Here is a 144,179-nt window from a genome sequence, read left to right as displayed (position 1 = left end):
GTTGGCTGAACACTGATGTTTCCTTACTATTATTTCCCTATCTGAGCTTCTCTAAGAGCAAATGCCTTTGGACATCAGATAATCAGATAATCTGAGCTGCTATTCCTATTACAGTTTGAGGGCCAGTCATAATTATTTGAATACCATGATTTGCCATTCCACTGACTGTTTTTTCTTTAAAGAACCGTTACACTTCTATTTGAGCTGGAATGGGTACAGGGTAAACATCCACTGGCCTTTATTGACCATTGTCTTCCATACCTTGGGAGGAAACATTAATTTGATAACACAACTGTAGAATGGTTTGAGTTGGAAAGGACCTTCAAGAGCATCTAGTTCAAACCTCCCCCTGCTGTGGACACAGACACCTTCCCCTAGACTAGGTTGCTTGAAGTTTTGTTCAGCCTTGGCTTAAACATTTAAAGGTTTGGGAAATCTACAACTTCTCTGGGAAACCTGTTCCAGTGCCTCACTACTCTGGCAGTAAAAAAAAACCAACTCAAAACCAACAAAAACTAGACAAAAAACCCCCACCAAGAAAGTTTATTTAGTTTTCCTTTGATTCATCTCTTTTAGGACCAAATGATGTCTCTACCTTCTTATTTTTCCCTGGTGTTCAAAACAGTTGCTCTGGCTGGACTTCCACAAAGGATGCCAGTCCCTGTGCTTCTTTTAAGGTAGTAGCACATGTACTCTTCACTTACATTTAATATATTTAATTTCCCATCCTGCAGTCTACTAAGCAGTTCCCATCAGATTGATTGCACATCTTCACCATACCAACTGCTCTGGATTTTTGTACTTTTAACAAATGGAGACATATTTCAGATCCTCAGGCCAGGGCCTTGGTTAGAGGCCCAGCCTCTTCACTCTGTTGGGTTTGTAGGAAAACTCAGATGATTTTATATAAAAATATTTTAAAGAAAATGCCAAAGACTGTTTTCAATTTTGATAAATTTTTTGTCTTTCAGCTGGAAATGGAAGATATTTCAGTGACATTACATAGAAATGCAATGAAAATATGTTTTGTGCTTTTTGCTTCTTTTCTTTCTCAGAGGTCAGAGGAAAATATTTTTGTTATATTTTGAAAATGAAAACTTTTGACTCTTTTAAATAATATAAACATTTTTCTTATTAAATACTGAGCAGTTTCAAACTTATTTTGCTGGAATACTGTGATTTGTAAAGTGCAAAGAAGCAGTGGGAGCTCTTATGCCTTCAATGTGGAAGACAAAGGGTTTTTGAGGCCCAAGAGGAATTAATTGGTGCCTAACTATGGGCTAGGGACTGTTTTGTAATTAGGCTTTCTACTGCCATGAAAGAAGCAGTTTCTCCAATTTAGACACCTGAATACTTTTTGTACCACTTATGAACACTGTCCACAGGATCAGCTGCAGCCTGGAGGGAAATGGAAGGTGAAGTGTGAGGAGCAGGAGACTGCTGGGTGGGAGGCTGTGGTGATGGGTTTGTTGAAGACAGATTGGTGGCTCAGAAAAGCACTCTAAGTAATTTTAGCAGACTGTACTCAGTGATGGAGGTGTGAAGCAAGTTAAGAAAAGTGAAGGTTGAGAAACGGATACTCTGTGATGCAAATGTGTTTTCATGATCTCTACAGTTGTGAAACACAGAGATCCTTGGGGAGGTCACAGTAAGTGTGAAAGAGATGTAGAACATAAAAGCTTTCCGGGGCTGCAGCAAGAGGTAAGTAGTTTATTTCTCTCCTTTCTTCTGTTCTACTTTCCCTGCTTTTCTTCTCTTCCTAATTTAGTTACTATTTTCCTCTTTGCTGTCGATCTCCGTCATTTGTCACCTGGCCTCCTTTGAATGCCCCAGTTGAAATCTAACTACACTTTTGGATTGAAAAAAAAATTTCCTACTATATTTTCCTTAGACAGTGTAATTTGGCTTAAAGTGGTTTTGGTGTAGTGTTTTGGTGAATTGAAATGTTGACCCTATGTATTAATATCTCACCGACTTCTGAGTATATACATCATAGACGTCTTTTATTTTCTCATCTTTTTCCTTCAAAATTTACTAACATTTAAATCAAAGCAATCATTTCTGTGCCTTCATCTTTGATCAGCTCTTTTCTGCATGTTTTTTAGTTCCATTTTCTTCCATTTTCCAACTGGCACTTCTCATGACAGGGCTGTTTTTGATTTCTAGTTGCAATTCTCAGTTCCCATGAGACATTTTTATTCTAATATGGAGTCATTTTTGTGAAAGGAGCATCATTTAAATCTTCTTTAAGCTCTTGCAACTACAACAGGGAGGAAAGTAATATTTTGAGTATATTCCAGTATTCAGCACATACATAGCTTTGGGCTTCCATCAAATTGGTGTAGCGGGGATACTCTGAAATATAGTGTAATACATCTCTTAAATCACTTCTTTCTTCTTTCTAACTTTTGGTTGGTTTGGTTGGTTTGTTTGTTTGCTTTTAAAGGAAATCAAGAAAATTCTGCAATTCATTTGTGGTATATATGTGGTATAGCTTCTTTTCCAGTATAGTAATTTCAGTCAGTAACAGCTTCTGCTGTTCTCATTAACACTGTCAGGATGGCATTTGGTTTGCTTTGTAGTAGGAAAGGTGAGGGAGGAGCAGCCAAGACTAAAACGTCATGCTGGAGGTAGTACTTTGGCTACTACAGAAGAAAACAAGATCTGTTTAAATCAAAACTGAATTACAACCTAGTTTTTATTCAATGGTTTTGTATATACATAAAGTACAGACATAATATTGTGTAACTTACATAAATCAAGTGATTGAAAGCATTCCTTCTTTCAATTTCAAAAACATACACCCAAACCCTAGAAATTATACTAGTTTCAGATATACTCCAGATAATCTTCTGATTTTAGTTCCACTTCCTGTTCAGCTTCTCAAATTTTCTGGCGAAATATTGTTTCACCATTTTGGCATGAATATGTCATCAGTTTGGAAAGTATTTCTGAGTATTTCCACTAAAAGAATAAAATTAAGATGCAGCAAGGTATTTTATGATGCAGTTCAGGAATTTTAGAGAGGTTGAATGTATTTCTCTGTTTGAACTCAAGTAACAAAAGCAAGTTTCTCTTTTCTCCGTTCCAAGCCTTTTTCAGCAAAGACAGCCCAGAAGCTGCTTTGATTTTGTTCGTGGTCCTATTCCTGCCACTCTTTTACAGGCTGTATCTTGCTTTTTTTGCTGACTTGTTTGTCTGCATCTGCAGAGATTCCCTTCACTGCTACTTTTGTTAAAAACACATGTTCCCTTGTGTGTGAATGCCTTCACACACTCATATACATTGTTCTGCATTCAAATCAATCCCATACATCTGAGTCATTTCCCACACTTGGGAGATCTCATGGGACCCTACAGTTCAGCAGTTGCCCCACCCTCAGTGGCTTAGTCCTTGTGTGACAGATTTGCTGCTATTTTAGCCATTGCTGAATAACAGGGTCTCTCCAAATTGTTTCCTGAAATAGGCTGGGTGGAAGATAATTGTTCTTCCAGCAACTTCATCAAAGCAATTGCCCACAGATCAAATCCTGATTCACCGGGAACTTAGCTGATGGAGAACTACGGAATAATCTTTATGGCAGAATACAGAATATTTCCTATGGTATGCAATCAACTAAAACATGGCTTTAGTTCTACTACTAAGTTTGCTCTTCAGTGAGCACTGGATTGTCTAAGTAAATGCCACATATTTGAATGACATCTTACAGTAAAAATTTCAAGTCAGCTTTTCTAATTTTTTCATTAGGGGTCTAGTGCATTTGATAATTGTTTTCACTATTTAATTCTGAAGTTTTACTGAACTACAGGCAGATAATGCTTAAGGATAGACTTTGGACCCGGGCTGCTGGTGTGCTGCCAGTTTGCAGAGTTATATAGATGGTCACAGTGTGTTGAGACAAAGTGCAGCATTACCTTAAAGTTTGCTGCAGGTAGTTCTGCTTTGGTAGACTCTCCCCATGGTTTAAGGTTTCGAGAGTCAAAAGCTACTCTACTAGTTTTTCAATTTTGTTTTCTGCTGGAACTTTGAAAAGAATGTTTTGTAGGCTCTTCTCTTTTGGAATGATACTTTTCTGCCAGCCTTTACTTATGACATACATTTGAGTTGTGTATAGGGAAGTTTCCTTCCCTAGAACAGAACACTCCTTATGGCTGGATTTTTGTTTTCCTCTGGCTCTCATATGAAGAAGTATTTTTGTCACTGTATGTTATAGGATAGCTTGAAACTGCTTAGACAAGCAGTTTTTAAACTATGCTATTTCCAGAGATTTAGCAGTAAATATAAAATGCATACTAATCATTGGAACTCGTCTTCTTTTTGATCATGACCTCTATTTAAGTCATACCAGTAAAATAATCTGTTCTCTTTTATGTTACTTGCCATGGAAAAGGCAAAGTTATATTTTCCATGTAATGATATTATCTATCGTGTCTGTATTTTATGTATTTATTCACTTTTTTTTAGAATTTACATTTTAGCTTTCTGCAAGGTAATGAGTAGGCAGTTTTTAAACTTTAGGTCAGATATGCCTAGATAATATGTATTATTTTATCTTGTTTCTTTCCAAGTTCTGTCTTTGAGTGACACTAAAAATGCATTTTAGAACTTTGCTTACTTTTATCAAAGCCAGAAACCTCTGAGGCAATGAAGGATTTATTTTATGCCCTCTGTCACAATGTTGTGTTGTCACTGTTGATATGACAACATGATGATATGAAGCTGAGATGGATATTGAGAAGAAGTTTCTTCATTGACAGGCTGTCAAGCGTTGGAACTGCCCAGGCTGCCCAGGGAGGAGGCTGAGTCACCATCCCTCAAGGTCTTTGAAAGATGTGTAGATGTTATACTTAGGGACAAGGTTTAATGGCAGGCTTGGCAGTGCTAGGTTAACAGCTGGACTCAATGATCTTAAGGGTCTTTTCCAGCCTAAATGATTCCATTATCTCCAGGCTGTGCTTATGTGGATTGTTATTTAGGACAAGACTAGTCTGACCTATTTGTGCGTGCAGGAAGTAGGAAAGAGTTTTGGATTGCCTTTGTTGCCCCCACTTGTTACTACCAGTAGAGTGAGTAGAGTATGAAGTGTGAGCAAATGAAAGTTAAGCAGTGGAGGGGGCAAAGCTACTAGTATAATGTACTGCAGACCTCCTGTGGAATCACTGCTTTCTATTGCAACCTGCTGCTCTGACAGAGGTGGTGCTCAAGCATTCGCTCCACCCTGGTGAGGTGCCAGGTTATGTCACAGTAAAATAGCATACTTGTAAGAATACTTTTCTTTCCCAGAGTACAGCAAGAAAGTGGAAGAGAAAAATCAGAGTACTATTGCTCTCTGATGTGGTTCTTTTGGTGGAAATATTAGCTACATACAGCTCCTAATGTGTAATTGTGTCAGGATCAAAAGTGTCCTTTGCCTGTTGGGAAAGAACTCCTCAGAAACTGCGATGGAAAGAGATTTTTCTTCTAACAGTAAGAGAAATTTTCCAATAGTGGCATCTGATTCATGCTTTCCTAGCAAAGTAAAATGTGCTATGCACAAATCTTGGTTATGTTGATCTAAGGCCTCCAGGGTTTTGACCTGTCCCCAGCAGAGAAGAGTGGCATTTATATGAAGCATTCCAGCTACCTCTGTCCTTTGGTCTGTTCCACTTCTCACTATGGCATAGCCATCACGTCTCTGCTGTCCTTTCAGTAGGAATAATGATGATGATGGGATGAGTGGACGGGTCACTACAGGAGCCCTTTACTGACTACAAATTTCTATACAGGGGCAATTTTTCTGTAAAAATTATTCTTCCTAAAACCATACAAACTCAGATGTTGCAATGGCAGAGAAACATATGCTAGTGAGGAATGAGACAACACTGTGGATTATCATAATTTGTTTTTCACTAATGCTCTCAAAAAGGAAGATTAAATGCTGATATACATGAGTCAAATCAATGGAGAATTAGGATATTGTTGGCATTGGCTCTGTAGTCATTATACTGTGGAACAGAAAGGTACAGAGACGAGAGGACAAATGACTAAGGAACAAAATTTCCTAGCTGAATTATAGTACTTCCTTGTAGGGAGCATTGTCTGGTTCTCCCACCAAACTTGGGGGATCCAAAATTGTTTCCATCATGCCAACCAGAATGATTATTTTATTGTGGAAGAGTCTTAAAATGGACCATCCTGACAGGATGGTTCAACTGACAAAGGTGGCTTAGAACATACTCAGTTTACTAAAGTAAAATCTGAACCATCTCACTTTGATTGGAAAGTCTGAATACATCTTAAGACATACAATATGAAAAAGGATACCCAAGGTACTTACTTTCAACTTTTTTTGCACTTGTTTTAAAATATATTTGCTACTTTTCTGTAGATTTTTAAGTCTTCAGTCAAGATCAGCAACAGACACTGCTGCAAAAGAGAGCAAAACAGCCCTGCATTCACTTACTGAACTCCCAGTGCTTCAAGGCTGTTTGTACAGGCAGATATTTGTGCCAGCAGCAAGATTCTTGCAGGATTGTGTCCTCAGACAAGAAGTAATATACCAAACAGAATAAAAAGAACCTGTGAAACATAAATGATTTTGCCATACATTTGTTTCTATTGTTAATATAGATGAGGATGTTCATAGCATCTAAAAGACTACATTTTTGGCTTCAGCACAGCAAGCTGTTTTATGTATGAGCTGTATGTAATTATATTGAAAACAAACTTTGCTTCAAGAACATTTTTGGCTCCACTGTGCAATAACACAAAGGGCCTTTGTTATGCTCTCATCAGTGTTATTTATGGATTGCAAAGGACTTATTAAAGGACAGTTTCATCTGATGGTATTCATCCACTGACCCAAATTTAAATGTAGTGACTTATATTCATATTAATCATCATTACTAATATGATCAACCAGACAAAGATTTCTGAAACTAGAAAGGGGGTTGCTCTATATATTGAGACCTGGAACAGACATACGGAGTGGTGTTTCAGATCCAAGGCTTTGAATGTGCCAGAATGGAAAATGTAACGAATGGCTTTGCATAATTCACATCAATTATAATCATCTTCACTTGAATTGAAAACGAAGCTCTTGGTGTCTCAAATAGGGAAAAGGAAAAAAAAAAAAGAGGAAAAAAATAAAGTCACAGAGAGGGAGCTAAGTGGATCTTGAGAAAAAGGAATCCCAGAGGAAAGTGGATATGTGAATATCTGCCAGAAGCTCCTTTAGAACATTATGAAGCTAGGTAAGGGCACTGTGCTTTCCTCTGACTTGCTTAAAGAGCCTTTATATTAAAGGATTACTTTCAGAAATCCTACTTTGCCCAGACTTTTCCTGCCTGACCTGCAGGTCTTGGGAAGCATCCAATGACAACTTTCTGTTCTGCTTCAAACTCAGCATGACGATGGACAAACCCTTTAGGGCCCTAGTCAGACCTCTTGCTGTCAGTACAAACCTTTGGTTTTACAACTGCCATGGCATCTACCTATGAGAGTGTACCACTCAGCAATTCAGAGCACTATTTATACGAGACTGTAAGATCCAGCTTCCAGAGGCACTAGTGGACAAAGTATTTATGATAGTGAAGTAAACTGAATGCTGCCCCTGCTCGTTCCTTTGCTTTGGTCTCCCAGATGTAAAATAGATGGTCAGTATTTTTTTACCTCACTGGTTCCTGTGAAATTAAAGACTTTAAAAGAGTATTAATCATTGAGATACTGCAATAAGGGAGGTTATATAAATGTAATCTAATTATATAAGCTTCTTCAGATGAATTACACTTTCATTACCACAGCCTTCTGCTATGTCCTTGTTGTTTATTCATACTATTAGTGGTTGTAGAGACTAGATGTTACTTCAGATGATGAATCCCAGTCTTATTTTCTTTGCTTAATGAACAATTTTTTTGAGTCATGCAAACTGCTTGGTCACATTGATTCAATCCATAGTTGCAAACACTAGTGCTTCTAAATTTCAGGCCTGGTTCTCTGAAATGCAAAATTTCTCTGTTATAGCATCTTTCCTCTTGAAGTTTCCGAGACTTACTGTGACCTTTAGCTTACATTTAATTCAAAGTTTGTTGTCACTCTGCAGGAATTACAACAGACATTGTTTGGATGGAGGGAGGTACTTGTAAGCTCAGGAAATAAGTAGAACAAATTGGCATTATCATCAAGACACTGTTTACAAACTATTCATTGGCATCAGACTGTTCTTTAGGATTGATAAATCGTAAGCTGTAATAATTAAATGTTAATTTATTCTTAACCAACAGGAGCAGATTCTAAGCAGGTTCTCCTTGTTCTGCCTGGTCAGTGATGTTGTTCTGTTGTTTCCTTTAGAAACCGCTGAGGGGCAGCAGGATTTCACATGGAAATGAGCTTTCATGTGTAAGGAAATGTGGAACTGTGAGTATTATACATTTGATTATTTTAATGAATTCCATGCATCAGATCAATGAAGGTTATAACAAAAGTTTAACTGTTTGCTCCTGTAAATGAATATGATTTTTTTCTTGTTTATGGAATCTTGATGTATTTTTCCTCCATGAGTAGAAAAAGCCTGAAGAATGTCCTATAAATGTCTGCAAAGCCCCATTTATGGTGGTAGGGTGCCTGTAAAATTGAATTAATGGGTAAGTCTGTCACATGCATAGCACATATTTTGGCACTACTTTTAGAAAGGAGGCCAGGATATTAGGACAAAAGAATGAGAAGAGCTCTGATTCATTAGTTAGATTTATTACAAATAACAAGCTGACTAACGGAATAGGCTATATCACTCAAAAATCTCTGTATGGTTCAGATACATAAACAACCAGACATCTTAATAAAACAGATCCTATTCTACTCAGACTATTAAGCTTGTGCCATGAACAGTAAAGACATACTCAGTAGTGAATGCAGTGCATTCTTGTATTACCTCTGCTTTAGTTAGCTACCTTATGTGGTTGTCTGTTGACTTTGATGCTGGCTACCCAGATGTGTGACAGGGACTCACACCAGCCCACAGGGCTGGAGTGAAGCACTTTGGTCTGTCAGCATTGGATGCTCACCTGATCTGCCCAATTGTAAATAACCCTAGGGAATAGTGATTTAGACCCATTATTTTTTCCACATAAAATAGTGAGAACTGAATAGCTAATCAGGTTTGAAGAGGACTTCTGCATAGATTATATATGAAAATTTGAACCAAGGGCCAAATCTTTTTCCAGCCGAATAATTTCCTGCATGCCCTTTGAAAAATGCTAGCAATTACTGTTTGGATATACTCCTATGTCCTTTTGGTCCTTAGCTGAGGACAACTTTCAGACACAACTTTTCTGTAATACCTCAGGGCACTCTGAGCTAAATATTCTGGTAAAAATTGCAAGTAAAAATCAAAAGTCTGATTTGCTGCACTGTTACACTTTTGGCAGTTGTAACAATTCTGTCAAGCATTAAAGTAAAGCATGAATAGATTCTTTAATTTAATTCTTTACTTTCATACTCCTATGCAGCTGTTCTTCTCCGAGCTAACATGACAAAACTGATAAGCCATTTTATTTTTCTAGCCAAAGATAACTGGAGTATGAGCTGTCCTGGCCACATTCTCACACCTTTGCAATGTTTTATATTCCCACATATGGGAAGAAGATGATGGGTAAGGGTCAGGTGTATTATTAAGCTACACAAGGATTGCTTTATTTCTAGGCTAAACAGTCACCCTGTTTGTGCACCTTTGTACTCAGTATCACTGTGAACTGAATGGAGAATGTACAGCTTCAGGTCTGAAAAAAACCACCCCCAGCAAATTGTCATTGAGGTCAATGGTGCAAATACTAATTATCTTTAAGAGTCCTGTCTGCCTAGAAGAACCAGCAGAGCCAGTCACATTAAACATAGGTATAGCAGTATCCAAGTAGAGCGGAGTAACAATGATTCGTCTGAGACAAGAATTCGCATATGAATCGAAGCATTAGGAAAAGCAGTAGAAGATTTAAAGAATGTAACGTCAATTTGCTGTTCAGTTATGGGGCAGTCTTGCCAACAAAACAGAGAGAAACCTTTCAAGGTCTACCCCTGCAGAAAGCAGCAGCTGTAGAGGACATGGCTCTTCATGCCTATCACATCTAAATTCTGCCTGGTTGTGTGGTAGATGCAGTGCTGTAAATAATTTAATATTCACAGAGTGCCTCTTTGCCTCTGTCTTGTCCCTGTTCCAACCTTTCTGTCCTTTGTCCCATTCTCTATAATTTAAAATGCTTGTCTGCACTGTATGCCATTTGATTTTTTTTAAAGATGAGAGCAGACCTGGCCATTTTCAAGGAAAAACTTTAGTCCAGCCAGTCCTTTTATTGAGGAAGTAAAATAAGACTAAAATGTTGCACAATTGGAAACTTAATTAGCTTTTACAGTTCTCATAAAGAAGACACTTCCTTGCTAAGTAGCAAATGCAGGTGGTGGTTAAGCCTGTTCTGAAGTTATATGGGAATTAACAGCTCCTCTGTTTCCTGTGCAGCTCGAGAAGCCAATAGAGGGCCGCCCTTGCCGAGCGCTGCAGCCGTGCACAGGAGACACCTGGAGGCACTGCTCGCACAGGTTGCTTCAGGCCTGTGCTTGTAAAGCACAATTTCCTGAGATTTCATCATACAGAAAAAATCTGAGAAAAAAATTATGTACTGGGAAGCATGATTTTTTTTAAAAGCATTTGCCTTCAGAGGATACACCTTTGATTTTTCCATGGATCTGTAACACTGTGATACTTCTGTGAAGTGCTTTTTTACAAAAACCTTTGTAGGAAGAGCCAGCAGGATATTCCAGCATACCAGCTGACATAATTGAAAAGAACATGCAAAACTTCCCGCATGGGGCAGAAAAACACTGGCGTTTGTCCTCAAGTATGGTGGAGTCTTTATTCTTGCTTTTTCCCTTGGGTAGAACTGACCTATTTTTTATTTGATTGATTGATTGATTGATTGTAAATAAAAATGGATCATGGAACTTCCTTCCTGTGTTACAGGTGCCACTTGATCTCTTTCTTCAATTGCACAGAAACAACAAGGTGCAAATGTTTGCACATGACTGCTACAAAACACTCTTGAACCACCCAGCTACAACTGGTAAAGCTTAATTTGACTGACGCATGTTTGCTGTTGCTTTGTTAATTGCGAGATAAGTCATACTTCTCCCCCTTCCAAACATGCATTTCTCAATCTGCTTTGAAATTCATACTCTCCACTCTGACTGCATCAAATCCTATTATCCAAATTTGTTTTTCTTTCAGATACACAACTTTATTAGACACAGAAGCTCTGAGGTGTAGCTGACCAAAGTACATGGAAAGTCCATCTTCAAATTCCTAATGTTGGGATGTAATTGATCGCTGTCTGTCTCAGGAGCTGTACACGAAGAAGTACACACAACTGACAAAATTCAGTATCATGATTTCATAAAATTTATGTCAAATACCATCTATCTGAATAAAGTGGAACATAAGAAAAAAATAATAAAGAACTTTGTAAGAATAAAGCAAGATGTTGAAATAATGTATTTTACCATAATGTTCTGAATGTCCTATTTCACTGGTGTCTATACTTAATTAAATATAGCATTAAAGTAGATTAGTTTATGTTCAATATTTTATTATGTTAATGGAGCAAAACAAGACAGATGCAAGAATCCATTTCTTTCCACGTTTAGATTTAAAAAATGTCACGGAACCTGCCATTGCATTTTTGAATATAGTTGATAACACGGAGCCATAAACTGCTTTAGGAAGCAAGTTGTTGTACCTGAAGATATCAGATTTAGTAGGATCCTTAGAAAACTTTCTCCAAAGAACAAGGGGAAAAAAAGCTGTGTCTTCAGCAAAAAACGGTGAGTTTTACTACTAATTCCCAATTTTCCTTCTTTATAACACCCTCCTTGCATTTCTGTGGTTTACAGATAAATCAGACCAACACCTGACCATTAAGAAAACCAGCAGGTTTTTAGGCCTTTTTTTGCATTAAATTCTTGGAAACTTCGGAGCTGACTAAATATGTAGCCATTTCCTCCTGTGGAGTGCATCTGCTAGTACTTTCTGAAGTTTATGGTTTGTTCAGGTGCCTCTTGTTCTGACATTCAGTGTCATGAGTAAGATGTATTCTTTATATTTTAGGAAAGTAAAATACTCTATATTTTCACTTCTGGATCTGAACTTCTGAGGTTCAGATCACTTCATTTCTGCTCACAGGGAAAAACACATAAGAGATAGGAAACTCTGGATAGAGATCTAATGGAAGTGATTTCTGGGTATATGATGAATCAGACTCAGAGGGAAGAATGAATGAACGGGGTGTGTTTGATTGAGAGAGAAACAAGGAATGTATGTAAATCTTCAAGTGTATAAGTAACTTTAGCAAATGAAGAAATTTTTCATGTCTTCATGTCTCTAATGAGCTGTAAAGAAATAATGGAGAAAACCAATGAAAAATTATAAAGAAAGAATAAATTCCATCAAGGAATATTCAAACTAGGAAAATTTTAAGAGTGAAGTAACCAGGCATGATCCTTGCAGATCCCTTCCAAATATTTTGTGTTTCTGTAATTGTAGACCTTGAACTAACCTGGCATTGTCATGGAAGCTATGTCATTAGATTTATTTCCAAACAGGTTAAGCAAGCACCTTGTCCTACAAATAAATGGTCCTTAAGGTGCCAAATACAGGAGCTAGCCTTATAAAGAACCTTTCAATTCCCATTTAAGTTTTCAGACAGGCTTTCCAGGGAAACAAATTTCCTAGTACTGTGCCGTAGGTGTGTCTTATTTCCTTAACAAGCCATGTAATTAACCATTAGAAACATACGGAAATCTAACAAGTTTCCTTCTGCCTAAGATGTTACAGAGAAAGAGATAGGAAAGAAAGCTTTGTAGCTTGGTTGACTTTGCGGGTTGGTGTTTTTGGTTGGTTTGGGGGTTTTTTTGAGGCAGGGGCTGCTGGATATTTTTTGGTGGAGGTTGGGTTTTTTTGATAGGTTGAAGGTTTTTAGTGATCAATAAAGCACCCTGAAGTTGTTTCCATTCCACTGCAAATTCCTTTATAAGCCCAGTCTGTGATATGAATAAAACAGGGAATGTTTGTTTCACCCCACTCTTGGGCCAGCTCTCATTTTCCATGTCTTCAAATGGCCATTAAGTATTTCTCATCATAATGTGTTAAAATTCATCCTTTTCAAACTGGGTATCAAAAATTCAAAATCACATCTTCATAAATACCAGGTCCTTTAGGATTCTGTGTTGTGAAGTCATTCATTTCAATACAAATTTTTGCACGCAATAACAGTTTCCAAAAAATCGGCCCAGCTACATATATAGTTAGTGTATGCTGATCAAGCAGCATTCTATGCCACAAGAAGTCCCTAAAGAGGTAATGATTGTTCAGAACACTTCTGTACTGGTTGTAACCTTTGTTTTAAGCCACCTAATCATGCATATGTCTTTAACGCTACATGCATTTTGGTGATGATTGAACATGTGGCATTCCTGTTTTACAGATTTTGCAATATTCCACTCTCTGCAGAGGTAACGTTGAGAAGCATTTAGGAAGGAAAGGAGTTTATAAAGTGTATGAAGTATATACACTTGCATGGACACTTTGAAAATAATCTGCATTTGAAAATACCTAATTTTAAAATATCTAGTATTTCTTGATTTGTCTGCTTTTGGCTTTTAGGCAAAATTTCTATCTAGTAAGTGTTTTGATATGTTTTAAGCCTGGGGAAGGGAGGCTTAAATCTGTCTGCCAATAACAGCCTCAAAAGGATACCTGAAGTTTCTCATTGAAGTGTTTCATATGTATTTCCTGAATTGTAGAATACCAGCATGGATAGAAATAAGAAAATAAGTGTATACATAAAAAGTAGTCTAACTAAATTTTTCAACACTAACTGTGAGAATGAGATTTTCATGAAGGTAGTGCCTCAATGTAGGACAGGTGGAAATTAATTCTAGACAGAAATTGAAGTTGTATGGTACTTCACAAAAATAAATGATGGAAATGTGTCCTCTACAAGATCCAAATATAGTGGTACCCTTCCTATGAAAACCTCAACATATCAGTGAATCAGTGTACAAATTCCATGGGTTTTCTTAACTTAAATGGATTGATCTGTTTTTTAACAAGAGTTTTTCCATGGGTTTTCTTAACTTAAATGGATTGATCTGTTTTTTAACAAGAGTTTTTCATTTGTTAAAATTAAGACGGTAGAATGAATCAATCAGCCAAAAAAAAAAAAAAAAAGCATGTTGTACTACTCTTTTAAAGGAGCTGTATCTTAGAAACCTGTAGGGATTTTACTGTTTTAAGATAACCAAGTAATTAAAGTGAGATTTCCAGAAACCAGCTGCATCATTTAAAAATTAGTTTTTTACTGGAGATATAATATTCTTGTTGAGGTCCAACAATTTAAAGTGTGAAGATAACACAATATTATTTCATTATATTATGTTTAATTTATTTGACCTTTATAAGATTGCAGAGTAATTTCTTAAGCCTTTTAATCCCCAGAAGACTAAATCTTATGTACATGGTAATTTAAGACACAAACTGAGTTACCTACTTGCCCTTTTCCTCTTCTAAAAGCTCTCTGCATATAAGAACTTCCAGCAAGATCTTGTTTTCCTTAGGTTTTGATTACAATTATAAGATATAGTTTTCAGTTTACTTTTATTCTCTTGACCAGGAAAGTGACCACAGATAATTGGCAGTTTGTGTGTTCCTGCACTCGTTCTCAATAAATCTCAAGATCTGAGGAAAGTCCTGTGATACCAAAATGAAAAGAGACTTGAGAGTTGAAGTCCATTGCCACTGTATTTATAGTTGTTTTTTTTCTTTTTTCACAGGTGAGTGGAGCCAATTATAATTTTCCAGGTATTTCTGTGTCTACCCAATTAATGGCACCCAGCTAACAGAAGCTCAGTTATTATGAGAATCCAAAATTAATTTTGACTATGTATTCTCTAAACTATTCGTCCAGAGAAAGATTTTATTATCAAAGTTAGACATATTTACTATGTAATCACATTCTTTCTGCATTTTGTCTCTTTCATTACATTTTTACTGATAAATCAACACAGTACTCATCTTCAGAGATTTTCTTCTGAAGCATGAGATGGTCTGTAGATAAATCATTTTAGGATTTACAGAACTGCAGTGGATTAGAACTTCTTTTTCCGGAAGAGCTCCTTCAGCTGTTCTTCAGTTGTTGCTTCTTTCTGTTGCATCAGCTCCTTGGCACCTTTGGTCACTCCCCAGCCATCTGGCTTTGACATGCAAGGACAATATGGCCTGCCTGAAGCAGGCTTCAGATTCTCCCAGTATTCTTTTCTTGCCCTAAATTAAGAAAAAGAAATTCAGGGTTTTTTTCCAGCATCTCATGATATCGAAGGAAATGTGGCCAAAATGACAATTGCAAAGGGTCATCTAACTTGTAAAGATTGACATTATATTTAGATATAGAAGTATGAATGAAAATAGCCAATTAAATGCTATATGCTTTAAAAGTATATTTCCATCTTTGAAAAGAATACTGTAAGCAAGCCACCATTAGGAGCCGATTTGCAATACTCTGTCAATTTTTCCTTTTCATTGTCATGAATTGTATTCACAGGAGCTCCTCTACTTCTCCTTCACCCCTGTCCCTGCTCCTAGCTCAGCTTTAATTCTTTGAAATTATCAGATATAAAATATATAATTTTAAACATAGAATGTTTACAGTAATATTTAGATGCTCATATCATCTAAGTCTGCATGCTCTGTGGAGCAATGTAAGCCTTTGCAGAAGGTGTGATGGTTTCCAGGTCAGTTATACATACCTTGCTCTGACCCAGGGTTTGGTATGCATGCTCAGGTTATCACCCCAGCTACCATGTTTCTCAGAAGCTTCTGGCAAAAATCCTCTTTCAGGAGCCAACTCCTCAGCTATTGCTCGGATATGATAGGGCTCAAATCCACAGCAGCCTCCAATGAAACGAATTCCTAAGTCATAGGCTTTTCTTGCATATTTTTGAATGTCCCATCTGGTGGCAATTCTTGGCTCCAGACCTGTGAAGACATTCGAATCTTAAGTTGCCACCATTCAATTTTTATCCTTTTTTTAATGAGAAACTATGCTATTGAAACACTAGCATGCTGTTTGCAAGAGTGGCTATACATGTACGTGTTTGAACTGTCTGACTAGAATCACTGATCAAAACTTTCAGAAGGCTAGATTTCAGACTCTGCAGTGCTCTGCTGACCTGTGCTTGTAACATTTTTGGCATTGCAAAACGGAACCCAGTACCTTCTGAGGCTGATCGTGTTTTCCCATTCTGCAGAGATCTTAGCGGAAGAATTAGAATACTTTCAATGTTATGGCTATATTTCCTAATAAGCAATCAATACCTGGGAAAAATGATTACTACACACTAACCTGTGAAAGGAACAGGTATCAGCCTACTGGCATAGGAATAATCCTACTCATTGTTCCTCAGAAATGCTTATTATACTTTTTTCAGATACTGGCAGCCAGTTGTTTCAGCTGGGATCTGTAGCTATTTCTTAGCCCACCCCTTAGTTATAATCCCAGTCATGACCAGCTTGCTGCCTCATTCCTTGTGGGAGGTTCTGTACGTTAGAATGCCGTCTTTATTTTGAACCCTTCATTCTGTCACAAGTTGTGTTGAGCATTGTGATGGAATAACAAGAGCCAGGAGAGTAGACTTGTGAAAGCAAAGGAGTAAAAAGTGAAAAGAGCAAGGAAAAGCACGCCTCAAGGAGCTACAGGCAGAAGAGCGGCATAATTGTAAAGAAAAGAATGGGGACTGAAGAAGAAATTCTTAAGAAATACAGAAATAAAAGAATAAAAATTCTCCCATTTCTTAATGCACATGCACATCTGCAGGACATGAACCATCATGTTTATCAGGCAAGTGCAGCATCATGTCTGTGCACTGAACAGTGCTGGGCAAAGAAGCTGTGGTTGAGGTAATGAGGCTCCAGCAACACAAAAGAGAGGTAGGACTGAAGAACGTCCCTACTCCCTGTCCCTAAAAAGGTTAACGTGCCAGAAGCTGATACAAAGCAGATACACTCTAAGTCCATTGTGTAGTTAAGAATCAGGTTCACAAATTGAAAAGCAGAAGGAAGACAATTAAATATTTTTATACAAAAAATTATTGGTCTCAGAAGGAAAGACGAGATAAAGGAAAAGTAGGTGGACTAATATTGCATGGAAAGCTTAGATTAAGCATTTTAGAAAGCTGTTCAAATAAAAACAAGTTTTTTACAGTGCTGCAGATATGACAGAAAGTATCAGAAGCACCAATGCATTATTTCCTTTTCTTTCACATATCATTTAAAAGCTAATGCAAAATTTATACAAATGATCAACGGTAAGAATGCATCATTGTGCACTCAACTTACACCTGTATAAGCAACTAAACTTCAGGGGAATAGTATAGATTGTTTCCCTGTCTTCTTCATCACCCTGTCACAATCCATGTGACCTGATGAGATGAATTCATCTGATTGCAGCTGAAGTGGCTAAGCCACTGTCCATCATATTTGAAAACTTGTGACAGTCCAGTGAAGTTTATAGTGACTGGAGAAGGGGAAACATAACCCACACTTTTAAAAAGGCAAAAAAGGAAAAGCCAGAGAAATACAGACCAATCAGTCTTACAATGCCCAGAAAAATCTTGGCTCAAATCCCCTGGAAGCTGTATTAAGGCACATGGAAAATAAGGACGTGATTAGTGGCAGCCAACATGGCTTTACTGAGGGCAAATCGTACCTACAAATTTGGTGGCCTCCTATGATGGGGTTAGGGCACTGGTGGAGAAGGGAAAAGTGACGAATGTCAACTTCCAGGACATCCACAAAGCATTTGATAATGTCCCACACAGCATCCCTGTCTCTAAAGTGGAGAGACTCCTTCCCAAAATCGACTAACATTTTATTTTTCCATGTCTGCCAATGCAATACTTCTCTTGGCTTTATTCAGAATTAAATATCTCTAACTTAACAGTTTCTGAGTAAAACTGTAACGTGCTCCTAGATCTGTCCCCTCGATGTATCTACCCTTGAGATAATTGGGTATGCTTTCAATGAGAAGGTCATTTCTTTCTAAAACATTATCTTTATTTAACTGGTGACATCTCAGAGAAATTGCAGTAACACAGTAAGAGAAAACATTAAAAAATAGAGTAAGTCCTACAGAAAAATAAATACTTCTGGCATCTAATTGCTGGAGTTTGTCATATAACATACCTAATGCTTTTCTAGAAACTTGGATCTTGTTGCACTGTACAGAGTTTAGGTACTCTTCAGATATAGAAATATCTCTCTGTTATTGTCTTCATGAATACCAGGTAATTTGGTCAGTTTAACTGTGATTTACCAAACAGATTATCTGCTGTCAAGCAATCAATTGCTACTTCTGGGTTTTGAAAACATTCACAGAGCCAGTCTTCACCAATTAATTATTCATGGAAATTCTAAATGCTGAGATGTCATACAGACTGCTTATAGCACACAAGCCAAGAACGATAACAAACCAGAGTGAATCCTTCCATTCACTTGATTGCTTACTGCATCTGTTTGATTTTTTTTTCTGCTTGCAATCAGAGGAACTATATGAAGGAAAGAATAGGATAAATGAGTTCCTAACACTTTCAAATATCTTAGATATTTTCAGGATTCAGACGTGTTATTACCATTTAATGAATGCCTCAGGCTTATGCTTTATTCTCTTTCCTTCATTTATGTAAAGAGAGGAATTTAAAGGAAAACAATTAGCTTCCTGAAAATCACATCTACTTCTCTTTTTTTTTGCTGCAAATTCAAATCGTGAATGTTTTAATATCATTTATTCTGATCTTGAAAAGACGGGTGTATGGTATCCGAAAATGAAAGAATTTTCTAATCAGCCTTTAAGTGTTTGAGCTGATTTTGCCCTTATGTTAAAGGGCTCCTTTACTCACATGAAAATAAGCCCTAAATACACAAGCCTTATATAAATATTAAATGGCTGAATCTTCCAGTTTTCGTAGAGTGTCTCCTGAGCATACATGTTATAGACTTCTCCAAACTGCTAATTTGTTAGCAATAATAAAGTCCCCTTTCTGGTGTCTCTCTAATGTTACACTTATTATGAGTTCAGTAATAATGCTCCTATATCTGTTGTACTGCATTTTACATTAAATCCTTATGCAGGTCAACATAGCCCTTGTGGGACAGATGTCACAACCGAGAAAAATTGGGTTTTTTTAGTACATTTGCTACTGCTCTTTGGTCTGTTTACAACTGTCCTGAACAGGATTCTATAGCATGAGGAAGAATATTTCTAAAATTAATTTAGGTTGTGGCATTTTAGCTGTTTTCATCATAATTACACACTGAGCCACATGCTGTGACACCACTGAAGTATTCTCACTATGTGGATGATCTTTACTCCAATATTACATTTTGACCTGTCTGGAAAATGCCAGACAGGATAATTAGGACTCATTGTATTGAATAAAAGGACACCTTGCAGCTTCAGCTGTACTAAAAGCTGGGAGGAAAAAAAAGGCCAGGAAGAACCCATTAAGCAAAACCAACCAAATACCACCAACAAAAGACACCCTTATCTTACCAAAGGGAAATTCTGGAAGATCAATAAACCCCTGCTTTCCACAATCAGGTGTATGGAAAGCAAGTGGCTGGCACATCAGGTGGGCTTTAAGCTTAGCAGCCGCCAAGCCCTCTTTCATCAGCCTCACAGTTTCGATGGAAGTTTCTGGATCAAAATGGCAGTTGACTCCAACTATAGAAGCACCTAGGAGGAAGAAAATAACTTCAAGTCACACCTCTGCAGGAAGTGGGAGATGAAAGTTCCACAGCATTCCAGAAGCAGTGCTGTTCATCTTTACATCAGTGTTATGAAAACAAGTCAGCTGTGCAAGAGCCAGCCACAACTCTCGTGAGCTTGATCATGCCTTTTACATCTCAGCTGCTCTCCTCTTCACCTTTCTAATGATGAATCACATCTTCTGTCCTCCTATAGATGTTTGTTCTTACAGAGCTTAATCGGTGAAGTCTGTTTACATAAAGTCACACATGCAAACAGGGAGCAGGCTCCTAACACAAGTTCTACCTTTGGATTTCAGCTGTAACTTGAAATGAAAAGAGCAGTTCGGAATAGATACATAAACCTGTGTATCTTCACTCTGATACACTCTAATTCCCCTGTTTAATTTCTTCTCCCGTTCCCTTTGTCCTGCAGAAAATAGCTTTTGATAGCCAAAATTACTACTTTTTTCATCCTCTTAATTCTCTCATCTTGAGCTTGAACTGTGTGCAAAAACAAGAACAGAGAATCAAAGGTGGCTTTATGCTTGTGATTCTAGAATTTGGGATGGGTCTGCAATAAAATTTGGATAGGTTTAGGATTTTGCTGTATTCAGTATCAGTTATCTATGGCTATTGTTCTCACCCATTTCATACTTATTATCAAGAATTTCATAACTGTATTTCCACATGTCTTTACAAGATTGTTTTAGTCAAGTACATATAAAAACTTTTCTACAGAGTCAAAACTCTTATCAGATATGACTGGGAAGCTACCTACTTGAGATACACATCTGTTTATTTCAATAATTAGGGACTTTACTTTGTTCCATACTTTTAAAGAGTGCATTAAAACAGATTCTTACCAGCCTTTACTAGCTGGACAGCACATTGTCCAGGGGGCACTCCATGCATGTCTCCTTCTGGACCAATGCACATTGTAGCTGCAACTGGCTTTCCAGATTCTTTTAGAACTTCAACTGCCCAGACAGCCTCTTCAACATGTTCAAAATACTGAAAGAAATTAAAACTAAGCTGTTTTGTTTCTCAGCAGTGAAATATAAAAATATTAATCCAGACCCCAAATTCACCATCAATACAATGATTTGATTTATAATAACATAATTCAATTGAGTGTACTGGCCATGCAGTAAAAAAAGGATTTTTAAAAGTGAGTAAAAATAAATTGAAAATAATGCTTTTGTTTCAGAATAAGAATGCCCATATGGGAGGTTAATCAAGGATTAACCCAAGAACTATTGTCACCTAGAAAAGTCATCTTAAGTTGCTTTCCATGTACTGGAAGATAGAGGGATTAGTCAAGATCCCATCAACATTTTCTCTTTGTACCAGTACAGAATTTTACTTGACTGAGGTAGAAATTGAGGTTTCAAGGTCCTATTCTAGAACACTTGCAAATGCTGGTGAGCATTTAGAAAAATATCTTATACTACTGGGATAAAAGCACAGCAGAAAATTTTGAAGGAGGTAGCAACACGTAGTGACAGTCCCTAAAGTAGACTAGACATCTTAGAAGTTAACTCTGTGCTAGTTGAAGGCATGTACATTTTTTATAGATTTACCTCTGCAATTAGGAAGTCCACATTCTTCTTCATAAAGACTTCCAGTTGCTTTTGAAAGGCTGCTTTAACCTCTGTTTTATCCTTGCAGCTTAAGTAAGATGGCGTTTGACTGACTCCTCCAGCCACTAAAGCATCACCTTCATTGGCCACTTCTCTTGCAATGTCACAAGCAGCTTCATTTACTTTGTGGCACTGTGTGAACATAGATTATGTTAGCTTTATCTTATTAGAGGTATGCATGTAATTTCAGAACCCTAGAAGGACAAAAATAGTCAAGAGTCATAATGGCCTTTTCATATATTTTAAAAATTTAAACTAAATGTAATTAAAATCAAATGGATTTTTAAGTAATATTGAATAGGAAGATAAGATTCAAACAGTAACAAACATTAGGAAACTAATTTCTTGTGTCCTCTAAGTTCTCATATTATCAAATACTACAAAATAAATTTCACTTAATAGATCTTTCACAAATAGCCTATAAAAAGCAAGTATTTGGCATGAAGTGGAATTTTCTTTGCATCTTAGAAAATGAGTTAGTTACATCTAAGTAAATGCATTCATTCTGAAATTTGTGGATGGAAAACAAAATATATAGGAATTTCAACTTATTTTTTTTTAAATGTAGTTTAGTGTTCTTATAATTAACACTCCCCCCTGCCCCCAGTATAATATTCATATATTCAAGATATTTACAAAAACATATAATTAATTCTGTGATGGTAAAGTTGCCAACTTAAATAAAGGGGAAAATACTGTTAATTAGTCACCTAGACTGAAAGTCATATTCCTTCTATATCTAAATTAGGATGACTAGAACAGCTTTTCAAAAGACATTAAACTGAGAAAAAAATATCTGGGAAAAAGAATCATTAGTTGTGGTACTTAACAAGTACTGATTATAGCAGGTTTCTCTGCAGTCGTAGACTGTTTAGAATCTCCACAGTCTTCTCTCAGCTGAAGTTTTACATACCTGCCTCAAAAAACCCAGCTGATTTTTAAGGCTGTTGCTGACAGATTGTCTTCCATTTGCATTTGTGCATGGGTACATGTTTGGGGACTCTCAGAAGTGGAACCATAAATTAGTTAAATCCTGGAGGAACCTGATTCTAGAACTGGCAGGAAATAAATTTTGAGAGGTTTGATGTAATCAATCCCAATACCAGGTGCTCTCCAGGCTTTATAATTTTGCATGTCAGCAAGAATTGAAGCATGGCTTGCTCCAAAGGTACTCTGTTTCTGGGACTACTTCAGACATTTCAGTGTTGCATCTATTGATGTAAAAGGTACAGCATTTCAGATAAATTTGGTCATATGACATTTTGGTATGACCTCAATTGAGCCTCAAGTATTTCCCTAGTGTCCAGATTATTCTAATTTCTGACTGCGGGTACCTTCACAGACACAGATATTCCTTCCTCCCTGAGCTCTGGAGAATTTTCTCTAATTTTCAGAAGATAAAATGTACAGTAGGACCAAAGGAACAGGATCAGAGAAACCACTCAATGCCAAACTCTCTAGTCTTACAGGAACTATATAGAAATGTTTGGCCAGGAATTCCACTGGACCTTGTGCCTATGTCTAGTAAACACACCCAGCACTCTACAGCTCCTCTGTGGAGGGGCTAAGAAAACACCGACAAGGTATTCTGCTGATGTAACAAATTACCTTCACACAACAGAAGGGGAATATTGACTACAGTGTATAGCTTGGATTATTTCAGTTGCTACTTAATGAAGATGTGGTTCTAAAAACATTTTGTTCTCATTAGGTACTCACTATTCCTTAGGATTCTTCACCATTTTTACAGTTCAGTCATTTATCTGGATGTTAAAACAGTTCTGTTTTTTCACTAGTTTTGCTCTCTCTGCATTTAGTACTCCCTATAATCTTTGTATCAAAACTCCAGTAAACCCATCTCCTCAGATAAAAATACAGAAAAAATACAATGTGGGCATTTTCTTTCCTCTCTTCACCCTTACCCCATTTTGCGTTTGATTTTGGATTTGGTTTAGGGTTTTTTGTCAATTCAACTTGCCTTTTTTGCTTTTTCAAACTCTGAAATTCCATCAGCTCATTCTCTGGTCCTCAAATATAGCCAAAACAGTTATGACAAACTTAATAATCTCTCTGCTAAACCTTTTGAAATTGATTGACTTATTTCCTATCTCCAACAGAACTCTTTTACTCACACTTATTTTCTCAGCTACATAATTGCCCCTGTTCTCTAGTTTGTCCTCACTGGCATAAAAGGTGAAGGTCTGCAGAACATTGGATCCAGCTCTGAGGAATTCTCGGTGAAGCTGACGAACTGCAAATTAAGAGACAAAGTTATTACCATGTTATCCCCAAATCTAGTGTTTATTGATGTAATGTTACTGTAAAATAAGTGACATTGTGTTTACTAGAAGACCCATTATGAGAAATTAGAAGCAGTGCCCAAATCTGCATAGAATTTCTTCCCAGCATCAAAACATTAGGTAGAAAATTTTCTTCTTAGTTTTTCTCTGCTAAGAATGATTGAAGATTTCTATATAATTTAGCTGCAGATTCAGTTTTGCCTGTTACCTTGCTTAACCTCTATTTTCTGCAGTCCCTCACATCTCCCAGATATAGAGCTTTTTTATAGTGATTTAGGAAGGGATAACAGATACCTGACAAAAGAACATGAAAGCATAACAAGGAAAACCAGACAAAAGGTTCTTCAATGAATAAGCTGTCTTCTCTTAGCTTCTATACCAAGAAGAAGAAAACAGAAGAAAGTATCATAGCAACATATTAAGGGACAAGATGATAATTATAGGGAAGAATACAGTGTTTCATTGCCTCCTCTATTTTGCATTTTTTACTTTTCTCCCCCAAAAAAGCTTTAAAAGAGCCTAGTTAGCCAAAACCAAAGCTCTATTTTGCTAAATACATCCTTACTTGAAAGAAGTTTAGTTGCTCCATAAAAGTGACTCACAGAAGAGAGTCTTCCCATATGTCTCCACAAGATGATTTTACTAGATAGACAACACTCATTTTGAATGACAGGTTACCATTACTTATAATAGACAAATTTCCTACATTAGGACTTTGGGAAAAGACTGTAATAGTAATTGTACCTTTCTGGCTGTAAGCAGTACACTGCAATGGCCACAGTGGGAACAGTACAGGAACTCTCAATTGATTTTATATATCTATCCAGAGAATAATAATTATAATAATTACTAGAATGCTACCGATCATGTAAAACAGCATTAAATGCTCGAGAGCTTATAGCAAATACAGGAACGCCCTGTACACAAGATATTACCTACACACACAAGAACACTGCAATTTCTGTGGCAGACGTTTAAAAAGTTTTCCTGAAGTCCTAGTTTATCTCACTCAATTAATTGTCTACTAACACAGTTTGTGTCACTAAGAAAATATGCAATTTTGTCATGAGAATAAAATTACTCCCGTACGCTGCAACAAACACAGCTTTCTACACCAGAGAAGCTCAAACAGCATTTTGTGTTGCTAGAATCAACCTGCAAGCATGTCTTCTTTCAGTGAAGGACTGGTGTAGTGTCCTTTTCTCTGTTAACTACGATATTTTATTACCCACCTTGAGTAACTACAAAGTGCTTCTTTTCCTACTATATAGGCGATTTAACACAGTGCTTCTTTGCCCAACAGTCATAAAAATCTTTCCAGGAACATAGGTTATAGCAGAGCTACTGTTCAAAAAGTTCTAGGAATCTGACTGAATGCCTGGGATCAAATTTCATTTTTACATCTTTATGAAAAGACGAAAATTTGTGGTGCTGGGAGTATTCTTTTTCCTACATCATAACAATAGCCCACTGATCCCAAATAAAAGGGCTGTCTCTGTATGTTTCTATTGAGGTTTTTTTTTATGCTGTTGAATTAGGAAGCATTGATGAAAACTGGTCAGGAAATAAGAAAAGGAAGAAAAACCGTACAAACAAATGATTTATGACATTTTGATAGCAGACCATTCCTAGAAGAATGCCTGGGATTTGTGTGAATATGGATAGTGACATAAGTAGGAAAATGAAATAATATCTATCACATATGATTAAGGTAAACTTCATACCCCAAAATACCAGGTATGTGAATAGAAGACATGGGATACACTTTGAATGGAACAGTAGTGCTATAAGCATCAGCCCGAATCTTATTCAACCTCAGGCAAATAGGCTTTACCAGTAGAATACACTGTTGTTTTTTTCAAACCCACAGCACTATGCAATATCAAAAACCCAAACCACTCTGTAGTTTACTTGTATGACTTCCAGCATGCTTCCTCCAGCATTTGAGAAATGGGAATAGCAGTCGCATATGAGGCTAAACCATTATTAATAATTTGATGCATTTTAGATGTAAGATATGTAACACCAATTTTTCATTTTAATCCCTCCTGAGTTGGACATTTCATAAAAGACACAGACATAAGCTGTGAGGAGGTAGGGGTAATAAGCACCCCTGCATACTGCTCACTACAGAGAAATACCTGATCTGTCTCAGAAAAGAAATCTAGATCTCCTAATTTCTACAGTTATCAGTCTGGTAGATCTCCTCTCTTGTAATACAGTTAATGGCCTTGAACTCTTTTTTTTTTTCCTTATTTCTTGCCACCTTCTCAGAACTTCCTTCCTTTTCCTTTCCTTATAAAGACAAGAAGCTCTGGTAGCTGTATGGGTTTGACACCCACTGGCTCTGCCAATTGCTCCTTGTGTTGTATTATATCTGCTTTCAAGGTAACATGATCCTTGAGTGAGCAGGAGCAAAAAGCAGTAATGGAGGGAAAGCAGCCCCACTGCACAAAAAGACATGAATGCATTTGCCCTGAAGGGTGGATTTATAAATACCCTGTAAGACACATGTGCAAAGCAGCGAGGGCTTTTGAGGTGCAAAAATAACAAGCAAAGGGGAAATAAAAAACATGGGACAAGTGCTATGAGTTGTAATATGGAACATGCAGGGGCAGATAGATGTAGACGTGGAGAGAAATAGAGAGATGATGGAATGTCTCTTTGGGAGATGAGTCTGCAAGTTAGGTCATCAATCCTTAAACTTTTCCTAGAGCTCTGCATTATCTAAAGCTGCCCTAAATTAGGGATGCTAAATGACACATAAGCGACATTTGAAGGCTGAGAAGGATTAGGCTGAATAAATAGGTGAAATGTACAAAGTGATGTAAAAGAGAGAATTAAGATATTTCTCCTTCTACTCCTCTTCCTTCTTCTCTTGTATAACAGAAAAAGACTAATTCAGAATGGAAAACACTTAGAACAAAGAAATTTTTTTCCCTGGGATATTCTGAATTGACTTGTGGGATTAATTGCACATCATACTACTAGGGCAAATGCTTTCTTGTAATGAAGCATGCATAAATAGATAATACCATCTGCTTTCACACTATTTATGCTAACACTACATTCTTTTAACTGGAAGGCATAGAATTGTTGGTCATTTTTTCTCTGTCCACTTTAAGAAAGTTATGCCGTTAAATGTTTATTGCAATTCTTAGGTTACTATTGGGTTTATCATTTGCCATTTTACAGTAGAGCCAGAAACATTAAATACTCCCATCATGATGTTCATTTAAAACTGCTTTTCCTGAAAGAATTAATAAAAAAACTATTTTAGTTTATAAATATAAATTAATGACTAGAACAAAACAAAACAGATAGTTAATTCCTTTCCATGAGATATTTTAAATTACAAGCTTTAAATGATCAGCACAAGGACAGACTGGACAAATCCCTGAGAGAGAAACCACTGAATGTTATTAAACACAAATATAACCACATCTGTATCAAAAGGTCTCTGGGATGCAAGTTACTGAAAACTGGGAAAGCATTCTGAAGAGGTATCAGTAGATGTTTGCACTACTCATATTCTTACCCAGCCAACTTCTTTTGGCCAGTGTTGGAGCAAGAAAAACAGGTCAGGTGAGCAGTTTTTAGGGTGTTCATAATGTAATTTTACAGTTGTCAAGGGACACTTGTATTTAGAAACCTACTATGAGCTCCTATATATGTATTATTTAGCCAATCATTACATTGTTTGCATTCACTATAGGAATATAATTTCTTAGTAAAACTGACCAGCTTCTGGGTGTTCTACAGTTGCTTCAGGAGTCCAAGGCCCAGCTTTTACGTATCCTCTCTTTTCAAGAGCAAAGACAAATCCTCCATCTCCGATCACAATTTCTCCAGCATCCAAGCGCTCTAGAATACCCTGGAGAAAGCACGAGGGCAGGTTAACAATTACAGCTCTTCAATTTGGTGGCTATTTTCTGTATTTGCAATGCAGACATAAATATCTGTGAGCTAGCAGAAATATTTTTTACACAATTAGAAAAAGTAATAAATTTCCTTCCTGAAATTCTAATTAAAGAATGGTAGATGTGCTCTTTCGCAGCATAAGGCTTAATAAGCACACATATATTATGCGTAAGACTTCTCATTAGTCAGTTATGTTGTATTCCAGAGATATTGCTCCCAGGGCTGTAAGTCAGTGGTCCAATTCTGTTCCTATGAAAGTAATATGCCATCTCAAGTTCTCCTGTAAAATACATGGGAAACTTCTGAAAATAAAACACTAGTACCACTGGTATCTTTATTAGGTCATCTGCTCTCTAGCTTCCAATGCCACCTTGACAGAGTCTTACCACAAGCAGCTTGTGACACTAGATGGCACAACAGGCATCACAGAAAAATAATCATGCAACAGTTTCCTACCAAACAAGATGCATCTCAGAAAGCTGATTTGCAGCTTCTGACAGTCTTTTCACAGAACTGGGTTTGCTTAAGCAGATTTACAAAATGGAAGAAAATCCTGTTTGTTTTACACAGCCATGAAATGTTTTAGAGTGCCAAATTAGAAACCTTACAGACCCCTATCGAAGATTAACCTTGCTTCTCCGTTGAACTCCACGCTAATGCAAGGAAAGCGGCAATTATATTTTTTGCAAAACTGAAAAACATGAGAACAAATATTGGTTTCTCCTAAAATACACTACATTTTTATTCCTTTCATTACTTCATTGACTTGTTCAAAATTTCTAAAAAGTAGAATTAGAGTGCTATTAGAGTAGGATTGATTTCTACTACTGGATGGCAACTGTAATTCTATGTATATTAAAAAATAGCTGAATGAAGACTACCTGTATGAAGGTGGTGGGTACAGGATAACAATCAATCAAAGGTAAGACTGAAATTTCCATCCATGATTTTCTTGATGGCACTGGCATTTCAACAGAAGATGTTTAAGGGAGTAGGAAAAAGAAAAGCCTTATGGACATAGAACTGAGTGTGATTTTCATGCTGAGTGGATAGCTTTTTTACCAATTATCTTTCAAACTTCAGCAATCATCTTTCTTGATAATTTCCTTTTCATTAATGCAATTATCTCACCATATAGCCAGCAAAGACAAACACTTAGGACGTCTCAGCACTGCCATTTTGGCAGAACAAGAGTATGCCTTTCCAACAGTAAGGAGCACTGTGCCAGCTTCAGCACCAAGCACAGCAGTGTAAAGCTCTTTAGAGGCTAAGAAGCCTGGCTGAGAGCGTCACCTACTTTGGCTGAGGCACTGGCATTGCAGCAAAATGGCAGGACTGGTCTGCACAATGCTGCTGTGCAAAGCTTTGCCAAGTGTTGGCCTGCAAATCTCCAAATCTGCAAATCGGGTCCCATTGCATATTATGGACTTGCCAAAGTATTGACCCGATTAACTTTAAAAAAGTGTCCAATTTTTTAAATCTTTGTTTCCAGAGAACCAGGGAGACACAATCTTAGTGTAAATGCCAGGAGGTTTTGTAAAGATTATGCCTGCAGTAAACTAACTTTCATTTGTAATAGAATGCCTCAAATGGAGCCAGCAAAAGCTCACTGCTTGAGTCTGTGCTTCCTCTGTCTGCCAAAGAATCTTTTGTACATGAAGCCTGCTTCAGAAATTTAATATGCAGACAGCAGGCGTGCAGAGGAAAAAGGAATCTTTAACATGAAGGCAGCCTCAGCTGTTGCTTCTTAACTGAATATTAAGTAATAGACACGAAATTGTATCATATATACGTATTATATTTATTATTATATATGTATTTAAATGTACTATAGCAGAACTTTATTTTAGCAAGTCACTTCCAGTACTTAATAGCAGTTTTTCTTCATAGTTCTGTTTCCTTTTGAAGTGTAAATCTTCACTTTTGTCACACAGAAGCAACATAAGCCATGTTTGAACAGACCATGGCACCTTAACTTACTGTGACATATTAAGTCTATCACCAGGGTGTCTAATGGCAGGAGAGATAAATACAAAGCATAAAATACTTAATAAAAATTTAATTTGTCAGTTCATGCTGGATTCAAATGGAAATAGCCTTTTTGCAAACTTTATTATAGGGCTAATATCTTCTATTCACATCATATTTATTTTATACGCTGTACAAAATATCACCTATTTAATCACCATATAGCTAACCAAAGTTCAGCATCAATCTTGTTTTGTTCAGAGACCTACAGCTGTGCACTCATGTCTAATCCTGATCAAAATTGTATTGCCAGGTGATCTGGTAGAAGACAATCTTGTTAAATTACAAAAAACAGTATGTATAAAAAGCTATCCAAGGTTTTTTTGAGCCATGTTTTGCTGCTTTACTTTCGCTACTATGAATGGAGTTGCACCTCATGGTCCACACGTACATGGAAAGTATGAGTGCAAACGCCTCTATGAAGATATTCTTACTACTATCTTTAGGCGTGTAATTGTACTAAGTGAAAACCTGCTTGGTCAACCTATAAACCACCTTTTCAGCAGTTGAGAGAAAATAAATCTTGAAACAACTATTCACATCTTGAGCCCTAAAGAGAACTCCACTGCTTGTAGGGGGAATTTAGGACAGCTTTCTTCCGCTAGGTGTTGAAATTAGGCGGTATAGGCCAAAATATAAAAAGCAGAACAAATAGCCTTGTTTTATCACCAATCTACCTGTAGGACCTAGAGCTCACAGACTTCTTCCCGTATCTTTCTGCTCTTTTGCTCTACTCATAAAAACGATTAAAACCCATCCTGAGAAAGATGTGCCCTATTAATGGCAATAGAGTCCTTTAAACAAAGGACAGAATGCATGATTCTGCTGACCTTCTCAAGCAGCAGTGCAACATTCTAGTTCTGATGTATGTCAGAGAGTTTGACTTAGATACTACTCATAGCTTTGCCTTAATGGCTTTGCCTGGATAACTTTTTATACTGGCTTATTTCTTTAGCTAAATAGGGGAGCAGTGGGCATGCATATATAGGAATCAGGGTTGATATTATAAACACTAGTCATACCCAGTCATATTAATCAAGGGGTGAGCAGTCTGGACCTTCTGAATAGAGCAGTCAGGATGCTGGAGACAGAAATCTCATCCAATGACAGTTTATTCTTAAAATATTCGCTATTTTAATTTGCGGCGTGCTGCAAGTCCTGCTTAATTTGCGCATCAAATAATATTACGCTAAATGGTTTTGTACTCTGGTGGCTCCACTCTATATGTTCAGATAAACGAAGATTATGTGGGCTGTGACTGCACTAAGATCAATCTAATTTATCTATCTCATAACGGTGTCCAAGTATCTTTAATGTTTCCATGCTGAATAGGTACAATTACTATGGCTTTATTTTAGGTTTTCACAAGATCGCCTTACCTGCAGAGATACCGAGTACCTTAGTGGGAGGCTAAAGGGCGCGGGTCGCGGGTCGTGCCAGCCAAGAAGCAGCTCCGCTGGCGAGCCCGCGGACCCGGCCCCGCGGAGGCGGCAGGGGCGGCCGGCAGTTCTGCCCCGTGCCCGGTCCCCGCCGCGGGGCCGCACCCCGCACCGCCCTGTCCCGCCGAGGGCACCGCGCCGGGGGCACGGCCCCCGGGCCCCGCGGGGAGCACCGGCCGGGTCTGCGCCAGGGAGGGAGACGAGAGATTTACCCTTTTCCCCTGCTTCGCGGTCTTCCTGATCGGCAGCATCTTCCTCGCCCAGGGACGCTGGCTATGCGGATATGCCCCGACGGCTCGGCACGAACCACAGCTCAGCGGGCTCTCCGGCCGCGCGTTTATAGCCCGAGGAGGAGGCGGGACTCTGTGGGCAGCACCGCGGGCGGTACCCCCGCCCGGCCCGGCCCCTGACCCCGCGGGGCGCCCTGGTTCGGCCGGGGCTGCCCCGCCGCCTGCCCCGCCCGGCCCGAGGTCACGGCTGCCTCCCCGGCTGCCCCCTGTGCCAAGGGGCGGTCCGGCGCCCTCCTTCGGGAGGGCCGGGCTCGGCGGGGCAGGGACGGGACGGGACGGGACGCGGCGGAGAGCGGTGCGGAGCCAGCGCTCTCCATCCCTCTCCATCCCTGCTGCGTGTGCGGGATGAGCGCGGTGCTGCGGGGAGCCCTGCGGCGGCTGCGGCCCCCGCGCCGGCCCGGGCCCCTCGGCGCCCAGGGGCGGTGAGTGCGGGCCGGGCCGGGCCGGGCCGGGCCGGGCGGGGCGGGGGACGCGGGCAGAGGGGCAGTCGCGGCCGTGGCCGTCGAAGGCGCGGCCCCCCTGCTGCTGCTGTGGGGATGCGCAGAGAAGGCGCTGGTGGCGGGAGGCAGCTCCGGCTGCCGGGCTGCCGCGCTCCGTGGCCAGCCGGGGCACCTGTGGCCAGGAGGTGCCTCTGCGCCTCGCTTTGCTGCGCCAAAGCCGAGACCAGCCCGGGGTGCGGTGCTGACCTGGTTGTCTTCTGGGCCATACCGATAAGCAAATAATGGCCGGTTTTAACTGGCACGATCAAACATCTGGGTGAACTGTGTAGTTCTCTGGGAAGGTGAACCACGAATTCTTGCCAGGCTCCTGGGCAAAGGTTTGAAAAAAGCTGAAAGGCACTTGAGGAGATCTCAAATCTACAGCATAAAAGAACAATGAGAAAAGTCTTTATGCTTGACCTCGATTACCACCTGGCTCAAAATTCAGTAGTGGAGCTGGTGTAAGTGTCGCACATCTGGCTGTTAAACAGCTTACTGTTAACTTGCAAAAATTAATGTGTAATCAGAAAAAAGAACCCGTGCATGTGTGTGGTGCGCCGAATACAGAGCACCTGTGGTGCCCTGTGCTCCCACTTATTTTACTTTTCATTTGCCACCATCTTTTGTATAAGCAGGGTGCATATTCCTCCTACATTTTCATTTAAAATGTTACAAGATTGCCATTCATAAGACACAAAGCTAGTAGCCTTTATTTCTGAGTGGAAGTCATAGAAGACTAGTTATACATTAGAAAGTCTGTTCCCAGGGAAGTTGAAAGTGTACGAGGAGAGGAGAGATAAAACTGAGTATAGATTAACTGTCCTGAAGAGAAGGATGCTGTGGTTTCATGGTAGTCTGTACTGCTACTGTCATTATATGTCCTACCTTGTGTCACATCCAAAAACATTACTTCTTAAAAATTTGTGATAAATTTCCACATGTAGCTTGCTGCTGGGCTGCCTGTGGATGAGATAGTAGAGAGGAGGAACAGTTGACTTGCAGAATAGGGCTGCCTACAGCAACAGTTCTGGTTTATGCTGGACTCGGTTGTGAAAGTACAGTGTGGAGTAGCAGGTGTGGGCCATTGACAAAAACCTGTTTCTATAATGTTTTGTCTTAAGCAAAATAGGACATGCCAACCCTAGGAATGGCTCAGTTATTTAGAGCATGGTGCAAATAACATTAGGGCTGTGAATTCAATCTCTACATGGGCCATTCACTTAGAAATTGGATTTGATCATTGTGGTACCTTCCAGCTCAGAATATTCTGATAATCTGTGAACACCTCAAAATAGACAGAACATGAAAGTAAATACAAAGCTTTATTCTTCATGAACATGTACACTGATGTAGCCTACTGAAACTGGTTTTAGAAATTTATTAAGGGGCCTTACTGAGTAAATATTTTTAAAGCATTTTTGTTGCACGTACTACAGCACTTTGGAAGAGTCAGGTTTTGACGTTGTCGTGTTAGACATCATCTTGTTTTTGAGAAATAGGATCTACATATAAGGGTACGTTGGATAAATAATGTTTAAAGCTGCAAGTGGAAGCAAACTTGTTTTGTTGTTTTTATTTTCTTTTCTTTTTATTGTTACTGTTTTCCTATATGACCCTCAAAGAGCATTTACTTTGAAAGTGGATATGAGTAAAGAAGGTTAGGTTTTAAGCACTCCCAAGCAGAAACCCACGTGTATTATGGTTGAAGCCATAAACAAAAGAGATGGGGAAAAGTGCTATTGCCTTTTTCTAACTGTCTGTAAATTTATTTTTTTATTTATTTTTTTTTTTTTAGTAAAGAAGCCTCGTCTTCTTCCTTAGGGAAAGACAGAGCAGACACAGTGATCATAGGTGGTGGTTGTGTTGGTGTGAGTCTAGCCTATCACTTGGCTAAAGCTGGCTTGAAGGATGTTGTTCTGCTTGAAAAATCTGAGCTCACTGCGGGATCTACCTGGCATGCAGTAAGAAATGTTTTGTTCATCTCTCAAATTAACAGTAGTTTGTGTATATAATGGTGGTGGAAGTTTCATTACCTTTTTATTCCCCCACTTTCTTTCCTGCCATTGCTGACATTATGTAAAATCTTGGAGCAGCAAAGTTAACAAATGCATGCTGTGATTTTTTTAAGCCTGCATATTTGTCTGCATTCTAAAGAAAAGAGCTAAAAAGACACACATGTAATAATGTTATGGTAGAAAGATCTCCTTTAGTAATGTTAATCGCATGGTCATACTGGTTCACAATGTGCATTTATGTAATTACATATTTTCTCAATCAATATCTGCAGTAGATAATGTAACAAAATTAAATAAAGCTTGCCACAATAATATAGTAATAGATTATTTCCCAATTAATTTCCAACTATTCTTAACTGAAATTGGGAGATTGTTATCTCTGTGTGTAGCAACACAAAATAACTGAAACCCAAATGTTTTAATCTACCCTGTTAATACAATAGACCATTTATGCAATTATTTACTTTTCAGGGACAAATTAAGGAGGACAAATTAAGACTCAGATGTATTATCTTTTATTTGTGTTCTCATACTTCTCCCAGAGGAGGAAGTCTGAAGTCTGATATGCTTCATCTTCGTGCAGATGTTTTGCAGTTTTGGGGCTTTTTGAGACAACAGTAGTAAAAAATGAAATTTAAAAGAAATCATTGCATGTAGTGAATAAGTAGTATACTTAATTTTACTTGCTTTTCAATAAACAAAACACTCTGTATGTAGTAAGAAGAAACAATATTCCATAATTTTATGTCTTTGGGACAGTTATACAGCAGTTTGGCAAACATGATGTGAAGTATCAGGTATCTTGTGTATTGAATCATAACTACAAAATACACAAAGAATACTTTGTCTTAAGTACAGGAGTGAACCACAGAATGAATTCTATTTGCTCAATGCATATGCAAAACAATATGTGTGTAAAAAACAATAAAAATCCCCTAGTTCAATAAGGAATCAGAATCATGAATGGTGTTGTTACTGAATGTTTCCTTTGTTCTTGTTGTTACACTCGCTCACCCCAATTTACTGGTCATAACAGTGTTAAAGCAACCCTTCCTCCAATACTTTCCCACATTCTTAGTGAGTGCAGCATTGGAGCCCTGAGTGGGGGTCAGTTTCAAAGGTAAGGAGGGACCTGGAGCTCAGCAGAGAAAATGCCTGCACTACCACAGTTGAGAGAGCTGCCTCACGACACCTGCTAGAAGGAATTTGATGCTATTAACACAGCACGATGCCTGGTTATGGGCCATGTTAAAATGGATAACTACGTGGTATCTTTTCACTACATGGTATCTTCATTGTCTCTTTTCATTTAACTCAGTATTAGAGGACTTTGTCTGAAATGACAAAGTCGGCGGTGTCTGTTTCAGATGAGTAGAAAGATCAAAACTGTGAGTTCCTTGTTACACCAGATACTGTGTATTTATCAGTTTTCCTTACGTGATACAGTTCTGAATACAGATGACGATTACACATACTGTTAAGAGGTGAAATGGCAGGTAGCACATTAGCTGCAGCCACAAATGTTGAAAGTCTGGTTCAGATGTTGCTGCACTATATCACATTTTACCTTTTTCACCATCCAGTAAGTCCTGCCAGAGCTCAGGATCATGTTTAAGGTAGCTCATATTCCTGCCGGTGTTGCTCCCAAAACTTTCTTTCACTTCTCAGGTCTGCGATAACTTTGGCTGACTTTCATGTGTGCTGTTAAAACAGCTCAACAGATACGGATATTTTTATATTACCAAATATGAAAAAGTGTAACAGAGTGAGTTATTACATGTTATATTATACTTTTTCTTGCAGCATGCCATTGATTTTGCTGCTGACAGTGAAGCACAGCACAAGTCAAATAATAGCTTACTAGTTTGGTCACACTTGCAATAAGAGAGAATTTAGTATAAAACAGTGTTAATAACATTTTCCTCCAGAAAGCTAATTTAAAATTAGAGTAAAATCTGAAACTGGTTGAAATAGAGCAAAACTGATACTTGAACATTTCAACATTTAAAAATTTCAACTATAAAAGTGCTTTAAAATATTTGTGTCAATTCTCATAGCAAAGTGGCCATTCTTTAAATTATTTTCACATATCATGTTTATGTAAAATAACAAAATCTCTTAGAAAAATGGAGTAAAGCCTGGAGATCATCTCCTTCAACTACCAGAATGGTTCACTCTGAATTTCAGGAAAGCATGTAGACATGTTAGGAAGCCAGCTGGGCCAGAGCAAATTCACGACTGAGTTCCAGAAAAAAATGCAATATACTGGTGATAGAGCAAGAAAAAAGCTGCAAATCAGGCAATTTAGAAGAGTTACTTGGGCATGTGAAGGGGATGTTAGGAAAGCCAAACCCCAACTGTATTTAAGATTTGTAAAGAAAACAAAAGGCAGCAAGAACTGCTTCTACTGTGGCATTAATAGTAAGAGGCTGAAAAATGAAAATAGGTAACTGAGTAACTGTTGCTGAATGAAGTGAGTTATTCAGTCACAGTGTACACGAGTAAGGTCTCAGTGCCTTCTTGCCTCAGTTATCTCTGACAGGGTTTCTCAGGCCTCTGCATTAAAGGAGAAGAGTAACTACTGGCAGTGGATGAGGACCAAACCAGGGATTACTGGAGTAATCTGGCACATGCTCGTGTGTTGGAGCAGACAGGCTGCATCCAATAATGCTGCTGATTTATCACAACGCTGCACATGTATCACATTTGAAAGACTATTGAAATTGCTGGAGGTGCCAGAGATTTGGCAAAGGGCATATGTAATACTTTTTCTAAAAAGCCAAAGGGCTGAGCAGAGCAGCTAAAGGTCAGCTAGCCTTGGTTCGGTTCTTCAGAAAATCATCAAATGAGTCCCAGGTCCATAAAGGAGAAAAAAATGTGATTTGGAACAGTCAAGATAAATTTGCCAAGAATAAATCATGTCAGATCAAACCTTATTGCTGTCTATTATGAAATTATTAGACAAGGGGAAATCAGTGTAAGTCAATTGCCTAGATTTTAGCAAGACTTTAGACACTCTCCGAGCACTACCAATGCACTTAACTGAAGATGTTACAGTCTGTATGGCTGGACAACTAGAGAGTTAAAAGACTCTTTGGATGGCTTGGCTTAGAGGGTGCTGGTGAATGGGTCATACTCTACCCAAACACTGGAAATAATGGAGTGTCACAGGAATCTGTCCTGGGACCCATCCTGTTTAATATCTTTATTAGTAATTTGGAGTAGTTGATGAAGTACATGCTCATCCACTTTTGAAGTTTGTACCAAACTGGGAGAAGTAGTCTATGCAGGGCAGCCATGCTGAGGGACCTAGGCAGGCTGCAAGGATGAAAGGACAGTCTTATGGAATTTTACAAGGCAGAATGCAAAGTTCCCTATGTAGCTAGGAAAGTAGAGCAACCTCTCTGTCTTTGAAGATTTTCAAAGGCCAGGGTGAAAAAAAATCTTGAGAAATGTGGTCTGATCTTGTAGCTGACCCTGCTTTGAATATGAAATTTAAGAGAAATCTCCTGAGGACCCATTCAATCTTTTTGCTTCATTATTATTATTTTATGATTTTACTATCTTAATTTTTATATAATGAAATCAGGTTATAGTTGTTGACCAGTTGCACTCTTGAAATCAGAAATGTTTATTACCTCAACCCAAAAGGCATGAAGTGCATTTAAACTTTTCTTCACTTGAAAGTGTAAGAGATTGAAGTATTTATTTAATTCCTGCAGTTAAATGCTCTTGAATATATATGGGTTTGTAGCTAACTTGCAAATGATTTGTGACTCATTTAGTTCAAAATGACTACGCTAATTGTGACCACTAAAATGGAATTTTCTTACATCTGAAAGATGTATTACTACATTTGGAAGAATAACAGAAGGCCAGAAAGGTTTGCATAAATAAAAGAATACAGTAAAAACAAAATGAGACGACCAAGTTTGCAGGTAGAAGTAAATAAATTACTCTTAGGCATTGTACGTGGCTAAAGAAATTTAAATATTTCAATGCCTAATTTATTTCTTCATTGTGTACACACTGAAAAAAGGCCCTTAGAATATATTTCTTGAGAAACAAACAAGTTTTAGCTAAAAAGTCTACAGTGAAACAGCCCTGCAGTTTAGTCTAAGGTAATTAAAATAAATGTGTTCACAAGGTGAACGCACATGTGTCAAATGAGATAAAAATCACATTTAGTCAAATATCTAGTCTTCAGCTGTGTCCTGTGTGATGCTAATGGTTCAATATGATAATAAAAAATGAGCAAGGAATATTTTTTCCAGACTATTAATTTTGCTCAGGAACTTCCTGAAACCAATATGCCTGCTTTGTGCTTGTTGGGGCCCTAACTAGATGAAGCTCCCTCCTACAGGTCTGTGTGACAACTTCTTAAACTCAGATTGTTGAGGTAATGGACATTGCCAGACATACTTAGAGTCAAATATATGAATAGAATATAGATATAACTGAAAATATGATACTGACAAATGATTAATTTTACACTCTCTTCCGTTGGATTATCTGGGCATTTCAGTAATCTGGTGCACTATGATATTGTATATAAATTGAGATATCAGATAGGAGAGAACAACTGCAACAGTATCATGGGTTGGCAGATTAGGTGAGAAAAGACAGGTGGCAAAACACCTGTGGCAGAAAACAGAAATGGCATAAGTAGAGAAAGGACTTAATTTTTATTTTTGTAGCAATTAGCTCTATGCATGTGTTGTTTTTCTTTACAGTATCTTGGCAGTTCCTTTTTAAATGACAGTTGGAATGAAGGAAAGAACACTGCATTTCTAATCTGTGTTGTTCCTATTTCTTATTTGAGGCTGGTTTAACTACTTATTTTCATCCTGGAATAAACCTGAAGAAAATCCATGCTTACAGCATCAAACTCTATGAGAAGCTGGAAGAAGAGACTGGACAGGTAATTCCCTTGATCTTTGAAGTGTTAATTCAGAGCAATACCAATTGTAGCAATAGTCTTACAAAAAGGTGTAGTTGATAACAGTGTGAAGTAGGAGTATACACCTTTTTATTGAAATACTTTATTCTTCATGCCTAGTCGCTACATGTTGTAGGTGATTTCCCAGATCCCTCTACAGTTTAGGAAAATAGTGCTCATAAAACATCTCAAGACGCAGCAGAGAGTCTGCAGTTTTAACCTGATAAAGCTAAAATAGTATCAGGAATCTGGAATGAACAGATTGATTATGATACATTCCTGTCTTAAATATATCCACTTAAAAATTCATGTGATATGATGCTGTATATACTTGAGAAGATTGCTGTAATTCTTCCAATCCCTTTCAGAGATGTGTTTTTATTTAGGGACTTAAGGAATGGATATGTGGATAAACACAGGAGTCATCTTTTTCATTTGGCATCCCTGAGCCTTATAGATTTCATTTACTAAACTTGTGCTTGGTTTGGATGGCAGCAGAAATTGAATGAACCTCACTGTACTAGTCTACAAATTTTATGCGTTTTTTAATATTTGTCATATATATATATATGACAGATATTTTTAAATATTTGTCATAAAATGCTTTTTCCTTCTGCTACTCAACTAGATAAGTTGCCATATCAGATTATCATTGTGAGTTCCAGTAAAAGACTTATTCAGCCTTATCATTGTCCTGTGAGATAACATAGAAAAGGTGAAGAAAAGTGAGCATTCGGTGTCCAGTTCTGTAAGGATGTTTAATTTATTCAAAAGACAAAACTGGCAAGTGTTTTTTCATTGTGTTTATAAAGGTACTTAGTTAAATACATTCAGTAGGAAGTCATGCAGATGATATATTTTAAAATGCTTAATTAAATACATTCAGTAGGAAATCGTGCAGATAATAGATTTGAAAATAAAGTGTACATACTTATTTTTGAGACATATTTGATTCTATTTTTGAAAGTGTGTGAGTGCTTATATCAAATATTAATTAGCTGTTAGTAAAAATGAATGTCATGGCACTCAATGAACTCTTCTTTCAACTGTTTTGAAACTAGTATGCATTAACTTAGAAAGTTAATTTGATAACTTTTGAAAAATTATTTTCTCTAGGAGTCTATATCTAAGGCCTATTCCTTCAAAGGCCTATACCTTACTTACGTTTTTCTTAGTGATGTTAGTGGAAAAATTTCTGTATACTTCCCTTAGCACAGGAAAATACATGTATGGCAATCAGTAAAGGATCTTTCAGTAATTTGCTGTTTCTCTTTGATTTAGCCTGTGGGGTTTCATCAGCCTGGCAGTATCAGAATTGCTTCGACCCCTACTAGGGTGGATGAATTCAAATACCAGATGACTCGTGCTGGTTGGCACCCAACAGAGCAGTATTTAATTACGCCTGAGAAAGTACAAGAGCTATTTCCCTTATTGAACATGGATAAGGTAAAGAAGCCAGTTTTATGAAATACAACTTCCATTGCAATTAAATATTGGTCTATCAGAAATGTACTCGTATATACCTTGTACAAATTGTACAACAGATTCTTGTTTTTCAATGAAAAAAAGATGTATCATAGCCTAAAATCAGAATTTGTGAATTTTAGCGCATACTGTATGTTAGAGTACATACCATTAATTAGTGTGTCTATAATATTATCAAATTAAAGCATTGCAACCTTCGATTGCATGGGAGATCTGTGCAATTTTACTTTCATAGGCCATTATTAAGCTGGGTAAAGGCTGGTATTATTACATATTTTGAAAATTTGTTTTTACTTCTTAAAGTTTACTATATTCAAGAAAGAAAGTGTTGGCTTTTTTAAACTATCAATTTTGATAAATTTTATTTTCTTTCTTTTTGGGGATTTTACCTCCATTTAGGTTTTAGCTGGACTGTATAACCCTGGAGATGGTCATATTGACCCCTATTCTCTAACTATGGCCTTGGCTGCAGGAGCCAGAAAATATGGTGCTCAGTTAAATTATCCTGTGCAAGTGACTAATCTGAACTCCCGATCAGATGGGACATGGGAAGTTGAAACTCCACTTGGAATAATTCAAGCAAAGAGAATTGTGAATACAGCAGGTAGGATTTAAGATAAGCATTTGAGTGCTTTTCAGATGTGCATACTAGCTGACAAAAAGCACCAGCACTGAATTGTGTGGGTTACATGTATAAGGAATATACATGTTTTCGAACATTTACTTAGTTTGTGGTTTGCACATATTTCTTCACAGTGTGGTAAAAATTTAACTCTTATATTAATTGCTTGAGTAAGCATTAAAAATATTTAAACTGATTTGTCTCCAGCACTTAGTAATCAGGCTGCCTTGTTAGATTTTAGTGGCAAAAGAGACCTTTACTGGTCTACAATGAGTTGTGTAGGATAGAGTCCATGTCTAGAGTCACAGAATCATAGAATATCCTGAGCTGGAAAAGACCCAAAAAGATTATGGAGTCCGGCTCCTGGCCCTGCACAGCAGCATCCCTAAGAGTCACACCGTGCTCCTGAGAGCATTGTTCAAACCCCTCTTGAGCTCTGCTGGGCCCGTGCTGTGACCTGGGGAGCCTGTTCCAGTGCACAGTAGGTGAACTGTCCCTGCGGTCTTCTAAAAGCGAATGAAACATACCTAGGAAGGGAGATGGAATGTACATATAAAATAGAAGTATCTTCACTGTTTCTTAGAGAAAGAGACTGAGGATTTGACCTTTCCTATTTCACTATTATCTTTCTCTCAGGTTTAACTCAATCCACATATCTTTGAAATGGAAGATTTTTTGTTTGAGTCATATTTTAAACATGTGCTTGGCTTAACAGGGCATTTTTTGTATGTCATAAAAATTGCCTAACCCAGAGGAGCTTGTATTTACATCTGCAAATGTTATTCTTCATTGTGTTAAAGAAGCTGAACTGATGTTTCTGCTTCAAAAAACTTTGGGGCATGTGTCCTTTGGATTTGTATTTATTTTCCTGAGCAACTTAGTAAGTCTAAAAACCTGTATTCAATCTAAACTTACTCACTTATTATTATTCTGCTTTATACAAGTATAGCAAAATGTATTATTTGGTTGGCAGGTCTTATATGAAGCATACTTTCTGCTTCCTAGTAGATTTTCTGTTTTCAGTTGTTTAAAAATGTGTTGAATATTTACCGTATAGATTAAAGTTTTGCTGGCTCTGCCCCAAACTGGATCGTATCTGCATTTTTAGGGCATTAGTACTGCATACCTCCCATCACAGTGAATAATCAGGCTTCAGTCAGAGGCTGTGATATCTCAAGTTGACATTTTTACTCAGATGGGAGAAGTGAACCCAGAGCAAGAATATGTCTTTATAATGCCTTTCTGTATATTTGCAGGAGAACAGAAAAAAAAATAAAAGCACCTATTTCTAGTGTAAGGCACTAGAAAATTAAGAAGTTAAGTGAGACAGGACTCTTTGTGTTGGTGGGTAGAATACCACAGGTGACAGTTTAAATTATGAAGGAATTTGACTGGAAAGGGAATAGGTTGGGAGAGCAAAATGCCTTAAAATTGTTTAGAAGCACTGGCAACAAGTGGAAGAATTACATTATACAAGACTTGCTGAATAAGGAAGCTCAAACCAGGAGGGGATGGCAGCAGTGGGGATGACACCAGAGAGACAGTGGGAAGGTATCTGATACGTTTCATTAAGGAAGCTGAAGCTAGCTTTTCAGGCAAAATGATTAGTAAAGATACTCAAGGAATGGTTGTATGTGAAACTGAGTGGAAAACTGAGCTGTTTAAGCATGAGAGACTGGTGTAATATGTAATAGAAAGGGACGGGTAGATGGGAGTGATTTGGAAGGAAGAGAAGGCTGCTGGGACAGAACTTGATAAACAAAGGAGACTGACTAGCACATGGTGACAAAATAACTGAAGAAGGATGTAAGCTCTGGAGTAAGAGTATAGTTTGAGACAGCAGAAAAGAAAAACAAATGAGAGAAAATTAGAGAGAAAAACTTGGAGAGAGTGTGATCAAACAGCTGGACTCTCAGGGGATGTGCTTTACAGGTCTTTCTTTCAGAGTCTGGGATATAGACAGTCCTGTCTGTGTTAAATCAGACTTCAAGCTCTTAAATCCAGGCTTTTGGTCAAGACCTACTGGAAAACCCATTGAAAAGTGCACTTTCTTCTATATGCCTTTCATACCTGCTATTGCTATATGCCTTGCTGAAATAACAAGGCTCTGAGGCTCTAAGCTTGCTCATGAGTGCCACATAATGAATTTTGGTGAGAAAGAGGACTAGAGGAGTTTAGAATGCTTTTTAGAAGGCAATCGACCACACAAACAGGGAAACTAAATTTGAAGAATTTTATATAGATCACAAAGTCAAGCACTTGGAAAATGAGAGGTGTCAATATTTGATTGCCTTTGGACTGACAGTTCGTATCTTTCAGGCATGAACTATGGAACAGGTTTAGTTGCAAAATCACAAGCTCTCTTACAAATAAGATTCTTTTACCATTTGTTACAACGTGTGGATATATTGGTCTGGAAGAGATATAAGATTGTGAAAGGGAAAGGCAGCTTTCTTGGCACAAACTTCTTAGGCCGCAAACTTTTAGACATTCGTTATTCCTACCTATTAGCGCTGCATCGTATGGATGAAGTATCACAGACGTAGTAATTTTCTTGTATTTTTATAGTGTAGTTATCTTTCTTTGATTAATATATCAAGTTGATATTAGGCAGGGTTTTCTGGTAAATGTTTTTCAGAGCTTATTTGGAAATATTATAATGCACCCTTCTGAGCTTTTCATAAGTCTTTTTTTATTATTTAATAAGTTATTAAGTCAACAATATATTTACTTAATTCCTCTGTGTAGTTAACTGTTCAGCCAAAATGAATACTTCAAGCACATATTGCTTAACATTCTGGCTGATGATGTAAAATCAATACTGTATAACACATATCTCATATAAATGTTTTCTCAGAAAAAATTCATTCTTTTTCTCAGCCTTTCCTCATTCCACTGCCAATCATGACTTGCATAATTTTAGGCTCATGTGGCGGAGAAAAATACATCAGAAGTCTCTTTACATTCCTTCTTCCCCTCCCCGCCTCACCCCACAACTGACATCTGCTGTAGAACTGGAGCAAACTAGTTCCAACCAATCTTTAGCTGTTCCTTATGTGAGATTTCCATTTTAGAGGAAAGCAGATGCCTAATAAATAATCTCTGGCATGAAGTAACTATACTGAGCCTGCTGAAGTTATTTGCTGCCTGTTTATAATGGAATGTTTGATTAAAGTCTCCAAAAATAGTGAATTTTGGTTTTGTATACAGGGTGGGTGTGTGTATATAAGCATATGTTTTCAGACATGTACGTACTTATATACAACCATTTATATATAGTGGTAGATTATTGTCTTTTTCAAAACCAAGAAATAGTCAGATTACATACTTCAGCAGATATGCTAGGTAATACTACCACTAAATATTTCAGCATCAGATGTTTGCAGTGTCTACAATTTAATCTTCACAAATGTCCCAGAGATATAATGTATGCCTTCATTTATCTCTACTATGTGTGATAGGACTTGATATCCACTTCCAATTAGAATTTCGTTTTAGAGAATATATTCTTCTTTTTGCCATTTTTGTTTTTGTTCAAAAACCTTAAATAAAGAAACTAATATTTTTATTTTTCTAAATGTCACCTTTTGTTAATTTAAACGATTAAAAAAGCAGTTATCATAAGTGTGACTTTTTTTAGAAGTACAGTACTATAAATTTTATTTTAAACGGACCTAAACTATTTGTCTCTTACTTAAAAACATTTTAAAATTAGCTGTGTTTGTAATGATGTTCTGAAAATCTAATTGCTAAGAAATTTCTTCTTATTAAGAAAGAAACAAATCTGTTTCAAAGACCTAACTTTCTGCTGCTTTCACTTTTCTTGTTCACTGTAGATCATTAGCTGACCTTACCTTAAAATAGTTTTATTTGTAGGTGGCATGGAAATGCCCAAATTAAAAGAAGTTCCCTAAAGATTGTTAGCTGCCACGTAAATCCACATTTGCATGTGCCATGTCTAGTGATGGAAACCCTTGCATATGTGCTAGAAATGCAGATTCATTTGTTTTTTTAATTGTCTTCTGTACAAGAGAACATAAGTCCTGTTTCATTAGCCTTGAATGATGTTTTGGCACTCTGTATGATTATGGCATGATCATCCCTCGACCAATTTAAGAGACTTAACAAGTGTCTGGCAGGGAGCCTCCTCCAAATGGTGAGGTGCCATTTAGAAGCAAAAGCTTTACATATGTTAACTGCAACAGGTGCTGGTTTCTGGCATTGACTGGGCAGGGGCTTTCAGCTGAATAGATCTCTTGAAGATGATGATGGATTTCCTCTGCTGCTTTGCCTTAGCTGGCCATCAGTAACCATTAAGTGAATCATCACTGAAAACGTTTTCCTTGGAAACTTCACATTTTTTTAAAGCAGTGGGTGTTGGACCCTGAGGTCAGTTTGTAACATTAAATAAGAGATGAACTGCCATCCTGGCGTGGGGGAATGGCGCGAGGCCAGCACGGCCCAATTCGACTTTCCTAATTGCCCTGGCTTTAAGCCATGCCGGAGGTGAGAGGATGTATTCCCAGCTCTTGTCAGCAAGCGGCGTGAGCCGGCAGCTCCCCGCAGGACAGGGAGCCAAGCAGGGAACAATGCTGGCCGGGCCAGCAGGGCTCTGTCCGGCAGGGCGCAGGGAAGGCCCAGGACGTGCAGCTGGGGTCAGCCTGTGGCCCAGGGCTCCAGATGGACTTGCGAAGATGAGGCACAGTCAGATCCATAGTGATGAAGCCAAGCTGAGGCCCAGCCAGGAATGTGACCACAGGTCAGGAACAGGCCTGGTGACGGTAATCGAGGTCAAATGGTGCCCACTAATCAATAAGCAGGACTGTAGAGTTGAGACTGAGCTGAGGTCAAGCTGAGAAGTAGTCCACGGATCAGGGTCTGGATCAATGCGTTCCATGGCCAGGCACAGGTATGGTTGTGACAGAGCTGTAAACAGGCACAAAATCAAACCAGCTCAGACAGGTTCTAACGGACCTGAGCTGACCTGAATTGGACTCCTGTGCCATGGGTATGGATGGAAATCCCAGGTGAAGCTCATTTATGCCTTTTGGTGTCCCTGGGGCACTGAGAAATTTTGACCAGGTCTTGGAGAGTACAGAATTAAAGAGAGGGGTAGGAGAATTTGGTTAAGACAAGTTAATAGCAAAAAGAAAGAAAAGTTGCACATCGAGCTCGGCAGCATGAAGTTAGGTAGAAAGTCTTGTTGGAGATATTTTGTCTTAAGCAGTTTGGAGTCAGCTGGTTACACAGGAACCAGGCTGACTTGCCTTCTTTTAGTCAGTGCCATGTGGCACATACCTTTTATTTGGAAGGCCCTGCTACCTCTTCTTCATCTTTCATTTTGTCTTCCTCCAACCATCACTCTCAGACTCCCCTGAAACTCTTATTTCATTGGATTTTCGCCTTCCATTCCCACTCTTGAGACCTCTTCTCCTTGATATAAAATTCAGGGACTGAAGGGTATTCAAAGCACCTTAAAGCAACTGCCATTCGTGTCTGCAGTAGCACCTATCTGATTCCCAATTCTGTTATGTTCTAGCCTCACAGCAGATTTAAGCCATGATGCAGAGCCCAAACTAGTGTCTGGAAGTTAAGTGGCTTCCACTCCTTCATTCTGACACAGTGAATTCACTAAGTGAATGTGCTTTACCAACTTAACACAGGAGAATTAGGTCTTCTCTAACTTCTATCTGGCTGTATGCAGGATCTTGAGCCAACTTCAGAGGCAGGGAAATAGTTGCCTGCATTTTTTGGTCAGAGTCTGTATCAGAACTTTTAGTTTGACAGCTGTGGGAGAGTACGCTTGACTATTCACCAATACCAGCATCATTATGAATTGATTGCTTGTGTGAGAGACATAATTAATGTGAGTCACATGATGCACGTGAAAGAGGAGAGAAACTCCAATTCCTGAGGTCAGTTACCTGAAAAGTACTGCCTTAGTATGTTGGGATGTTACGACTTGACTACTGTCTTGGAAAAGCATACTAGCTCATTTACTTGATAGGAAGACGCTTGGTTGACACAATGTGAGCTAATTTATTCTGGTTTTTAAGTGTCTCTAACTTTGCTAGGAGTACATTGCAGACCTATTTTACTGAAATAAGCCATGGGGTTTCTGGAACTGGTAATTAAATTATCTTCTGAACTTTTAGAAATCTAATCTATAATTTACTAATTATATTTTTAGTATGTGCATGCTATAATAATATATAGCAGTATAATTAGGAAAAAAGGACATGGAATTATGGAGGGAAAAATATGCTAGATAATCCAAAAAATAAAGTGAAAGTTAGAAGTATAGGGAAAAAAACCTGTCACACATAAAACCACAGTGTTTACTGCAGATATTTTACTGTCGTTTTCCATTCACTGAAATTAATGCTTGAATATTTCTGTTTTGGTTCTTTTTTTTTTTCCTCTAGGCTTCTGGGCCCGTGAGGTAGGCAAGATGATTGGCCTGCAGCACCCTCTCATACCTGTTCATCATCAATATGTTGTAACATCAACTATCCCTGAAGTGAAAGCCTTAAAAACAGAATTGCCTGTGATTCGTGACTTAGAAGGATCGTATTATCTAAGGCAAGAAAGGGATGGCCTTTTATTTGGTCCATACGAAAGTGAGGAGAAAATGAAGTTGCAGGAGTCTTGGGTAACAAATGGAGTCCCACCAGGTGATTAAGAACATTAAATCTTTAAACATAATAAGCACTAGCAGACATTTTAATGTGCAGAAATCCCAGGCTGTCATGTTGCCTTATGTGATGGAAAATACAAAATATTTGCAATGCATTATTATAATGCAAAAACTCTTTTCCAAGAATAGTTCTAATTCTAAGAATAAAGGGTAACAGAAATACAAATGTAATGTAAGTAAAGCCTACTACAATGTAGAAGGCCTTCCTGAAGAGGTGCTTCACATGTTGTGATTAGAAGCAGTCACCAGATCTGCAATATGTAGCTTTTTTGCCTGAATAAAAATTTTTCAAAGTAACAGTTCTCTTCAGCGTGCTGACAGGGGCTCTGGATATTTATTGACACCCTTGAGATAATGTGATTATCAAATAGGAGCAGCAAAGGAATGTCATAGACAAAATGCTGTGCTTGGGTATAAGTGCAAGAGAGGTGTAGATATGTATAGAATACAAACACGTTCTATGTTGTACAGCTGCTTACTAAAAAACAGCTGTTGTGTTATATCTGGGCTCCAGCTTTCCATTCACTTCCAGACATAAAGTTACACGAAGTTATTATTCTTGCTGTTTTAAAAAACTCAACATTTCCTAGGGAATGGCAGTTAACATGTTTCAGTTTCGGATAACCCTGTCACGGCTTCCTGAACTTACAGTCTCCAGTAGCATCAAGTGCCTTTGTTCAGCCATGCTTAGAGTCCAGACTGAGGGGTGAAATATACCCAGAAATTCGTATGATTTCATGCAAATCATAAGCAAACACAGGAAGTATCTTATTTTTCCTCCTCAAATATTAGTGTATTGAAAAAATAAGTGGGTCTTATTAATGTAGAAGAAAGTTTCCATGTGTCTTCACTGCCTTTCTACTTCATTGTTGAATTTGCATGACCTTAGGGTTAAACAAATATGTATAAAGGATAGTATAATTGCAGTGACAAATAAAGTTGGTCCTGCAGGTAAGTAAATTTTTATGCATGCCATTTTTCCTATGTAGGATGGCAAAGGCTTGAACACATGCATTGATTATTCCCATAAAACTTTTATATGTAGATAGATAGTGTATTGATATAGATAGCTCTATTGTACAGATAGCTAGATTTATATATAGATACCATAGCTGTATTGAAAATGTGCATGTTCTCTGTGTAAATAAGTATATATAATAAGAGTCAATTATTTGTGCAGGTTTTGGAAAAGAGCTTTTTGAGTCTGATTTAGACAGAATAATGGAGCATATTGAGGCTGCCATGGAAATGGTCCCCGTTTTGAGAAAAGCAGACATCGTAAACACAATTGCAGGTCCTATCACCTATTCTCCAGACATTCTTCCTATGGTGGGACCACATCAGGGTGTCAGAAATTACTGGGTAGCTATTGGTTTTGGGTAAGTCCTCTGTGACAGTTTTTGTCTGTCATATTATTAAAATGGTAGCTAGCTCAAGCTTTGTGCATTTTTATGGGCTTGCGAGTTGTTTTGCACATTTTTGTGTTAAATGTAATTGGAAATAATCTTAATAACCACAACCTGTATAATATAAGATGATCCTTCTCTCTTATTTCATTACTCTCAGTAATTTTCTGTTTCCTCCTTTTAATATGGAGGCCAATACCTATGATACTTTATGAAGCAACAAGAAATGGTAGTACTTTGCACTGTCTGTGCAGCAGCTAGTCACAGAAGTACTAGGTTTGAAAGTATATTTTTCAGTTTATTTTATTTCTTGTTTTGAATTACACTGTATTTTACAGTCGTTTGTTGTATGTAAACTTTGTTTCACTGAAGTTGGACAAAAATCAATGTGTACTATACAGTTTTGTGTGAAGAACTGGAGCTGTTAAACAGAAGACATTCCAGTATAGCATGTGACTGACTGCTCTAAGGATACAAATCCAGCATTTCTGACTGTTGAAAGAGAAGCTGAAAAATTACACTGCTGGGTATTGAAGGAAATCAAATAAAGAGGGCAGTGCAACAATAGAAACAAGTGGTTTACTGGTGTCATTCTCCCATTTGTTATGGTGTTTTTCTTGAATGTGATTTACATCTTATTTATTATGGCTGCACTGGTGTCAGTGTTAAAACACCTACGTCTCTTTAATTGTCTTAGTTTGACCATTGATTCAAGATGGATAGAATGAACTAAATACAATTCCAAGCAGATGTTATTGAACACATTCTGTTTACATAGTTTTTCCAATTGCCTAATTTGCTGTTTAAAATCCAGCTCAGCTTTTTCCAGTTTTCTTTCATTCCAAACCAAACAAACCCGCAGATCATAAGATAAGGCAGTATCACTAACGTGCTTTCTGAGGCCCTCAAAATAAAAGAGCTTGGTAATTTTGCAATGATTCATTGTGAAAGGTATTCACCTTTGCTGCTTGGATTTTTAAAAAAATAATGTTATCTTTCAGTAACATTTGCAGAACTTATAGTTACAAAAGCAGTTTGCCTAGACCTTGTTCACCAAAAAGACTGTCTAAGTTCATTACTCTGTGGCCAGACTTTGGAGCATGTTTTTCTTTGCTGGTGTCAATGGGAGCAGAATCAAATTCCATATGTAAAAAATTGAAGACTAGTGTTACATGTGTAATTTTCTTTAAACAACTTATTTCAGGAGTTTGATTAATATCAAAATGTTTGGACACAGGTTGCAATTATGTGGCTGTCATTGGATTACATCGTCTGCTTTTTAGGGACTTTTGACTCTGTTCTATGCTTCTGAGTAACTGCAGTGTTTCTACTAGTGTTGTAATATTCTGTGTGCATTAGCAAATCCTTATCTTGCAGTCAACTAGCAGGGACATTGTGACAGAGGACTTAGTGCTTTTAGATTAGAGGATTTTTATTATCTAAAATTAGCAGCTTGCTAGGCATTTTAACATGGAAAGAAGGTAAGTATAGTTAGCAGAGCTTGTAGCACTATTTATTATTAAGGTTGCTCAATGCTTCCCGTTTTTAGTTACTTAAGGCTTTGAAAATATTAACAAGAGTAGTTCAGGATTTTATTCAGAAAGTTTAATTCAGAGCAGTGAAACCACTCCATAACCTGGGACAAAGACACTGGAAAAGGTACCACAGTGTGCAGAGACTCAGACTTCCTAGGAATAGGAATGGAATGACTTGAAAGTGGGTGAATCCCAACAACTCATAAGTAAGGCATAAGAATGTGACAGGCACAATGTGGAGTTAATCTGTCGGGGATTGGAAGGAGAGAAAAAAACCGGAAAAAGCAGTTCATTAAGGAAGTTTTGTCTACATCGTAAGAAGGCTGAGATTCCTACACTGTATCAGTCTTCATAGCTACTTGTAGCTATGAAATACATATTTCATTCTTGTGCAGCAGAATTGCAGTGGTTGAATTTACACAATCAGCTCCCTCTTTTCTGAGATAAAGAGGGATATGGACACCCTGGGTAATGTAAAATCTCTGATAATGTAGGCCCAGCTTAGAGCACCAAAATCAATGGGTTGCACAGTCACTGCAGACCTCTCAGTCCAGTTGCAGGGCTGTACCTGTAGTAGCAGGGCAGCCTCCCACTCACTGTCTTGCTCCTGGGGTTACCCTGCCATCAGCTCATCAGTCTTCAGCTGAAGCTAAAAGTCTTCATCATGTTTGGTCTGTCGCCACTCAATCTCTTTGCTGTTCTCCTTTGCTTTTGGCTGCAGTGAATGACACAGACCATTCCTAAACTGACCAAAATTTCATCAGGAGCTGCACTTGAAGGCATCATAAGCTTTCATGGTACCAAAGCTTATACCCATAAATAACTAAGACTTGATTAATTGAATTAGCACCAGCAACAGCTAACTGTAGTGGCAGTTTACAAGCACTCATCCTTCCTGCATCCACGGCAGTAATAGAAGTTTGTGCTGAGTCTGAAGATTCATGCTGAACTTCACTGTACTGACTGTAGTTGGCAGAATTATTTAATGTACTCAATTTTTTGATGTTTCTATTTTACTTAGATAAATAAGTAAATAATGGATAAGATACTATATCATTCATATCATTGCTAGTATGGATTCATTCTTCTTAAAATGATTACTTCTTTTTCTTTTCTTCGTGAGGTCCTTGCCTATTTTAACTGAAGACATAGAGTTCAGATTGCAAAGCTGATGACCAGCAACTTAAGTTGATTTTGGGTTCATTATTCTGCATGAGTGTCTATAGCTTAACTGCTGCATGTTAATCTAAACTTGATTTGGGACAGACTAACTGTTTATTCAAAGATTTTTCTGTTGTGCTCATGCGAGCATTTCACAAACAACGAAGAATTAATTTTCACATATTCTAGCTGGAAAGATTTTTTGACAATTTTTGAAGACATGATGATAGGATAGAGGTATAAAAAGTTTTAAATCATTTGGTGTTAATGATTATTTGTCATTAAAGTGCAACTGCTGTACATTACCAGTGACATTCTGCTGCTGACAGTGGAGCTGCAGAAATATCCATTAATACAGAATTTAATCTTTGAAAATAAGTCAAAACAGAACAATTTTTTTGAAAAAAAGGGAAAAATGTAAAATACCTTGAGGTTTCTTTTAGTAGTATATGTTAGGTCTGATTTTTAAAGCAAAATATAAAAGACTTGGTGCTGTATGACCTTTTCCTCTTTTTAAGTTACGGCATTATACATGCTGGTGGCATGGGAAAGTACCTCAGTGACTGGATCCTTGAGGGGGAACCTCCATTTGACCTGATAGAAGTAGATCCAAACCGCTATGGAAAGTGGACCACTACAGAATACACAGCAGCCAAAGCAAGAGAGTCTTATGGCTTTAATAACATTGGTAAGAAGATATTTTAAAAATACCTTCATGTCCTGAAGATGGATTCCAGCAAAGCCTGTATTTAGATTTCTGTGTTTATAGATATGTTTTGTATCTTGGATTATGATCTTAGCATGCCATAGCATTTGGTGATTTTTGGTTTGTTGTTTGTTTTCTTTTTTCCCCTCCCTCTAGTTGGTTACCCTAAAGAAGAAAGATTTGCTGGGAGACCAACTCAGAGAATCAGTGGGCTGTACGATTTGCTAAAGTCAAAATGTTCAATGGGATTCCATGCAGGATGGGAGCAACCCCATTGGTTCTACAAACCTGGAGATGAGACTGGATACAAGTAAATTAAATATTTATTATTTTCCTCCCCTGAAAAATTGTCATGATAGCATTTAAATTTAATGAGAAGCATGCATTTATCATTCATTTCAGCAACAGGTATCTATTAGATTGATCTTCCATTCTTGCTTTTTTCACCTTTTAGAATATATTTTATTCTGATAATGCAGACTTTTCAAAACACTCATCAAGATATCTTGTATCTGTTCTAGATTTGAGATACCAAGAAATAACCTAGCTCAAGGAAGAGCTTGGAAAACAATTTTTTCATTGTAAATATGTGTTTTCTCCATTTCTTATTATTTGATCAGCAGCACAGTATAAGGTTTTAATGAAAAATCTCATTCCTCTCTGTGTAAGTGTCTAGAGAAGAGAAGCCAAATCTTCTTTGCTTTTTTTCCCTTCTCTATTCCTGCCCACCTAGTTATCTGCCTGCATCAGGGAGTTTCCAGCAAATAAATATTTTCTGTGGGGATACTGGAGTCTAATCTAAATGAGGCTCATAAAGGAATAAAGAGACACACTTTGCTGTTCAGAAATAAATCCTTCGTCACCTTAAACTTAAATAAATGATTCATCAACAAAGTATGCTGTAAATTTACTCATGATAGACCACTACTTATTCTAACATTTGAACACAGTTTATTTTACAAAGAGGTTGATATAATATCATCCCATATCTTTCTGTGTTGTTAAAGAATTTTAATTATTAAGCTGTGTTAGACTAAGGAAAATATTGGGTAAGGTACCTACAATTAGGAAAGTCTCTTTCTTTTGGATGATTATTAAACTGAAAAAACTGAAAACTACATTTTACTGCAAAGAGCACAAAATTTCTGAATTATGTTTTATGTGTCTAAATTCTCTGTTTCAGACCCAGCTTTCGGCGCACAAATTGGTTTGACCCTGTGGGTCGTGAGTACAAGCAGGTTATGGAAAAAGTTGGTGTGATTGACCTGTCACCATTTGGCAAATTTAAAGTAAAAGGCACAGATTCTGTTAAGCTGCTTGATCATCTGTTTGCAAATGTTGTTCCAAAGGTAAATGGGACAGTGGTAACTGTTGTAATGTAGAACTTAGACAAGCTCTGTTTCAGATATGGAAAATTAACCATAATATTATTCCCATATTTCTTCAATACTAAATACACAGATCCTTTAGAGAAGTTTCTTTGTCAGATTTATTGCACTCAAAAGCACACAAGTGGAGTTTATACTAGACTAGCCCCACACAGAAATTCCTTTTGGCAGAGATCATTGAGTCAGAATGGATGGGGTTGGAAGGGACATCTGGATATCACCTTGTCCAACCTGCTGTTGGACAAGTGTCATCTGGACCTCATTGCCTAGGAATATGTTCAGATAGCTTTTGAGTTAACTGGGCAACTGTTTCCTATGCTTAGCACTTTATAGTAAAAAAATGTTTCCTTATGTTCAGACAGCCTCCTGTGTTTCAAATATTTTTCTAAAAAATGCAAGCAAATCCTAGGTAGAATTTTTTTACAGTAGAATAGCTTGGCAGCTGCATACCTAAAATTGCACTTTACAGTAGCAGCTAGAGCAGCAGAGCAGAAGAGTGGAGGGGGCTCTTGCCTGACCATAGATGAATGAATTCCCAAGGGAAGAGCTTTGGCTTTTTTTTTTCAAATGCAACCCATTGTTTTACTTTACTCATACTGACTCTGTTTCACACCTGTCTGCCTCGTGCAGGCAGGGTTGCAAATACACAGGAGATTCCACTTTCACCTCACATACATTTTTTTTTTTCAAATGTGGCGTTCATAGATCCTCAGAGTATGATCTTGTGCTAAAAAATGCCGTACTGTGACAAACTACCCCAGATTTCTTATTCTTGGTCTTCACGTTTTCGTCCCAAGTCCTTTTTATTTCCTGCTCTGTCAAACACTCTCATACAGTGTCTTTAACTTTAGAGATACACCTCCAGTAAGCATATTGTTCCTTTCTGAAGTGACTGGCAGTTGCAGAATGACTTGGGCTGGTCATTTCAGCACAGAATTTCATTAAGTATTTGCAGTAGGTAGCAGTTTTCATTGCTTCAGACACCAAAGCGAGAAAACATAGGGAAACAGCAAGTATGCTGAGACTATATTTTTGAAGGTAGACAATCTCTTCTGAAAGGTTAAAGTGAACTCATTAGGAAGGCACAAGATTGATATCGTAGGAGAAAAAAAGAACCTGAATTGCCATGTAGTCATATTTTTTCTGTATTACCTTTGTGATAGTAATTTGAATTGAAAGTTTGTCTTCAGTCTAGTTTGGGGTAGAGGCAGGGTAACTGAGTCATTACTGGGCATGGATAATACTTGCTGAATAGATTTATGTAGTACAGAGAAATCAAGATTAAACAGGAAATTATGAGAACAAGTGCTTTCTATGGAGTTTAATCAGCAACACTGAGGGAAAGTTAGGTGGCAAAGCAGAAGGTACAGTTTTAAGAGTCCACTTAAAAATACAGCATTCATAGCTGTTATTATTTAAGCTGCCTGATATTTAATACCATTCATGCTTATCTCCATCATAAAATAATCCAGTGGAGTTACCAGAGATACACTTTTATTGCAGTTGGGTTGAGAGTGACCAGCATCAGGTCCTGAAAATTCAGCTGTACGCCTGTAATATGCCAGTAACTGTGGCATAATTAATTCATGTAATAAGACCTGCCAAATAATCTTAGTATCTGAAATATTTTTCCTTTCTCAGTTCATTGTATGGAATCTGTCTGCTGGCTGGCTTATTGACAGGATTTGATGAAAGCAGAATGATTAAAGCAGAGAGATTAAATTCTGCCTCTGGAACCAGGCCAGCATAACAGCAGAACATTCATATTTCTGTTTCTATGGATGATATATGTATGAACATGTATGTGTTTTATGGTCACTGCTAAGTAACTGTTACTTGAAATTCTGTCTCTAGGGATTGAGTTTCAATACAGAATCTGATTCAAATGTGCACAGATATAGATTCATAGCTTGGCAACTACGAAAATAGAAAAGCATTCATAAATCAGGGCCACAAAAGCATAAGCCAGCTCAGTATTTCTCTCTTTATAGTAAGGGGAAAAGCATATGTTATTCTCTTGGGACCTAAAACCTTATTCACAGGATTGAAAAAGAATATTCGTGTCAATTACATGGAGAATTTTTTATTTAGATGAAAACAAATGTAGCTTAAGAATGCCTTGTGTAATGCATAATTAGGAAATATTTATAAAGGTCTTGATTTATCTTATTTTTTTTAATTTCCATTTTTTCTATAAAGGAAAAAGTGATGTTTCTACTTTGAAGTTCGAGATTGGCCAGTTGTATATCTCTCTACTACTATTATCGCATAGCAGAGCAAACATAAAAAATTGTTTTTTCAAATGAAGACAAATAGTCATATATTTAATGTTGTTTAAGAATTCAAAGGTTTTATTTTGCATTCTTAATAATCACAAATTTTACTCTGTAGGTTGGTTCCACAAATATAAGCCATATGTTAACACCAAGAGGAAAAGTTTATGCTGAGCTAACTGTCTCTCAGCTGTATCCTGGAGAATTCATGCTTGTAACTGGGTCAGGGTCAGAACTCCATGATCTGAGGTTAGTGTATTTTTTAATGCAGTAAGTACATAATGCTATATAGTCACATTAGCACAGAAACATTTTTACAAAATTCCAAATTCTCAATTATTACTCAACAATTTTTTTACAAAGTTCACGAGAATTCTACTTACTTACTGATTTTAGGTTCTTAGAAATTTGGTTGAGTTGAATTCTGAAGTATAAGCAGTTGGATATTGAATTATTGCTGATGTAAAAAGATGGAGAACTTGCTAGAAGTTATGTAATATACTTTATTGGAGGTAGTTCGTGTTTTGTTATTGGACCTGTTTGTCTTTGGCATTGCATGATGTAATACAGCATAGCCGTTCCTTTCTAGTGTGTTCTCTTACGCAAAAAAGAAAATTGGCTCTTAACAGGCATGACCCCAGAGGCACTGACCTGGCCAGACAGATAGGCAGTGCATTCTTCTTGATGCTGTTGTAATGCCTTCTGCTTTGGGATCTGAGGTCACAAAGTGAAAAGAAAAAAAGAAAGAAGGAAAGGAGGAGAGGAGAGGAGAGGAGAGGAGAGGAGAGGAGAGGAGAGGAGAGGAGAGGAGAGGAGAGGAGAGGAGAGGAGAGGAGAGGAGAGGAGAGGAGAGGAGAGGAGAAGAGGAAAGAGAAAGAAAGAAAGAAAGAAAGAAAGAAAGAAAGAAAGAAAGAAAGAAAGAAAGAAAGAAAGAAAGAAAGAAAGAAAGAAAGAAAGAAAGAAAGAAAGAAAGAAAGAAAGAAAGAAAGAAAGAAAGAAAGAAAGAAAGAAAGAAAGAAAGAAAGAAAGAAAGAAAGAAAGAAAGAAAGAAAGAAAGAAAGAAAGAAAGAAAGAAAGAAAGAAAGAAAGAAAGAAAGAAAGAAAGAAAGAAAGAAAGAAAGAAAGAAAGAAAGAAAGAAAGAAAGAAAGAAAGAAAGAAAGAAAGAAAGAAAGAAAGAAAGAAAGAAAGAAAGAAAGAAAGAAAGAAAGAAAGAAAGAAAGAAAAGGAGCAGTTTCATGATGGCTTCAATAAATTACTTCTCATAGATGATAATTGGAATTGGCATTTCTAGTGCTCTTCTTATCGGATGTTGCTGGCAAGTCAGTTAATCAAAAATGAATCAACACATTAAAGATTGAAATTCACTACTCTAACAGGCAAAGAGTAATGTAGCGTTTCATAACAGCCCCACAGGAATCTGTAGGAGCATTGGCACATTCAGAAACCAAATGGCAGAGCCAGATCTAATGTGTTTAATCCTACAGATTTTCTGCAGTCCTCTTTGGTACTTGCCTAGGCCTGAGATCTCCAATACTGCTTAACAATGTAGTATTCTATAAGATTTTTAAATATACTCTTTTTTTTTTACATTTTCTGAGCTTCCTGAAAGATAATTTGCAGTTGTTTTTGATTAAATTCTAACTGAATTTCCTGCCAATACTTTGAATGCTGTATTCAGGAAGCAACAAACCTGCTTGTACATTTCTGTTGCCACAGAAATTTATTTAGAGATTTCTTATGTTCAAAGTGTTTATTCCTTACTTTTCTTGTATGTTGACATTTTATTAACATATTCTGGATCCAAACCCAAATCTGTTGTCATTGTAGGAGATCACTTCTTTCTCTTACCTTAAAAATACTGTTCCACCCATTTAAATGCTGTTATGTCCTGGGCTGTATCTCAGATGCCTGTGTTCCTGTATCATTGTCTCACTAGAAAACTCTGTTTAACATTAACGATAAATTCGTCTATCTAATGTAGCACATGGTTTTGTTGGTTTTGAGAGTATGAGACTGGGAGCAGCTGGGGAAATGAACACTAACAAAAGAGAACTCCTAGTAAAATCTTACGAAATTCTTTCCTTTTCTTTTTCATAAGAAGTGTAACATTGGTGTTATGTTTTATGTGCAGATGGATAGAAGAGAAAATAACAAGAGGTGGATACAAAGTTGAAATAGAAAACATGACAGATGAGATGGGAGTACTTAGTGTAGCAGGTCCATATGCACGACAGGTCCTCCAGAAATTGACAAATGAAGACCTAAGTGATGCTTCATTTAAGTTTCTCCAGTGTAGACATCTGAAACTTTCCAACATTGATGTTACTGCCATTAGGATATCTTACACAGGTAAGCAGTAGAAAAAACTTAAGGAAAGAGAAAATTAATAAAATAATAAATGTCATTAAAATTATGTTGAAAACTAAGTGTCATCATGTATTCATAAGATGTATGTTTGCTACATCTTATATGTGAGTATGGAAGGCATCGTGGTACATTGATTTTCAAATGTAATATAGTCAGGGTCTGTGCTGAGTTTTTCCAAGACCTTTTTCTCTAGAAATACCCTATAGTGTAAATATTTATTTTGCAGAACCAAAGGCCAGTTCTGATAACCTCTTTGGTATTTGCTGCAAAACGAACGTCAAGAATTGTTTTTGGATTACCTTATATTAGTGTTGGTAATGTGCCTTGAAAATGTAATGCAGTAGTGCTTAGTATTTGGCTTTCCCAGTTAATTTTTATTTTTATTTCTTTTTGCATCTATTTTGAGTGTAATAGACTGAATTGAGAGCATTCTGAAGCAGCTGAAGTCCTTGCAATTCCTATTCTCTTTCTGTTGTGCTAAATATGTTAAATACACTTATTTTTATTTACTCTCAGTTACATTTGCTGATCACTTGCCAAGTCATCATCTGTTTATAATGTCCTTAATTTTTCCTTGTGACTTGGTTACATGACCTTTTCTTATCGGTTGTTTTGATGGATTTTTACCCACAGTTTTCAGTTAATGGTTTAAATTTGAATAATAGTACCACTGCTTAAGATGTAGGGCACAAATCCTCTGGTAGTTCTTGCTGGGAATTAGACTTGCTGTATGATAGAATTGACCCTAGAGTGTGAATTAACACTTACTGCATTGATCCTCACTTTTGACCAAGGACAGGAGTATATTTATTAGGATCATTTAACTGAGTTGATTAAAATACTAATCTTTTATGTGTAACAGGTGAATTGGGCTGGGAGCTCTACCATAGAAAAGAAGATTCTGTAGCTCTTTACAATGCAATCATGGAAGCTGGCCAAAAAGAGGGAATTGATGACTTTGGAACATATGCTCTAAATGCTTTGAGGCTGGAAAAGGGTTTCCGAGCCTGGGGAGCAGAGGTCAGGAAATACAACTTCTTTATTATTCTTTCTGGAGGTTTTTTTTTTTTTTTTTTTTTTTTTTTTTTTTTTTTTTTTTTTTTGTGGAGCAGGGGGTGTTTTGTTCGTGGGTTTTTTTAATTTTATTTTTTTATTTTGTTATGACTATGCAGCTTTTAGTTACAGTTAGCACAGTTGTTATTTGTACCATTTTCTGAGTTTAGCATGAAAAGAAAATTTTCCTCAAGCAGGAAAAGCTGCTATAATTCTTACCGGTGATTTTCTAAATAAAAACAACTGGTATATTACATTGCACTGCTGGCAAAGAAACACTTATTTTGATTCACAGATGGTTTTCCTCTTGCATATAACAAAATCATGAGGAGTTTGCTGAGCTCTAGTGTTTTAAAATCAAACGTTTGGCTAACAGGTTCTCAAAATGTTTTATTTCCCTAATAACTGTGTCATGAGAGGAAAATTATTTTTGCTTCATAATGTCTTTGGAACTTTTTCATTTCCCTTTACCTGGTTCCTGCAGAATTTTCTCATTCATAATAAAGAACTACTTGGAGGGCCTAGAGAATTTGGGGGAAATCAGTATAATTTCATTTTACCATAAATTTTTCCTTTGGAAATGGAAGAACTCAAGAGGTTGAAATGGTGGGAATTTAAGGGTCCTTTTGGTTTGCCCTGTTATTTTGCTAGTTATTTTCATTCTTTCTTCAAATGCTGCCTAAGAAATTATTCCCCCTACAGCTAATGGGAAGGTGATGAATGAAATTGTCTTTGTGTTTTATTTCCCTCTCCAGCTAAGCCACTCCACTGTGTTGCAAATGGTGTGCACACCTCAGTTACTCAATCTTCTGAGGCTCCATTCTGCTTTGATGAAAAATCTTATTTCTTACTGAAAAGTGTTTACTTTGCATATAGAAACTTAGGTGACTGGTTTACATATCTGTATATTACGTATCTTTCATAATAAGCATGTTACTTGATAAATTTTCCAAATCCCATGTAGGGAGCTTGCAGTGTATTCAGACAGAAGTTGTGCATGCACAGTGTGGAAGACCATGACACAGGAGTAAATAGAAGGATGTATAGAATGAATAAATAACACCCCCCCAGTCTAAAAGCTATGATGGTCCATCATGTATGGATGGTGAATTTATATCTTTTAACAGATGAACTGTGACACTAATCCCCTGGAAGCTGGACTGGAGTATTTTGTAAAGCTAAATAAGGTATGTATTACTATTTTCGAAATGTTGTATTATGTCCAAGATTATTCCTTAATTGTTTGAACATGAAAAATGCCATTAGCTAGAAAATAAAATAGGTTTAGTAAATGAAAGACACAACTATAATTATAATTATAATTATAATTATAATTATAATTATAATTATAATTATAATTACTTTACAAGTAGCAACTTGTTGGAAAAAATCTTCCCCAAGTTCCTTGCTAACAAAATTATACATTAGATCAAGAAGTTGCAAATGCTTAATGTTATCTATGTGAAAAATAACTCTTTGTGATTTATTTTCAGAGAGAAATTTCATTCATGTACTTTTGTAACCATATCGTATATATATACATTTATGTACATACATATCTATATATACACATATGCACAAGCTGAACAAACCTGTTTATACTGTGTTAGTATTCTACCTGTTCATTCTTGTTAAAGCTGATATCTCTAGAATTTTTTCCCTACCACTCTGGTACCACAATTACTGAAGTATATTTTTTAGAACTGCTAGGGACAACTTACAAAAATAAGTTAAATATAAGTCAAATTAGTGTATTGGTTAAAAGAATAATTAGTTTTTAATGGAATTTCTGAAGAGGTCCTCTGCTCATAACTTGTTTTCACCTGATTTAAAGGTTAAAGGATGGAGCTAGTTGAATTCAACTGTGCAGTAAAAAAGAAAAGATGTTGTTTGATCTCCTTTAATTAGCATTTTACATTTTCAAATTAATATTTTAGAAATTCAAATTCTGTTTTAATCTAAGAGATACAAAAAATTGCTTGTCATTCTCTTTCCTGGTCTAAATGAATCACAAACTGTATGCCTAAACTCTGTCAAATAGAGGACCTTACCATGAAATCTGGTGAAATCTGTGCAGATCTAAAGCCATCTGCAGTTTTCAGTTACTCCATCAACTCAAACAGTAGTTGCCTGCACAATGGATCTGAAATTTCTAATGTGAAAAATCTGGTCATAGAGATTGCAAGTGAGGTTCCTAGATGATGACCTATTTCTGACTTGATCTTTTGCTTCAATTATGAATTTGTAAATTAAAGTATGTAAAGGAGATGAAGAAGAAAAGTGTTTTCAAAACATTTAGTCTTGACAATGATGCAGTGTGGTATAGCAAAAAACTGGTTGTATTTATGCTCCATTTATACCTGAAATGGTAATAAATCAGGTAATAAATGGTCCTTAATATATTTGCCCTGTTACCTGGAGGCACAGTAGAACTGACCAAAAGAATCGCAAACTTTAAGTTACAGCTCTAAATAAAAACAAATCTTAAACTTTGCACAGGAAAGAATTACACAAGCATGCTAAATGTAAAAGGATGCTTTTATATTTATGGGACAATTCCACTGAACATAACAGAACAAGCTCAGGAGAGTGTTTTTCCTCTCGCTGTTGAACCTGTCTATAGAAACCTATGGAGGATTGAGGTAGGGTGTTCCAAAGATATCAATGGCAGTTTCTGCATGTAGTGGAGTTACAGGTCTCTCCATTGGGTGGTATAATTTTGTCTTAATCCATGGAAGTGACACATGCAAAGGAAATACAGAATTTTATAGATTAGAATTATATTGCATTTACAAATCAAAGCCTTTCCATCTTGAGGAGAGATAAGCAGAATTGCAGGAAAGGCAATAAAAATATTTTACTATTCCTTGTTTTTCTTTTCACTTCCTTTTGATACATGTTTGTTTTCTGGGGGTTTTTTGTTGTCTTTTTGGGTGGAATTTTTTTTTTCCCTTTTCTTTAGTATAAGTAGGAAAGCAGCCATAAGCAGGGAAAGCTGTTGCTTGCCAAGGTAGCCATGTGGATCATAGGAAGGCATTAGTGTGCAAGAAGCACTTCGTTCTTTAGTTGCTCTGCACACTCTCTGCATGATTGAAATGCAGGGTTGGAGCAGTTCTCCAGAGCAGGTACTCACATTGTAGACAAATGGGCATGAATGAATGTCCCACAGAAATGCAGTGTGTCAGCCTGAAACATTTGCCAGTTTTGCTGAACTAATGTGAAAAAGGAAATAATCAATGTTTTTTTATTGACTTAAATGAGGGCATTGTGACTGTATGTTGACACTTCAGAGGTACCTGAGCTAATTCAGCTATTGGAAGCACTCTAAACACTGTAGCATGAAATGCAATGTGAGATTATTTACTCTGATTCTTGGCAGTTTGAGTCCCATGCCTCTGGTTTTGTTGCACATTTGGCATTGCACAGACCTCACCATTTTTTACAGGTTGCCATGACTGAAGAAAAGCAGAACACTCTTTTGTTACCTGTTTCTATTGTTATGCAAACTTTCCCCTCAAAAAAGGGTAAAAGACATAAAAATTACAAGTAGCAGATATTTAAATACTTCTTTTTGACATTTTGGTCTGTTCAGCTCCCCACAAGGATTATTTCTTTAAGCATGCGCCCTCAGCTGGGGAAAGTGATGATTTCTGGGTAAATTAGAACCAAAAGGCGCTGTTCAGTTAATTACTGTAGTTCTTCTTACTGTGCAACAAGCAGCTGAAATAGCTCACAAAACAGTTGTGAAAAGACTTCAGCATAAGCGAATCTTAAATGGTATGTCATGGAAAATGAAAACAGTTTCTAAACAGATGAAAATGAATGAAGAGCCAGATGCCAGTGAAGGTAAATATGATCAAAAAGAATTTTAATTTCTACGAAAGGACATTCAAATATCTGGAGAATATATACAAAGAGATGTAAAGTCTCCATAAAGTTCTGATGGTCTCTTTGTTTAGAAAGTTTAGTGTACGTATCATCTTTATGTACAGACGGACTAGTAATTTTTTTTGTGATGAATAATACGAAAACCTCTTCAAAGCTGAAGCTTCTTTTTCCTCACAGGGTATTAAATTATATCATGGCAATAAGTAAACCCATTTCCACAGGGTTTCTGTGTCAACTTTCATTTTGTCAGTAACTCTGATGCATTGTTCTAGGTAGTTTCCTCTAGAGGCTGTTTGATAATCCCTGTTTCGCTAATGTTATAGTTGCTTCCTTGCACACATGAGCACGATGGGCTGCAATTTAACAAAAGTGGAGGGACGCTAACAGGATTAATTTATAATTTAGAGTATAAAATGCTTTCACAACTTTGCAACAAAATTCTGTCCCGTTTAGAGATTTTTTTTTTTTTTAAATACCTGCTGTCTTTCTTTTGGCTGTTCAATTACATTTAGTAAGTTAGTTAGATAGTTGTTAGATAGCCTCATCTCATTAATAAGCACTCTGCTACTAAATATTCAGTAGAGTCCTAATGTTAGTCACTGTGCCGGGAAATACACAGACCATCTTTAAGGAAGAAAATGCGCAATGCTTTTTGGTCCACATCCAAGAATACTGTTCTGTACATTTGCACTTGGTCAGGTTTTTGAGTGCTCAAAGATACAGTATATCACTTCTGGATGTTTAAAATAACCTTATTTTTCATTTGACTGTAATGGAACAGAAATCCCCATGAAACTTGATGCTAGAGTGAAAAACCTTCATACCAGCCCAAGGAAATTAATTCTTTCAGAAGGATTTTTCTGAGCTCTAAGCCCGCAGTTGGCTGTTGATGAGTTTGTGCTTGTGTTGCTGTATCCAAGACTGCCACCTCCTGGTCCCTGCAGAAACAGTGACTTGGGAACAACAACGCAGCTTGGGAAGGGAGTGCAGTAAATGAAAGAAACCCTTTGGAACTCTGTTCTAGTGTGCTCTTATAGGTCAGGATCCGAATGCTTAACTCATATTTCGTCTGTTTCCACTAGGAGAAACTGCCTGTTTTTGGACGCCGTTTCTTTGCCTTAGCCCTCTTTATTTAGTGGAGCGGATATTTTGTTCTCAATTCCAAACTTCTTTCCAGATTTTTCTACATACAGAATCTCTTATTTTTTCTTAGGTCTATTCTAGCAGGTTCCCCTCCTCCTCCCCGCCCCCCCGCTTTTTTTTTTCTATTGTCTGCTTATCACTAATTACATTTCATCTACTCCACCCCTGCTCAGTGACTGCCTGAATGTCCTTGTCAAAACACATCTCTCAGACTACAAGTGCTACCTCTTCTTCTCACTTTGATATTTGGTGGTTTTTTACTGTTACACCTTTTAGACACATGAATATTTAATTGCTTTGGTATGCATTATGAATTGAAGTCTTGTCACACCCATCAGCTTCATAATTAGGTAAGTGAATGAAAAGATCTAGTCCTTGAGTATTGACCTAACCTGCAACATAACAATAGGTAAGATGCTATCTCTCAGGAAACTAGGATGAGCAGTTCTAAGGATCTAGTAATTTGTTTCTGTCCTGGCTGCTTGCCAAAACCGTCCCTCATTTGTTTCAGTCCAGCTCATGTTCCCATGGTCTTGGTGTGGAACGGCCTGAGTTTTAAGAATTCCCGCATCTCCCCCTGGCTGCCATTGTCTGCCCTTGCTTCACTTCTCCAGCTTGCATCCCTTTTGTTCTGAGAGGAATGACTACAATAGTGGTCACTGACCCCACTCCATAACCTGGAATAAGACTGTGTTCCGTGCCAGCTTTACTCCACACAAACAAAGGGAAGAGGAGGAAGAAGCAAGAGCAGAGGCTTTACTGCCTGGGCTAAGAAGGGCTAAGGAGCCTGGGGACAGGAAAAAGGATGGAGTGATTGATAGGAAATTTGAGATGGGGCGTGGTGCTTCTTCCCCCTTCCCCCCATTCTAGTCCCCATTTCCTATGGTTATAACATACTGAGCATACTTTTCCACTTAAGTCCTGTCCCCATTCAAATTTAATGTCAAGAGTGAGTGGAACTGTATTCTATCATGACTTCATTTGGTGTCCAGAGGACTTATTAAGAAAAACAGAGGACTTAATCCATAAATCTATACAGGCTAGGAAACATACTAGAAAGGATCTGCAAAGATTTTGTTATCTGTATAAAATGTACATCTGGATGTGTGCTTGTTTGGCCATCTAAAGGAATAAGCACCCAATGAGGGATTTTGAGCCAAAATAACTCAGTAACTCATTGGTTGCATCTATCATATCAATTTCCTACAGCTGACTGCAAACAAGAAGGGCTTAGGTGGATTGAATGAAAGATGCATTGGTGCAGGTGCCATACACACAGACACCACCTCCCACCTCCCTTACAAAATTTTGTGTGGTGTAAGTTGTAGCTTTGATTTGCTACAGAAAAAGAAACTTGTCAAATATTTGCTCTCTGAGAAGAAAAATTGTCTTCATTTATCAGGCTGGTGAGGGAGATATCATTTGAAGTGTTACCCTGAGATAATGAAAGAGCATCTAGCTACAAAAAATTTCAAAATACTGTATAGAAGCTTCCTCCAGAGTGTTGTAACATTATGGTTATGGTAGATGACAGCAGCTGTTGGTGCTGCTTTACTCAGTGGGGTGACTTTGTGTTCATGAATTGGCTCTTTGCCCACAGTTCTGAATGGTATACTGAATAAACTACAGCAGTTCCTTTTTGAGAGAGTTGTATATCTTTGCTGCAAGTAACTGTTGAACAGATATAGTATATTTCTTTTTAGGCACTTTGACTTTATTCTGATAAACTGCACGGTGTGAGAAACAAAAAAAAAGTTTCTGAAAGTCTTATAGATAGTTTCTATTCCTTTGCTTCCCTTAAACTAGAAGAGGTTTTTACAAAGGATTAGAATTAGTTTGGGGTGCCATTGAAAGCCAGGTACATTTGAAACACAGTAAGTTAAACTCTTCAAGTTATCTTGCTGTGCATAAAAAAATCACATTGGTTATTGTCTCATAAACTCTTTTAAAAACTGAGTTTATCTTGTGGTATCAAACACATGGCAACTAACACAAGGTAAAAGCCTGATAAGAAGGATAAGGCCAACACATATATAGTGTATGTTAACAGATTAACTAATCAGTGGTATGCCTTTAACTATGTGCTATTTTAAAAATTTGGCTGATTTGTCTTTGTGAAATGATTTCTCATTTTAGATTTATCTAAACTTAACACACACATAAAAAGGAACAGCCCATCTTTTTATCTGGTGAACTTCAATCAAATAAAATGAAGTTAAGCAGTAGATACTGTCTTTATCTTTGTCTTTATCTAACACTTTGTCTAAGAAGTGTTTTTATTTTATGTGAAAAACATTACATCTGCCAAAGCTTAATGCTTTGGAAATTCGTGCCAAAGTAATGGAAAGTCTTCTGTATTTTAATATTAGCTTTTTAGGACTGTCTTTACTTCAACTAGTACAAACATTTTACATTGTTCCTACACATAAAGTACTTTCTTTTTTAACTCAGAGAGTGAAGAGCAGCTTTAAATTTTTATTTGTTAAAGGCTGAAATTATTTAGTGTTTTTATTTGTTTCTGTTCTTTTTCTTCTGTTGTGTTGGTTTTGGGTTTTCTTTATATTCATTATTGGATTATACTGGTTTAAATAGGATGTTTTTTGAATCATATTTTGTATGACAAGATAAAGCAAATAAAAGCAGTATGCAAATTGATTATTTTTCTCCTAGAAAGAGGAAGCATCCAAAAATAGCCAGACTGAGGTTGAATGAATCAGCTCCCAAATTCTGTTTTGACTGGAATGAACAATCAGATGGACATACTCTTAAAAAGCAAAAATGAATAATGGTGGGAATACATTTGAGTGAAATCGCCATGGGTACCCAAGAACTGTAAAAAAAGTAAACTGAATTTGTTGAATTCCTATAGTTGGAATTTAAGAAGGTGCTTTAAATATTTAAAAGTAACTATAGACTTTTGTAGTTGTGCATTAGATATATACATGTATTTTCATACATACATTTTTATTCATGTTCGTATAGTGCTCAAGTATGTACGCATCCATTTATGTATCTATACATAAATAGATACACACATTTTTGCAGTGTCTGTATATATATGAGAGGTGTGTATTTCGTAGAGTTTGAATTCTAGATTATGTCCTGGATATTTTTCCAAGCCATCATTCTAAAAAGACTGGAGTATTCTTAACCTTCAATAATCAGAAAAATGCAAAGAACAAGCGCTTTACACGAAATCTTCCATGTGCATCTTCAGTTAGCATAATAGCTATGCGGTGGTTTATTCCAGGTGGCCAAAAGCTTGGCCCAGTTAAAATTAATTGGGAAAGAATTTAATTTTGTATCTGCAAGCAACAGGCAGAAAATGATCCACACTTTAGGTAGATTCTAAAGCCTGCTAGCTGCTTGTTCTAGTGGTTCCCATACCTAGGGCATATAACATTGTATTTGAATACTTGTGTTTAGTTCCACAGTTACATTCCATGTGACTAAATACCTGATACTACATTAGCATGAATAGGAAGGAATTGATTCGGTGCTCAGTATCCCTGTAGAATGTTTACTTCTTGGTATTTCTCTTTGTTATGCAAAGCATTTTAGTCTGTGAGTCATGCTATGGTATACAGTCTTACTTGCATTTGTAGTTGTAGGTTTTTCCTACAGTTGCACGTACCATGAAGCAGAAAAGTAGCTGATTATTTTCTGCTGTGAGATCTTTGCTTTATATTTTGCAGCAGCATCTTGACATTATGTTCTAAAATGAGTCTTCACAGTCTTTTTTCTGATCTGAGCTGTACTTCATGCTTTTTTCCCCACAAAGGGTGCCAGCTCTGATCTTCATGTGCAGTATCTGCTTTATCCCCAGTTGAACCACCTTGATTTTCAGATTAACTGCTCCTTAACTGGTTCATAAGCTGTTTTTCACAAGTGATAACAGAGCCTAGCTTTTCACAGTGCAAAAACTCTTCATCACTTAAATAATTTCTTCTGAGCCTACATATGGGCTTGCGTGGACCTTAAGAAATGTAAGAACACCTGAACTAACTATATAATATCTATTCCACATATGTGTTGCTTGTAATTCTGACAGTACAATAAGTCTCTACTGAAATTAAAGAACATTACCAGAAATAGTATTTTTGAACACTTCAACAATATTTCATTTATTTTCCCTTAAGCACTCATGAAATTAACATAATTCCTGCTTCAGACCCAAGATCAACTTAAAATGACTTTCACTGCTAGTGAAGCAAAGGCTAGAAGGCTAGAGGACTTTGTAACTGCTACTATATTTCTGCCCATGGGGCAGGCTTGTGTGTATTTGGCAGTTTAGTTTGAATACAATTCTTTTGTTCTGTCTGATCTATGCTATAGGAGAAAAAAATGGACATAATGAAGAATTTCTTCCTGGAAAGGGTTGTTAAGCATCAGAAAGGACTGTCCAGGGAGGTGGTGGTGTCACCATTCGTGGAGATGTTCAAGAAACAACTGGACACGATGTTTTGTGCTATGCTGTAGTTGATGAGGCAGTGGTTGGTGAAAGATTGCACTCAATGAGCTTAGAGGCCCCTTCCTACCTAAATGATTCTGTGACAGAATCCGGCTAGTGGAATCAGCTCAGTGTGATCAGATACAGTAAATACTGTCCTATATACCCTTGAGGATTCTGAGACTTGCCAATGACTACCTCCATACTTGTCACACATTTGTGCAGTCTTCTTCTGGAAATATGAGAATCTGCTTGTACCTTTCTAAGCAGGCTGAAAAAGAAAATTCCAGACAATAGCAGCATTCTTTACAAAACATGCTGCATTATCCCATTAAATGGCAGATATGGGAAAAAATGTACCTACCTTAAAACAAGAATATGGAGTAAACTGTGAGCTGTGCAGCCTGGCAGAGACATCAAAGTGGAATACTGACATGTTACTGTCACAAATTGATGATGGCTTCAAAAAGAAGCATGTTGACAGAGCAAGGCCCAGACTTCAGGATCTGGGTGTTGGAATTCACTTCTTGTCATAGTCACTGGAATGATGTATAGTCTTCTGGCTTGCAACCTTAACTGGGCCAGTAGTCTTATAACATGGCTCACTATGTTGGAATCATGGATATCAAAGGCTGAGATCTAGGAAAACTAATAAAGAGAATAAAGTTACTAAAAAGGTATAATATACCAGTATAAAAATACCAAGATACAAGATACACTATCTGTCAAAGTTTTGATTTCATCTATATTTCATACTAAATACTTATTTGACAGGCAAACACACTAAGATACATTTAAATGTTTATATCTCAACATATTGGAGAACCCAAATAAATATATATAATCATTATCTTGTAATTTTTCAGGCAGCAGAATTTACAGGAAAACAAGCACTGAAGGAGATTAAAGAAAAGGGGCTCAAACGACGACTGGTATATCTCACCCTGGAAACAGATAATGTTGATCCAGAGGGAAATGAAAGTGTGTGGCACAATGGCAAGGCAAGGAGTATAGCTCGTGTTGCAAAAAATCAGTCTTAATTCTCCATGAACAGAATCTTTGTGTTTCAAGTGTGAATGCATTATTTCTATTTTACTGGCACAGAACAATTTGAAACTATGATAAGCACTCTCATCTTCAAGCAAGAAGTAAAGGCTAGCTAGATACCTACAGAGAAGATGTAAAATGCTGTCAAGTCATTGAAATGAGTCGGAACAGACTAAAGTATTGTCATCCATTCTTTTCTTCTGCAAGTTCACTGCAGTCCTAAGAAAACACTTCTGCTGTTCAAAAGAAATGAAACAGCAGCAAAGTTTTGGGGCTCCACACTTCAGCACAGATTATGTGTTGAAATACTCACAGGCAGTTAAATTATTATAGATAATAAACATATGCATGTGTATTGTATGTATTGCATGTTCCAGTGAAAACTTAATTGAACATAGTAAGAACAGGGTGTTTTTTCAAAAGGCAAAAACTTCCCAGTTTCAGATGGTGTTACTCTCTGTTGAGAATATTATGAGCTGCATGACACACTTGAAACTTGCATGATGTCTGAAGTGTATAAACCAAAATGTGAGATGTCTAGTTGTTTGGGTTGTTGGCTGGGGTTTTTTTTCAGAAAATCTCACTGCATCTTGAAAATGAATACAATTGTTTTCGGTTTTTTTCAGGTTATTGGCAATACCACATCTGGATGTTTCAGTTATGGAGCTCAGCAGAGTCTAGCTTTTGCATATGTTCCCATGGAACTCAGCAAAGTTGGACAGAAATTGGAAGTTGAACTTTTAGGTAAAAATTATCCAGCAACCATTATACAGGAGCCATTGATGCTGACTGAACCAACAAGAATGCGCCTTCAGAGAAAGGGTGAAAGTCCCAAAATATAAACACAGATGAGGATACAGCAAATTGTGCAGTAGGAAATAGTGCCATTAATATGCATAAAATTAAGAGAATTAAGCTACTCAGATTTTCTAATTACTAAACACAAGATCTTCATTGCAATACATGAGTGAGAAATTCAATGGCATTACTTCCTACTTCCCTGTGTGCGCTGTTCACATTAGAGAGCTGAGCTGTGTGTTTTGCTTCCCAGAAGCACTTGTGAGCAGAAAGTGGCAGGGAATGAGTACATTATTGATCCAGCTTGCTCCCACATTGGTTGGCAGATCTGCATTAATCCATAGGAGAAATGTGTGCTTGACTCTGTCCAATAGCAAATTCCTCCCCCTCCCTCACACTCACAGTTCCTCCTTTGCCTGCCCTTGAGGTAAAGTAGCTTATCCTGCCTTCTTTACACCTGAATAGCTAGTTTACCATAAAATCATGTCACTGGTTTTACACAGAATGCTTCATAAGGAATGGAAAGACATCCCATTAACCATTTAAATAATAAAGGCAATATTAAAGGTAAACTGGAATCTTGACTTTTTTTCTCTGCATGTCAGCCTGGCCTGGCAGAAATTCTCATAGAAAAGCAAAATCTAGTTCTTCTCAATGAAATTATTATAGGAAGCCAATTCTTTGTTATTTTATATAAATTGTCTCGCATATTATATGTAATATTCTACAGCAAACAGTATGTTATTATTCAATTTCTGAACAAAGCTTAAATTATAGATTTACTGTATTAAATCTGAACCACTAGACTGGCACCAAAGATGGTCAGTTTTTTCTTACTGTTAATTATAGATTGAAGCAACATTAAGAGCCATATATTATTACACAGAAATATTAGCAATGAAAAAATATAATTAAATTCACAGCAAAGGAGTTTTATTAAGTGTTAAATATTCAATAACCCAAGTAAACAGCATTAGGATAGTGTGTATGATGGGAATATATTAAATTGATAAAAAACTCATCTGGAATTCAATAATGTTCTCAACAATTCTTTTGAATAATAATGTTAAAATTTCCAACTTAGTAATGCTGTCCTTTAGGCTACAGATAAATGCTTTCAAAGTATGTATGAATCATGTCCAAAATGCACTTTCTTCAAGGGAGTTGGTGCCTCTAAACCTTCAGCAAAGAAGCAAATGTATAAATACTGTATACCAGGAGAAACAAAATTTGAGTAATGAACATTCACTGTTGATAAAGTAAGCTGACATTACACTGTGCTGTTTTGAATATCTTTTGCAAAGCAAGTGAGAATTTAATATATGAGCTTTGCCAAGTTTGCATGCAGTACTATCTTGAGTGAAAAATCTATTCAGAAATTATTCTCTGCTATACTTTTATAAGTGATTCAGTTCTATTTTGCTGAACCATCAAAATGTTACTTTTTATAAAGATAACATTATCTGTAATGAGGCACTTAACCACTGTGACTCTGTGAGCATTTAAGAAATCTGAAGTAGAACATGATGCTATATGGTTTTATTTAGACTATGGAAGAAAAGAGCAGTGCTTAGGACCATACATTTTAGTATTTCCCAAGATTATGCAAATTTACTTGACACCACATCCCGGAATGCAGTGTAACAGTTACTCAGACAGATTCACCTATACTTTCCTAATCAGCTTTTCTATGCCAAAAATGTTCCAACAATGCCTCCATATCCCAGTCTGACAGTTAAAATCAAGTTTGTAACTCCTTTTCTGACTCAGAAGAAAGCTGATATGTCAGCTGGATCAATCTGGCTGCAGAAGGACAGGCTTTCTGTAGCCTGAGCAAAGAGTAATGAATAGCAGATAAAAATCCTGCAGTCAAGTGAACTCAGAGCCTGCGTAGGCATACTCTCCAGCAGCTTGTACTGCATTTCCAGCTGTAACCTCCCAACCCCTAATTTCTCTGTGAAGCTGATGCAGACTTCCCTCATTTTACAGTGTAGTATTATATACAAGCCCAGACACTGATTTCTTTCGGGGTTACTCACTGACAGCTCTTGTCACCCACGTCTCACCAAGATCAAGGCTTGGACAATTAGTGAAAGCTAGTGTATGAGGAGTGGCTGAGGTCACAGCTTCCTTAGGGACAGACTTCTCTGTGGTGGCCAATGATGGAACCTGAGGGAATGGACTGAAGCCTAGCCAGGGAAGGTTTAGGTTGGACGTTATGAAAATATTCTTCACCCACAGGGTTTTTAGGCACAGGAGCAGGTTCTTCAAGTAAATGGTCATGGCACCAAATTTGTCAGAGTTTAAGGAGTGTTTGGGCAATGCTTTCAGGCACACAGTGTAATTCTTGGGGTTGTCCTGTACAAGGTCAGGAGCTGGATTTGGTGAGCCTTTTGGATCCTTTTCAATTCAGCATATTCCATGGTTCTAAGTTTCATTTAACTTCAAGATTTAGATAAGGTAACAATGTGTCATTGTTTCTGGGTCAAGGCAATACAGTTTCTTTCTTGCAGCCAATTTACAAGACTAAAACAACTTCTCGTTCATCACTGACCACGTGTAAGGCAAATGGAGTATCTCTCTGTTACTTCTTAAGGATGTCTGTGCTTTCTCTTTAACAATGAATTCAGGAGCAGAGACATCAGAAGTAGTTTTAAGCGAGGATGGCTGAGAATTAGAAGTGCTGTAGCTGTGATAGCAATGTTTGAAAGTGCCTTCTAGTTGACCTGGCTTCTTTTTACTGCTCTGATACCCAAGTCAGCTTGCTGAATATTCATCAGAACCGCTCAACATTGCATTCTGCACAGCATGGATAAATGAAACTATCAAGACAAAGCTTTACAAATCATGCCCTCATACAGGTTCACATTTGTAAGTCAATCCTTTAAAAGCATTAAAAAAAAAAGTACATAAACCTGAAGAAATTAAGTGGGGGAAGTGTTCAGCAGCTATTGTAGTTTCCTGTCACTTCTTTTCATTACAGATTGAGATATGGTGTTGCCTAAACTTGTGCCAAGACACAGCAAGAGGAAGTGAATAAGAGCAAGAATGTTTAAGTATTGAGCTTTAAGAGGGCTTCTAACCAATCGAACAAATACCAGTGTAGAAAGACTGATAGGGACTTCTTTAGAGTCTTTCTCAACCTCATCAGCTAACAGAGGAGACACATAGCAATGAGGTGAAAAAATGACAGTTCTACGAAATTTCTTGAAATACTCAGATCAGGAGATGTAAAAAGCAGTTTTCTCAGACATTTTTGTTTGCCATTTTCCTATATTTTTCCACCTCCAGAGCTTTTGCACACCAGAGCAGATGTTACTATTACTATTTGAATTTTTTTTCCAAGTTTCCATGTGCTATGGCAAAAAGTGTCCAGTTCATGCTTTGTATGGCATGATAAATCCACATTGATTCTGTAACCTTGTGTGTCACTGTCATGACTTCTTTAATCACTGATCCCAAAACAGCATCCAAATTATTCAACCCCAAATTCGGAAAAGATAAACTGAAACATAAGAGACTGAACATTGACTATTTCCTGGATTTATTCTTTTGATTCAAGAGAAAACTGTCTGAGAAAAATAGGTTTTTTTCTGATTGGGATTCCAATTCCCTCAACTAGTAATAAAATAAATAAAAAACCAAAAATACTAGAAAATATGTCAGGCAGCAACATCCAGACTGTGACTGTGCAGTATCTGCAGTGTATATTTAAGACAGTTCAATATAATGTTTTAACTATGGTCAGGCAACAAGGTTATCTAGTTCTAGTGGGCTAGGATAACCAGTACACAACTCTTGACACTTCTCTACAAGGAAATATGAAGATAGCTACATTTGAACACCATTATAACTTTGGAAATACGAAATGTGAATAGAAATTATAATTTTGTTTCAAAATTTCTGGTTTCACCAGCACTGTACGGATTTTCAAAGTACTTATTTTGAGAGAACAAAAAGGGTTTCTATGGGAAAATGCTAACATTTGAATGAAATTTAACCTGTAATAAGGAAGAAGTTAGAAAAACAAACAGTTCAGTGAGACGTTTGACACTGGTCCTGAGATCTGAACAAGAAACAAGGGAAATCAGAACTTTGCAGGTTTTGAACAGTATGAATCACATTTCAAAAAAGAAACTACTACTCACAGTCACCAGTTTGTCAGTGATCCTGGAATTAATACTTCAGAGAAAACTAATTTTGGGACAGTACCATTGTGTTCCAGTACTGACTGTAGATTGTAGTACATTCTCATTGTAGAAAAAAACCGACATCACTCATCATAGCTGTTGTTTTCAAACCAGCAGGGAGACCTGTGGGACTTTTAAAAACCCAAGCTGGACTGTTCTTTTGCCTGTTACCAAAAGGCGATACAAACTTGGGAATATACATATTTACCATTCCAGCTAAATGGGAAATATATGGTTATTTGATCTTCCACTAGACACTGACATTTATGTGTATTCCATGGATGAACAAAATTGACCAGAGTTGACAGCTATTTCCGTCCTTTCACTCTCTTAGATTTTACATCAAGCTGATAACTAAGGTAGCGGTTGTTTGCAATATTGCTTTAGACGATTACATGGTTTGAAGAAACAGCCACGTGAACATTGCTATTTCTGCTCCCGTGTTGCTTCACTTCCTACACTGTAACAGTTACAAGCACCATCTTACAGCCAGATCTCGATCTAGGCTTCTCATCGCAATAGACAAAATGGAGAGAAGAAAGCACTGGGCTGCTTATGATTTTGCAGAGGATCGGGGGTTGAAGGGGGAGAGAAGACACAGGGATCTCTCTCTCGTGTGTGTGGGGGGGTTGTGTGTGTGCATGCTAGCAGCTGATGCTGACAGGAGTTTCTCCAGCAGGAAAAATCGCCTCCTTGCTCAGCTCAGCTACATCTTCAGTGATGGCTGCAACTTGTTTTTCCCAGGCTGTCCTGCACATTGTCCAGCAGCAAGGCCATGTGTGTGCTGCAGCTGCCTCACTGTGTTTACACACGGAATAAGCTCTGTAGCCAGTATCAAAGATTGAGCTGCTGTGAAGGCAGAAGTAACAGTCCAAATAATTTTACGAGAATGCACTCTGTCCTATCCTCATAATGTTGTCCTGACTTCCTTAAACCCACAGATGACCTGAGACACGAGCTTGCACATAGTTCCCTGGCTCCCTTGGGAAAGCCTCCGAGGTTTGAACCGGGTGTTCAATGTAGGAGTTGAAGCAAGACAAAATTAGAAGGGACCGCCAGCATCAGCGGGTTGCATACCTTGCCAACAGCGGCAACACCGTCACAATTTCGTTTTTAAGCTCACACCAAAGCCCAGCGGCACAAACCCGCAGCACGGCTGGGCCGGGCCCCGCCAGCCCAGCGGCACCGCAGCGGGCCCGGCCGAGCCCGGCCCCCCGCGCTGCCGGCCCGCCCCGCTCGCTCGGCGGGCGGAGCCCGGCTCGGGGCGGGCCCGCGGCCCAGTTCCTGGTGCCGGGGATGGCGCGGCGGGCGGGCGAGCCGTGCAGCTGCTTCAGCCGGCTTCTATGCCTGTGCCTGGCTCTGTGCCTGGCCCTGTGCCTGCCGCGCCCGGCGGCGGCGCGCCCGCCCGCCCCGCACCTCGTGCTGGTGCTGGCCGACGACCTGGGCTGGGGCGACGTGGGCTGGCACGGCTCTGCCATCCGCACGCCGCGGCTGGACGCGCTGGGGGCGGGCGGCGTGCGGCTGGAGCGCTACTACACCCAGCCGCTGTGCACGCCGTCCCGCAGCCAGCTGCTCTCGGGCCGCTACCAGGTAGGGCGGGCGCTCGCAGCCGTGCCCGGGGGATGCTGCGGGGGCTCCCTGCTTGCTGCCGGCTGCCCCCGAGCTGGCTGGGTCTCTGTGCCGCTGCGCTGCGGAAACCTGCTGCTCTGAAACGCTAACATCCCTTTGCCTTGCGACTCGGGAGGAAAGTGGATACGGAATCAGAGCAAATTGTTCTGTTCCAGAGAAGCCGAGGTACTTTTATGCTTCGGTTGGATTAACAGGTGCGGCAGCCTGTCGTGGATGTTATCCTTGCCCTAGGTGTCTGACTCTTGGATATTTTTCCACGGGACGGGCACACACATGGTCGAGACGCAGACAGAAGCAGATCAGCACCACTTGTTCAGTTTTTGCAACATGTTTTCCGGTGCAGCGCCCAAAAGCCTCGCAAAGCGGTACATTCACCTCCACCTGGTACAGGAGCTGTACATGTTCTGCGCTCCTTGATGGAGTGCACACACAGAGTGGTCATTGTTCTGGGTGTCCAAATAGTCGTAGTCGTTATCGCCATTTTTGCCACTTTTTTTTCCTTTTTTTTCCCAGTTGTACGAGTGTAAGACTTGGGCTTTATAATACTGGTATTATTCTACCCTTTCCCATCCTTTTTGCAATTTTGGCAAAAATATGAGGAGTAGGGGAGAAAAAAGTATGGACGCACATCATGGACAGAAGGAAGAAACTCACGAAGGGTTAAGTTTCTGAAAAGAAACTTCCCCTCTGTCTCAAGAAGTCCTGCACATCCATGTTAACCATAGTGATTGCCAAATAAACTGCCGGGAATGAAAGAAAATAAAAATCATCCTGTATTAGTGGATGCTATCTCTTGTTGCAGGAATGTTGTTCGAGGTATCACTCTTTCCAAGCAACATTTGTCCTGTTCCTGGAAACTCCAAAAATTAATAATGATGAATAGGAAAAAGCAATTTACATTATCTCTACCAACTCTTTAAGCTGTTTTAAATGAAATAGCTTAAAATATTTTTTCATAACGACTACTTTTAAAATACAGTTGTCTGAATGTGCTTTCCAAGAAAGGGGCAACTGCTGCATCACATCTTAAAAGTGGATATTGAAAATACTTATAGTTTGGTCTGGATTGAAATTAATCCCATACATTTGACTTGATAATTTAATAATCTTTGTGTTGACCTTGTTGCAACTAAGTAAAATAATATTAGAAAATGGAAGTAATTTTTTTTAATAGAGGTGACATTCTGTGCAGCAGTAATTATGCAACAAATAATTATATTATGCAGCAAATATGTGTAATCTTTTAAAAAATTGTTTTACCCATGGATATGATTAACAGTTGCTTACAAGCTTGAGAAAGTAACCTAAATCTGGTCCTGTCTGGAGCTGAAATTTTGGTAGTCACCTTGCAATCCATATGAAAGAAAAGGAATGGTATTGTGTAAGATACCTATAGATTTTTTTTTTAATATTGCCTCCTTCTCTTTTTTCTCATTTTCCAGATACAGAGCAAGAAATTACAATGCTTTGCTAGTTTGTGTCATTCTGTATATTAATTTTTTCTGTAATACAGCATTTTAAAATATTTTAAATGTTTTTTATATATAACATAAAATTTATACTATAATTTAATTTTTGAAACCTCCTTGTTCAAAGTAAATGAGGAAGTAGTAGGCCCTTTAGAAAAGGGCTTTACTCACTTGCCTAAGATCAGGGCTTATTTGTTTTAGAAGTCAGTTCAGAGAGTTCCTAAATTTCAAAGCAGTGCTTTCAAAGTTGAACGTGCAGCTTGCTACACTGGTGTGCTTAGTGGAGTCATAAAATCTGGTGTCATCTGCTCGAGGGGATCTTGGAGGCTTTGTGCTTTGACGGACAAAGATTGCTAGAAATATTTAATACTTAAACAAGATACCTTTATACTTGCATACATATGTTTGCAGGCTGTGGTTTAGGGTAGTGCCTTTTTGATTGTGTAGAAGACAGGAGAGTTGACAAAAGTCAGCTAATAGTATCAGTAACTAAGGAGGTTCCTTATATCAAGTGTGATATACTACTCAAAGCATTTTCAGTGATGGTTTTGTAAAGAAATAGAAAATTCACCACTTACTAAGACTGGAAACTTCTGTAGAACTATTAAATATCAGATCTAGTCAGTGTAAAGCTTGTGTCATCCCCATATCCAAATGATTTATACAGTAATTGTACTCATTTAAAGCATGCAAATAAATATACAAGTGTGTATATATAATGTCCATTTAAAAGAGCAATAGTAAAATAGTTTTATTGACCTTTCCTCCAGTGACTGTTCTCTGATATAGGCAAAACCTTGATGGCTTCACTTTCCATGTGCATTTTTGCCTGTTTCAATTCCATTTAAAATCTCTCACTCCATCTTGAGATGCACCTAGCCTTCAAATAGACCATAATGGTAATTCTTACCTGTTAGATTTCTAGCTAAAAGCATAAAAGGCTTTGTGTTTGTTTGTTTTGGGTTTTTTAATTGTGCTTGATTTATGCCTGGAAGATGTTAACTCTTGCAGTGATATGTTCTTGTTTTCCTCCATTCCACCCCTGCCCTCCACCTGCAGCTTCCTCATCATCTTCAGTGCTACACTGGTAAAATGAAGAGGTCCCAGAATTAATGCTGATCTTTAATGCAGCTGTGCTTCTTTTTGGCTCTGCTTATTAAATTAAATTAACATGTGGGCTGCGTGGTTAGTGATCTCTCACACTTCTTTTCTCTGCTAGATCCACACAGGTTTACAACACCAGATAATTTGGCCGTGCCAGCCCAGCTGTCTGCCACTGGATGAGAAACTCCTCCCAGAGCTACTTCAAGAGGCGGGATATGTTACTCACATGGTGGGGAAGTGGCACTTGGGGATGTACAGAAAAGAATGCCTTCCAACCCGCAGAGGATTTGATACTTACTTTGGTAATGGTTTGGTTTAACATGGGCAATAAATGCTGTGTTAAAAAGGATGAGAAGCTGCCCCGTTCTTGTAACAACAGCAGATTTACTGTTGATTTATAAGTAAAGCCATACCTGGGTATGCATGTTTCTGAAGTATCACTGCTTAACTTACCCTTCTTTCTCCCAAAAATATAGTAGACGTTTATATTGTATGTAAGATAATTTCCTTTTTTCTGTACATTTGTTTTTGCAGAAATTACTAGCTGCAACTGTGGAAAAACAAAGGTTCAAGTAAATTTCTTGTGTCTTGGATTTTTGTCCCAAGTTCTTTTTTTTCAGAACATAAGACTGTATTTTTTTTATATTCATCCATTTTGTTAGGTTATTGGGGGAGAAATCTAAAATCTAACTTCAGTTGTAATTTTTGAGATTCAAATGATTTTGAAAAGTTTTATGTTTGGCTGCTAAAACACAAGAGCTCTCCATGCCTAACAGGCTAACCCTAGGTAGGAGCAAATCTGTATATGTAGAATTTTTTTCTTAATTTCTTTTGGATATCTCTAAATGATAGTGTCTTTTCTTCACCAGCTGGTGTCAGTAGTGGATCAGAAATTACATTACAGTGGACATAAAAGATGATTCATACTTGGGTGTTTTTTAATAAATTAATTTAAAAATTCCAAACTTTCTAATAGAGGTGGAAGCCTTACAGCAAAATACAAACATAGAAAATCATGCCACCAAAAATCAGACTAGTTCATCGCTAGATCACTGCTTTGGCTCTCAGTGCATTAGTTTAATGCTCATGGACATCAAAGTATAAATAAGAAGTCATTGAACAGCTTTCAAAATATTTCATTTCTTTTGAAACTACAACTTGCATTAGCAGTGAGAAGTCTGTGTGGTATTAAATGTGGAGCTACTTAGTTGTGTCAGGAGTGTCACAGTAGGTGGTCCAGGGTTGAATTAGTGTTTTGGCTCAAAACCACTAGTGTTTTGACATTTATGTTTGACTTTTTTTCTCTTCCTGATGTGTGTGTTTATGTGACACCATGTTGGCCTGCTCATTTGACATGTTTTCCTGTTCTAGGCTATCTTCTGGGCAGTGAGGATTATTATACTCATGACCGCTGTGTCCTCATCAAAGCAAAGAATGTGACCCGCTGTGCTCTGGACTTTCGAGATGGAGAAGAAGTTGCAACTGGATTTAAAAATGTGTACTCCACAAATTTATTCACAGAAAGAGCTATAGATCTTATAGCCAATCACAAAACTGAGAAGGTACAGGCAACAGCTGCTACTCTGATAACTTAAGCGTTAAAGAATGTTTTTTAAAAAGTTAGTGAAATATTTATAGAGAAAGCTGTGTTTGGGCTGTAATTCAGGGCTATTCAGTAGGTACAGAGAGCTGAATGTGAGAAGTAGCACTGGTAAAACTCATCTGCTGCTGACAAAACCAGCTTTGTCTGCATGGTCCTGGCCTGCTACCCTTCTCCATTTCTTTTATTGTAATACAATTAATAATTTTTTAGAAATGGTTTAGCAAGTAGTTTGCACTTGTAAAAAGAGAAGGGAAGTTTAGGGCGAGAAGTTTAATAGAAAGAAACTGTTGACAATCGTGTTATGAAGAAAAAATACACCTGATGCTTTTCCACAGCTTTTCAAAAGTAATTTTTCAAAGCTTTCTTAGTTTATGTGCAGGGATTAGACGATGTGGAAATTGTAGAAATCAAAGCACACTTCTGGCCTTGTTGATAAATCAGGTCTGTATTCGCTACAGTAACTTTTGCACTTAGTACTTTATGTTTAACTAATTTCCATTCTCTCCCTTCCACTCCAGCCCCTCTTCCTCTATCTCGCCTTTCAGTCTGTGCACGAACCTCTCGAGGTCCCCGAAGAATACATGAAACCGTATTCTTCCATAAAAGATGTAAAGAGGCGCCATTATGCAGGAATGGTGACTCTTATGGATGAAGCAATAGGAAATCTTACTGATGCTCTGAAAGCATATGGTCTTTGGGACAACACAGTTTTTGTTTTCTCTACCGGTAAGTTCCTTCGAGTATTCTTTCAGTAATAGCTTTGCTACAGTGTCTAACAAGCTGACTACAAAGACATCTGGCCCCTCTGTTTTTCCTCTGGATATTTTCTAACGGCAGAAGAGTGATGAAAGTTGAGCAAGACTTCAAGTAAAACAATGGTTTCTTTCCCTTCTCTTAGGGCTTTCTCAAGCTTGACAAAAACAACCCTGAAGTAGTGTCTGTGCGAATGGGGGATGCTCCTGGTGGTGTACAAATACCTTTGTAAAATCTGGGGAGTGCAGTGGAGTTAGAAACATCCTACTTGGTGCTGCAGTTACTGGGGATCTGTCAGAATTGAATCCTGACTAAGAACTGTCTACAAATTTATTTCTTCTGAAGCAGTCTGTCCTGTCTGTGAATTGCCATATGTTGCATGAAGCACAAACAGCCAGACAGCAAGCAGTTTGAAGCCAAAACTGTTTCTTTCCCTCACTCCAAGGTGACGTGTAGTTTTTATCATTCTTGAAGTGTTTCACTGGCATCTTACTCCCATGAAACAAAGGTCTGTTAATAAACAGCTGAAAATATGATGAGCAGTCTAGTCAGTCAAATTACAGTCTAAATTTTTGTACGTACAGGCACATGATCCAGTTTCTAGATTATTAGAGTAATGCAAATAATAAATTCCAAAGCAGTCTCCTTTGTTTCCAAATTAAGAATGAAACAGAACCTTTTTGAAATACAGCTACTTGGCTGGGTTTCAGGAACATATTTGCTCTTGTTTGATTGGAAGAGGAAAGTAGCCTTTCAATGCATACAGTTGTTCTTTTGCCCACACTTTACATACTAGGGCTTTCAAAATGGCAAATTAATTTTCTATAAACACTTGAAATACAACAAAAACAGCTAAAAAAAAGACAAGCAAAACAAAAAAAAACAAGAACCATCTAAAGTTTGATGAGAATGCACTGATGTGTTTTGAGCTTAGCAGCTGCTTCGTATAGCACTCAGAATCTTGGAATCTCATTTTGAGTCCAAACCTGTTTCCTTTATGATGTTACATTTGTATCCAGGTTCTGGCTCTAGCAGGATTTGATAACTCTTCTATGCCTGTTTCTCTTTGCAATGTTTTTATATTTAGAACTGAAAGTAAGCAAAGACATATGGAAAATGACACCAGTATTTATTCCATATGGAAAAAATCCAGTCTTTGCTGATGGGGCTTGGTAGAGTTATTTAAGTAATGCTTTTTCAGTACATTGTGGAATAAAACTAAATATAGCTGAGCTAGAATTACAAGGTATGAGGGAATTAAAAAGAAAAATTTGCTTTTTCATTTATGAGGCATTGATTTTTCTGAATGATGACGCTCTACCCTGTTTTTTAACAGTGATTATTTTGCAATCAGTTGCAGGTATTTTTCAGCAACAGTCAAACAATCAGGAGAATCAAGTGTCTGCTCTATCTAATGGGACTTATTTTGAGTTAATTGACAGTTTAAACTTCCAGGAGGTAAATTTAGTATGATTAAAATACATGGAAATGCGGCTTAAATCAGGCAGGACAGGGGCCAATGATTTGGGGTTCTTTAGTGTTCTCTCTTCATGCAGTTATTCTTTACAGGCATAAAACATTGCATGCAGTAAGGACCCAGTTCCAAAAACCAAGTGCTATAACCATAAAACATTTCAAAAATACCAAAAAAGGGGGGAAAAGTGTCAAATTATTAATTTTTTTCTATATTTTGTTTAGTACTTTTGCAGGTGTTGTTTCAGAACGGACATTAGAACATAGTTGAAAAGAAACACGAGAGGGTCTGCAGTTGAGCACCTCGTGCAGAGAGCTGTGCTGTGTCAGATCTCCCTGCATGGCTTCCAGGTCCTTTGCAACTGGGAGTCCTGGTCTGCACTGCTAGCCATAATATGAGCATACAATTATAGTATGATTTACCTTTAGCTCTTGAGGATATGTCTACTTGAAGAAGTGCCTCTCCCTGCCCCAAGTGCTCTTCTGTCACTGAGGGGGAGACACTCTTTTTGCTTGGTGGGATGCAGCAGGGGACACACACTTATCTTTATGATCAAGAGCTCTCTCCGAGAAAATTCTTCCCATTTTGTGGGATTAAGAATCAATTTAAGGATTTCTATAAGACTGCAAGGGACAATCTAGGGAATAATAAAATTTATCAGTAAGTTTAACGAGCAGTGTTAAAGACATAAAATCATCATATTTGCACAGAAGGCCTTGGGGGTGCTGTGGCTGAGAGGCTGGACATGACCCAGCCATGGGCACTCCCAGCCCAGAGAGCCAAACGTGTGCTGGGCTGCATCCAGAGCAGTGTGGGCAGCAGGGCAGGGAGGGGATTCTGCCCCTCTGCTCTGCTGAGACCCCACCTGCAGGGCTGCATCCAGCTCTGGGCTCCCAGCACAGGAAGGACATGGACCTGCTGGAGGGAGTCCAGGGCAGGGCCACAAAAATTATCAGAGAACTGGAGCACTTTCAGTGTTAGGACAGAGAGTTGGGGTTGTTCACGCAGGAGAAGAGAAGGCTCTGAAGACACCTTACTGTAGGCTTATAAAAAATATGAGGACAGAGTTTTTGACAGGACCTGTTGCAATAGGACAAGGGATGATGGTTTTAAACTGAAGTAGAACAGATTCAGGCTAGATATTAGGAAGATATTTTTCATGAAGTTGGTGAAATACTGGAGCAGGTTGCACAGAGAGGTGGTGGATATCCCATCCCCAGAAACATTCAAGGTCAGGTTGGATGGAGCACTAAAACTGATCTAGTCAAAGAAGTCTGCTCATTGTAGGGGGGTTGGACTAGGTGAATTTTAGAGGTCTTTTCAAACCCAAACCGTTCTATGAGAAAAGCACTCTGTTTTGTTATCTATGTGGTTTGAAAAGGTATTGTTGAAAGCCTGTAGAGGAAAAAGAAGGCCCTAGTTTTATGGTACATTTTACTAGATTCATTACTATTTCCTTTATCGTTGAAGCCAAAATTCACACTTCTATGTTTGTACTCTCCATCTTTTAAAATTCCTGCCCAAAGACAGGTGGTCACTTCTTATTTTGTACTATAGCAAGTAGCACTGCAACAGACATAGTCGTCTGACTACTTCCCTGTGAAGTGTTGACCTCAAACTGCAGACCTCTTTTTAGTGGGTATATATTTAAAAAACATATTATATGATGTAACCTAAGATCTTGTGATAAGTTTTTTTTTATCATACTCTTTCATGTTTCTTCCTATTTGATATGGCTAATGAAAACATGCCAGTTGACAAATGGAAATACTGCGCATTTTGAAAGTCTTGTGAAATGTGTAGAACTTCAGTTCCTCTACAAAGTGGCCTGATGGAGATACCAGGATAAAATGTAACTTCATTATGATTAGTCATTAGCAAAATCTGACTCCATCAGTATGTCCTGTAAATCAACCCTCTGGTGTATTTTTTAACAGTTAGACAGGCTATTTCTACAAGTAAATAAGAAAAAGGTGAGCAAGTTCAATGGTATGTGATGTTATATTTGTGTATCAAGTAGTAGCTTGAAAAGTCTTGGCTGGTTTGATATGAAATAGAATTTGCTTTTATGGAGCATTTTTTACACCGCAGATACAAATAAGTCTGTGCTAATGAGATAATTGATGAAAATTAAATCATTGCTTGTTTAAGCAAAACAGATGAAAATGAATGCAGCAGTGGTGGGTACTCATGGCCTTTTGTCCACTTGAAATCAAAGGGAATGAGAGGTAGAGCATATTTTTCCTTTTAGCAATCATAGGAGACTAACTACCAATGTCCCTAGAGAGGGCCTCAATTTAAAATAAATGTCATAAAAGGCATTAAAATAGTACCAATTTGCCTCAGAATTATTAACATGGACTTAGACTCCAAATTTTGCTTCAAATACGGAGCTATGATTTGAAGTAAGAAGCGAGGATTTGCTGTGAATATGATGTGATTATAGTTTTGCATGGCATTACAAGAAATTTTGGTGTAAACTTGCCAACATGAAAGCAAAGGAATATGACCCCTAATTTCAGAACTGTATTAAAGCTACTGTCCTTTGCTTTGTTTAACTTTCAGCGTTTTGTTGTAGTAAAACACCGTGGAGCAACACTCATTTCTTCTAAGTATTTCTTGCCATTTTTAAATGTGGATTAGCACTGTAATGCCCGGTAGTTGCCATCAGAGGGCTTCGAAAAGCAAAACACTTTTCAAGTGGAACTTTTCCAGCCTTATTTTACATTGCTAAGAGGAAACCACATAAATCCTTTCCATAATGGAGCATGTGACAGTGATGACTGTTTTCACTCCAAAAGACGGTCTTCTTGTCATTGTAGAATTATGATTAATAAGAACACAGATTGTTTTGGACATACTGATGTTGATAGTCTCTATCATACCCTTAGGGTTTTTTCCCCCCAAAATTTCAAACTATCCTTTTTTTTCCCTTTTTTTTTTTCTTTTTTTTCTTTCATTCCAGCCAGCATGTTGTGGCTTTTGGCTAATGAAATACTGGGATTTTCGTTTTCCTATTTCCAGTGCCTTCTTTGAGACTATGAATCTGACTTTCACTGATTCCTTAAGGGCATTTTTTTTTAATCTTCTTGATGTCTTTGTTCAAAAATGAACTCCTGCTCCTTCACTTTTGGTTATAAGGGATCTCAGAGAACCTTCTAATTGCAGATTGGCCAAGCCAACTGACTGGAGCAGTTATTCTCTGTCTGTGGTGTCTGAAGTTGTACTCCCAGCTGTTTTTATTGCAGACCTGAAGACTTGTTTTAATTGGTCTTTCAGAGGTTTCTGAGAGGTTTGTGTGCTGCCAGTGAGGAAGATTCCTGGGCATCTGTTGCCTGAGCATCTGCTGCTTCCTAAGTGGAAATAAGCACAGGTGCCTTAGCTGCAAGCACCTTCAATCACGCTAATTATTTGAGTTCATCTATTCCCAAATATTATTTTCATGTTTCTTGTTTATTTAATATTTTTTTATACAGGCAAAGGTTCTGGCAGATCACTGTACTTGCATTGGTTAGAATTGTTACCTGGCAGTGGCAGTGAAAGGTGCATGTGGTTTTGTGTGTTTTGTACTCCAGTGCTGGCTTCTATTTTTGTTTTCAGGATTTTTCCATATTAAAGTATGAGTGATAATTTAGAAATTAAAAAGTATATTCTCTGTCATATGGCGCAGATAATAAAAATGAGACTACATTTTTAAGAATATGTTACCAAAGGCGGAAATGTTGTGGTGGGAATGGATTTAAAATCTATACTGAAAGATGTTGATCGACCATATAATGACTCTCTCCTCCCTTTTTAAAATCCTATGAAAACCCAGAATGTTTTATAGGAAATATTTGTTTATCTTCTGTTCCATCTAGTATTAATCCCTCCCCACCCATCCAGCTTTTTCCATGCAAAACACTCCAAAGCCAAGTTCCTAAAGAGGGAGTAAGCTCGACTAGAGATGTTAGCTTCTTTTTTGTCTTCATGGTTAAACGTTCCATCATAAGTTGAATCTTGAATTTTTCTTCCTGTTTTTAGTGAGTGCCAATGCTTGAAGTTCATTTGCAAGTGAAACTTGGAAGTGAATTTTGCCCAGAATTTTGCAAATGGGACAGTTTTGCATAAAGCTAAGCATGTTAATAGCTATGCTAGTAATTTTTTTCTCAGAACAAGATGAATGCTGTAAACAGCTTATTTTGCGTATTAACAATAGTGTTTAATAATTTCCCACAGCTCCCTAAAAGTTGCCTTAAACTATGATTACTATTAAATTATACTAGTTCTCCAAATATTTTGTTCTCCAAAATAGTGTTTGAGAAGACTTCCTTCTTTGTGTCAGACACTGCTACGCCTAAAAAGTGATCAAGTTCACTTCTCCTGTCAGTGGGACAAATCACTGTTTTCTTGACAGTGTCTTGTCTAACTTGCTCACTGCAGACATGAACAGTTCGTTAGATTATTCCTGTTAGTTTTGGGTTAAAATTTCTTTCTGTTTCTGTCGTGTCTAATGATGGTGCATGCTGGTGTAGACCTTGACACAGCTGGGTCTGTAACTACTGAGACCTGTTTAATTACTGACACTGCTCACAATGAAAGCACTCGACTGAAACGGTCTGTGCTACAATTGCTGCTATCATGAAAGCTGTACTAAGAAGCAAAAAAAGAAAATATTCCAATGAGATGGAAAAGTCATTGTTCATGCAGCTTTTGTAGGGCTATGTCTGTAACTAGTGGCAGCTTGTGTACCTCAGTTTCTTTTCCCATGAGACCAATTTTTTTTCCTCAGTTTTGGAAAAGACAGAACAATAAAGAGACAGTTTTGGTGAGCTGCAAAAAAAACATAGAGGTTGATTTATATGAGCATAGCTCGATAAAACTTACTCTCTAAATGCTCTGTAAAATTGTTCAGCAAATGATGCTCTGATGCAGGAAAGGTATTATATTCCCTTGATGGAAAATAAAACCCCTGTGGCTGTATTTAAAGCACTACAAGAATTACATTAGCAGAATTTTATATTAGAAGGTGTAGTTTTCTATTTTCCCTCTAATTGAAAGGCTTTCAATAGTGCTTCCATCACACATACACAAATAAATATGTATCAAGCACTGGAAATACAGTAATGTGTCAGCACTCTGAAGATAAAGTGGCATTTCTGCCACTGAACATTGAACTTTCAAGGTTATTCTTCCCACTGTGAGTGAACAACGTCAGCCAGAAGTACACAACAGATGTCAGATGTTTTTTCATTAGCTGGTCTTAGGGAATGATTTTGGTTCATTTTGTTGGAAATTCGTGGTTTTTATGAGTCATCAGAGGGAGTGTGATAGCTCTTCTGTCATACTTGCAGCACGACTGAAAAAGACAGCTACACATGGATCGTTCAGATGCAATGTGGGGAGCAGGGAAGAACATTAGTTCAAATTAAGGGCAGTTATTCTCCAGTTCATGCTGCGAATCTCCTATCCACAGTGTAGGTTTCTGTTATGTATTCTGAACCTTTTTTTTATTTTTAGTGAAACCTCAATGGGAGTTCTACACTTGGAACATCTACAGAGTAAGCATTATTTATGCTGTGAAGATCAGAGGGGAGAAATTTTCCCCAAATGCGATCCTTTACCAGTGTAATTGACAGTGCTCTCTGTTTAACTGTGACTCACAACCATGAGCTTAAATCACACAGACAAAGGGCTCTGAAGTCCTGTTCTGTGACCTAGACTTTCAGCAAGAATGTTGGAGGTCAAAAATGAGATGCATATACAGAGCTGTGCATTGATGCTGTCTAATATTTGCTTATATTGTGTCTGGCACTAGTAAATTTAATTCCCTTTCATGTATGCAAAATTCACACAAAAAGATTTTTAAAAGCCCAACCAAACCAAGTACTAGCTGCCTGCTTGTTTTGTTGATGTTGGCAACTGATTGTAGTTTTCATTCAAAATTTTGTACAACTATTAGGCATGACCTATTAGTAGACAAGTAGTCCTGTCTCTTGCTTATATACGTCACTTCATTTTTAAATAACATAATACACATTATTGTGGTGGTATCATATCTGCTAAATACATCTGTGGGTTTTAAATTGTTGAATTGCTCTTGCTTGTAGTTCCCATTCTTTGCTCTTTACTGATGTGAACTATTTGTTGCCTCTGTAATTTCAATAGTGTTTAAAACAAAATTGCATGGAGTTCAGATTTGCATCATGGAGTGGAGATGTCAACACTTAATTGAAGTGAAACTGTGGGAGTTTGGCTCTTCTGTGTCTCCCCATTAGAAATAAGAAACAAGAGGAAAGGCATAGAAATAGGGGTTTTGTCCTACTTTCTGTCTTTTTCATTTGTGTGAGGTTGTTTGCATGTTACACCTTTTGTTTATTTTTAGTTGCAAACTTCAGAAATCTGATTTGTAGAAATATTGAAGGTAGCATGAGTCATTTCATTGACATGCTCTGTTTTCAACAATATCAAGGCACTAACATTGTTAAAATGGCTTTTTAGACTCTGTGAGTTACATGTGAAATAATTTCACAGTTAACTTTAAATATACTTTCCAGTTCTGCTTCAGTTGGATGGACCCTCACACTGACCTCCACATGGTTCTGATTAAGTTTAAGAACTTGATTGCTCCTAAAGCCCCAGCCCTTCAAAGGAGCATGAGATACATAACATGTAGGAAATGTTTACAGAACTAAACTGTGGACAAATTGTGTATGCCATCTTATTTCTGCCCTCCTTTTCTATATTTGTTACACTCATTATTGCTTAGTTGCTAATTAAGGGAACCTACATGATTGCTGGTATTCAAGGCTGAGTTGAATTTGATTTTTAAAGTGCAGTATTACAATATGAGAGAGAAACATTAAAATCTCAGTATTGGAAAACAAAGCCAGAATTACATGGAGGAGGGGAAGAAGCAACCTCTTCTGTTATCCAGTTTAGTGGCTCATAGGTTTTTTGGAACAGTGAGACAAAGATGTTTGAAAAACCTGTCCTCAATCCATCATCCATTGTAATTCATCCTCTGTTAAGGGAATTTTGCTGCCTGGCCGACAGTGGAACAGGGATAGGATTGCTTTAGATGCTGTAGGATTGAGGATTAGAAGTGTGTTTTTGTTGTTGCTGTTTACAAATTGTAAAATCTCTTAATGCTTTAGCACAACAAGAAAGGGGGGGAAAAGGTCCCGAACTCATGAGAGTTTGAGTTTTTTCTTAAATCTGATCATTCTGAGCTCACATGTTGCACAGTGGAAATGTATCAGAAGTGTGAGGAGAGGAAAGGAGGTAATTAGTTTTTTGGAATTAAGGAATTTGATCTTGCTTATTTTACTGGGATGTAGAGTTTCTTTTCATTTCCCTGATTGACCATCTTAGGTATCCAAATCATGAAATATCTTTCACTTCCTGTGGGGAAAAAAAGAGACCATTTTCTAATCAGACTTTAGGAATGTGCCCCTGCAGGGAGCAGAGGCATCTTCAACTAGATCAAGTCACTCAGAACCTCATCTCCAGTCTAGTCTTGAATGTTTCCACAGAGGGGACATCCACCACCTCTCTGGGCAATCTGTCCCAGTGTTTCATCAGCCTCATAAAAAAAAATGTCTTCCTTATATCCAATCTAAATCTACCCTCTTTTAGTTTTAAAATCATCACCCCTAGCCCTGTCACAGCATCAGCTAAATGTCTGTCCCCATCTTTCTTAAAAACCTCCATAAAGTACTGGAAGGTACTATAAGGTCTCCATGGAGTCTTCTCCAGGGTGAACAATCCCAACTCCTTAGGTCTGTCCTCATAGGAGAGGTGCTCCATCCCTCTGATCACCTTGGTCTCCTCTGGACTCCCTCCAGCAGGTCCATGTCCTTCCTGTGCTGGGAGCCCAGAGCTGGATGCAGCCCTGCAGGTGGGGTCTCAGCAGAGCAGAGGGGCAGAATCCCCTCCCTGCCCTGCTGCCCACACTGCTCTGGATGCAGCCCAGCACACGTTTGGCTCTCTGGGCTGGGAGTGCCCATGGCTGGGTCATGTCCAGCCTCTCAGCCACAGCACCCCCAAGGCCTTCTGGGCAGGGCTGCTCTGATCTGTCCATCCCCATCCTGTGCTGGTACCAGGCTTGCTCTGACCCAGGTGCAGCACCTTGCACTTGGTCTTGTTAAACCTCGTGAGATTCACATGGGCCCTCTCCTAGAGCTTGTCCTGGTCCCTCTGGAAGAGATCCTGTCTCTCAGGCATGTCAGCTGCACCACTTGTCAGCTGGGTATTGTCTGCAAATTTGCCAAGGGTGCACTTGGTACCACTGTCTGTGTCATTGGTGATGATATGGATCAGTACTGGTCCACATACAGCCCCCAAGGGCCACTACTCATCACTGATCTACATCCAGATGTTGAGAGATTGACTGGTTCTCTGAATGTGACCATCCAGCCAATTCATTGTGCTGCGACCCATCAAATCCATCCCTCCAGTTTGGAGAAGGATGTTTTGGGTGACTGGGTCAAAAGCTTTAGAGAAGTGCAGATAAAGAACATCTGTAACTCTTCCTTGTCCACTGATGTAGTCACTTTGTTTTAGAAGGCCATTGGACTGATTAGACAGGACCTGCCCTTGCTGCAGCCATGCTGGCTGTCCCAAATCACCTGCCTGTCCTTCATGTGCCTTAGCACAGCCTTTAGGAGGGTCTGTTCCATCACCTTCCCAGGCACAGAAGTGAGACTGATAGTAGTTCCCAGGGTCCTCCTTTCTACCTTCCTTAAAGATGGGTACCATGTTTCCCTTTTCCAGTGATTTGTGACTTGCCCTGACTGCCATGACTTTTTAAATGTCATGGAGAGAGGATTGGCAGTATTATCAGTTTCAGGACTCTGGTATGCATTTTGTCATGTCCTGTAGATTTATGTAAATTCCTCAGGTGGTCATGAACCTGATCTTCTCTTACAGTTTCTCCCTTTCTTATGGTCCATCCACTCAAGAGATGTGAGAAGAGACTGTCAGTGAAGACTGAGGCAAAAAAGTTGTTGAATACATCAGCCTTCTCATTCTTTCTATCAGTCATCTCTGTTGTGGGGGTATACTTCCCCTAACTTTCCTGTCCTAGCCCTTGTTAATCTTTGCATCCCTTATGAAGGGGTGCACAGCTCCAGCCATACCTTGATACATGCTTTGGACTGCATCCTTGTACTCTTCCCAGAACATCTATTCATACTTCCACAGTGTGGAATGCACTGCCTGTGCATTTTCTTCTTGCACCTCAGTTTTACCAGTAGGTTGACTCTGCCATTGCTTTCCTCCCCTGATTTCTTATGCCGGCTCCGGAGTTTTTGTCCTCAGTGTTCTTAAAGATTTGACATCTCTGTTCTGCTCCCTTGTCCTCAAGGGCACTTTCTCAAGGTGTCCTATTGACTAGCTTCTTGAAGAGCTGGAAGTTTGCTTCCCTGAAATTCAGGATCCTGTCTTCACTCTTTGCCTGGCCCATATTTCTCAGGACTGAGAATTCCACCGGTACATTATATTATAGAAGGCCATTTGAAATTATCAGAATGCAATTTCTTAGCTTTTTACAATTTTTTGTTTCAGCATTTTTTTCAAAAATTGCTTAATAGAACTAAAGCAAAGTTTGATATTATATATACGTACATTTTTAGGTTTCCTTTGTAACTGATAAATATTGTTTGAAACAACCCAGAACTGTCTGACACAAAGCTTTAGTATTTATTTAGAAATATTGCTTCTCCAAGGGACTTTGTCAATCAGTGACAGCCCTATAGAAACACAGGGAAAATCAATCATTGATTCACTTGGGAAAGAAACATGCAATGTTGTCTGGTCTGGGTTAAGAATTTGGAAGAAGTTGCAGGTGTTGTAAGATGGCCTTAGTCAAATGAGTAGTATCTGAAAAAAGGTTATTTGAATCCCTGCTGAGATGTTCTGGATCTGTTTTTCTTCCCTGTTTTTTCTTTTTTTTTCATGTATGTCCATATAAACCATGGGTTGGTTAGTACATCTGTTTCATATATTTATGAATATTCCAGAACTAAGGTATGCTGTTAGGCTGAACTCTACAGAAGAATCTAAGAACTTCCAAATAAAAGCTCTGCACAACTGTTCTTTCTTTCACTTTTTATTATTTTGTGTTATTCTTATACATAGAATATAATGGATTAATATTTGTGGGCAATATCACTTTAGTGTGCATTAAAAGAGTAAGATTTTCCCTCTCTGCCTTAATGGGAGAGTAAAACCAGCAGAGTTTACTTAGATGATCAGAGTATAGATGTGCTGAATGCAAAGGAAGCCATACATTTTACAGATTTTTGAGATAAAAATGTCAGAAAAAACACTGAAATCCGTGAGCATGTTCGTTATTAGGCAGTGGATGCTAAGATTTGGCCAGTTTTACACAGTAAAGTGTATCAGATCATTTAATATGCGATGTGAATACTGCTGTGTACACTGCAGTTTTTTTCCTCTCTTCGTCCTAACACGGAAACTAATAAGCTAAAATCCCGTCCTTTTGGAAGGTTCCTTGTTTGTTTTTCTCAGTTCCTTACAGCTTGGTCTTAATAATTCCTTGGCTTTCTCTATACCTCTATGCCCTTTCGAAATCTCAGTGTTTCTAGACACCTTCACACACCTCCTATGGCTGGAGTATCTGCCTCTTACAATAGAGCATCTGTCTTTACATTTCTCTTTAAGCAGGAAGAAACACCCCCACTTTTATCTGAACTTTGAGCACTGGTGCCGTGTGGAATGCTGCCTGTGCTTGCTCTTACATTTGACCTCCAATTGTGTTTTTTCAAGTTAAAATACAGCCAGAGCTTTGTGTACATTCGAGTGAGCTGACCCTGAATTCTGTATTAAGATTCCAGTGTAGCTTGAACTGCTGGGGAAGAATCAGAAGTCCGCAGCAGTAATTTCACTTATATTTTAGAGTAAATGGCTTTAACCTACAACACAAATAATGCAGCAAATATAGTGCAGATTTTTCATTACTGACTTCTTGTAGACGATATCCATGTTTAGGCTATGCAAAAGATTGTTACTGATCACTGCAGAGAACTGGATGTATTGAAGTATTGTACTGCTTCTGATAACTTGCAACAGTATGCTTTATCAAATCAACAATGAAATAGCATATGCTGACATCTGGTATGCAGAACTTAATGGGAGTTTTAATAGCTGTATCTCTTTAAATCTGCTTTAAGTCTATTTTCTATTTGCACTGAAGCATTGTAACACATTTTACAATCAAATAAGTGGATATAAAGAAAGACATCCTCTGCATGTTTTTTTTGTTTTGTTTAAGTCCAGATCTTTTCAACACTATTCTTTACTCATGGGAGATAAAAAACGAAAGGTGCATTCCATTACTTTGCTCTCTAATGTTGTACATAATTGCAGCTTTGACTGCAGTGGATATAAATTGATATATGCCTACTCTAATGTATCACACATTGTGCTGCCATCAAGCTGTGTTCCAATGATTTCAGAGGATTGAAAAAGAAAAGACTTTGTTTAAAACAATTTAATAGTTAGATTTCACTGGCCACAAATGGTTTGCATTGACTAGGAGAGAGAAACTGTTGCTGACTATCCATTACAGTTCATTAGAAAGTCAAAGGTACCAGGAAGAATACAGTGACAAAAAAGCCACAACAACAAAAACTAAAAGGAAAAATGCATGCCTCAGGTGGAAGAATAGCTGTGTAGACAGTGATGCTGATGTGTGGGGCTAAGGTTAGGGGCCTTTTCTGCCCAGGTGCCTCCTTTCACAGACGATTGCCCCTCAGGTCTCTCAGCTGCTCAGGGCCTGCATGTGGCTTCCTGTAATTCTCTCCAAGTGACCTTGGGTAGTTTGAACATTTTAAATAGCTACAGTGGTTTTGATTTATTAATCTAGATAATTTTGACAAAACTGTGTGAAGAGTAAGCATACTTACCATCATACCAGCTTTTTTAGAGATTGTTGACCTCTTGTGTGACCTGAGAGGTTTTAATTACCTCTATTCTTTAAATTAGTTCAGTCAGAACCTTTCTGCAGCCAAAGGTAAATGAGGAGATAGGCTTTGGGAAAACATGGACCTGAAGACCTTGCCTAATTTAATGGGTCACTTATTCCATAATCCCAAGAGAAATCTGAAGTAGGATTTAGTAAAACTGCCCTGTTAAAGTGGGAGTAGAGGGAAAATGTGACTTCTGAACTCACTAGTTCAGGTGGTGGTTGCTCATGAGGGCAGAAGTCCTTTGTGAGGAAGATAAAACTGCAGCTGTAAATGTGGAGATTAAGGGAGCTCACCACTTGAGATACCACCATCACCTGAGTCACCCTTTGCTTGCAGTGACCTACCCTATGATTTAATACTTCTTAATTCAGGGTTGGACTAAGCAGGCTGAGGAAGGATCATGTGGTGGTTTGGTCAATGATACAAATGAGATGATAAATTCTGGCTGCTGGGGAATATGCAATTTGACTAGTCCTAAATTCTGACATCATTGATGTCGAGCAATAGTGGAAAAATTAATTTGGCAAGCATAGGTGAATGAAAAATAAGATGTGCTTTTTGGCTTTAATATCACTGCATTAGATAAGAAATTTGCAGAGAAAAGAGGGCAAGATATCCTCTGAAAATGGTAGGATTGGCCTATCTCTGAAGTATAGCTGTAGTGTGAATCATTTGACCATCCAGGGCTAGGGCTCTGTTCATAATGAAGAACTGTCTTTGAGCAGAGGAATCTGTTAGTGCATTTTGGATTTTTCTGCTTCTTTCCCACTTTCAGGAATTAAAAAAAAACACCCTTGTAAAGGATAGAGTTTCCAGGGTAAATGTTCTAGGAAATGGTCATTAGGCACAAACCCATTAAAACTATAATGCCTGTAAAGAGCAAAATATGCAATTTGACTATTCCTTTGAAGTCTACAGTTGTTTCTGTTGTGCATATGAACAACTTCCCTTAAAAATCTCTGGGAGTTATAGTGTATATTTGAGGACTGAATGTGGTCTGTACAGCTAGATGTTGCCTAGAGGAGAGATTTCACAACTTCAGTATTCAGGAAATATGATCAAAAGTGGCAGAAAGTTCAAGGATGATGATATTGGAGAAAGGTTGGATCTTGCCAAGAGGAAATTGCTGGTGACCTTACTGAACTAGCATGGTGCAGGCAGATTGCAGAGATTCAAACATGGGAATAATTAAAGAGGGCATATTTTGGCATGTAGCTGGGGGAAAAAAATCATGAAGTTGGAATAAAATAATCATTAATAAGTTAAAACTTTTGAATTTAAGTGTTGCTTCTTGTCATTGTCTTGAAAGTAGCATTGAATGTGACAAAATGGAGGAGAGTATTAGGCAGAAATGTAAGCTAGTTTTTTTCTGGTTTTTGGAGAACAAAGGTTCAGTTTTATCCAGCTTAACATCCTTTTTTTTAGATTCAGCAGTATATTATTCAGCCATTGCTACTTGTAACCAAGCAAAGATATTAAAGAAAGGAATAAGCAAAATGCATTCTGAAACACTCATTCAGCAAATATGTTGCCTGCCATTTCCCTGCTGAAGAATAGATTTATAAAAACTAGTTAAAAACTACTTAGATCATTAGAGGGAGCAGATATTATTTATGTAAACTTCCATTACTTGTGTTTCTCTATTACCATATTAACTTATAAAATTACCCCTTTCCTCCCCTGCATTCTTGGTTGCATTTAGCAAAAGCTGAGGCGGCAGATGGGAGAGCCTTGGACAATGCTGGATGCTGCATTTCCACCTTGTTCAATTAATTTACCTATTTCTTTTCATCATAATCTCTCAGAGAATGATACAGCCTACAGCAAGCAAAACAGGTACAACTGATCACATTAGCCTTTTTCATACCCTCTATAGGACCAGTGTTATAAATAATGTTATTTTCTTCACTCTTTGGAGAAAAGAGTTTCAGTTTTTGTGGTTTATGTGCTTGGTGTGAGAATTAGCTTATGGACACATGCTTCTTCCTAAGGTGCATGCTGCACTTTTTTAAAATGTCCCCTGTGGTAAGTAATAACTGAAGACTTTTGTTTCATTTTTATATTTTTCTGCCAGCAGGTTTGTGTTTCTTTCTGGTAATGAACTCAGTCAATATATTCTGGGTATGGCTAGGGCCCCAAGAGATTGAGAACTCAAACAAAAGTGATGTATAAAACAGATGTAAATCTGTCCAATGGCCGGAATCAAGTCATCATTTGCACGGTGTAAAATCAATGCATGTGTCTAAACTTAAGAAGAAAAAAAGACATCTGGCTTATAGAGGGTGAAATGTAAAAGTGGTGGACTCACAGGAGGGGTTGGGTTACTACTGGATGACCAAGGATCAGCTGTAATACTCCCTACATGAAGCAGTGGCCCTACCGCTCTTGCTTTTAGGAATGTACTTCTAAATTCCTTGCACTGAGGTTTCTGCTGTTCCTGGGCTGATTGGAGAGTTTCCCCATGGGGCAGTTTACCCTGTCTGCAGGCAGTGGTGTTGGAAGGTGCCCATCTGCACCAACCTTCCTGTGTACAGACTGGGTTGGACTGTAAGCAGCCCTGTTCTTCCTCTCCAGCCTTTCTCCCAAAACCTTCCCCAGCTGTATCCTGATGTGCTAAACTGCTTAAATTAACTCCAGATTGCTCTGTTTATTATGTGCCAGAGGAGTGACAGAAGGCAATCAGAGCAGCTTCCTCTCAAACAAACTCCAAGAAAAAGGGGGTACAGGATATTAGGATGGAAAATATGGGTTCTGGGAAGAGCCCTGAGGCTTTAATGCCTGTGTATTAGATTAGGTCTCTGCTGTTTGCATTTTAATTCTAAGTTTTGGCAGCTTCGTATGCCTGGAAGTGGGATTTTGGGTTGTTTTTCTTTTTTCCTTTTCTTTTTTCTTTTAAAAAGAAAACAAGAAGGTTGCTTGGTCAAAGCAGTAATTTCCTCAGCCCCCCCGCCCCAAATGACACTGGAGGAAAGTGAAATAATGCTCCCCTAAGGTTATCAGCCTCCCTGTGGGCCATGTGCACCTCAGTGCCTCTGCTTCATTGGAAGTCAGTGACTTCTTTTCTTGTATATGGCTCTGATCAGCTGTAAATGTAAAACTAGTTTTCCACCAGCTCCTGTCTTCACAGTTGGGATAGCGTCCTCTTTTCTAACCTTACAACTTGCAGTCTAAAATACAAATGTAGCAGGTCTGAGGTCAGATCTTTCCATACATCTGGAGGTGTGGTTTTGGCTTGTCACTGCTTATAAAGAATATCTGTAAGCACAGTAACAGCAGCCCTACTTCATGTTTTTTTTCTTCCAAAAGCTGCTATAAATATGCCTCCTAATTAGATCCATAATATTATTTTGATAATAGCACTAGGCTTCTCAGAGAGACACACTACTTCCAGAAGCAGAGGAAGAAACACAAATGTATTTAAAATAAACTTTTGAATGCTTCTACTGAATAAGAACACCTAAGTGCTGCCAGTTATTGGACAGTATCCGCACTTAGAAAATTTAATGTGTAAAATTCAGTGCTTCCCAGCATACTTTTAGTCATATGTCAGCCCTATCCTGTCCTCCTTTTATTATTGTCTGTCTACCATACGGACATATCTTTTCTGTTTGGTAGGGAGAGATGGGGGAAGCACTTGGAAATGAAACATCCTTATGAGTTACAACAGTTATTTGTTTTAAATGCAATGAGGGAGCATATAGGAGGGATTCTGTTCCATTTAGCAAAGAGAAACCACCTTAGTTTCACTCTTATAGTCATGAAGCCATTTATGTATTAATCAGAAGCAAGAAACTGAAATGGAAGTTATTACTGAGCACATTTCCCCTTCAAACTTTTTGTGCATGTATTTCATGCTAGGTTACATAGAGTTGATGGCTCTAGGATGATAGCGGCCTTTAGCTTCAGGAGTAGCAGAAGTTTAAAAAGTTTTTTTCTCCTTATTTTGAAGATGCTTTAATTTGATAACATATTGAAATATCCTGCATTATAAAATAAATTGAAGCTGTTTTATTCTTTTGGTCTGTACTTACTTTAAAAATATTGTGTAGCTTTAGACAAGGCTTTCAAACAGAGCTTGGCATGGTTTACACATCAAACAGATGTGTGCTAGATCAGCTTACTGCAGGGGCCCTTGAGGAGAAATCAAAGAGCATGGGAGTTTTCTATTGCAGCTTCAGAGAAATTCATCAATTCAAAAGAAACTAGGAGCCAAAGTACAGGTGGAAAACAGAAAAAAGATCTGGGGCATGCCAGGGTTGGATTTGAAAAGTACTGTAGGCACATAAGGACTACTTGGCAAGTGTTTTTTAACTGTTTTCAGGAAAAAGGAGACCTGGGTGTTGGGAGCCAGAAATATTATACTAGATCTTTAAAGACTCTAATGGTTGGTCAAAGTTATCATGAGTATATGATAAACAAATTCTGAATTGATTCATGATATCTAATTGTATTTATGTAATCCTAGTTCATGGCCCTTGAGTTTTTTGTGGGTTTTTTTTTTGTTTGTTTGTTTGGTTTGTTGTTTTGGGTTTTTTTTTTTCTCCTAATCAGTCAAACCCTAATTGTTGCTTGGTTACTTCTTACTCTGCGGGTATATGAGTTATATACATACAGATGTATAAAATTTTGGATAGCTATTTATCAAACAAATAGAGGTATCCAAGAAGTATTTACATTTGTAAATCTCATTAACATAAAACATTTAGCATGTTTGATTTTGTGTGTGATATCAAGCACTTTTGGTCTTCTATAACTTACTGCTAAGATTTATTTATTCAGAATTCGTTGTGCTCTGAGGTATACAGAGAAAAACAGTTCAGAAATACTTACCCTATTGGACTGCTGTGCTGAAAGAGAACTCTTTTTCTTTAAGATTGTATTTGTCTTGTAGAATTTAATTAATTACTATTGTATTTTCTAAAGTTATTGTCATGAAGATTTTTCCATATCACTCATTGTTCTACAAATGCCAAAACCCGTTGTTAAGCTTACCTTGAAAATTAAGATTATTAGGATATATACTTAAAATTACAGTTCTGATACTATAATCAAGGTTGTATAATATGTATCACGAACTTAAACATACTTATATCATCACAGCAGAATGGAAAGTGTAGAATAAATAGAAGTTAAAGACAGTTTATGTAAATGATTAGTGTGTTTGTGAAGTACTGGCTAAGTCAAGTAGTCAGCAAGAGTGATTTTTTTTTTTTCCCTTGTAAGGGGACTTATAGGTAGCTCTTTATTACTTGAACTAAGAAAATGCAAACTAAAGAGAAATGCTGGAGGGAAAATTGCTTAATAACAGCACCAAATACAGTCCTGGATGAATCTTTGGAGAAATTCCAGGAAGCCCTCTTGGAAGAGCTTGTCTAGAACAATTTGCCAGGCATGTCAACGGGACTGTGGGGTGTAGCTCAGTTGTGGTTGAAAGAAGAATGCAGCAACCTGAGTGGTCACAAGGGAGATAAAAAAGGAAGAAAAATAAAATTCACTTTTCTGTAGTGTAATTGAAACAAGGCCTGGTCTGTTTGAACAAAATAGGTAGCTGTACAAGAAGATGCATTGTTTCTTCTGGGGAAAAAAAAAGCAAAAAGTTTTAATGTAGTAGTTACCATTTTTAATCAACACGTGTAAGCCCTATCTAAGACGACAAAAAGAACCAGTAAGGAATATCTTTAAGTGAAGACTAATTTCTGGCCTATTTGCAGAGAAAAGAGTACCTCTATTCCAAACCATTAATGTGAGGCAGTATTGTGATCAAAAGCTGCTAAGATAGCATGTGCAAGCAATAGAAGTCACAGGAGGAAGGTGCTTGGTCCACATGTCCACTTGGTGGAAAAGATAGGATGTTGCCTATACTGTACTTAGGTGGTCTTTGGAAACTCTTAAAGTGTTTTGCCCACTATCCAAAAAATAAAATATAAAGATCTCTTTATAGCTGTTTTTGTAAAGGTTTTCATTCCACTGCATAGACAATAATGGATTTTTTTTTATTGCGAACAACTGGGAGAGATTAAGCTTGCTTTATTAAAGAGCTGGCCTTACACAGTTTTACAGTACTTGTTTCCATATAATTTATTTTCCTAAAAATAACTTTCAAGCCCATTGACCAGTCTGAACTGAATTTCTCAGAGAAGTGATCTCTCATGCTTAAAGTTGCAACAAATCTATTAATGCTAGTAATATTGCCCCTGAGTTCAGTAACTACTGTGGATTTTTCTTGGCAATGAATGCATGCAGGCAAGGGATATTTATGATCCTGGGAAGGACATTTGTCAGAGTTTGTTCTTAAATCAACACTTCTACCTTTTTTTGCTTTTTCTACTGTCTGGTGAGGTACAAATCCCAAATAAAGCTTTCCTCGAAGTTGTGAACATCTATTTCCAGTGGTTATCTTCATAGTGCAAAGCAGACTATTGCTTCAGTTCCAGGGTAATTTTGTGAGAAAGTGAATCCATCTAAAGGCTTGAATCCATGCTGCACTAGTTACTGCTCTCAGAATTGCTTTATTGCTGTTTTTTATTGTCCATCTCTTCTTTAAAGAAGTCTTAGTCATTATACTGCTTACCAGTTACATACATCCCGCATCACTGTATATATGCACTGTGCTAGTCAAAATGTTTGGCAGCTGGCAACTCTTCAGAGAAGTACTTGGGAGAAACAGAAGGGCCTCTCTGTTTAGTTTTGTTTATTGATTCCCTTAAAAACTCCTGCAAAACATCTCTTACAGTTTAGAAATTACAGATTTAGCAAATTAAACTCTTTCTCGTGTATCTGACAATGAATATTAATTACAAAAGCAGCTGTTTGTGAGAAGAACATTTGCCTTCATTTTTAAAGTTGTATTGTATATTCAAGAGACGCAAGTTTTACTTTGCATCTGTTTTTCTTATGTTGAAAGATATTTTCAAAAACACCATTCCTCTTCTTTATTTTTAGTAAGAGAGCCACAGTAGTTTGGAAGGAAATCACCTGCATTTTAAGAATAGGTCATATTCTCTCATTTTTTGTATCAAAAATATATCCTATTTTCACCCAAATTGTTTTGGGATGGAGGTACTTTGTGACTGATTTTTGTTGTTTCGACTTGTTCCATTGAGCCTGGTATTGGTTCAGCTTTGAAGGAAACTACCTTTTAAAGTAGCCAGAATGCTTCCATTGCTCTTCTTTATTCTCTTGTTTTGTCATTTACCCAACGTATATGTGCTGTGCATTTTTTCAGTGTTGCTGGTGGTGCCTGCTACAAATTCTGTTTCAGCCCATTCTTGTATTAGTGAGATTGTCTCTTCCCCATATTCTCCTTTGTAGAAGAAAATTGCATGAGAATGGAAATAAAGCATCTAGGTATCCCCCTCCTTAAAATAATACATAATGAGTGATTAATGCTCTGAGAAATAACAGTAGCTATCTCTCAAAGCAAGCCAAGCAAGGAATAAAATTCTTTAAAAATGTGTGATGCTTCCATTCAAGAAAGCAAACAAAGCTACATAAATTGGTTAGATAATGTTTATGCCAAGTGGCATAATTTGTAGATGCAGCCTTATTCTCTCCCCTTTCATCCTTTCTTTAGGGACAAGAGCTGGTTAGTTTTATGAAAGTTTAATACTCCTAGTGTGTTGTAGGTACTGCTGTAGTCTAAATTATGTAGATGTAATTGCAAAAATTTTTCTTACAGATAAGAAACATACACTCACTACATTTTCCAGACTATTTCAGTACTTTTAATGAAAATAATATTTGATTTTTGTCTCCAGGAAAAAGATAATGAAGTATCATGCCTGGGGGAGGCTTGTGTTTTCAGCTGAACTAGCAAGGCTGAAACTTTAATACTAAGCAATCTTACAAATCAGGGCCGTGAGGTGTCAGTAGCTTGATTCCAAAGCTTTGCTCTGGAGACTGTCTTCTGACATAAGATAGGATAAGTCATGGAGAGAAGCAGTTACAAAAATATGTGATAAATACTTCAGAAAATATTGTTTTTAAATGGATTTAGAATTGTATATGAAGCCAGTGTAGAACATGAAGAAAAAATTATTCCATTTGTCACACACCTAAGTGGATTTTAAACTACCATGAGTTTCCACATGGACTTTGGAATTTGTTCGTGTTTGAGATACTTGAGCAAAATAGCATAAGGAATCAGTAAGGAGTAACTTATTTGGGAGAAAATGCGAATGGTTGTGCTTCCACAGATGGAGGATCTGTCTAGCCAGGCAACCCCTCACTATGGCAATTCTTGGTGGCACATGTCTAGGAAACTTTGGTGAAAACGTGCAAATCTTCAGTAGTTTGTGGCTGAAGAAACTCCTGCAACTGCGGTGATGTGTTTTTATTTAGGAACTATATAGTTTTTTCAACTTTAACTTCTTCAGTGGCTTTCTGAGCCCATGCAAGCTTTTAGCATCAATATGTACATCCACAGCTCTTGATGTAGAGGAAATATACCTGAACATGCACATACACAGCTGGTGCCCGTCTTGTCTCTTTCTGTCCAGACATACTCTTCGAGGCAAAACCAGGACCAGAACAGTAGTTACAGTCCTGAGTGGACTTTCTGTAAGGTCCATACTCCATGCAATCAGTGACTTCTTGTGTATTCCCTCTCTCCCTTTATTATTTAGTGCCTAGCTTAATATTTTATTGATACGGATCCCATTAGGGTCTTTCATTGTTATGTAATCAATTCCTCTTTAACAAATTGTAGGCATTTGAAGTCCTTAGTAACATTTCAGACTGCATGGAAGGTGTTGCTGACATGCAAACTGCAAGTGACAGATCATTTACGTTCTGCCTACCTAGAAAGAAACAAAACTTGATAATCAGAACAGAAACCATGCTTTTCCCTCCTTCAACACTTTCTTGATAATTCAGTCAAGAAATTACGCAGGAAGGACCCCTTGAACATAAATTCCTGAGGAAGGAAAAAATAATGTTCTAGCAATGTAAGAATGAGAAGTCAAATGAGGGGGGTGAACCTTGTTTTGTTTGTCAAAATTTTTTTATTTGCATATCAGATCAGCTATCAAAACACAATTTCACCCCCACCCCGTCTTTTAAACTTGATGTACTATTCTCAGTGCTGATACAAGACACGAGTTTTTTCAGAATGTGTGTTAGATAGACTCCTTGTATCAGGGAAGTGAATGTGTAGTGAAACTGGCAGAACACGAATGTTTTTACAGAAAGCAAGAAAAAAGTAAGCAGCATGAAGATTTGACTGTAACTGAGAAGTGCACACTTCTCTCTCACTGTTCTTCAGAAATACCACCTCCTTCTATAATTTCCTTGCTACCTTGCTGCTGATAATCAGGAATTAGGAAACCCTCATGTGCTGCTATTAAACTGATACGGACAGTGAGCAGTGTGTGATACAAAGGAGGTATGTAATATATTTAAGTTTTGATTCCTCTGTATGTCCAAACTATGCTCTCATAGAGTGTGGATAATATGCCTTTTATTCTAAGGCCACCAAAGGTTAAAAGCTACTGAAAACTCTGTCCCATGAGTATCTCTGACAGGAATTCCTGTTTACATTATGAGTAGAAGGAATTGTTGAAACTGATTGCCGTGGTTTGACATAGCTTTTTAAAATTTTTATTGTAACTAGCAACTGCTTTAAGTTCTCAGATCTCAGAGCTCAACATTGTTATGCAAGAAATAATGGTAGCACTCTTGATTAATTTCTTTTTAATCCAAAAATGCAGGAACATGGGCAACCCAACCAGAAGCTAATGGGGCCACAGGACATTTAACTCTTCTAATAATTCAATTTTTACCAAGTGCTTCATTTAACTTAGGCTTCTACCTTTCAAAATCTTCACAGATACCCGTGGTTTATTCCTCTGTAGAACAAAAGTGGTCTTCTGTGTGCAGTAAAAAGATGTGGGGGTTTGCCTTGACCCCTAATTAAATGCAGAATTACAGAATAAGCTGAGCTGAAAGGGACTTAGAAGGGACCCACAGGGACCACTGAGTCCAACTCCTGGCCCTGCACAGGACTATCCCCCAGGATCATACCATGTGCCCAAGAGTATGTCCAAATGCTCCTTGGACTCTTGTCAACCAGAAAGATTTTATTCTGGTTACAGTAAAGTTCTGTAAGATGTTGAACTTCTTGTTTCTTCCCTCAAATTAATGATTTTTAATCAGAAAATACAATATGAACCTGTCAAATTACACTGAATGTCAGTTCAGCAATTTGAAATAATTTTAATATCATAAAATAGAAGAAAATTATGCTTTACAGAATTGTCAGCAATGACTGTTCTGAGAACATTACAGTAGATATGAAGAAAAACAACTGTATAACAGTACTGAAAGTAAATTCAAAGAATCATTACTGTTAACTTCAAGAATCTGGATTTTATCCTAAGCGTGGAAGCTTGGTCAGAGACAGTTAGAAAAGCTTTGCATGAGCTATCTCTAATTCAAGTGGATATTTCTGTAGTCATGGTGATTTGGCTTTTTCTGTAACTATCTTATATGTTATTCTCACAAAAAAATTTAAATTTCTGAATCACTTCAGTTACATTAACTTGTTTAAATTCATTTTATTAGGGCTGTCTCATTCTGCCCAAGGAGAAGGAAACCCTGTTTTTTCTCATCTTATATATCAATAAGGCTGCCTAAAAATCTGGGAAAAAACCTGCTTTTAAACTAGGTGTTCAAGTATTGTCGTGAGGCTGGAATAACAGGTTTCATTTTAAGCGTGTTATAGTGCTTTGGAAGCCAGTGTATTCTGAGTGCTAATGATGGCATGGATAGCAACTCTTCTTGTGGTCTTTAAATTAGTTAAAACTAAATTTTTGAAGTCTTTGGTTCTGAAGGTTTTGGATACCTAAATGGTGTTTTGAATCATGTTCAGAAGTTGTTCTTTGCACAGGCTTTCTAAATTACTGTCTTCTAGTATGGTATAATTTCTGCCTAGTGATAACTTTTTGTGTAATTTGTAGGTGTTAAAATGTAATGTGTTTGTTGCTTGGCCTGAATGTTTGACATTATATGGACGCCTGACAGCACTACACAGGTGCTCGCGTGACTGACACATGTGTATTGTGAAAATATTTTTTCAAATAGACAAATAGGTCTTGTGGAGGGGACTGTTCTGTTTCTTTTTCACCAAGAATTCTTTTTGTTTATTTGTTTTTCAGATAATGGAGGACAAACTTTAGCAGGAGGGAATAACTGGCCACTGAGAGGGAGAAAATGGACCCTCTGGGAAGGAGGAGTGAGAGGCGTAGGCTTTGTTGCAAGTCCTTTGCTGAAACAAAAAGGTGTAGAAAGTCATGAACTCATCCATATCTCTGACTGGTTGCCAACACTGGTGCACCTTGCTGGAGGACATACCAATGGCACTAAGCCTTTGGATGGCTTTGATGTTTGGAAAGCTATCAGGTAACTTTCATGTCAAATCACCAAGTCATCATTCTGGTATGAGAAGAATTTAATCAGCCCAGAAAGGAGAACTGGAATGGGGAGGGAAATATTGCCTGTTCCTTTCTTTCCCATGAAAAAGGGAAGGTATAAATGCCATTAATTGTGCTGTCTATAAGAGAATTATCCAGGCTGCAAATTAGTCCTGGTTGCAGATACAAAGCTTCCATACATCTTTAACTTGGTATTTTGAATTTCTCAGTATGAGCACAACAGCTCACAAGCATGGTATACTTCTTCAAGAACATTCTGTCATCCTGAAGTATGTTAACTGATTTTTCACAGCATAGAGTATAATTTAGTAAATTTTATGGACCAAACCCTGCTCTCTACAGAGTTCAGTCAGGTGTCTCTGCAGTATGCATCTGGAATTGGACATGTGGGAAATCTGTTCAGACATTAAACTCACTGGATATAGATTCCACTCTGATGGTTTGTTAGCTCAGTACGGGACTTGTCAGGCTGGCTCACAGTGTAACCATTTGCACAGACCCATGTCATGCTATCCAGTGCCTTGAAAAGCATTTGAGATCAAGTACAAAAGTACATCTGACCTGGTTCCTGAAGGTCGTGATATTGTAACTGATTCAAACAATCTGAAATACTCAAAAGCACAGTGCAGACAGGCTTAGATGACTGGAAAAAAGAAGCAGCATAGCTCCAGCTGGGTTATTTCAATGTTCTTCTATTCCACTAAAAAGGATTACAGAGTAACCTTAGTTTCTGCAGAATTTGAAAGTTCTGTGACCAATGTATTCATTGATAGGGCTAAATCCTGTTTTCTATCTTTGTAGAAGATATATTTATTTTAGTAGGTCTTTGAATATAATTTTAATTCACATAAGAATAATTTAGAATGGAAGGTTCAATACTGCTAAAGCAGAATAAAAGGACTAACAATTCTATTTCCTACACGCTATTCAGTTGAAGATTAATGTACTGTTTCTTTCGGTAGACTTTATTCTGCTTTTATAGCAGGTAGACGATACCATATTATGTGTTGTACCACCTTTTGTCCCCTTCTTTATTTTTTGAGTCTTAGTAGCCTAGTAATCCTGTGAATTGCAGGAGTTAAAAGCAATTCCTAAAGAAGCATGGGCAGGAGTGCTGTCTGGGTTAGGGCCTGAGATGAGAAATTGGGAGTTAGAATAGGCAGATTTGAACCCATGTACCCATCCATGGATCCATCTGTACGGATCTTGGAGTGAAAAAGAAAAAGCAAAACCAAACCGACCTCCTACCCCTCTGCAGAACTAAACCCATATCTTGAGTTCAGAATTGTTTTGTCTATACCTCTAGCATTTCCTGTTTGAAGCTGGTAAGCTTGATTTAATTCTTAGTGCTGTCTGTGTTTCTGAAGAGCTAAGGGGTGGTTTTCTGTAGTAGCTGGAGTTTACAGGAAGCTCATGGCCTTGTGCCCAGGTGTACTGCATGGCTCTCTTCCAAGTGGAAGAAGATAGCGATATGTAAAATTGAGGCCAGGGATCATTAACTGCCAGGAAGGAATGGAGACTCCCAAGCAGCCAGAAGAAGTAAAATGTTTTACTTGTCAGTGTTCCTGTGGGGAAGCTTAGCATCAGCAAGATCCAGAGTATACCTAAACCATAGACTTTTCTTCCAGCTACCACTGGAATTCCTGCCTACTTCAGGTTCAGTTTCAACGATGTATTTTTGCAATGGATTGATCTTCTCAGATCAGGTTACTTCAGCAGGAGTTGTTGGGAAGGATAGATACAGCTGTGCCAGCACGCTGCTGACATTTGCATTTCTGTCTTTGTAAAGGAAATTAATGCAATGTTTACTGGCACTGCCAGGGAACAGGTGACTACCAGTGTTTTTGGGTGTGTCAAAGAGAGGGCCTCTATCTGCACAGGTAACAAGTCAGGTTTTCTAACTGTTAGGCTTTTCCTTGGTTGACATTGCAGCCAAAATGTCAAATTTCACATGATTTTCCCATGTAATCAGGATAAATGTGTGATAAATTTCATGACCATAATTCAAAAGGTCACTTGAACATTGGATTGAAAACAATGAATGCACTGTGCCCTTTTGATCTGATGGAAAGTTCAAATATGTTGTTTCTTTGGGACGAAATGGCTCATAGTGAGTGAAATTATAACTTGTTAAGGTTCTAACTCATTTGAAAACATAAAATTAATCACTGTGTTACATCTATTCTTTTTTTCAATACAGTCTAATATAAACAGATGCATAAACTTCTTGTGATTTTTCTTTGGATTTCTTTAATCCTGAGCTTGTTGGTTTATATGTGTATAATCGAAAGGAAAAAGATCATAAATTTGTAACCTTGATTTAAATATTCAAAAGAATATATGGGGTGGTGGAGATGTTCTCAGAAGTCAAAAAATATTGAATCTATTTCACTGATATCTGAAATAGATTTAGAAGTAATTAAAAAATGAGTTCTTAATATGATATTTATGTAATAATATAAAATATAATAATACAATGTAATAATTTATAATAAATCCTCTGCTACTGAAAATGACGATGTATAAATGCAATATACTATACAAATATGAATATACATACATTACACAGAAATTAACCATAAATTTTTAGATGCTAAATATAAATTCTGAAATTCTGAAAAACCAAGATGAACTTTCTATCATGGCTTTAAATGACTGGTAGTCCAAATTAGGAGTCACATTAACATGACACCAATTAATATTAAGTTCATGTAGTACAATGAAGTGCTGAGAGTCACATATATAGCTAAGTATTCCTTTCATATTTCCTTTCATCTATTTAATTCTGGCCTGAAGAACCAGAAGACATTTAATGGTTAGGAGGAAATAGCAGGAAAAAATCATGTTCAGGAACACACATCTTGTAGACAAAAATACGTTTTGCATTCTTTTTGGTTAGCTATACTCTAAGTTTCAGTGCATACAGTGCATGAAACTGAGGAAGCACAGCGTTTGTGTTCTCACTGTTTGAACTCTTAGGTAAAAAATTTGCATGGTATTTAAAAACTCTTTAGCAGGGATTTTAACTCAAGAGCCTGTCTGCTCTTTCCAAATCTGTCTGTTGACCCATTACTGTTTCAACAGTGTATCAATGAAAGACTTAATGAAAGAGAAGTGTGATTTTATTTAAAATATAAATTGAAATAGCTCAGATTGTACACACACTCTCATGAACACGTAATGGGCCCAGCATCTGCTGCTATGGTGCAAAGTCCAGGGACAGGTGTGAAGTCCTTCAAGCTTCTTCTCTGCTCTTAAGTTGGTAACTGCACGTGTTCTAGTTATGCCTGTTTTTGTCCTTTTCATGCTGCATCTGTGTCCTGCACCACCTCTGTGAGTCCCTGAGGGTGACCACTGCTTTATCTCCTGATGTCCATATGCAGTGGAACTGGCCTCAGTGTTCTGGGGCTTTGCTGATATGCTGGTCTGGATTGTCATTAACATGGGCTCTACAAGAGCTTTTTCCCTGCTCTTGTGTTCATGATGTCTCCACATGCAGATGAGTGCGTCCAGAGGAGGCATCAAGGCTGGTGAGGGGCTTGGAACACAAGCCCTGTGAGGAACAACTGAGGGAGCTGGAGTTGTTTATCCTGGAAAAAAGGAGACTTAGGGGTGACCTTATCATTCTCTAAAACTTCCTGAAAGGTAGTTGCAGTCAGGTGGGGTTGGTCTCTTTCACCAGGCAGCAACTGACAGAATGAGAGGACACAGTCTTAAGCTGTGCCAAGGGAAATATAGGTTGGATATTAGGAAGATTTTTATGGAAAGAGTTATAAAGTATTGGAATGGTTTACCTGAGGAGGTGGTGGAGTCACCATCTCTGGATGTGTTTAAAAAAAGATTGGATGTGGCACTCGGTGTCATGGTTTAGTTGAGGTGTTAGGGCATGGGTTGGACTTGATGATACAAAAGGTGTCTTCCAGCCTAGTCATTCTATGTGATATATCCAGATTTTACCAGTCTTTCTCCATCCATACCAATCTTGGACTATTTTTCCAAAAATTTTGGAAAATTCCACTGTTTTTGCAAAATTTCCACTATTTTTGCAAAATTTTGTTGCAGCATGTAATTAAACCAGTACTAAGTAATTTTTATTTTCCTCCAACTATCTTTGAAATGAAATTTAACTTCCTCTTTGATGTCTTTAGCTTCTTTTTGAAAATAACTTAGTGTAGCATCACTATGTCAACAACCCATTTTTGGATAAGTATCACATCTTTCCAGTCTCAGGTATCAACATTTTATAAAAGTTCATAAATAAATAATAAATCATAGTAGAGTTCCCTTTTCTGTTGTCTTAGGTTATCATGGGTAAGACTACAATATAGCTATAAAACCATGTACATATTACAAATTATTTCTGAAGATAAAGTGATAGAATCATTGATATATTTTACAAAAATAGCAGTTGAGAATACTTTATTGAGAACAATACTAAAATGCAACCAGTCAAGGAGTCTAAACTGTACTGCATATTTCCAAGAAAGTATCACAAAAGGCAGTTGCATTTTTAGAAACATCTGTTCTCCAGATGCTTATTATTCTATTGAAATAAAGACACTTGGCAAAATAGTTTTTCTTTGGTTGATATGTTTTTTGATACATCTTGATTTTCAGCACATCTAGTGTGTCTATGCTCAAAGAAAGTATTTTATTTTGCATTAACAGAAAAATGGAATGGTAGACCACATGAAGCAGTATGATAGGCACTGAGAGATTCAGGATAAAATATAATACAAATAACTATTATTTTGCAAAGCTTCATATTATTAAACAGAGAGTTTAAAATTTTACTTAGATATTTTGTAGGGCAAGTTTAATATTTTTTTAATAATGTTGAGATATCATAACTGATAAATGAAGTAAGATCTTGAATTCTTCTGTACTGAATGGGTACATTTGTTTTAGGAACCAAGCACCTGTGTAAAGAAAATTTCATTGTGATATAAATTAACAGAGGAGAAAGAGAAGACTAAAGTTGAGAATATGTTTATTTCCAGCATATCTGACATATAACCTTAGGATTATAATATTTTAGGAAAACATTAAAAATAAGACCCTGAGAAATACAACAAGGTTATAAAGTCTCAGATTTTGCTTAGTGACACTGAGAATGTTTTTGTGCAAGACAAACATACTTGCCCTTGGATTCCTTTCCAAGGACATCTTCTGGCTGTTTAAGAACAAGAAAAGTGAAAGATTGCATGTAGATATTTGTTTGTGCTCAATAAGGAATAATAGGGATTTCTGTATGTTTTAAGAACTTTGCAAATCAGAAGAATGAACTAGCTGATTCTCATACTAACACTAAAGTTAGGCCACATGCTTTCATTAAACTTTTTATATAGAGGACTGTTTTGAAAAAAACAGCACTTTAAATGCTTAATTAAATAATTAAGACACATCTTAATTATTCTACCATCTGACAGGGTAGAATAATAACCAGCCAATATAAAAAGTTCCTTACCATTAAGGGGAGGGATGACGTATTAGGATATTGAAGTCTAAAAATAAGTATTCTAAAATTAGAGAGTTGTAAGATACGGTTACACAGTCAGATACTAAAATACAAAGACAGGTTTCCCGAGAGAATATTATTGCTTTGTTATTGTAGCTCTCCTGGCTAGACTGTGTTCCTGTTGCAAAACAGCCTTGCACAACATCTGCCAAGGTGAATCTGTATTTGAGCCTGTGTCTCCGTGGAGTTTTGTAAATGGGAAGGAGGGCAGAGTTAAGGCACTTCCAAGGAAAAGGATATTTGTTACAGGCATAAATTTCCAATTTTTTTTGTCCCCTGAATGTTGTTTCTGTTTTCCTGATGTCTTTTGCTGTGAGACAGGTGTTTTTTTCAACACACAGTGCCAAATTCTTTGTCTATTGTTTTGTGATATATGCTGGTTATGAACATCCATGCTCTGTACAAGAATTACTGGAGTAAGACTCAAACTGAAAAGCAGTGCTGTACCATGTAATAGCTTTATGGAGCTTAATGCAGTGATGCCATAAGCTTCAAGGGAGGATATCTCGTGATTACATATAAATCAGATCCAAGGTACTAACAACACTATTCTATCCCAGAGCAAAAATAGATTCAATAATAATGGCAACTGCTGCATGAAAAACTTACACTAATACAAGTATAATCTTTTTTCTGTGTTCTATCAGCTGTAATGTAAATAGCCATGTTTAGTATGTAATATCCACTGTCCGTGTTAAATTTTATAACAGAAGTTACATTCAGTCTGCTTGAACACTATGAATACACTTGGTATAATCATAGACTCATATGAAATCATAGAATAGGCTGGTTGAAAGGAACCTTTAAATGTCATCTAGGCCAACCCGGATGCCTTAGGGACATCTTCAGCTAGATCAGGTTTCTCTAAGCCCTGTTCACCTGACCTTGAATGTTTCCAGGGATGGATCATCTACTGCCTCTCTGGGCAACCTCTCCCAGTTCTTCACCACTTTCATGGTAGAAAACTTCTTTATATCTAGTCTAAATCTATTATCTTTTAGTTTAAAACCATCATCACTTATCCTGTCACAACAAGCCCTACTAATATGTCTGTCCCCATCTTTCTTGTAGGCCCCCATTAAATACTGAAAGGCTGCTATGAGGGCTGCCCAGAGCCTTCTCTTCTCCAGGCTCAACAAACCCAACTCTTAGCCTGTCCAAAAAGGGAGGTCCTCCATCCCTCTGATCATCTTGGTGGCCTCCTCTGGACTCCCTCCAGCAGGTCCATGTCCTTCCTGTGCTGGGAGCCCAGAGCTGGATGCAGCCCTGCAGGTGGGGTCTCAGCAGAGCAGAGGGGCAGAATCCCCTCCCTGCCCTGCTGGTCACTCAGCACTTTGTGAATACTGAGTGGCACTTTTGGAATATTGAATCTACAAAGATGAGAAGTAAATAGGAGTAAGTTACTTAATTCTTCTGTGTTTGACTCTGGTGGAAGATACTGGATTATTTCGCATAACTCTGGTGGTTTCTTTCTTTAAAAATATTCTGGAAAATGTAGATACAGCTCACAAATTGAAAGAAAACCTTCCCAAGCAGTTATTGCACAGTCAATCACAGGCTATAAATTTGAATCCTAATTTAACTTTTGCTAACTGGCTCTTGTTACTGTTACCTATGAACAGATGGTGAAAGGCACTCTTGAACACAGCTCTCAATGAGCACATAGAGACAGAGTTTATTAAATCTAAGATAAAATTTGTTTAAATAAGGCCAACCATTCTTTAATTCAGAGTGTGACTACTATGGACACTGGGAGGGGAATTAACCTTTCACTCACATTCTGGAAAAATCATTTTTGTGGCAGTTTCTGTACATTGAATTACTAACACTGTAGCTTAATTAATGTAATTCCTCTGTTTTAATTACAATACAATTTAATACAATTTAATTACAATATTACCTGAACACATTTAATCTTTTAGTTCTTCTTGTTGTTCTATACTCACTCAAAATATAATATCCAGAAATGGTTTTAAGAATGTAATAGAAAAAAAATATTTTACTTGTTTGTTACTGAAAATTTTAAATTACAGGCAAATACTGTTTAATTATATATTCTATATATTAAAATAACTGTAATTTTTTTATGTCTCCACTGAGGTTTATATTACCTGAATTTTTTATTCTTAATGTCAAGAAGCTTAGGTACCCTGGTTGAATTTTTGTGTCTTAAGTTACGCTCCTTAATGAAAGAAAAACAAATTATTTGGAAATTTCTGAAACGATGTATTTAGGTTCACTGTCAAATAATAAATTATTGTTGTGTCTTCATGTAGCCGAGGTTCTTTCTAATTATGTCTTCCTGCTCATGTTGCCCTTTATAAGGAGTAAATTTCTTTTACTCAGTTTTTTTAGGTCTGGGATTTACTTAGCTAAGAAAATTTATGGGAAGTTCAGTGGCTTATTCCTCACTATCTCTATGTACTGAATGGCTAGAAAAAGAAGGATGATTTTCTTTTTTAACACAACAAGATTCTAAGTATCTAATTAGGTTTTGTGCCCTCAATTAGAAATCAAAGGTGGGGTTTTTTGGTTTGGTTTTTTTTTTTTTTTTTTTGGTGGGATAGCAATGCCTGTGTTGTTTTTTGAGGCACCCAGCCATAATGCTTCCAGGACTTGTTCAGGTATGCAGTGAGCACAGCATGTGCTATGCCAGCTTGTGCTGTGAAATTTGAAGCTTAAAATTGATTGTTATAAAACCTTGCTTAGGCAGGACCAATTCTGTACTCTGTGAACTTATGAATAATCTAAATAAACACCACTGAAGTTAGGGATAACTTGTAGAGACAAAAGTTGTTGCTGCTCAGCTGGAAAGAAACGTTCAGATTAAAGTTGTCTGCCCTCCCCCAGGTGTAACCAGCACAAGTTGATAGTAATCAATTTTAAGTTATGAGCTCGCTCTCTATTAAGATGACAAAAAACCTTAAAAGAAAGGATGCAGAATCCTAATGAGCTATACAAGGTAATTAACATTTCCTTTTGAAATCTCTCTTAGTGAAGGAAGACCTTCTCCCAGAGTGGAACTGCTGCATAACATAGACCCCATGTTTGTGGATGACTTCCCATGTGAGTATGCTCAAGATCTATTAAATGTACAGTTTACCTTCTGAGCACTTTTTGGCTTCCATAAGTGAAGCATTTCCTTACAGGTGAAGCAAAATACAGTAGGATGCCTTTTGCTTTTAAGTAAATAGCTTTAAATTATGGAAGCATCATCCCCTGGATGGTGTAAGTATTTCAACATGGTCAACATGGGCCTCCTATTTCAGAGAGTACTGAAACACTGCTGAGTAATGAATTAAGTACTTTGGGACATGGAAATGTTGAGGAGCAGCTGTGTGCCTGAGGTGCACAGTGAGGCACACTGCCAACTATCCTTTCCAAGCCCTCTCTTCCAGAGTTCCAAATGAACTGCTTGCCATAATGCATCCTGATACAACTGTATAATATGACCTTGTAAATGGAAAGCTTGAGTTTGTGAGGAGCTGAGAAGTTCCAAGCTGTGTGATTGCTTTTGTTCCATAATCATGTGGGTTGGATCCTTAATGCCACTGTGACATGAATTGGAGCTGAAGTTTGCTAATTCTATAGCTCTTTTTAAGCACCATCTGTTTTATGATTCAACATTACTAGTTTGCTAAGGACTACAAGCTTTTCAGAGAGACTTTCTTTTTCATACAGAACATTGGAACAGGTCCCTTCCAGTGTTTTTATAGCATTTCTGTATTTCATTATATAAACAAGTAAATCCAGGCAGAGAAAAAGTAGTGCAATGGAGACAGTGATCTGTTGCCTGCAAGACAAATACATGTTGTGCTACAATAACTGGATGGAAATGGGTGAGATTTGGGCCTTTTGCAATGCACATCTGGTTCTGTGGTGCTTTTCTGAGAAGGAGCAACATTGTGCCTATCTATTGCTGACTGGGCAGCACTGCCTGCAGATAATTCCTCCATGCTGATTGAATTAAGGTGTAGCTACTCCAATTTCCCTTGAAAAAACGCTCAGTGAGTCACAGCATTCCTGTGCAATGTTATGCCCTGGTGAGGTATTCTCAGCACTACTTCAGAGACCTGTCTTTTCCTTATGGGAATGGCCTGTGATTGAGGTGTCTGAGTAGACAAATTCCTGGAGTAAGCAGAAGGGGGACAAACAAAGGAGATTTTGAGGAACCTGAGGTCTTAGGAAATATGGCCCCAAATTGCTTCAATGGCGCCATGCTCTGATGATCGTTCACTATTTGCTACATGCATCGTGTCCTTAGTTGTGTGCATTGTGTGAAGTGTGGGCAAGAAAAGGGGCTGGGGGGCAGGAGCTGTAGTTGGTGCAACTCCTGTGCTGGGTAAGATGCGGTTTTTAAAGCATTATGAACAGAGGATGTTACATGCATGCTGTAAATTTATAATGTTTTTATGTGCCTTTCAAAACTGCAGTAATTAAAAACAAGAACTGAACTCTTTGCCAACATATTCTTATTCACCATGTAGAGTTTCCCTGTCTCTTCTCAGCAAAGGCCTATTCTTTGTGCCTCCTAGTGAAATTATGCTTGGTCATATAAGGATTAAAATTTCTATTTAGCAGCCCGAGTTATTAGGAGTAATTGTATATGTATGTAAGTCAGCTGATTTTTACTTACTGTCTGTTTTTCATTTATTGAAACTGAGTAATAAGTTTAGAATTAATATCTAGAAAAATTATGCTGGTGTCTCTATTATGGATAGATTAGTAAGACACAAGACTTGGAATATACAAGCAGTTTCAGATTTTCAGCAATCATGGTTCTCTTCATATTTTGTTGGTTTCCTTTTTTTTTTAAAAAAAAAAAGGCATCTTAAACTTGTGTCCATACATTCTTCTTATCACCAAGATGATAAACTGTGTCACTCTAGAGTCTTGCTCTTTCCTTGACTGTTTATTGTTTCTGTGTACTAATTGTTTTGACATTGGAGTACTGTTTTGCCTATAGTGCTAAAATACATGTCTTCAGGTTTTGCTGGGTTCTTTCTAAACTCCTGTATAACCTTTTACCTTCTTTATGCACATTGTGCTCTTGTCCTAGCCTACTCTGAAAAATCACATCACCTAAATTATCTGGTGTCAGATGAAGTATTCCTATTATACTAATACTTTATTTTTTTATAGAAATTTGAATTATAAAGTGAAATAATTACTGGAAGACAAGATTAGCCAAATCTTTGCGTCTGCAGAGTACTGTAAAACAGCAAATAGGCAATTAAATATCACGATTCTGTTAGGTGTAACCAAAAAAAAGACTTTCCAAGTTGTTGTGGTAAATCAGGTGAGAAGACAGTGCTGTTGTAGTTGGGCACATGTACAGCATTAAGTTATTATTTTACCTGCACTCAGTGCAGGTTCAGTGTTCCTGAACTCTTGAGTGGTTTTGCCTATAATGTATACATTCTTTCACCATAATATGTTTTTATTTAATGGATGCATTTATCTCCATCTCTATCAGAAAAAAATGATTAAATATATATATTTAATAGAATGAATGATGGGATGTCTCATGTAATTAATAGGGGTTTTTAACTGAAACAGCAAAACTGAGCTTTGTTCTGTTCAGTTTTTTTATACCAAAATAAGCACTCCTTCAGGGAAGAATTTGTGCAAAAGACATTAACTAGTTTAGTGACAAGTCAACTGTTACAGCCAAGTATTCAACAGAATATTGTTAAGTAAAGTAAAGTTAAAGTAATAAGACATGGTGTCATGATTACAGAGCTAGCAGCATCTCTGCTGCTGTGGTCTGTTAGAACTGACCTTGGGCTGTGTGTTTATTTACCACTTGTGGGGTAACAGTGTGTAACTTTTCAACTTCTCAGATTGAGCACTGGTTTCTGATCTCTGGACATGAGCCAGGGTTAGTCCAGTAGATCTGATGAATTTACTGATCAGCATCTGCTTACATTTTTTCAGGACCTGATGTCCAGTGGCAAACACTGCAGCCCTGCAGTAGTCTTATATCAAGTACTGCACTTCTCCTATTGTTAATAGTAAAGAACGCAAGAGGGAAAATACTGTGAAATAGTTTGCCTGCAGTTCCATTTTGCCAAAAAATTCTCAGATCTCACTTCACTGACTACTTCAAGTAAATAATTTTCTCTCTCAGAAAGCAGATTTCCTTCATTCAATTATAAACCTTTCCTGTGATCTGACACACACGGGCAGTGTTTTAAACTGTAATTATTTTTCACCTATAGTGCTAAAAAGGTGTTCCTCTCCGACGACCTTGCCTGTAGTCTCCCTCTGACCTATGGCAGCCCAGTGGAGTGAAAAACAAGCTTGGGGTTAAAACCAAGCTTTTCTCTTAATGAACTGATCTGGTTTGTGGTGCAGACCTACAACTACTGTACTCGTGTAAGAGCAGGCAGTGGAAGGAAAAACTAGGGTGGGATCTCTAAAACTAGGATGAGGAGAGTGGTGGCTTGTGGTCTTTGGGGGTTGCAAAGCGGGTTTGGTGGTGAGCTATTGCCAAGATGGCCAGCCTGTCCTCTCCCTTTCCTCCAGCCTTCCTCCCCCACTTGTGTTAGATGTAGAAATCACATGGTGACAAGATGATTGTTCGCCAGATCAGCTTTCAGATTGTTTTGGGTAGCCAGGCAAAAGAGGAGGAAGGGTTTCTACCACATCAGTGAGCTGAATCAACCTGCCCTGTAGCTGTGTGACTGTGAGCAGGGGATCAATATGTGGTTGGTAGCAGATGGAGGGTCTGGCCACAGGACTGGCTAGTTAAGATCACTTCTGACCACGCTGGGAACCTCAGCCAGAGGCAGTAGTTTCATGGAGTTTAAGCTAGTAGGCTGCTGCTGCTACCACAGAGGATATCCTGCCTCCCACAGTGCCTCACCACTGCTCCTCTTTCTCATGGGTCACCAAAACTATTCACAGGGCCAGGCTGTGAACCACGTCAGAATACTAGTTCAGATTTTAATAAGCCTTTTTTTTCCCCCCCACTGAATGTATGCTGGATAGTCAGTTGCTCATTTTGGCACAAAGACTGGGACTAGAAGGAGTTTTGGGGGACTCCAAAGGTGAGGTTGATTCCTTTGGCTGTGAAATTAAACACTGAGGTTTCTGTTTCATGATATATGATTAAGTGATCCAACAGGTTTCTGCTGGGGATGTGCTTTACTTCCTCGCCTCCCCTTTCCCAGCCACATGCTCCTAGTGCTTATTTTGCATTTGTTTTGGCACTTCTTGGATATCTCTGTGAACTGATCCAACTTGCTAGCCTGGTTTTCCTCTGTTGTGTGGGTTGAATCTGCACATTGGAAGGCTGATGGATGCCAGCAGCAACCCAAGGCAGGGGAAAGGAGGGTGTGTGGTTGGAAGAGGGGAGGCAGAGGGAACTCTCCTAGTACTGTCTGGCTGCTTCTGGAACCAGAACCCCACAAGGAGGGAGTCAGAAACCACATCTTCTGGTTGAGCCTTGCTGTGCTAAACCAGTCTGGTGAGCTCTGCAGATAGAGCTGGACCCATACGCCTCAGAGGTGATTGTTCCTCTCCCTTCTTGCTAAAAGCCATTGCTTTTGTTTTTCTGGTTGTTTCTTCATCAAATTGTTGACTGTTTTCAGAAGTGATGAATATATGTCTCTATTGCTTGATCTCAATGCAGATCTGTAGTTTAATATTATTAAAGAGTTTACAATTATGTAAATTTGCTATGAAAAATCTACTGTCTTTCAGGTTTGGGTCTGGAAACATCCACGTTTTCTGTTAGATTTAACGATTCAGTAGTAAAATGTGAAAATTTAAAACAGAAAGCTAAAATTATGTTGAGAGTATAATTTTCTCTGTAGTGTATAGGTTAAGAAAACACAAACAAAATGCAAAAATTAACTTTAAAATTGCATGAGAAAAAAACCTGATTTACGTACATTTCAAAAGAAAAGAAACAAATTTTTTGCCCTATTTTTGTGAATTTGTCTTTAAAAATAAAAAAAATAGCCAAGTAGTTGATGGTTTGGCAGCTGTGCGGATGACATCAGCTCTTCCATTGTGAAAGATCTCCTGTCTTTTATACAGCCTTATGGCATTTCATCAAGTTTTGGTGATTCAGCTAAATTAAAACCCAACTGGTTTTAAGTCTCAATTCCCCTAACTGCTAAACCAAACTTATTTCTGACCACAGTCATTTCTAGATGGCCTGTCTTGAAGCAGCATTGAAACTTTATATGCCACAGAAGGCAATTTTATTTTGAGAATCAGAACTAAATGACATGCTGAAAGAAAATGTACTCTTTAATTCAGAGTTGTTAATCAGAATCTGTCAGTACACACTGCATTAGCTTTAATCTGACTTGCTAAATTTACTAATAAATTTGGTGATTTTCACAAAATCTTGTAGACTACATGTGTAGCATCACTTTCTCTTCAAAAATAGCTTGAATTTATTTAAATTAGAAAGATGTATTCAAAATAAATATGTTTTGGGTGGTGCTGGCTTAGACTGAAAAAACTTACCTTCATTTAAAATTCCAGACTTAACCATAAACTAAAACTTCAAAGGCATAATAACAGTGTAGATTGCTAATTGTAGTCAATTTATTTGAAAGATATATCTATTCAGAGGGAGACATCCAAGTCAGAGAACTTGTAAAAACATTTTGTGATTTTCCTCCAAATCTTTATTTGCCTAGAGCAAAATTAATCAATTTTTACATTGCTCTCCTTGATATTTGAGAGAAGGCATTATCTCATATATTGCACTATTAATTGCCAAACTAAATGATTGCTTATAGAGGACTAGATCTGCTCTATGCAGAATGAGCATATATTACAATAGAGAAATCTTTTCTATTCTAGGACTGATGTGTCATCTGTGGACATTAAAATTGCATTATAATGGCTGTAGCATTATATATTATATCCATACATATACCAAAATTATTAATCTTGATTAGGGAGTAGACACTCCAGGCTCCTCTATGTCCCATTTATTACTTATTTTGCCTGGGTAAAAGATGATTCCTGAGACCTTGTAGGACAGAAATTACTTCTTCCCCAGTTCTATTAGTAATGATCTGGCTTGTTTAGAGTTATTTAAAGGAATTATTAAATGGAAAAAAAATAGAAAAAAGAAAGTGGGAAAAAAATTATCATAACAGAGTTAATTAGTAGCAGCAAATGATGTGTGGATGAGTATACTAGGTGGCATTGAATGGGGTAAATATAACCCATGTCTGTCACAGGCTTAAGACCCAGAATCTACTCTCGAGTCAAAACTGTGCAGGAAATTGACCAGTATGGTCAGCTGACTGAGCTTACATAGTAACAGCTGGAGAATGTTGGAGAATGGTCAAGAATGGACAAAATCTGTTCTTTGTTTCTCCAAATTACCATTTTTCTGCAAAATTATACATATGCATACTGACCATCTGGACTCTGTCATCTTCCCATTTTAAGAAAATCATAAATTACAATGACCCCCTATAAGTTTGTAAGGCAGGAGTTGACAACATAGGACCCTGGATCCCTCAGCCGCTTCATGCAGTGCATGTTATGCTGACCTGGCAGTTTTGGGCAGAGCTGAGCTCCACTCCCTAATGGGAGGCTGCTGTTCCAGCTAGCTCTGCTGCCATTCACATCAGAGATAAGTGGTGTTTTTCTTTTGACTGTCAGCTATATGAGTTTCTGGGGTGTAGCTCTTGCTGTCAGGCAGTTCGGGCTGTGGTTCTGCATTGCCTTGGCTCTTAGCCCATCTACATCTCAGTGTGAACTATTCATCCTTGCAGTATTTAATACTAGAGGATTGCATGTTTGGTGAGCCTCATAAATACTAATCCTCGTATTTCCTTAGGGATGTAGGTAATCTCTTTTAGAATTTAGAAATGTTAGGTCACTTGAGAAAGTGTGTAATGCAAGTATCATGACAGGAATCCAGAAATCCCTCTACGCTGTTTTTTTTTATGCTTCATTGTATTCTATAATTATTTGAACATAATGCTAGCGTTTTATATTTTTATGCAGGTCATGACGTAAATGGTAGATTACATTTTTCAAATTAAATATCTCTGAGCCACAAAAATTTTAACAGAGCACAGGTTGTTTGAGTTGCTGCTCAGTTCTCTTTACCTTCAACACAGCATCCTTACAGTGATGCAGATGGGATTTGGGAGTTTCACATAAAAGGCCACCACAACAGGACATAGCTTCAATAATTCATAAGTTCCATACAATCAGTTAAAATTTGTTTCCTGGAAAATGAAGATTGTGATTTTTGTTTTCCTTATTTTCCCATTGGAAGTGAAAGTTTAACATTGCCTTTTGCTATCTCTCTTTTTGTGATGTTTAACATTGTAGGCTGTAATATTAAGTTTGTTCTTATTTAGAATAGCTTCAATGTTTTTATTCTGTAGTTGTCTAAGAAACTAGTAACTGGATAAATGATTCACCTAGCTGATATGCACTGGGATTTTTTGCAGCCTTCAGTGATTCTGGGTTTAACTCAATTGTTTCTGTGGTGTGGTGGGTGTTTTTGAAAAGAAATAGTATGTTGTAAAAAAGAAGGTTTGAAGGAAGAAGGAATGCTTCAAATGCCTGTTTTTGTTGAAATTAAGTAGAGTATGTATTTTGAAAGGTAAGAAACTGAATATGATATTCTGGTAAAAATCTTTCCTTTGGAATCAAACATTGCTATAATAAAACTGACATTAGAAGAAAAAATACAAAATATAGGAGTTCATAGGATTTAACTATTTGAATTACGATAGGTGAGCTTCACTGTGTACAGCACAGCTCTACACCTTGTTGACATGAAGGCAGGAAGTTAGAGTGTCTCAGGGCTCACCCATTTCTCAAGATCAGTATTCTGTTTGTTCTTCCAAGGTTAAGGTCAAGGCTATTCTTCAAATGTTTGTATTTTAATACAATAAGAGAAAGACTCAGAGTTTTGTAGGAAACTCATTATTGTCATAAAACAGCAAAAGGTCATAAAATGTCTTTCCTCAGTGAAGTAGCAAAGCCCCTTATTTCTTAGGTAATTCATTGTCACAGTGTAGGTTGGAGGAGCCCTTGACATTTCCAGAATTTCCTTATTGAGGTGAAATAATTGCTCTACACATCACGGTTCAAAAAAAGAGAATCAATAAAAAGTACATATATGCAAAGGCCTTGTAAGCTCACAGAGCTATCTGCATTTCAAAGTGGCTGTACCGAGATTGTTCTTTCTTCTGGCATATTTAATGAACTCTCACATTAATAAAGGCATCAGAGCTGCAAATACTTGTTCAGCTTCAGAAATGTACCTTATAAATGAGATAAGCCAATATAAAAGTTCTATTTCTAAAACTGAAATAGAAAAAATCGCTTTCTACTGTCTATGAGCTATCTTCCAGAAAACACTGTAGAATGTGTATTTTATTTACTATAAACATGAAAGAAAAATTGTTGGCTTTAGAAGAATGAACAGAAGAGCAAAAATGAATTGACTATCTGGATGAAGACATAAAAGTGTAGATGGAAGAAGGTGCCTTGTGTGACTTAAAGACTTTTCAAAAAATGTGTGAGACTTTCTTTCTGGTAAGGAGAGTCGTCTGTCTGCTGCAGTGTAGACAATCACCTAAACCAGCAATCCCCTGACTGCAGCAGGCCTAGAAACAGCCAAGAAGAACTTCTTCAGCTCTCACATTAATACTGGGGGGTTTTTTACGTAATTAAACAGTGCTATTCAAAGCTACCTTGTAATTTTGAGCTTTGATTTCTATGAGTTTTTTTGTCTTTGGTGCTTAATAAAAAGGTAAAAGTCTAAGAAGTACTAAATAATATTATGATTAAAGGTTTGTTAATGTACGAGCAATGTCTACACAAAAACAGTCTGTTCCCAAACAAGACACTCTTATATATACTTTCTTTAAAACAGTCTAAATGACCTGCTAAGTCTTTGATATTTAACTTTGCCACTATGTTTATGAAGACTCTAAAATATATATATATTCTGAAACATTCAGTAAACTCTAAATTTTGGCTTTATTGTGGATGATGGTGACTGTGAACATTAAGATAAATATCCATAACATTCTTTTCCTGCCTGTTTCTCCATTTCTTCCCATTTCTCCATCTCTTCCCAAGATTTTGCTCATGTAAGAGTTAATTCCGAGACAGTGCAATGAAGTTGGTTCAAATCATGTGTCCTATGAAAGAATATATCCCAAGAAAGAGCAGTCTATAGATTTGTAATATTATCCATTATAATAATGAAATTAAAAACCATTGCTGCATATTTGGGAAAGTTACTCTAATTTCATTTTTGTAGTTCATTGACAGAGATTTGCTCAAGTTCAGCAGTTATCAATAAAGGCCTTAAGATAATTTGCAGAGTATCAAATGGATCATAGTGAGACTGGCATTTTTAACCAGAGCTGATTAGACTTCACTGAGCTGTCTGCTGGAGGGGAGCTGAATTCAAGGGCTGAATGAGTTGCTGGAGGAATATGAATTGTATTCACGCCAAGATAACAGTATGCTCTTTGCCAAAGCAATAGGGAGAAATTCTTAAAACTCCTTCTGGAGTTTACTCTGTCTTGTACATTTCTTGATGAAAACTAAGTGACAGGCTGTTCCACAGAATCAAGTCTAGCAAAAGGTAATTCTTGTCATGAAGTTTCTGTTGTATAAAATGCTAACAATAAACTTGCAGTATAGCATCAACAGATTTTAGTTCATCCAAGTGAAACACAGTGCAAAGTTTTCTGTTTATGGACAAGTGAAAATTTTGTTTGGGGAATCCTTTTCTACTTGTATTGAAGACTTTTTCTGCAGCTATAGACGAGAGAAAGTTATAAATAGAGAGTTATAAATCTATGGAGAACAACCATGTGTTTCCATGCTGTTAACAAACAAATGTGGAATTTTAAAGTACCTTATGTTTATAAATAAAAGATATATGAAGTCCAAGTGTATCTTATAACTGTAAAATTATTAACTGTAACAGTTTTACCTTTAGCTTTTTTATTTCTCAATAAAATTTTCTTTGAAAATACAGTCTTATCTTGCAGGTTGATTCATCTGAGTGGCTTAGGATTTTAGGGATTTTAGTAATAAATCATATAACTACAATAGAGACAGTCCAGTTTTTCAGTGTGTGTAAGAGACTTAATATTCATAAGTGGAAACTAAAAATGTAGTACTTGTATTGCTCTTGATACTGTAAAAAATTTCAATCATGTTCAATATATTGTTTCCTGAAATTTAGAAGGAAAAAAAATCTCATATTCAAGTAAAGCATGTTGGTGCTTAATCAAAAACATAAAGCAATTTAAACAGAATGAAAATCCATTGGCATTTCTGACACAGTCTGCAGATCCATACTACTTTTATTCTGTGTGCAGATGAAAAGTCTAGATGGTACCATTTTTTAATTGCTGAAGTGGTCTCCACTAGAAATGGTGTATTCTGAAAGCTATTTTTCTGTTCTTATGTTCCCTCATTAAACTTTCCTGTAACCTTTTCTGTTTTCCCCAGATCCAGGTACTTAAAAACTGGGAAATACCAAAGGAAATCTGGACTTCTTTTTTCGTGTACAATTCTGGTTTTTATGGTGTAATGTAGAGACCTGGGATTTAATGTATTTGTAGACTGTCTGCAAGTCAAACTATAGGCCAGACCACTTGCAAATGAAAAACATGCTGTGCCTACAGAATATTTTGCATCTTGAATGCTAGAAGAGCACGTAAATCATTGAAGTAAGATTTAAAGGATAGTAGAACGTTGAGAATTTATTATAAATGGTGTGCCCACTAACTTTCCTTACTTTCTTATATAAATTGAAAGTTTTATGTACAAATTTGGTGGAAATCAACCCAAACCCGTCTGGACATCCCATCAATTATTTCTGTGTTGTCATTCAAGATACTTGTATGCATTACATGATATGAAATGTAAAGTACAGACTTTCACCACCACGTTGGGGCAAAATCTCTCCTGGAAGATGGCAGGTCATGGTTCAAAACTGTAACAAACAGAGTAACTCAGTTGGTTAGTGCTTTTGGTGTGGCCTGAGAATTTCCTCAGGGAGGAAACTATTGGACAGTTGGAAAAATGCTGTTGGAGGAAAGTTCAGAAGATGTGGTTGTGGGAAGCAGTGCTGACCACAAAGAAGAGTTACTGGGTGGCTTCCTGAGCTTTACTGCAGTGAAGTTATGGTTCATTTCTTGACTTTGTGTTCCTGTGTGTGGCTTCATGCTCCTATAAAGGATCAAGTGTTTGGTTACCCGTTTCCTAAAGTCTGCCTTCATTCTGCTGTTTCGATGCTGCAGGAAAATATGTTTAAGTAAACACTTTTTCAGTTTTCTAGAACTTCAGAGCATTGTGACACGGGTTTTGGAGCAGGGAAAATTACTCTGGAGTTCATTTTCATCTGCTCATCCGTAAGGCTCTGGTTTTGGTATAAGTTGTGGCATTGTGTGTTCTTATTTTCTTAAACTCCTTCTTGTGAGAATTGGTAAATTATATATTGACACTTTTGTTTTGATTTCAGAATCACTTTTATTTGAGGAGTTGATTAAAGCTTATGTGTTGCCAGAAGTGATTGCTGTAAATGCAAATGTGGAAGCCTTTCATATGACGGTTTTGTGGAAAACACATTGTGCCTACTGAACTGTATGGATAAAGGGGAATTTAGCTTCATTTATTTGATTAAGAGGAGTTGGTAGGGTGTAAATTCCTTGTTTGTTACTGCTGATGCTGAACCAGAGCCCACTGGAATTAATGGAAATGTTCTCATTTGTTTCAGGGTAGATTTTTTCAAGCTCTAACAGACTTCCTGCTGTTCCACAGATGAGCATTAGTAAAGCACAGGAAGCCTGCCAATCATGCAGGATTTGAGTGTGTGCATGTGGTGAGGTTTCTAGGAGGCTGAAGACTGCTGTCATGAGGCTAATTTTTATGTGGAATTTCATAATATTTAAGAAGGCTTTTGATTTTTTTTTTTACCTACACTTTGCTATTGTTGCACAAAAATGGGGAAGATGATTACAAGGAGTTTGCATTGTCTATGTTTAGGAAAGTAATCACTTGTGATTTTTTTAACTGCTTGGGTTTTCTATTTTTTCTGGGCAGAATGTAAATAAAACTTTTAAATCTTGATAATAGCATCAAATACCCTAGCTAAGAAAAGAAACTTCTATTTTAATGGAAGCAGTAGGAGAATGATTCAATTACCTTTTTTTTTGACAATACATACAAGATGATGAATACAATAGGAATTTACTGGATTAGTAAAATAGTATGTTGATTTTAAACTTGATAATGAAAATACTAGGAAATACTGTCTATTTGGGTTTCATATGTAAGTGGGTTTTGGTTTGCCAGTCTCAGACTTCTGTCTGGGGATCTCCTCTGTGGTTTTTATAGACTACTAATCAGATCAGAAGAGGCAAGGAGGCATATACATCGCCTTACTCTGAAAATAATACTCATTACTGCTTGTTGGTTTCAAGTCCTAGTGGAAGTAGTGTGCATGGTTTGGTTCAACTATTAAGTAGGATTCTACTCTGCAACATATATGGAGTTGTTCACTTCTAATAAAAAATATTTTTACAAAATAAGGAAACTTTTTTTAATGTCTAAGAGTATAATCTCAGCAGAAATCTAATTTATCCCCTTGAGACTTATCATTGCCAGTACCTTTTGAAAGCCTGTTTGTTAAGAGTGAGAATCTTCACTGAGTTGACAGCAAGAATGAACAAGATTGAATTATTTTAAATTATTTACAATATCTTTTTTTGAACAGTGCTACTTCATTCCCTAAAGCTGTGTGTTGCAATCTTGTAATGGCTGTGACCCTTGCTCTGAGGCCATGTCTGACAGAAACCCATGATGGGTTCTTCTTGTCACAGCTGTAGCTCTGTGTGTGTTCCTTCAGCCTCTGTTAGCAGAGATAAGTCTGGAAACATGAGCACTCGCAGTCATCCACCCAAGAACCTCTGAATACAAGCAGGACTTGCGAGTTATGCAGGAGAAGGGCAGGGCTTCCTCCGCTGGTTAAATGAACCCTCTAGCGACCACGGCGACCTGGAGTGGGCAACCAGGGGCGTGGCAATGGGCGTGGCCGTGTGGGGCGTGGCCATTTGGGGCGTGGCCACGGGGGGCGTGTCATGTCTCTGGGAGTATGGCGCATCTCCGGGGGTGTGGCACAGCAGTTTGCATGCCAGTTTGCGCAGGCAGGGCGAGTAGGCAGGGTTTCAGGTTTTTTCCTGCTGGTAAGGTTTGCAGCTGGGTTGTCTGGAAGGCAGGGGAGCCGGGGGCTGTGGTGGGACAGCAGAGCTGTGATATAGTCACCATCACAGAAACAGGGTGGGACAACTCACACAGTGGAGTGCTGCACTGGATGGCTGCAAGCTCTTCAGGACAGACAGGAAAGGGAGAAGAGGTGCAGGGGTGGCCCTTTGTATTAGGGAGGCTTTTGATGCCATGGGTATTGAAACCAATGGTGATGAAGCTGAATCCTGTGAGTAAGGATTAAGGGGAAGGCCAACAAGGCTGACATCCTGCTGGGAGTCTGTTATCCTCCACCCAGCCAGGGAGAAGAGAAGGACAACTTATTCTACAAGCAGCTGGAGAATGTTTCAGGGTCATCAGCCCTCGGTCTTGTAGGCAACTTCAAACTACCAGACACCTTCTGGGAATTTAATACAGCAGAAAGGCAGTCCAGGAAGTTTTTACATTGTGTGGAGGACAACTTTTTATCTCAGCTGGTGAGTGAGCCCACCAGGGGAGGGACTATGTTAGATCTGTTGTTAGCAAATAGTAATGGGCTGGTGGGAAATGTGGTGGCTGGAGGTCACTTGGGGCACAGTGATCATGAAATTACAGAGTTCTCAGTATTTGGTGAAATCAGGAGGAACATCAGTAAGACTTTTACACTGGACTTCCAGAGGGTAGATTTTGGCCTATTTAGGAGGCTTACTCAGAGAGTTCCTTGGGAAGCAGGCCTTAAAAACAAAGGAGTTCAGGAAATATAGGCTTCTAAACAGAAGTCTTGAGGGCACAGGAACAGACTGTCCCTGTGTGCTGAAAGATGAGCTAATGAGGCAAACGTCCAGCCTGGATGGGCAATGAGGCTTTGAAGGAACTTAGGGATAAAAAGATGATCTATCATCTTTGGAAGGAGGGTCAGGTCTCTCAGGAAGCATTTAAGGGGGTTTCTAGGGCATGTGGGAAAAAATTATGGAGGCTAAAGCTCAGTTCAAACTTAAAATGGTGACTTCTGTAAAGGATAATTAAAAATGTTTTTACAAATGTATTTATAATAAAAGGAAGGGTAAGACCAGTCTTTGTTCTCTATTGGATGAGGGAGGGAACTTAGTAACTGTGGATGAGGAGAAGTTGGAAGTGCTTAAGACCTTCTTTGCCTCTTTAGTGGTTAGTCTTTAGTGGGAAGATGGCTTGTCCTCAGGATAACTGTTCTCCTGGTTGGCAGATGGTGTCATGGAGCAGAATGGTCCCCCTGTTGTCCAGGAGGAGGCAGTCACAGAACTGCTGAGCAGCTTAGATGTTCATAAATCTATGGGACCAGATGGGATCCACCCCAGGGTCATGAGGGAGCTGGCAGATGAGCTTTCAAAGCTCTCCATCATTTGCCAACAGTCCTGGCTCACTGGGGAGGTTCCAGATGACTGGAAGCTGGCCAATGTGACTCCCATTCACTAAAAGGGAAGGAAGGAGGATCCTGGTAGTGATAGGCCAGTTAGCCTGACCTCAGTATCCAGTAAGGTAATGGAACAGTTTATACTGAGTGTCATCACAGAGCCCTTACAGGATGGCCGGGGTATCAGACCCAGCCAGCAGGGGTTTAGGAGGGCAGGTCGTGTTTGACCAACCTGGTCTCCTTTTGTGACCAGGTGACCCACCTGGTGGGTGTGGGGAAGGGCTTGGAGTGTGGTCTGTTTGGACTCCAGCAAGGCCTTTGGCACTGTCTCCCACAGCACACTCCTGGAAAAGCTGCAGCTCAGAGCTTGGACAGGAGCACTCTGTGCTGGGGTAAGACCTGGCTGGATGGCCAGGCCCAGAGGGTAATGGTGAAAGGTGCTGCATCCAGCTGGGAATCATCACTGGTGGTGTCCCTTAGGGGTCTGTGCTGGGGCCAGTCCTGTTTAGGATCTGCACTGATGATCTGGATGAGGGGATTGAGTCCACCATCAGTAAATTTGCAGGTGACACCAAGCTGGGAACAGGTGTCAATCTGTTGGAAAGTAGGAGGGCTCTGCAGAGAGACCTGGAATGGTTGGATCATGGGCAGACTCCAATGGGATAAAATTTAATAAATCCAAGTGCCAAGTCCTGCATTTTGACCACAATAACCTCCTGGAGCATTACAGGCTGGGGCTGGTGTGGCTGGACAGTGTCCAGGCAGAAAGGGACCTGGGGGTGCTGGTCAACAGCTGACTGAACACGAGCCAGCAGTGTGCCCAGGTGGCCAAGAAGGCCAATGGCCCCTGGCCTGGATCAGGAATAGTGTGGCCAGCAGGAGCAGGGAAGTCATTCTTCTCCTGTACTTTGGGAACGTGTGAGGTCACACCTTGAGTGCTGTGTCCAGTTCTGGGCCCCTTAGTTTAGGAAGGACCTTGAGATGCTTGAGAATCCAGAGGAGGCATCAAGGCAGGTGAGGGGCTTGGAACACAAGCCCTGTGAGGAACAACTGAGGGAGTTGGGGTTGTTTATCCTGGAGAAAAGGAAATTCGGGGGTGATCTTATCCTCTCTACAACTCCCTGAAAGGTAGTTGCAGTCAGGTGGGGTTGGTCTCTTTCACCAGGCAGCAACTGACAGAATGAGAGGACACAGTCTTAAACTGTGCCAAAGGAAACGTAGGTTGGATATTAGGAGAAAGTTTTAATGGAAAGAGTGATAAAGTACTGGAATGGTCTGCCTGGGGAGGTGGTGGAGTCACCATCTCTGGACGTGTTTAAAAAAAGATTGGATGTGGCACTTGGTGCCATGGTTTATTTAAGGTGTTAGGGCATGGGTTGGACTCGATGATCCTGAAGGTCTCTTTCAGTGGCTTTGTTGCATTGGTGTCTGAGTGACAATTGTGATTACTGATAAAATGCACTATCTTTTATCACCTTTATAACTTGGGGTTAAGGATGGCAGCTCAGAGAGTTGTCCTAGTTGTTGTGATAGCTGAGGTGTGATTAAAAGATTTTAAGTAGTAATAGAATACCATGGAGATTTTCTATGAAGCATCTCTGGTGTGGTTCAAAAAAGAAAACGCCACTCCATTTTGTTCGGAAAACATAGTGTAGTCCCTTTGGACCATGGCCATTCCTAGCCAAAGCAGACAATGAAGTAGAGAATTTCTCTCTCACTCTGTGTTTCAGCATGTTTGAGCTTTTCTCAGTGTGGCTACACGGTGTGCAGTAGTGCCACTCTGCATTGTAGGTGATGTCTAGTTAGGTCAGGCAGAGGCTGTAGTCACCCTGAAAAATATTAAAAACTACCTAGGTCATGGGATTTCACTCAATATACTTCATGAGATGTGTTTAGTTAGTTCAAAGTACTCAAAGTATTTTGCCTGCATGTCTAAATGGTATGTCCCCTGTCATTTAAAACAATGACGTTTTGATTATATGATTGCGTTTGGCCAATGTCACACAGGATGGGAGGGAACGAAAACACCCTGGTCCCTGGAGTGCCACAGAAAGTGCACATTTAATTAAGTAGAATATACACCTAGCAGAGAAATTTTATTCACAAGGGATTGCATACCACCTAACCTCACAACTGGTTTATGAACCTTCTCAGTCTTGTTTTTGAGATGGGAAGATCAAAACTACAGTTTTCCAGTTGCAGGGGCCTTTTTGCTTTGTTAAAAAGTCCTTTTCTAACAACTACTTTCACTCAATTCTCTTTTTGTACAATGCTGACATAATTCTGAAAAAATGTCAGCTCACTCTATAGTGATTCCAGGGCTTCACTCTTGGTTATGAGTGTCACAAAGGCCGTAATTTGAATATGTTTATATGAATTCCAGATTATTTTTTCACACATGCATCATTTTACCTGCATCTATGTTAAATACCATTGATTTACTATTTAATGCCTACTATCCAGCCTCATACAGGCCTTCTGTCATTCTTTGCAGCTAGCTTTAGATAACTTGTCATCATTCACATACTCTGTCATCTCACTGTTCATTCCCTTTTCCAGGTCATTTGGAATATGTTCAATGATACAGATCCCAGCACAAATTCCTTTAGGAATCCAGTGGTGGCCCCTCCAGTGTGAGATCAAAACTGGTTTTGTTTCCGATTTTTTAGGTGCTTTTCTGTCCATATGAGGATTTTTCCCTCTTTTCCTATTGTTGCTTAGTTTCTTGACCTACCATGGCCATGTGGCATGAAAAGTAAACTTTTGCTCCCGTTATCTGTTATTTAAGTACTGGAGTGTAGTAACCAAAGAAGTTATAGGGGGTGTTGTATAGACAGACTAAATTTATACTGAAATACAAGTCTTGAGAACTACAGCGAAAAATTTTAGTTAATGAGAAAATATTTAGGGAATCTCTTTGCACAGTATGCACTAGAAACTGCAAGGTTTCAAACTATTGAGACATCCAGCATAGAATACGTCCACACACTTGTGTAACAGGAAATGCTGGTGATATTCCTACTTGGGCTGAACGCTCTTGAATCTGCTCTACACCTGCAAAGCAGTAGCACTTGTTTACTATTTGTTCCAATGTGTTTTTTGTTTGGACTGCAAAGAGTGTGAGCCATCTAAAATCTTGATTCACCCTGGGATTTGTGGCTTTTCTTAATACAGACTTTTCAGTCTTTTCTGTCAAGCAGGTTGCAATTAAGCTTGGAGCTTTGTGTGATTATATTTTCCTTGTCCTACAGCTGCTACATTATATTATCAGAAATAGAAGTTTAACTATAGAGAACGCTGCTATTTTTAATTTTTTCCTTTGGGAAATATACTCAAAAAGGTAAATAACTTCTAACAATCTTGTTTTGCAGATAAGAAACAATGGCCTCTGTTTTCCTTAAAGGACACTGATGCAGCTGCTTAAAAGAATGTTTTTGTTACTGTGTAGGATATTGGAAAATTGCATGGCCACTCTGATATTCACTTAGCTGTTCAGATTACTCTTTGGACAGGGCTCTGTTTCCCAAATAAATAACAAATTAGTGCTCCTTTATGCTTCTCCAAAGTTGTTCCTCAGTACCCAACCTTGCCTCCCCACATGCTTGTATTGTAGACCACAGTGTACAGAAATATAACATACTTCAAGCAACATCGTTTTGGGCGCTTTAAGTTTGTGGTCAGGACCTTGCTAAGTGGCATGTTAGAGAGAACTGTGTACTCTTTGATCTCTTACCAGCCAAGAAAACTTGTTCTCAACATCGGTCATTTTCATCATCTTAATCATACACTGAAGACAGAATATTTTATTTTTAGACATACTGTCTATTTATGTTGCCACACTTTAAAGTTTCTACCAATTGTTTGAGCTGGTCTCAGTGAATGAAAGAAGGAAAGCTAGAGGAATGAGAAGAGTAATTGATCTATGTTTATTAGATCTGCAAAAAAATTTAATATTAATAATATTAATATAGAATATGTATAGTCCTTCTTTGAAATAATGTGTGAAGGTTTACACTTCATTTAGTTTATCATGTTTCTTCTGACAGTTAAAAATTAGATAGCAATGTTTAAATGAGTATACTCTTATGAAACTAATTATATTTAATAAAATGTTTTCACAAATGTGTCTTTTAGATTAATTTAAAGAGCAAGCCTTTCTTTAAAAAGCAGGTTCAGATTGTACCTTTTATTTTCTTTAACTTGCGAATTTGCACCGTGTGGGTGTGGACCTTTTTTAACCCTTTTTTACAAATAACGGTCACGTAGTACTTGGAGTAAAGTACTTGCAAAGTAAAAAGCAAAGGATTTAAATGAATCATAGGAAATATTTGCAAAGAAGTTTACAGATCTGAATTTTCTAGCCATCCTACCAAGTGTTGCAGTGGCTTTTTGCTGTTGTTTGTGCTATTTTTGATTTTGGTTGCATTAGGAAAACTTTTTTCCTATTATTTGCTCTTGATTGAATATTAAAAATTTTATAGATTATCAGTGAAACTGCTGGAAACGTCATAAGACTTAGATAAACAAAGTGGATTTATAGTCTACGTACAGGAAGATGAGAGCTTCTGATAGGCATCTAAAACTGTAAAATGCAGTAAAACTGGATCAACCCTCTGTTTCTTCTCTTACCATGTAGCATTGCAGGCATCAAAGGTTCATGAAGTTGTTTTGGTTTGCAGCAGTAGTACAACAATTGAAAAGGTTTTGAGTTGTACAGAATTAAATGTAAATGGATTTTTCAGACATTTTTGTGCTTTTCATGGTAGTCAGATAAATTAGTATTTTTTAATTTTAGATAAGTTTCTGGTTGGTAACTAGGATTGCATGAGCCAAGGAACAGATGATTGATTCTTAAGCGTGCATTGATCAGCACAATAGAAATGTGAAAAAATTATGTTTCCTATTTTTCACCTCCAGAAATCATTGCCCAGTTGGATAGATAAACTAATGAGTTAAGCAGAAGGCTGCTGTAAGTGTATGCAAAAATATGTAGGAAGACAGTTTTTTTCTGGAAGAGCTAGGCTCCTAACATAAATGATGTTTTAAATCAGGAGTACACATGGGATACTGAATGGGATATTAGGTCAGAGAGATTTTTTTGAAAGGCAAGGAGGAATAAAACAGGGCTAAGCACATTGCAGCATTTTTTATGATCTTCCCTGTGCTTAGGAAGTGAAGTAAAAGAACAGATTGCTGGGCAAAGTAAGAAATTTGGGGTTATCTTTTCTGTTTTATGTTGAATCTTCTGTTAGTAACTGTGTCTTGGGACGCACTTCAGTATGGCAAAACCTGTCATCTTGTAACATTTCTGTAAATTGTAGGGGCTTTTCTAAAGTTTAAAATTGTATGACTAAAGAAGGAAATAATGTAGGTGTCAGATTCTGTTTTCAATATGAATCCATTATTTCAGTTACTGTCCTCTTGATTTACGTTCTGGTATAAGTGAAAAAACAGCCCTAAGGAAATGACTGACCTGTCTGTACACACTGATCTGTGCATTGGAAGTCATTGCTAGTAAAAATTTATGTTACCATTGCTTTATTCTACCTCTCCTTTAAAGAACAGCACTAGAAGTAAACTATGGATATGCTAGAAATCACGATATTCATGGTTTTGTGAAATCATAGTTAAACCTGAATCTGAATCATATGTACATAGAGAGAAGGGCCACCAAGGTGATGGGAGATCTCAAGTGCAAGACTTGGGATGAGTGGCTGAGGCCACTTGGTTTGCTCAGCTTGGGGAGGGCTGAGGGGTGACCTCAGGGCAGCCTACAACTTCCTCAAGGAGGAAAGCAGAGGGGCTGGTGCTGATCCCCTCTCTGTGACTGCTGCCAGGGCATGAGGAGATGGAATGACACTGCCTCAGGAGAAGTTCACACTGGGCATTACGAAAAGGTTCTTCACTGAAACAGGGTCCCCACGGAGCTCCATGCCTGTCAGAGCTCATGGAGCATGAGCTCATGACACTTTTGGTTATGTGGTTAAGTTTTAGGTAGTCCTTTGAGGAGCAGGGAGTTGGAATCTATGATGCACATATGTCCTTTCCTACTTGAGATATGCTGTGGTGCTCTGATTCTCTACTTAGTTTTTGTGGAAGTTTTGGCCCTTTCAGTTCAGTGCATATGAGGATTAATATAATAAAAGTCACATAAATCTACTTCAATAAGCTTTTTTTGTTAATTTTTTATTTGCCTCTCCTGAACTGGAAGTAATTTGGTCACACATCTTGTGAAAGACCACACCAAGAATCTGTCCAGTTCATTGTTCTGAGAGTAGCAGTTTTGTAGGACAGAGTACATGAGGCCAAGCAACATAAATAGACTTCTCTTGTGTGGCCCCCACAGCCTGCTTCTAATCTTTTGACTGTGATTTTGGATATAAGAATTCTTGAGGGATTCTTCTTCCACTTTATGAATCTTTTTATTACTCAACCTGCATAAACTTTTGGCACCCACAGCATTCCATGTAAAGGAATTCCAGATTTGAGTTTGGTTTGTAATAATGCCCTTGTTGGGAAAGACTTGTTGTTCCTTACTCAGTTTCCCATGGCCACACAATTTCTTAGACCTCTGTCCTTTCTCTTGTCAGTTGTCCATTTTAGAGCATCAAGAGTCCTATTTACTCAGTAATTTTTCACATGAAAGTTGTTCCATGGCGTTAATCTTCCTTGTCTCAGGTCTTTGTATCTTGCATGGATTTTCGGTGTCTGTTTTGTCAGATGGGAACCAAAACTGCACAGTAGTGAGACTGTGAGACATAAGAAGGACCTCAGTGGTGGCATAGTGTCCTGTTTGTTGCTAATTTTCGTATTGGGATTGCTTTTCTGGACAGCCTCTGGACAATACTTGTTCATTAAAACTTCACAAACACTTCCCTTAATAGCAGTAGTTCAGAGCACATTCAGTTGTGTATGTGGAGTGTTGGCTTTTCCTCACCACGTTCATTACCTTCCCTTTTGCTGTACTTAAATTTTTGCATTAGCAAGACTTAGTGCACTGAAAGATTGTTCACTTTTCATAAAAAGTCCAGGATATTCTCTGGTCAACAGTAGGATATTACTTGTGTACTTATCCAGTAGTAAATTTTCCAACATCCTGCCTGAAGAGTATGCTATGAATATTCAAATTATCAAAATGACAATTTGCATCCTAATTTGAAATAGGTATGTGTATAGAAACAATGTATGACAATAAAAGTAAAAGAACTAAGCTGAAGTTTCCATAAGGGGCAAAGGGCCAGACTTCTAAAGTATTTACTTTTGTGGGTGGTGAGAATTGGCCACCTCAATTCCTTTAAAATTTTGATCCTGAAAGTATTACAAAGGATTTATTGAACTATACTGTAAACTCCAAAATTACTTACCAAGGGCAGTATCTTCTGAGGGACCTAGCTTTTACTATAGAGATATAAAGGCTATTGAATATTAATTGGTGACCTAGAACTCCAACCAAAACTCTAAAATCTTTAGACAAATTCATTTCAGCATTAAATATTTTAAAATAAATACCTGAATGAAAGGTAATTTCTTTCTTAACGAATACAAATTTTATCATTTCCCAAAAGACTACTTAAAAAAGAAATATAGCTACTGGTGAGCCTCCAAAGTTGAGCTTCAGGAAATAGTGGCTTCTGTTTGACAATAATAAAATTCATGGGAAAGGCTGTGGGACTTGCTTTCAAGGTATAAACAAAGCCTTATTTCATTAGCCACTGATACACTGATCCAACAGCAAAAAAAGTAAAATGTTTAGCCTCTACACAAGCAAAAGCATCACATTTTTTATATGTAAGTCTATAAGGAGAGTATGCAGACCTATGAAGGCTGGCTTGATTATAGAGGTTAATAAAAGGCATCTGTCCTTTGCTGAATTAGTCCACAAGACTGTTGTTACTGTCAACGATAATGGAAAAAATAAATAAAAACACCCCCACAATACAGAACAATTGTAGAAAGAATATGCTTAAATGCAATTTTGAGTGCACATTTTGTCTTAAAAAGGGAACAAAACCAATATGACTTCTTCAGTCTATGAAATCAGAAAAGAGATACCTGTAAAATTCATATGGCAAGGGAGAAGACAGCCCAGGCATTTTGCATTTCACCTGCACCAGCAAAAGCTGAAGGCAGAGGTAGAAACTTACCAGCTGGGCTGAAGAGAAGGAGAAAGATGGGTAAATGCAGCAGGAAGAATATCTGAGTTTAAACTGCAAGTCATAGGATGTCAAGCAAAATCTTAATTTGTAATAGTTCTGTATCTGGTGCTTATGTAATGTAATAAACTGACAGTCCTGTAATCCTTGTAGAGAGCATTTGAACAAGCATCAGGTTGTTTTCCATGACCAATATGTCTGAGAGAAAGTTGACTTGTACTGTCTGGAAAATAATGTACTTCCCTGAATAATAGACAGTGCATTTATTTGGCACAAAACAAGTGCTTGCAATGGGTGAATCAACATGACTGACAGAGTTCTATTTATAACAGCTCAACATAAGGGAATTTATCCATTTCTCTTAAAGAAATTTTGCTGAAAGATAATATTTCACCAAATAACTTCAACTTCATGCTCTGGTAAAAGCATTTTTTCTAAGAGTCTAGTTTTGTTACATGGACCAAATCAGAGTGTTTGAAAACTATTTTATCTCCTCGAAGCTTATTTTAAGTCTCATACATGGCATTCTAAGGATATTTTGCAAAGTATATCTAAAAATGCAGTATTTCATACCATGTATTTGCAGTACTTTATCTTGTGTAATGTTATAGTTCCACATACTGTGCGTAGCTCAGCAAGCAGAAGCATATTCTTCATGCTAAACTTTAAAATTAGAAGTGCAGGTTCACATAATTTTATCTTTAGACCAAGCCTTGAAATTGTAAAAAGCATGAGTCTCTTTTTTTGACCTGCCAGATGTCTGTCATTGTGCTTAAGAAAGTAGATGACAAAGAGGAGTAGTCAAGGAGGAGTAGCAAAGCAAATGACAGAATAACACATAACACAATGATGTTGAAAAGTAAGCAGTATTAATCTTTAAAGTGTTTCATATTTTCTATGGACATCATGTGGTTGTGTGAGGATTTATCTTCCAGAAGATACTCTGCTGGGGTTACTTATGATGTTTTCCTTGTTTTCATAGGGGTTTGAGGTTTATTTTCTTTTTTAGATCAACTCCAGTGCTTCTTGATCTAAGAGGAGCTGAATCCTCCCCAGTCTGTGTATGCATACTCCAAACAAGTGGCCCCTTTTATATCCTTATTAATCTGGGAACATTATACAAGTCTGATGTAGACAGGGAATTTGGGTATGCACAGGCCTATTTATCAAAGAAAATAAAGTGTAAAGTCCAGTAAGAAAATGGAAACTTTGCAAGTCCTTAATAAAAAATAGAGAAATTGGGTTCTAGCATTTCCTTTCCCAACTTTCTGTTCTTCTTTCCATTAGATGTGTATTTGCTTCACTGTGTTGAGCAGAATTTACTCCTTTTAGAAATATCTGGTTCTGCTTCCTATTGACTCTTACATGATCATTGTACATCTCATGGATTCTCATGCAAAAATCTGTCAGTTGAGTCCTTCAGATTCCCTAAACTGATTGAAAACCATCTTTTTTGGAAAGAAGCTAGAAAATCAACTTTGGTTTCTCTCCATCTTCTAATGTGTCTTCTAGTCTGATTGAAGTTGCCTTCTGGTAGTCACTGGTAAACTGTTATCAGCTGATACAGTTAGTATAAAACTCCTAGATTTTATGTCTTGGACTCCTATTTTATTTATGAAAGCTGATATGGAAGTTGGTTTGGATGCTCCTGGGCTGTCCATCTGGCTCATTTCCTCCCTGTTGGTTTCAATAACAAAGTGGTCTCCTAATCATCGCTGGTCAATGCATTTTAATTCTCTTTCCTGAGCTCCCTCCTATAAGGAGTTTCAGGTTTCCTATTGAGCGGGAATGTGTTCATAGTTGACATTGCAGTTTTCAACAGTATCTGAATATGGGGCCACATCATACACAGCTTCTCCGAACACAGTATGAAGATACGCTGCAGAAGAAGCTTGACCAGGTGTGGATTTTTGTGAACACTGTCAGCTCAGCCCAGAGAGACAGCTCTGTTGCGCATACAGGTCAGAACTTGGGACACGTTCCCTGTAGTGACCTAAGAGAATTAACAGTAGTAGCTTTGACTCAGGAGATCTTTCGGTCCTATATTCCTACCTGGAAAAAGATACAGGCATTTGTATGACCGAATTTAGCAATTCTAGTCTTGAGCGTTCTTAATACCGGTATATGAGATACACATATAATATCCATGTACAAAATGAGTCCAGTTATCTGGACTCAGCTGTGACATTTTCCACTGGTAAGTTTTTAAAATGCAGTTCAAGTTCAGAGCTAAATACATCCATTGAATCATACCACAGATCTTTGCACATACAGCAAATTGTTTATCCAGTAGGGAAAAATAAATGGGTGATGCTGCTGTGTTTTCCAACAGAGTTCTGAAAATGACCTCATGAATATGTAATGTACCTAACTTAGTTTACTATTTGATTAAGGTCTTGGCATTGACAAGAGGACATCTTTATCACAGAGCAATTATTCTCCATGGGATGCACTTTTCAATATATCCATACATGCAGCAATAAGACATGGAAAATGGAAATTACTAACTGGATATCCAGGTAACAAAATAACTCCTTTTTGTACAGTGTATCCTATCTGCCACCCACCACAAACACAATTTAATTTTGTTTCATGTATTTGAATTTATTTTAGTAATTCTGCTAACTTCTTAGTTTCTTGACCACATGACTTCTAAAATCCAAACAATGTATTTTTTTCATTTTCCAAATATTTTGTCAGGAAATTACTTGAACTGTAGGGAAAAAAACTATCATAGATTATCTCAAATTGGAAGGGACCCATAAGGATCATATAATCCAAGAAGAAGGTCCACTAAATTATTTCATATGAAATAAAGTTACATGGAATTTTGACTCTCAGTGGTGCAGTGTTTTTTTTTGCATAAATGAGACTCCTGTTTAGGTAGCCCTGGACTAGACAGATTCCGGTGCAGGGTAGAGTTAAGGTGTGCAGCAACAGTCACTGTGTAGGGGCTTATCAAGAGACCTAGTGAATTAATCAATTACAGCAGAATTCTGTGTCTCCACACTGCTGCTCTGTATCTCAGAATTGACCCTTGGTTTGTTCCTGTTCCTGTAGGCTGCAGTCATTGGTTCCCTCCACCATCTTTGTTCAATGAGTCACAGATTCAGTCGTCTGATCCATCTACAAAGAGACTTTGGCTGTTTGATGTTGTTCATGATCCTGAAGAGAAATATGATGTGTCTGAAAAATACCCTAATGTGGTGGAAAAACTACTCTCACGGCTTCGGTATTATCACAAACATTCAGTGCCTGTATTCTACCCTGATGAGGATCCCAACTGTGATCCAGCAGCAACTGGGGCTTGGGGTCCTTGGGCATAGTGCACACAGCTTGGCATCCTGCAATAAACCTCTGTAGCAGAGTTTGGTTTGTGGACTTTGTATTTTATACTTTATTTAATGAGCTGTTGCTAATTGTAACCTTATTCTTTGAATAATTCAGAATTTCTTTTTCTTGATATGTTGGGAATCTTATTTCAGTCGTTTCCCACTCTCTCATTCCCAAAAATTGTATGTGAATTATTAGTAAATTTTGGTTTTTAAATATTTTTTTCTGGAATATACTTTTAGTGCACAAGATAAACATTGCCTCCTTCCTTGAAAGAAATTTAAAATTTAAAAGGAATTTAATTCCTTGTAAGGAATCATGGTAGCAGGGACATCCAAAATTAATCAATCTTGTGTTGTATACTGAATTCTGGTTTCATGTTTGTCCAGAAGACAAATTCTACTGAAAGCTATTATATATCTGTATTGGCATAAAATATTTTGTCTTTACCATGTACTTCCATCAAGAAAAGGGAAAAGTGAAAAAAGAAAACCTCACAAATAGAACAAAATCTCTATTTCTTGTTCACTCTTAATGTATCAGATCAGAGTAGTAAGTGATGATCAGCTGGAGTGCAGGGCTGTCAGGTAGAAGGATCTTGACAGACTGAAAAAATGGGTAAATAAAGATTTCATGAATTTCAGTAGTTTCATAGTCTTCCACTTGGGGTCGAACAACTGCATTCAGGAGTACATGCTGGGCTATGACCAGATGGAAATAATTTTCATGGGGAAAAATCTAGACATCCTACTGGACAATAATTAGGACGAGAGTTGCCATTTTCTCTCTAGGTGGAGAAAACCAGCCACATGTTGTTCCATATAAGTGAGAATGTAGCCAGCAGCTAGGGGAAGCCTTAATTCCCTTCTTCAAGCGCTAGAGCATAGCATCACATTTTGAGCTTCCCTATATGGGAAAAGTATTGACGAGCTGGAGTTAGTTCAGTGGAGAACTATGAGTATGATCATGTGGAGGATAAAGAAATGGGTTCATTTATGCTGGTGAGAAAAAGGGTTGCTATCTTCAGCTACCTAATGTGAGAGCATAGAGAAGAGGAAGCCGGACTCTTCTCAGAGATGCAGAAAGATGAAAAGCACACAGGGAACATGTGGAGTTCCAATGCAATACAAGGAAAAGGGAAAAAATCACACCATGAGTTTAATTAAATATGGAAAATGTGGGACTCTGGCAACCCTAATCCTGGGGATGTTCTGTCTTTGGCTGGAGAATCTTCTGAACAATTCTATCCCTGAAGCTGGATCAAATTTGAAGTTGACCCAGCTTGGTAGAGGTGGTGAAGAACAACCAGTGACCTCCAAAGGCCCCTTTCTGCAAGAATTACTCAACGATTCTGTGATGAACAAAACCTTACTTTTATTACCTGCCTGGTAAGTACCCTGTCTTTATTACCATAGTGGAGTCTGTTTTCATCCTGAAGTGGGCTCTGAGCCATGAAGAAACCAAGCCAAGCAACATTTCTCAGTTACACATCAAATTGAAGCGAGATAACCTGCCAGCTCTCTATTAGTGTCTCGGACTCTGAGTTCTGGTACTGCTTCTCAGTGTCCTTGGCTAAGTTCTCAGGATGCAGAGCTCAATCTGTCATCATCTCCAGAAAGCAAGAATCGAATTGCTTTTTTCCTGGCTCCAGGACCAACTCAAATAAATTGCACTAAAATTTTGCACAACTTCCCAGTTTTCTCTTGAGAGACTTGTGCTAATCGTTAGCAAACAGATTAATGAAGATGAAGGCTTGACAAAATTGGTGTATTTAAAAAAAAAAAGAAGAAAAAAGGAAAAAATCTGAAAAAAAAGATCAAACAAGAAAACTGGAAATGCATATGTTTTCTAATACAAGTGATTCACCAATACTCTGTCTTAAATCTAATCTCAAATGCTTATCTTTTCTACCTTTGATCTTTTTTCTATGAGTAGAAGTGAAGCCTGTTCAGCTTTTTATCTTTCTCCCAAAGAGCTTTATGTTTCTCTTGCTCCTTTGTCACTTCTATTCCCTTAGGTCAGTATTTTTTTCCATTCTATTTCATTCACTATCTTCAGCCTTGAAGACAAGGAGAAAGGTAGTTTCAGATAAAGCAATTCTTGTATAATAGACAATACATTTTCTCTGTGGTTTAATTGGATATATTTCTATGGAATCCTGTTTCATACCAAGTTTCAATTTCCTTCTCCATTCATCCTTCAGTGGCTGAAAGAAAATGGTTGCATCAGGATATGATTGGGCAAGTTCTTTAGATTGTTCCTCACCTAAACAATTGCTCAGAGCCTCAAAGACTACTTTCTCATACATTAGGTTGCACCAACCTTTCCATAGGGCCCTTGGGCATAATGCCCAGCCTTACAATACTTTCTAAGCTGTTGGTATTTACACAATCATGTATTTCCACAGCTTATCTAGACACTGAGAGAATCATCTGTTTGTTACCGGTCTCCAGGTAATTTATATTTTCACTGGTAAAACATATCTGCTGTGACCAGAGCTCCTACTCTATTACAGTTAGTAACTTTCATATGAACTACTGTGTGGCTCTTCACTCAGTTCCTGCTCAGATTTTAGCTGACACACAGCTCATACAAAGATCTGATGTTGCTGGGGCCAGTGCTGTGAGATCCAAGTAAGAACAACCCGTGGAAGGGCTCAGGTCATTACAAAGCCATTGCTTGTCTGCTGCAGACATAATGCTTCCTACTGATTGTCAATTCCTTCAGCCACTAACTTACCAAACTTTAAAGCTGGAAGTTGTAAATATGACAGCTTGCCCAAAAACACCTCTGAAGCATATCCAGCATCAGCCAGTCTGCTGTGGTTTTCATGCTTCCTGATGGGATAAATGGGAGGCCTGCACTGTGACAGAAGAGAAAGGATGAGCTCTCTCATCAGCAGCTCTGGGACTATTTTGCTTATAACTTTTAAGTTATGACTTAGAAAAACTTTGAGTTAAAAACCTCATGAATTAAGGAATGAATTAGTGAATTCCCGTGTTAGTCTCATTTGTATGAAGGGGATTGAGCCTTTGTTTGATGTGTGTGTTTGTT

General features: G+C 37.8%; 3 protein-coding genes across 3 annotated transcripts; 2 read left to right on the top strand and 1 right to left on the bottom strand.

Annotated features, from left to right (window-relative positions):
* Positions 1-14,799: 14,799 nt before the first annotated feature.
* LOC106856212 (betaine--homocysteine S-methyltransferase 1) lies at positions 14,800-31,499 on the bottom strand. Its single transcript, XM_014881405.2, has 8 exons — positions 31,360-31,499; positions 27,501-27,633; positions 23,592-23,710; positions 21,400-21,591; positions 20,683-20,830; positions 19,623-19,805; positions 15,823-16,051; positions 14,800-15,340 (listed from the first exon to the last, which is right to left on the bottom strand). Exons 1-8 carry the CDS (start codon positions 31,396-31,398, stop codon positions 15,166-15,168), a joined length of 1,218 nt encoding a protein of 405 aa, XP_014736891.1. The 5' UTR covers positions 31,399-31,499; the 3' UTR covers positions 14,800-15,165.
* A 79-nt stretch (positions 31,500-31,578) lies between these two features.
* Positions 31,579-71,462, top strand: DMGDH (dimethylglycine dehydrogenase). The gene is made up of 16 exons (XM_088156658.1): positions 31,579-31,859; positions 33,712-33,877; positions 38,754-38,852; positions 40,152-40,316; positions 40,755-40,959; positions 47,403-47,651; positions 48,855-49,053; positions 52,295-52,464; positions 52,639-52,792; positions 53,666-53,831; positions 56,262-56,392; positions 58,276-58,493; positions 59,374-59,531; positions 60,692-60,751; positions 69,912-70,046; positions 70,719-71,462. The coding sequence occupies exons 1-16, from the start codon at positions 31,783-31,785 to the stop codon at positions 70,932-70,934; spliced, it is 2,568 nt and encodes an 855-aa protein (XP_088012784.1). The 5' UTR covers positions 31,579-31,782; the 3' UTR covers positions 70,935-71,462.
* Positions 71,463-76,347: 4,885 nt separating this feature from the next.
* On the top strand, positions 76,348-141,159 carry ARSB (arylsulfatase B). Its single transcript, XM_014881360.2, has 8 exons — positions 76,348-76,670; positions 79,398-79,584; positions 80,654-80,844; positions 81,404-81,611; positions 106,238-106,481; positions 115,027-115,097; positions 140,186-140,311; positions 140,853-141,159. The coding sequence occupies exons 1-8, from the start codon at positions 76,377-76,379 to the stop codon at positions 141,116-141,118; spliced, it is 1,587 nt and encodes a 528-aa protein (XP_014736846.2). The 5' UTR covers positions 76,348-76,376; the 3' UTR covers positions 141,119-141,159.
* The last annotated feature ends 3,020 nt before the right edge of the window (positions 141,160-144,179 follow it).

The sequence above is a fragment of the Sturnus vulgaris genome, chromosome Z, assembly GCF_052056855.1.
Source record: "Sturnus vulgaris isolate bStuVul1 chromosome Z, bStuVul1.hap1, whole genome shotgun sequence".
NCBI lineage: Eukaryota > Metazoa > Chordata > Aves > Passeriformes > Sturnidae > Sturnus > Sturnus vulgaris.
The sequence above is the reverse complement of the archived record's forward strand: the minus strand, read 5'-3'. Positions and strand labels throughout refer to the sequence as shown.

What these genes read in the sequence shown, in the direction of transcription:
- ARSB (XM_014881360.2), top strand. Translation starts at nt 76,377, where the DNA reads ATGGCGCGGCGGGCGGGCGAGCCGTGCAGCTGCTTCAGCCGGCTTCTA. An exon ending in TGCTCTCGGGCCGCTACCAG is followed by an intron (nt 76,671 to 79,397) that starts GTAGGGCGGGCG and finishes TTTCTCTGCTAG; the next exon opens with ATCCACACAGGTTTACAACA. An exon ending in AGTTTTTGTTTTCTCTACCG is followed by an intron (nt 81,612 to 106,237) that starts GTAAGTTCCTTC and finishes TTTGTTTTTCAG; the next exon opens with ATAATGGAGGACAAACTTTA.
- LOC106856212 (XM_014881405.2), bottom strand. Translation starts at nt 31,398, where the DNA reads ATGCTGCCGATCAGGAAGACCGCGAAGCAGGGGAAAAGG. An exon ending in TGTAGAACACCCAGAAGCTG is followed by an intron (nt 23,711 to 27,500) that starts GTCAGTTTTACT and finishes CTTAATTTGCAG; the next exon opens with TTCGTCAGCTTCACCGAGAA. An exon ending in AAACCCTGGGTCAGAGCAAG is followed by an intron (nt 15,341 to 15,822) that starts GTATGTATAACT and finishes TTCTTAATTTAG; the next exon opens with GGCAAGAAAAGAATACTGGG.
- DMGDH (XM_088156658.1), top strand. Translation starts at nt 31,783, where the DNA reads ATGAGCGCGGTGCTGCGGGGAGCCCTGCGGCGGCTGCGGCCCCCGCGC. An exon ending in GAGAATTGTGAATACAGCAG is followed by an intron (nt 40,960 to 47,402) that starts GTAGGATTTAAG and finishes TTTTTCCTCTAG; the next exon opens with GCTTCTGGGCCCGTGAGGTA. An exon ending in TCAGAACTCCATGATCTGAG is followed by an intron (nt 56,393 to 58,275) that starts GTTAGTGTATTT and finishes TTTTATGTGCAG; the next exon opens with ATGGATAGAAGAGAAAATAA.